The 124,621-nt window shown below is 43.3% G+C and overlaps 3 protein-coding genes and 1 long non-coding RNA gene across 15 annotated transcripts; 3 read left to right on the top strand and 1 right to left on the bottom strand.

The window, feature by feature from the left end:
• Positions 1 to 5,960: 5,960 nt before the first annotated feature.
• On the top strand, positions 5,961 to 9,589 carry CCDC160 (coiled-coil domain containing 160). Its single transcript, XM_038415126.1, has 2 exons — positions 5,961 to 6,077; positions 8,594 to 9,589. Exon 2 carries the CDS (start codon positions 8,612 to 8,614, stop codon positions 9,587 to 9,589), a length of 978 nt encoding a protein of 325 aa, XP_038271054.1. The 5' UTR covers positions 5,961 to 6,077; positions 8,594 to 8,611.
• Positions 9,590 to 13,995: 4,406 nt separating this feature from the next.
• On the top strand, positions 13,996 to 65,315 carry PHF6 (PHD finger protein 6). Of its 12 annotated transcripts, XM_043491976.1 has the most exons (14): positions 27,322 to 27,472; positions 27,819 to 27,949; positions 30,818 to 30,892; positions 32,771 to 32,810; positions 33,518 to 33,700; positions 33,918 to 34,019; positions 37,899 to 38,032; positions 38,314 to 38,357; positions 52,353 to 52,516; positions 52,688 to 52,831; positions 56,845 to 56,949; positions 58,171 to 58,304; positions 60,569 to 60,698; positions 60,979 to 65,315. In XM_043491976.1, the coding sequence occupies exons 5-13, from the start codon at positions 33,563 to 33,565 to the stop codon at positions 60,696 to 60,698; spliced, it is 1,095 nt and encodes a 364-aa protein (XP_043347911.1). In that variant the 5' UTR covers positions 27,322 to 27,472; positions 27,819 to 27,949; positions 30,818 to 30,892; positions 32,771 to 32,810; positions 33,518 to 33,562; the 3' UTR covers positions 60,979 to 65,315. The 12 variants fall into 12 exon arrangements, with proteins under 12 accessions (XP_043347908.1, XP_043347914.1, XP_038272639.1 ...); XM_043491971.1 differs by lacking the exon at positions 30,818 to 30,892 and having other exon boundaries at positions 27,314 to 27,472; positions 52,350 to 52,516; XM_043491974.1 differs by having other exon boundaries at positions 27,316 to 27,472; positions 30,818 to 32,810; positions 52,350 to 52,516.
• A 17,968-nt stretch (positions 65,316 to 83,283) lies between these two features.
• On the top strand, positions 83,284 to 116,385 carry HPRT1 (hypoxanthine phosphoribosyltransferase 1). Its single transcript, XM_038416490.2, has 9 exons — positions 83,284 to 83,438; positions 93,145 to 93,251; positions 94,901 to 95,084; positions 101,935 to 102,000; positions 105,730 to 105,747; positions 109,442 to 109,524; positions 112,451 to 112,497; positions 115,320 to 115,396; positions 116,004 to 116,385. Exons 1-9 carry the CDS (start codon positions 83,412 to 83,414, stop codon positions 116,049 to 116,051), a joined length of 657 nt encoding a protein of 218 aa, XP_038272418.1. The 5' UTR covers positions 83,284 to 83,411; the 3' UTR covers positions 116,052 to 116,385.
• LOC122455755 lies at positions 116,270 to 120,668 on the bottom strand. Its single transcript, XR_006274207.1, has 2 exons — positions 116,834 to 120,668; positions 116,270 to 116,597 (listed from the first exon to the last, which is right to left on the bottom strand). It is a non-coding gene; the product is annotated as an uncharacterized LOC122455755 (long non-coding RNA).
• Positions 120,669 to 124,621: the final 3,953 nt, after the last annotated feature.

The following is a 124,621-nucleotide window of genomic DNA, read 5'->3' as shown; positions in this document are numbered from 1 at the left end:
TTGAGGGACATATTCTCAAATGTGACAATGGGAGCCTGGTGCTTGTGATGCGGTGGTCTGGTGCTGGCTGGTACATGACCTCTGTCTTTTTCAGGCTGATTGTGAAACCAAAGCATTTTGTAGCATAGGTAAAGCAGTCCATAATAAGCTGAATGTCTTGAGCATGTGTGCAATGAGAACACAGCTGACAGCAAACAGGAGCTCTCTTAATAGCTGTTTGATTACCTTAATACAGACTCTGAGTCACTGTAGATAGAACAGACCCCCATCCAATCTAAACTGGATGTGTATGCCTCTTTTAGAGTCCTGCAATGCGAACAAGAGCAAGACTGAGAAGACAATGGAAAAGAGGAGTAGAGCCATTATGCGTCCTTGTTTGGTGCAGCTGGTTACAGGGAAGGCTTCTGATGAGTCACCCCACTCCATCACCCTGGCCATCATGAAATGAGCAGATGACAGCAATCATCTTCTCTGGGCAACAAAATTTATGAAGGAGTTTCCATGGGCCCTCACAATTCACTGTGTTGAAGGCCTTGGTCAGGTCAACAAACAAAATGTACAGGTCCTTGTTTTGTTCACCAGCCTTCTCTTGTATTTGTCAGGCTGCAGAAATCTCCATAGTGCCATGGCCAACATGAAAGCCACAGTGTGACTCTGATACATCAAGTCCACTAGGCGTAGGGTGACCAGATGTCCCAATTTCATAGGGACAGTTCCAATATTTGGGGCTTTTTCTTATATAGGCACCTATTACCCTCCACCTCCATCCCAATTTTTCACACTTTCTATCTGGTCACCCTAACCAGGTGAGAGATGAGCTGTTGAGGACAAGCCATGCAAGGATCTTTCCTGCTATAGACAGCAGTGAGATTCCACAGTGGTTGTCACGGCTATTTATGCTTCTCTTCCTCTTGTATAGATGGACTATGAAGGCATCTATATATTCCCAGGGCACGATACTGTGTTCCCATATAGTCTTGAAAAGACTGGTGAATTTCATGACCAGGTGGGCACCTTCATGTTTGTACACTTCAGGGGGAATGCCAACAGGGCTTGGAGAATTGCCTGTGGTCAGCTGCTTGATGACCTCAGTAACCTCATCTACAGAAGGGTCCATGGACAGCTCCTTCAGGACAGGATGCTGTTGGAGTGACTCGATGGCTTCATTGAACATAATGGATTGACAGTTCAGGAGACTATCAAAGTGCTTTGCTCAGTGACAGAAAATATAACTTTTTCTCTGTGAGCAGCCAATTACAATCTGCTGTGAGGATAGGGATTGTACCACTGGATTTCGGGCCATATGCAGCATGGAGAGCCTTCATGCCATGCTTGTCAACCACTTTCTGCAGCCTTCTGCTCCTACCTGTGACTCTTCATTAGCTTTAATTGGGTTTGTAGTATATGTTTGGCCTGATATATCTGGCCTTCTTCATTATTGATTTCTTGTCTTACAAAGCCAAGAACCTTGGATGCTGCATTATTTGTGACATCTCTGAGCTTCTGCCAGGTTGCCTCAATATCTGTGGTGTTCTCTGGGACATCAGCTACCACAATCTCCAACTCTGTTCCAACTTTGTTTGTTTGCGGGAGTCCTTCATGGCAGCCACATTGATTTTCTTGGATGGTCTGAGGAATCTTTGGAATGCTTTGGTGAGAAATGTAGCGATGTGATGCTTCTCGCACAAGCCAATGGTCTGACCAGCGTTCAGCACTTCTCAAAGAGTGACTGATGTACACATATTTAATGTCTTTAGACCATACAATTACATAATCCAACATGTGCCACTGTTTTGACCTTGGAGACATCCATCTTGTCTTATATTTGTTTGCCTGTTGGAAGACTGTGTTGGTAACAGTGAGATTGAACTTGGCATACTTGGAAGAAGAAGTTGGCCATTGGAATTTGACCTTCAAATGCCTTGATGGTCTTGTGCCCTGCTCCATGTATCAGAGTCAACTCCCACACAAGCAGTAAAGTCTCCAAGCACAATAAGTTTGTCCTGGTGTGGCACCCCTCTGACAACCCTCCTGAGACTTTCATAAAATGCCTCCTTGATTTTGTCTGTATGAATCATTGTCAGTGTGTAGGGCTGATTAATGGTGACATACTGGTCTCTGGGTAAATTGATTCAGGGTACCATAAGTCAGTTGTCTCCCTTGGGGAGTGAGTCAAACTTGCGGGCAACATCAGATTGTATGCCAAACCTTACCCCCAACTGTCTTGGCTCATCTTTGGCCTTGCCAATCCAGTAGTAGGTGTAGCCTACTTCCACCTCAAGGTGGGACACATCAGCAAGTCTAGGAACTAGTACTGCTGAAAATGATCTGGGAGTTATAAGTGGACCACAAACTGAATATGAGTCAACAATATGATGCAGCTGCAAAAAAGGCTAATATCATTCTGGGGTGTATTAACAGGAACGTTGTATGTAAGACAGGGAGGTAACTGTTCCACTCTATTCAACACTGGTGAGGTGTCAGCTGTAGTACTGTGTCCAATTCTGGGGACCACACTTTAGGAAAGATGCAGACAAATTGGAAAGAATCCAGAGGCAAGCAAGAAAAATGCTAAAAGGTTTAGAAAACCCTATGAAGAAAGATTAAAAAAAATGGGAATGTTTAGTCTTGAGAAAAGAAGACTGTGGAGGCACCTAATAATACTCTTCAGATATGTTAAGGGCTATAAAGAGGACAGTGTTCAATTGTTCTCCATGTCTACTGAAGGTAGGAGAAGAAATAATGGGCTTAATGTGAAGCAAGGGAAATTTAAATTAGATATAAGGAAAAACTTTCTAACTACAAGCGTAATTAAGCTCTGGAATAGGCATCCAAAGGAGGTTGTGGAATCCTGTCATTGAAGACTTTTAAAAACAGGCTGGACAAACACTTGTCAACAATGGTCTAGGTTTACTTTGTCCTGCCACATCACAGGGGGCTGGACTTGATGACTTATTGAGGTCCCTTCCAAACTATATTTTTATGATTCATTTGTCCTTAATAAGGCAAGAAAGGGTCCTGAATGGGCCAGCTGAAGAAGTTAGTGTTTTCCCTTCAGAGGGCTAAAATGTTGTAGATCAGATTTGCTACATATTGTTGACCTCTACCCATTTATGTGTATCATTATAATGATACTTGATTGGTAGTCCATTGCTCACCTTGAGTCAACTCCAAGACAACCAGTGCAAGCAGCTGCAGCCATAGTTGGTACACAGCTAAAGCATGTAATAAATCTTTAAAATCCCAGGTGTTCCAGAAGGCTGCAAAATTACAAACAGGGTACTTATTCTCTAAAAAAAAAGAAGCCCAGGGCAATTCTTGGTATTACACACTGGTGAGCCTTACCTTGGTACTTGGAATCTAAGGATAAAATAGTCCAATACTTGGATAAACCTTACTTGATAAGATCAAACCAATACTGATTTTCAAAGACAAAATTATGCCTCTCTGACTTGATTCAAGTTAATAAAATAGTAACTACTAGAGACCTAGAGGATAAAATATACTCGGATTTTCAAAAAGCTTTTACTAAGGGCTCTCATAAAAGATTTAGAGAAGATAAACAGATGACAAAGTAAAGGGCAAAGTATTGTCGTGGATTAAAAAGCTGGTTAGCGATAGGAAAGTCATATATAATGGCTGCTTCTCACAATGGAGATGAATAGCTTTGCCTCCAGAGGTTGGTATTGAGGCTGGGGCTGTTTAAATATATTTGGAGGAGGATATGAACAGCAAGATAGTGATGTTTTCTGATTTCACAAAGTTGTTTACATTAAATGGATTGTAGAAAATATAGAAGAAAGTGAGAAGTTCCATATGAAGATGTGTGGACAGGGCATCATGATGGTACAAGAACTCCACTGGGAGTTTGTCCCTGTTACAGCCATCAGTGCCACCCATATAGCTCCACCCCTAGTAAAAACAAGATAAAGTGCTATAAGCAATTTGCATCAATGCTGTTTATTTCTATTTGAAACTGGGCTAAAATGCACTGGTGCAAATCATAATTTATAGCAGTCTTCCCTGCTTACACTGGGATTTGCACTGAGGCAGCTACCTCAATGGGTGGCCACTGATTGCTGAAATCCTGTGTAGGCAAGGTTTAATATTCAATCTGAATATTGCGATACACTGTCTTGTATGGTATGTTTCAAAAAACTGTTTGCTGAGCTAAATAAGCAGAGTGAAAGATAAATTAGAAATGACAGGGAGGAAAAACGGGTTCTTGGAAATAAGATGGAGAATCACTGAGGCCGAGATACAAGAAGGCTGTTCTAGATGGCAGAAGCTGCAAACGAGGCCCCTCCAGTTCTAACAGAACCTAGTGAGGTGGGACCGAGATTACCATGGCTAAATGAGCTGAAGTGTGTGTATGAGTAGACAAGAAGTGTCAAGGCCATCTGGAGCAAATCCATGGAGGAGTTTTTAGGAAACGGCAATTACTTACTAACCTTCTAATGAATGTGGGAGCCAGCTGAGCATGGCAGTAATGGGGCTGCATTTCTCTGTAAACAGGGCCCTGGATAGCTTCGTCACTCGTGGGCCCCCCATTTCCCGACGAAGCCCTGTCAGTGCAGTTGCCCTGGAGCGTTGCTTGGCGCCTTTGGCATCACCCACGGCAGCAACGCGCCAACCCCGAGCATTCAGAAGTCAGGAGGGGAGCCCGGGAGGCAGCGCCAGACCAGGTGGGAAAAGATGCCGAGGTTAATTGTGGGGTTTTTGAAGCCATGTTGGGTTGTTTATTTGTCTTCTGGGTGCTGAGCCCTTGGCCGGAGGGCTGGAAACCAGCTGTGGGCTTCTCCTCTGTCGGGGCCCCAGCCGCTGGCTTCACACCTCGCAAACGGGGGCCAGGCTCGTGGCTAGGCTGGGGATCCTGCACGCGAGGGAAAAGCGGGGCAGCCGGTCCTTGGGGCCCCTCTGGGCACCGACAGGGGCAGGATGAGGGGCCCGGGAGCGGCAGCCCCTCCTCCCCGGCCCGGCCTTGGGGACCGGCCGGCAGCCACCGTCCCCCTCAGAGGGGTTAGTGCGAGGGGAGCCGCTTCTCCTGCCCGCCCCCGGGGGTGGAGCCGGCTGCGAGCGCAGGCCTGGCGGCTCCGCTTTTCCAGGCCGTGTTGCTAGGCGGACTCGCGCCAGGCCACTCGGCTTGCTGCTGCCCCGCGGGAGAGACTCCACCCTCCGGCACCAGGTAGGGCTGGGTTGGCGCCCTCCCCACAGCCACCAGCGGTGCCTGGGTGTGGGCAGAGCCCCCCCACTGTGCACGCAACAGTGCCGGAGCCCACCCTGCGCTGGGTGCCCGCACCCTAAGGGGTTAGAGCCTGGGGTGCTCGGGTCCGCCCAAGGGGTTACAGCCTGGGGTGCTGGGTGCCTCTTCCTTATAGACTGGGGTGCTGGAGGGTGCCTCAACCGTATGTGGTTAGCTTCTCCTACAGCCTGGGGTGCTGGGTGCCCCCCCAAAGGGGTTACAGCCTGGGGTGCTGTGTGCCTGCACCCAAAGGGGTTACAGCCTGGGGTGCTGGGTGCCCCCTCCTAAGGGTTACAGCCTGGGGTGCTGGGTGCCCCCTTCCTTATAGCCTGGGGTACTGAAGGGTGCCTCAACCATATCTAGTTAGCTTCTCCTACAGCTTGGGGTGCTGGATGGCACTCTGTCCCTTTGATGTTCCTAGCATTATTATGGCTCTATTGCCTCAGTCCCAGTCATGTGGGGTGCTGGGTAGCCCCTCTGAAGCAGTAGTCCCCTTTTCCTGCTGTGGTTAGCCTTTGATGCTGGATAGTGCTGCTGTGACATTGGGTATCCCCTGAACTTGGGTCATTTATCATCCTCAAACTCATGATGGGTAACCACAGGGTGAGGACAAACCCACTTTCCTGCAGAAGGCATTTGTTCCCCCATTGAACCTTCTCAACAAGCAGTTTCTGCTTATCTTTTATAGGGAGTAAAAATATGAACAAACATTTCTGGATTCTGGTAAACTGCTAATATGAGTCTCTGTCCTAAAGTTTCCTATATTGTTAGAGAAAGGAATGCCAGGAAAATTCACCCCTGCTAGACAATATCATCAAGAATCTCCCAGCTCCAGGTAATATTCCCCCTTTCTCTTTCTTCATAGTTTATGTGGTTTTCATAATCACTTGCTAAATATGACCTTGATCCTCTGAGCAGCCACATGGGCAGACTCCTGTTGACTTCAAAGTGGTTTCATATGTGCATGTATTGAGCAGTTTGCAGCATTGGGACCTTAATGATGGCATGTGATTTACCTTTGTCTGCAGCTTCAGTACATCTGTATGGCTTCCCTAGATTTTCCCAACAATTTCAAAAATCACTTCATCGAGTCCAACAACATTATTTTGTGTCCCCTTTGTCGTCCCTCCCCGCATCTGGCCTATGCACTCTTTTAGTTTGTAAATAATAATTGTTCTTCAGGCGTGTGCTGCATTGATTCTCAGTGGTGCTAAATGTGAGGCGATTTAACACAGGAGTTAAAAAAGAAAGATTTGAAATATCACATAAATATGCATGAAATTAGTACTCCTCGTTCTTTTTGCTGATACAGACTAACATGGCTACCACTCTGAAACCTTCATCCTCAGGGTAGGATACAGTACTGTTTTAAAGATCTGAAATTCCCAATTATCCAAAACAGGTTTACGTCCCCCAGTATTCATTACTAAGAATGGACATACTGGGTCAGACCAAAGATCCATCTAGCCCCCATCCTGTCGTCCGACAGCAGCCAATGCCAGATACCCTAGGAAATCAACAGAACAGGTAATCATCAAGTGATCCATCCCGTCGCCCATTTCCCATGTTGCCAATCCTGTGGAGATTGATGACTTCTATCTACAGAATGGGTAGTAAGTGAGATGACTCAAATGAGATGGTAACTGTCTCCATGATTATAAAGTTCCTGGCCTCTTTGAGTTAATCCCTGGCCCCTCTCTCCAGGTTTTTTTAGTCACTGGCAACAGCTGTAGTGATGGTCTCGCTGTGACATGGACACCTGTCCACAAGGAACTAGACTGAGGCCACCAAGCTCATTTCACATAGGTCATCAAATAGCCATTAGATCATGAGGGTCAAACTTTATTTGGAGAAGACCTGTTCCATGTTTAATTATGGATTTTGGGCCAGGATAAAAATTTAAAACTTCATACTCTCCTCAATCTATGGCAAATCGCGGCCTAATGTCAGCAGGAGATTGTACAATGATCAAGTGCAGGTTACAGCCTTCATGTAGTAATTAAATGCAATTTATTATGTATTCAGTACCTTATTGTCATATTCAGTGTGACTCCATGAGAAAATCCTTGAGACACCTCTGAATTAGGGGGATGTTTCAGTCACTACTGAGCTGTTCTGAATTTGAATCAATGAAATATTAGTGCTTTTACTATTCTAGTATCATTATTATCTCTCTTACTCCACAAACTTATCCCTTGTGCCTGAGACATAGCTTGTCCATATTCAATTTATATGCCTACTTGGTTTTATAAAACTCTTAAATATGTTTAGACAGTCAAATCATTAGAGAAGCTAACTGACATAATCTCTTTTCAATATATTTTGCCTCATATTATTGTTCTTGGATTTCAATGTAAATCCAAATAAAAATGGTAACTGTTTTAAATATTCTTAGCATCATGCATAAACCTAGTTCATCTTCTTAGTTCAGTAATAATAGTGCTGGAAACATGGAGTAAATAGCAAAGTGGACTAATCCATAAATCTTTCACCTCTGGCAATCTTGAGTCAAATTCTGATTTAGTCTCTAGTGAAAAGTATTTGGGAATCTTATTGTTGTCCCTAAAACATTGATTCTCCTAGCAAAACTAACCATTGCTACACAATTGATAGTCTGTGCTCAGAGAGGATGAGGACTGGAATATCAGGAGTTTTGCAGGGCAATTGTCAGAGTTGCAGGACTCTATGTATAGTCTCTCCATATTATGTGCAGCTTTTCACTAATTTATTCTAATAAGCACTGACGTCTCCACAATTTTTAAACACTTAGCATTCACGTACTGTAGTGTGTCACATATTCAGATCCTTGTCTAGATGTTAACTGAATAAGCACCTTTAAAGAGTTTGAGTAGTGATACAATTTTAAAAAAACAATTTACAAACAAAGAAAATATGATTCGTATCCTTCAATCCACATTCAGGCAAATCTCTCATTACAGGCAATAGAAAATTTACCTGGTTTAAATACTAGGATTTGCCCCATATAAGAACGATATAAGCTTTTCTTTAACAGGATCAATCTGTAAAATGTTTCCTCAAAGCAATCTAGTTTAATTTCATATAGACCGTTAAAACAGAGCAGGGCTTCCGTATAGTTAGTACATTATGACACTAGTAACTTTGGACCAGTTTCTGATACCCTTATTCATGTTGAAAAGCACCTTACTCCACAAGTAGGCCCACTGAAGTCGCGAGTAAGGTGTTACCCAACATGAGTAAAGGTACCTGAAGCTAGCCCTCTAAATTTTTACAAATTATAATTACTAATAATTTTAGTTTCTTTCAGATGAAACTTCACATCAAAGTTTAAATGTGTTCCTTCAGGTATTGATTTTACTTTTCTACTGAAAGGCAGTGGAAATCTTAGAAATGGAGAACAAAGGTAAACATTGGGTGGAGAAGTTGTTTTCTCCTCATTTTAGTGCACAATATTTTTTTAGTCAAGCCTATCAGCCTGAATCTCTGATGTTTGAAAAATTGGCTTTAGCAAGAGCAAAGAGAGTGGAAGAAATCTACAGTAGAGCAATTAAAAAATATCAAGAAGAAAAAAGGCTCAAAAGGAAAGAATGTTTTTCCAAACTCATTGTACAAGAATATGAACCAAACATAGTAAGTGCAAAGATAAACATTTCAAAGAAGGAAAGAGAAGGGGATTCTGACTGCTGTGGAGCTGGTAATTTAGATGTTGGGACTGAAGAAAGCTTAAAGAAAACAGAGGGTCATTGTATCTGGAATGCAAAGGAATTAGCAGATTTGCGACAAGAAATGCACAAGAACCATGTGGAAGGAGTTTCTCTGAAACTTCAGCTGTCCACCTTGAATGCAGAGTTAGTGGAATTGAAAGCTAAAAGCAAAAAAATACAAGTGGACTTTGAAAATGCTGAACAAGAACTTCTAAACTCCAAAAAAGAGGTTCGCTGCAAAAATACCCAACTACAGCAGATTCAAAAGGACAGCTTAAAAAAAGATTTTGAGCTTCAAGCCTTAAAACAACATTTACATGAAAAATCAGCAAACATAGGAAGCTTAAATGAAGAGCTGCTTCAGGCAAGAAAAGAAATTCAGAGTTTGGATCTAAAGAACAAGGATTTACATCAAGAAGTTAAGAAGTTAAAACGGCAACATGATCTTGGAAATAAGGCCTCCATAGAAAAGGTGAAACTGCATTATGATTTAAAAATCAGAAACATACAAAAAGAACTGGAGGCTGTTAAAAGTGAGCTGAGTGATGAAAAGCTTTTGCATGCTAAGACTGTTAAGGCTTTAGAAATACTTAGGAAACATTTTTCAGCCCAACCATTATCTAATACATTGGACAATCTGCGAGTAGATTTTTCTTTAAAATAAAACAAGGAGAGAGAATCCTTGCTTGTAGTCAAAAAGCTGTAGTAACTATATTTTCAGTTTTACTTGACTTTCTACTTTTCAAACTCTTCTTGATTTAATGTTGAACTTTTATTTTCAAGTTTTAAGGCAGTCAAGTGTGACACTAAAACGCTATCTAGTTTTAAAATAGCTTTGTTCAGAGTTTTGTTTGAGTGAAATTGTACCTTGATTCTTTGACAAGAGCATCCCTGTGCGTCTTCATGCCACTGACATCCATTACACCCTTCTTGCAGTAATATGCATCTCCTTTTCCCTGGAGAACTGCTTTGTAGAGAGGAAACACTAGTTTGTATTGAGATAAATCATGGCTTTGATACTTAATTTGAATGCCGGGTTCTATATCCCTCACTCTTCAGATGTATGAACTGACAAATGCTGAATAAACAAATTCTGACAAGTTCCAGTCATCTTAAATGCAAAGAGAAATAACTTAATATAATAATCCTGACTTGTAGCTCTGATTTTCTTTCTGTTTGGTCTGCTTGTGATCGTTCATGTCTGAACGGGTATCCATTGCCACAGTATCAATCCTTTAGAAAATACCACATGCAGGTCCTTTGATTACCCAGCAGGGTGTACTGTCTACACAGTCTGAAGCATAATTCCACTAAAACCTTTAAAATCTGCTGTACCCAGATTTTACTTTCTTACAGTTTGCTAAAAATCATGTTGCTGTTACTATTGCATTCGGTTTGCAGTTTATATTGTTGCTCATAACTGCTGTAACAAAGTTTTTTCTCTTTAAAATCTCTTGGAAATTCAGGTTAAAATTATGTGTTGATTTTTGGAGAACATTGTAAATCTATACCTTAATTTGAAATAATATTACTACTAAATGTTTAATTATTAAATAGTGCACCTCCATGTGAGAGGAGCTAGTGAATTTTTTCTAAACAGTCTGTGTGTTATAACTATGGTCTTTCTCTACTGAGAGTATAAATATGAATGATTTATTTAATAAAGTATCTTGATTATTGATGTGTATGGTATACACAGTCACTTCAAATCTCATTTTAATTTTGGCTGAAAAGGATTCCTCTCAAAAGCTGAAAAAACTAAATTCCAGAAACTATCCTGAGAGCAGAAGTGTAGAAATCTAGAATGGTATAGGATAATTGCTATAGTTTCTTTCCTCTTCATTATAACATTTTCTTGAATTTTAATTGGGTAAATAAATGAATCACGCAGTTCTATTCACTCCAAATGATGAAATGACTATTAACTAATTGTTGCCTTACGAAAAAAGAACAAGAGTACTTGTGGAAACTTAGAGACTAACAAATTTATTTGAGCATAAGCTTTTGTGAGCTACAGCTTAGAGGCTCTTAGAGTTGGTATGGCAACTTCCACCTTTTCATGTTTTCTGTATGTACATATATCTTCTTACTATATGTTCCATTCTATGCATCCAATGAAGTGGGCTGTAGCCCGCGAAAGCTTATGCCCAAATAAATTTGTTAGTCTCTAAGTGCCACAAGTACTCCTGTTCTTTTTGTGGATACAGACTAACCGACTGCTACTCTGAAACCTGTTGCCTTATGTGTTTTTAAAATGTCAAATATTGGGGTACTGCTAAATCTAAAATCTAATTTATTGTAGCATTTTACCTGTTTTGGCTAGAAGTTTCTATATATCTATCACCTAAATATGATTTACTCTCCCTGAAAAGTCTCATGCTTTGTCTGGTTATAAATGTAACTTATATCAGTCAAGCAAATGGTATGTAATTTTAGCTGAGTTTATTTAAACCTTCAACCAAGCAATAAGTATTACTTGTTTATATGTTATAACACCCAAAAAGTTAGAACATAAGAACAGCCATACTGGGTCTGACCAAAGGCCCATCTAGCCCAGTATTCTGAGTGACCAATGCCAGGTGCCTCAAAGAACAGAACAGGTAATCATCAAGTGATACATCCCCTGTTGCCCATTCCCAGCTTCTAGCAAACAGAGGCTAGGGACATCATCCTGGTCCATCCTGACTAATAGCCACTGATGAACCTATCCATGAACTTATCTAGTTCTTCTTTGAACCCTGTTATAGTCTTGGCCTTCACAACATCCTCTGGCAAGGAGTTCCACAGGTTGACTGCGTTGTGTAAAAAAATACTTCCTTTAACTCTAACCATTTGTTTCTCAAGTATATCTGCATCCCAAAATATTTTGCTGGAATATATAATAAATAAAATAATAATAATAATAATAATACACACTATAATAAAGTGTGAAGTACTTTATATTGTGTATCTCCAACACTTATTCTTTTGCAATAAGTAGGTTTGTTTCCTTGTAGGGAATGGGTTTGTTTGCTGGGACTGCAGAATTCTTGCCATTTTCTGTGTCCTATCATCGGGAGAGGCAAACTTCAAAGAGGGAGAACTCAGAAGCTGAGGGACAGAAAGACTGCTTCTAATCTGCTGCAGAGATAAGCACTAAAACTAAGTTTCGTTTACATGATTCATATTGGGCTTCTGTTCAGTGATTTATATTTATATGGGGGATACATTTAAATATAACCCATTTCAAAGGTATTAGCCAGGTTTTGCCTCTCCCTCAGATCTAAGAGTGAATACATTTTCACTGAAGAATTTAATGGAAATTAAATCTTTGTTGGAGTGGTCCATTCAACTCCCAAAGTTTCAACACAGTTTTGTACCTTGGATGAATCCTCTACTGAATAGCTTAAGGGGGTGAAGAAAGCCATCTTAAACTAGGGAATGTTTCTGCTAATTGACTTAAGTACTAGTATAACTAGTTTAAAATAAATAAATAAATAAATAAATACAATTGTAAAAATATAGTAGCAACCCATCCTAAGGGTAGAGGCTATGTCTTTGTTAATGGAGATCTGAGTGGTTTTCCCAAACTTCCAAAGCAGGCTGGGAAGAACCCTGTTGTCCAGCAGATTGAGAGAATCAAAAACCTGGTCCAGGAAAGTGACATTTAATCATGTAGATTCAAATATTCTGCCTGATGGCTGTCCTGAATAGTCAATTTTGGAGATGGGTTGATGTCTAGGAAGCAGGAGAGAGACTGGGGAGTGAATGTGGATGTGTTCCATGAGCCTTTGTACTCTGTCCCATGTGTAAGCCCTGTCCCCTGTGTGTTGCTGTGCAGCAACCTTGCACAGAGCTGGGTGCTGCTTCATCCAGTCTCCAGCCCTCATTTTGTGCACCAAAACTGCACCTGTTCCAGTGCAAAAGGATCCTTTTTACTGTCTCTCTCCTTCCTTTCATACTCCCTACCAGGCAAGCTCTTGAAATGCACCTAAATTTGGGTACATTAACTTAGCAGCATATCCAACTTGAGGCCAAAAATGAAAATTAGCCTTCTACCTTGTAAACACCACTGAACAGCAGAACTGGCTGACTCTGCCTCTTATCTTCCAGCTTTACAAAAGTTATTTTCTGATCCTTTTTGGCCAGAGTGCTCCATGCAGCGCTTTGGGAAGAATGTTAAGTTTGAATGTGTTTTATGAAAAGAAAAGGAGTACTTGTGGCACCTTAGAGACTAACAAATTTATTTGAGCATAAGCTTTCGTGAGCTACAGCTCAGTGCATCCGATGAAGTGAGCTGTAGCTCACGAAAGCTTATGCTCAAATAAATTTGTTAGTCTCTAAGGTGCCACAAGTACTCCTTTTCTTTTGCGAATACATACTAACACAGCTGCTACTCTGAAACCTGTATTTTATGAGGGACAGTAAGGATCCCAATATGGTTGCATGGTTTAAAGGACATGGGAGACCAGTTTTAATTTTGAGTCCCAGATCAGAAGTGCCTAGTATGTACTCTGTGCAGGATTTTAAGCATAAATTTCATGTCTCTCCAGCAAGCTTGTCCTTGAGGGAGGGGCATGAAACACGCATATAATCCAACTTAATTAAAAAGGAAGTAGATCAATTTATAGCATTGTGCTATTTTGTTCATGGACTGGGTGTCTTAGCAAACCAGTCTTGATAAAGTAGCCAGGATGAACACATATTAAACATAAGTTACAGTATTGCTTTCCCTGTATTTGAGGGAAGGAGAGTGTGATGGGGCATCTGCCCCACACTGCCCAGTAAGGGGTTAATAGAGCCAATAGGAGAGGGGCTGTGAGGAGTGGCCAGTCAGAGCCCAGCAGGCCAATATAAAAAGAGCCTCAGGGCAAAGCAGGCTTAGTAGCTGCTGAGGAGGGAGGATTGTCTCTGGAGTAAGCTGTAACCCTGTAGCATCTTGGACAGGCAGGAATCCGGGGAGAAGAGTAGGTGCTTCGGATGGGCTGCTGAGACTGAGAAGGGTGCTGTGGCCACAGGGTAGTGACCCAGGGAAATGCAACTATAGTAGAAGCAAAGGAACGCAGTAAGTGACTGCGATTTGGAGAGTACCTGGTCTGGGAGGCTGGGTCCCCTCCACTCACCACTGGGAAAGTGGCAGGACAATCGACTACAGTTGCCACTGGGGAAGTGGCTGGACTAGGAGCTAAACTCCCCCGGTCAGGGGAACGTTGATAGGGACATGGGCGGAGGGCTGTGTCACGAAGAGGATGCTGCGGTTCTGAATGCTGTAAGAGGGGCTGCAGGCAGACTGCAGAGAAGGAGTGATGGTGTGCAGACTGCAGATGTGGGTGTCAACCTTGAGCTAATTCCCAGAGTGAACAAGAGGAGGTGCCAGGCTGGTGGTGATTGATGTGCCCCATGACAGAGGATAAATATTTTAATGCAAAATGCCCCACATTTTGCTTAGCCTAATAATCTGAAGTATTTTTGTGGCCCTGTCTAAGTCTGCAGGTCTCAGAGGAGCAGGTCCTCTGCTGAAGTCAGCAGGGCTGTGACAGTTTATAACAGCTGAAGATCTGCCCTCCACTCTTTAAACCACTATCAATCCTTGATTAGTATTGGATTAACAATTGAAAAATTAATGTTAACATTTATTCAAGATGCTTCACTTTTGAAAACCTCCTTTATAGTCTTCTTATACAGGCCTTTAGTATACTAAACTTCCTTACAGGCCTCAGGCTAGAGTATATTGAGCTTGAATGTTGTCAGAGTCCTAAATGCCATGTTTTTAGCATGATTGTTATTGCTAGAAGTAGGCTTATAAATGTCACTTGTAACTGGTACATTGTTTTTCCACATCTATTTCAGTTTATTTGCATTGAGTAGGTTTATTAAAAAACATCTTTTAACTTTTGTCTAGTGGGCTTCCTAAACTATCGTGTTCTTATAGTATATAGGAGACTTCATTGAATTATTTAACATGACGTATATGATACTGCATGTGAATATCAATGAGCTTTAGCCCACAGACTGTTTTGCTGTTTATGGACTTTTGTCAGAGATGCCTAAAATCACTTTAGCTGCACCTTTTATCAAAGGGTTGGCTACTTGCCATACAGTAGTTCGTGATGATATCCACTTCTGAATCTTTCTACATGAACAGAAGACTGAAGGCTGCCCCTCATTTCAGTTTTTGGCCGTTCTGCTTAAGTGCCCTTTAAAGTGGGGAAACATTTCAGGCAAAGATTGGAAACAACAGTTCCGTCAGCATTGTATTTCACAGTAAATCATAAAGATATACAATAGTATTGGTACAACACATTAGAAAGTCCAGTGCTACAGTTACAAAAATCATACATTTTACATGCTAATTACAAAAGTAAAGACCTGTGTCAGAAAGTGTTTAAAATGTTATGACCATACTCCATGACGTTAAGGTGAATAAATAAAGGTATAATACATTCTGTCTAGGTTTAGCATAAATAGAAGGAAAAGGTACAGTGAAGTTAAAAACACAGCTCAACAATAGTCTGATTCTCCAAGAGGATCCAGCGTTGCTGAATTACGTAGCTGCTGAATATTAAATGGCTTTAGAACTCTAATCCTCAGTGATACACTTCACACTCTTACAGCACTTGCACCAATCAAGGCACTTCTGAAGCACCTACCACTGTCCAATCCAGGGGACATATCTGCAGCTGGAGGTATGACAGTTTATACTAACTGAAGATCTAGGTGGTAGCGGAGGGCAATATTACAGAACTAGATCCTCAACTGCTGTCAAATGCAGTAACTGCACTGAAGTCAATGGGTCTACAGCAGCTGAGAATCTGGCCCGATGAATTTTGCCTCAGAGCATTCCTATAAGGTAAGTATTACATCAGTACCAGAAGTGGGAACATTGAGCCACAGAATTTAAGTGACCTGCCCAAGGACACTTGGCAAGTCTATGAGACAGCCTAGAAAAGAAATGGGACTCCATTGCTCTACCTGCTGGACATGGCCCTTTTGTGTGGGTGAAGGCTCTAGTCCCATACTAGTATACAGTAACTCTTAGGATTAATGCACAGGATTGGCGTTGGGACATGTGGGAGCAGATCTTCAACTGGGGAAAGTGATCATAGGCTGGAGCTATGATCATTTACACGAACTGAGGATCCGCCCTCTAGATTCTAGTCCCAGAACTGTGACCTTGGGCAAAGTGCTTAGACCAAAAGTTTCAGAGGTGTCCACTAACTTTTGGATGGTTAACTTGAGGCACTTTGGGTCTGATTTTAATTTTTTACATCAGTGCTGCTGTCATAATAGTCTGTCTTTATTGTCCTCACTGTAAGGTATGTATTTTAATAATTTTCTTAGTACTTTTAAACACAGGGTCATGTACATGCCACAAATTCAGTGGTGGAATCCATCCCTTGCTGCAGATAGGGTCTCCAGAATCTAAACTTTAATTAAATAATTTTCCCAGCCCTTATGTTTGTGAAGATAATCCTAACAATATGTACCACCCATAAAATGATGCAATGATATCCCTTTGAGGCCATAGATAGCTTGAAACAGTAACTCTGAGAAGTAAGAACCACCTATTAATTTCATTGGATTGATACTCTTAAACCTAAAGATATTTAACAATATTGTTGTTTAAATTAGTTCATTGCTGATCATTTTATAAATGAGGAGTTCAGGATTTGGGAGGGGGCTTTGGGCTGGGCAGGGCAGGGAGTGGGGGGGGTGGGGATGGGGAATTTGGGGTGTAGGAGGGGGCTCTGGGCTGGGACCGAGGGGTTCGGAGGGCCGGAAGGGTGCAGGCTCTGGCTGGGGGTGTGGGCTCTGGGCTGGGGATGAGGGGGCTGGGGTGCAGGAGGGTGCTCTGGGCTGGGATCGAGGGGCTTGGAGGGCTGGAGGGGGATCAGGGCTGCAGCAGGGGGTTGGGGTGTGGGGAGAGGCTCAGGGGTACAGGCTCTGGGCGGCACCTACCTCAAGCAGCTCCCGGAAGCAGTGGCATGTCCCTTCTCCGGCTTCTATGCAGAGGCATGGCCAGGTGGTTCTGCGTGCTGCACCATCTACAGGCACCGCCCCTGCAGCTCCCATTGGAGTGCCAGAGGGGACCATTGGAGCGAGGCCATTGGAGTTCATAGGAGCCAGAAGGGGGCCATGCCGCAACTTCTGGGAGCTGTGTGGAGCAGCCCCCAACCCTGGAGCGCTGGAGGGGGGCCATGCCGCAGCTTTCGGGAGTCATGTGCAACCACCCCCGATCCTGCACCCTGGTTGGAATGGGGCCATGCGGCTGCTTGGGAGCCATATGGAGCAGGTCCCAACCCAGCACCCCAGCGGGAGCTCAAGGGCCTGCTTAAAACAGCTGGTGGGCCAGATGCGGCCTGCGGCCCATAGTTTGCCCATCTCTGCCATAGGACCTCACCCACCCATTCCCATAATAGGCCCATAACCTCTAAATGAGTTAGAAATATTGATTTAAAGACTTCACGTTACAGAGAATCCACCATTTAAACTGGTTTGAACCAGCAAGTGACTCATATCCCACGCTGCAGAGGAAGGCAAAAAACAAAACAACACCCTGGGTCTCTGCCAATCTGAGCTGAAGGAAATTCTTTCCTGACCCCAAATATAGCAATCAATTAGACCCTGAGCATGTGAGTTAGATCCCTCCCCCTGCCCAGCCACTCACCTGGGAAAGAATTCTCTGCAGTAACTCAGCCCTCCCCATCTACAGTCCCATCTCCAGCAGTTGGAGATATTTGCTAATAGCAGTCACGGATGGGCCATATGCCATTATAGGCAACCTCATCATACCATTCCCTCCATAAACTTATCAAGCTCAGTCTTGAAACAAGTTAGGGTTTTTGCACCCACTAATCTACTAGAGGCTATTCCGAAAATACACTCCTCTGCTGGTTAGAAACCATTGTCTCATTTCAAGCCTAAACTTGTTAATGTCCAGTTCATATCCAGTTGTTCCTGTGCCAACACTGACCCTTAACTTAAATAACTCCTCTTTCTCCCTGCTGTTTATCCCATTGATGTGTTTACAGAGAGCAATCCTATCTTCCTTCAATCTTTGGTTAGGATAAACAAGCCAAACTCTTCGAGTCTCCTCTTGTAAAGCAGATTCTCCATAGCTGTAGTGTAGTCATACCCTAAGCAAAGACACTATCCCTTGTTTTTTGGTGCTTCCTGCATTTGGTGAAGCAGGACTTTGTACATTCCTTGTAAATAAATGGGACTGTATAAAAGAAAATACCAGAATCAGTGAAATTTAGTGAGGGTGCTTGTCTTTAACTTGACCTCCTAATTCATTTGTAAACTACAAACTGGTTTATCTTTACAAGGATTTTACCGTGAGTTAGTTAACTACGCTTGTTAACTCGAGTTAGCTCACTTGAGTTAAGAACACACCTTTTCTGGCAGGAAAATGGTAAGTGCGGTTTGTTGACTCATTATTGCATGTCTGTTGATACTCATACAAATATAAAGGATGTAGAAGTGCTTTATAATGAGGACCTAGGGTATGGGCTGAGCAGTTTTTGAGGAAGATCCTTGGGAGCTGCCAGCCTTGCAGAGAAGGCTTGGCTGGATTTGATGTTTCATTTCAAGTTTCTCTTGTAAATAAAGCCAAATCCCAGATGGGGATAAGATTTGATCCACTGCCATTTATGTCTACTGTATTTGAAACATGGTGGGGAAGCCATCTGCTCACAGAGTTTTATTTCAGTTAAGTAGATCTATAGTTGTAACTGTTTCAGGCTGATTGAACCTCTCAGAATATCTTTTAATAGCTCTTCTGGTATATTCTGAAGGAAGTGTGTAATGGGATTTTCTTTAAATCAACCATTACTCTGAGGAAAATAAAGTATGCATTCTTTCCCATTGTTGTAATCAAAAGTTACATATACACACTGGATTTCCTGTAAAATGTATTCCCCTACAGCTGGCCTATAGAAAATCCAAAGAAACTGATCATGTCTTTGATGGAAGCTGAATGGTTATACAAATCTGTGGTGTATAAAGCAACTGGATTAATGCTATGTCTGTGAGCAAATGACAAGCTCTGCCTTATAATTTAACTCGTTTTAGATGCTTGATTATGACATTTGTTCTTCTGCTGAAATGGGAGAGAGTAAATAAACGAGTTTGTGTAATAAGCTTGTCAAATAGACTGAAGTTCTAGAAGATCCCATTGTTAATGCTTACTGGGCTCCTGGCCAGTGCAGTCAATGTATGTTAACATAAAGTTAGAATCTCCTTGTGTTGTCATGTAGTCATTATGATCAATCAGTCAGCCATAGTCTGGTAGCCTTAGCAACTTAAATATACCTTTGTTAACACTATTTCACGTGACCATCACTCTCAAAATCTCTGGCTCTGAAAATGTAGATTATAAAATATTAATTCGTTCTCCTTGCTGAGCTTCTCAGAGAAACTGTCAGAATGTACTACTCATGGAAGGCTCAAGTGTCCAAAGAGAGCTCTTAAATGCTGCACAATAAGAAAGTAAAGCAAAATGCTACATTCATTTCAAGTTCCTTTAGTAACAGAGGTAGAGACACTAGTGCTTGCAAAATTTAAAATAAAATAGGGCCAAATATCAGCCTGAGATCTGCACATAAAATGTCCCCTCCACCTTTGGATCTCATCTTTTGAACTGGAATGAGAAATTAATGGACTCCATGGCACCATTTTTTCTCCCCAAGTTTGCCTGGACTATATAGCATCATGATGTATAGTATGATCTTGTGCAGAACTTGAAGCAGAACATCAAAACAACTGTCATCTGTCTTATATATTTTAAAGGTTTAAGACTATTTTTTGCCAGAGAGAGAGAGAATGGTCCCTTGAAATATGTGTTACCTACTTACACTCAACAATCTGTTCCACCTTGTATTTAGCTGTGACTCTCTGAATATGTTTCCCAGACCTGAAGAACTCTATGAAAGCTCAAAAGCATCTCTTTCTCTCCAACAGAAGTTGGTCTAATAAAAGATGTTACCTCACCCACCTTATCTCAAGTAAACCGCCATTCTGGATAGTTGTCTGTCCAACCTATTCGTATGAAGTTCCAATGATGGGGATTCCACAACTTCCCTTGGAAGTCTATTCCAGAACTTAACTCCCCTAATAGTTAGAAAACCTAAATCTTCCTTGCTGCAGATCAAACCTACTACTTGTCCTACCTTCAGTGGACAGGGAGAACAACTGATTACAGTCCTCTTTATAACAGCCCTTTACATATTTGAAAATTGTTCTCAGGTCCGCCCTCAGGCTTCTTTTCTCAAGATTAAACATGCTCAGTGTTTTGTTGTTGTTTAAGCTTTCCTCATAGCTCTGGTTTTGTAAATGTTTTAGTATTTTTGTTTGAGTAGCAGCCGTGTTAGTCTGTATTCTCAAAAAGAAAAGGAGTACTTGTGGCACCTTAGAGACTAACAAATTTATTAGAGCATAAGCTTTCGTGAGCTACAGCTCACTTCATCGGATGCATCCGATGAAGTGAGCTGTAGCTCACGAAAGCTTATGCTCTAATAAATTTGTTAGTCTCTAAGGTGCCACAAGTACTCCTTTTCTTTTTGAGTATTTTTGTTGCTCACCTCTGAACTCTCCAATTTGTCCACATCTTTTCTAAAGTGTGGCACCAAGCATTGGACACTGTACACAGCAGAGGCCTCACCAGTGCTGAGTAGAGCAGACAATTGCCTCCCAGGTCTTATAAATACACACCGGCATGATATTAGATTTTTTGGCAACTGCATTGCATTGTAGACTCGTATTCAATTTATGATCCACTATAACCCTCAGATCCTTTTCAGCAGTACTACTACCTGGCCAGTTATTTCCCATTTTGCAGTTGTGCATTTGGGGTTTTTTCTTCCTAAGTCAAGTACTTTGCACTTACCTTTATTGAATTTCATCTTGTTGAATTCAGACCAATTCTCCAATTTGTCATGGTCATTTTGAATCCTAATCCCATCCTTCAAAATACATGCAATCCCTCCCAGTTTGTCACCTGCAAATTTTATAAGCATACTCTTCACTCCATTATACAAGTAATTAATAAAAATATTGAATAGTGACAGACCGCTGTGGGACCCCACTAGATATGCCCTCCCATTTTGACAGAGAACCATTTATAACTACTTTTTGAGTATGGCCTTTCAATCAGCTGTGAACCCACTTTACAGTAATTTCATCTAGACCACATTTTCCCAGTTTGCTTGTGAAAATGTCATATGGCTCTGTGTCGAAAGCCTTCCCATGGAGAATTAACCTGTGCTCTAGGATAGTCTCTATCCATCTTCCATGCATTTTGGAATTCCAGGCTCACACCCAAAACCAAAACAGCAGTTTGGGTTTGCTCCTCCGATTCCCCTCTTGCCCAGCAAAATTAATTTACTGCTTCTCCTTCTCTCTTTGGGAAAGAATTCAACCCTTAAATAAGTTGAATCAAACACGTACTGTGGGTCCCTTCCCTCATAAAATCAGAGAAAGGCCTGTAAAAAGGCAGAAAACAAACTTGGTCTTTGCTCTGAAGAAGAACTGAATCTCAAAGTAAAACAAAGTCTGTAGGCAGATGATAAAAACAAACCCCAGAGAATGATGTACATTTCAATAAAGGAGTGAGTAATTAGGAATAATATCATGGAACTTTACAGTGATAAAATCAATGCAGAGCAAAAAAATGGTTTGCATTTCACTGGTTGAGTTAGAAATCAAGCATGACATCAAGTACAGTAATATCTAGTGGCATTTGCATTCACCACTGCGAATTTTTGTAGAATAGTTCTATTAGGCAATTGCATAATCACCAGGAGCCTCCAGCATCAGCTGGAATAAGATTACTGGGTTCTGTAGTTGCAATTACACAAGGGAGGGAGTTGCACATGTTTCTCCATTCCACCCCAAAGTACCTGGAGATTCTGGAGTATAGTAGAGGCATCTCAGGAATCTGAGCTATATAATCTAAGATCATAAAAACTTTGCTTCTGAAGCAACTACAAAATATAATCGTTCAAGGCCTCAGTACCACACATGAGCCCTCCAGGACATCTTGATCATAGCAACCCATAACATGGAAAGGTCAAGAAAGAAAATGGTTTTTAATTGACTTTTGACAGCTCTTTGGCTATTGTTTGCAGCTGCAGCAGGGCTAGGAGTTCACTTCAGTCTTCATTAGAAAACTGTTTTAGGGGACTGGTGGAGGGAAGCTAGGACTTTATGGTAAGTCTCAAGGCAGATCCAGCTATGTCTGGTTTCAAAGTTCTTCTGCTTGATTATAACGAGCGATGCCAGCCCTCTTTACTCATGCTCCTGAAAGAGACAGCAACCCTGGAGGATTTCACATGGAGTCTTTCTTTAAGACAATGTTATGATGGAGGGATTGTGATGCCATAATTAAGGTTGCAGCATCATTTTCATTTTGACAGGAATGTTGAACCTTTATTTTTAAGAAACGCTTTAAAAGTGGTAGTGGATGAAACATGCATATTAAAATTCACATCATATTTGAATGTTTTATCTTGATTTTCTGCACCTGGGGTTAATATACACAGAATAATTGTAAATGACCCATGGCAGATGCTGTGATGCCAATCCGGTGGAGAACCTCCATATGAGAGTTGGAGAAACTGGTGAGTATAGAACTCAAATAGCAAAAGCTGGAGATTTCTTCAACAGTTTCATTATTCAAAGAGATTGGAGTCATGGGTGGACTAGGGATGTAAAAGGTTAAATGGTTAACCGGTAAGCATTGGGCTTACCGTTAACCCTGGCGGCTGGCCGGCCTAGCTGGCCGTCCAGAGGAACTCCAGCCCTGGCTGTGCTGGGCCAGCTGGCTGGAGCAGGCCCGGCTGCATTGGGCCGGCCAGAGGGACACCAGCCCCAGCTGGGCTAGCAGGACCCCAGCCCCGGACATGCCAGGCTGGGTGGGCTGGAACAGCTCACAGCTGGAACAGGCTGCGCTGGGCAAGAGCAACCCCAGCCCTGGCCGGGCCGGCGGGACCCCAGCCCCGTCCGCGCCGGGCAGGCTGGACTGTCCTCAGCCACGCCGTGCCAGTGGGACCCCAGCTCTGGCTGTGCCATGCCGGCGGAACCCCAGCCTTGGCCGCAGCTGGATGGGGCAGTACAGCCCTGGCCGTGCCAGCCGCACCCCAGCCCTGCAGACGCGGCAGGACCCCAGCTCCAGCCTCCGCCGCACCAGGCCAGCCGGAGTGACCCCTGTTGATGATTAACCAGTTAAACAATATAATTTTAATTGTTTAACCGGTTAACTTTTTAAACCAATATTTACATCCTTAGGGTGGATCTAATCCTAGATATTGCAGCTTTGTCCTTTACTGCAAAATGTGGAGGCCAACCTTAGCTGACTCCTCCATTTTTTGGAGTGCTTTGCAAAATCTGTCAGGCAGTGGCAGTTTAGCCACTGGGCCAATGGGGCCTGTGCACAGGGGCCCCGGCTAATTGGGGCACCCTTGTGCCCTGACCTGCTCTGCCCGCTTGGCACTCCTGACAGGAGTAGGGAAAGCTCCTGTGCCTCAACCCCACTCCCTGGCAGGAGTGCAGGGTGCGTGGGGCAGGGCAAGCCCCTGTGCCCTGACCCCGCTCCTTGGTAGGAGTGCCGGGCGGGTGGAGTGAGGAAGCCCCCATGCTTTGATCCCACTCCCTGACCTCACTGCCCCACAGGAGCACCGGGCAATCAGGGGGAGTCCCTGTGCCCAACCCTGTTTCCCCAGCAGGAGTGTGGGGTGGGGATTAGGGGAGGGATTGCAGGTGGAAGGGATGGGGAGGGGCCCCCACTTGCTCTGGCCCAAGGCCCCACAAATCCCTAATCTACCTCTTCTGTCAGGGCTTCGTACTAGCAGAAGAACACCATCCGCATAGTCAAGGTCTGAGAGCCAGAGATCACCGATCTTAATGCCTATGGATCTGACAGAATGCGGCATTAGGAAATCCATCGGGTGTTTCACTTCTTTTAAATCTCTTTTAGCAAAAATGGGTAACCTTCTGGGATCTGATCTTTGTCTTATACATTACTCCTTATACATTGTGCTATTTAGAACAATAATGGTTTTGAATGCACTTTCTCTGCCCTGTGCTGATTGGCTGTTTGCTCCAACCCTCTTCCTGCTCCTCCCTCACAATCTTCTCCATTGGCCAGGAACGGGGAACCACAGCCACTGGTGTTATACCAATAAAATAAAAACCAGCAGGATCTTATTAAAGGGGAAAAGGCAAAATACCACATTTCTTCTGAATACAGAAAGAATCATAGTAAGCAGTTAGTTATAGCTATAACATTCCATTCAATCTCATATTTATTCACACATTCATTCATACACACACACACACACACACACACACACACACACGGGTTCTGCAAGGTTATCATAGTTACTAGCCTTAGAGTTGCTCATGCCAAGCCACTGGCCAGGTGGCCTGGACATGAGGAGGGAGCAGGCCCTTGTCAGATGCACATCTGATGCTCCTGGAAGTTAGTTTGCAGAATCAGACCCAAAGTTCTCACTTTATAGGAATTTCTTCCTATGCCAGTCTATGGGAATTGCTTCATCATGCTGTTGCTGAATCAATCAGCAGATGGCACAGTCCTGATGGCTCCGTGCTGCCAGATGTTATCTTGTTCTTTGGTTCTCCCATTCTTGAGGCTGTTCCATGGATTCCAGTCTGCCCTCCGGGGGTCCTCTGGTTATTTCCACTTGATGCCTTCTTCAGCTGATGGACACTGGCTTCTTAGGCTGGCACCTCCCTGATCATTCAGTTATTATCCACACCAAGCATCCATCCACATACATCCTCTATCTCTATTTTAATCACAATTGTTAACAAAGCAAGATGAATACAACAAAAGGGCGGGGAGTCACTGGGTGCTGTTTCTGTTGTTACAGAGTATTGCTTTGAGTCTCTCTTTGTGTGAGTAGTTGTTGTTACAAAGAATTGCTTTGAGAACAGACTCTGTCTTAGAATGTATTAACACAATTAGCAGCTTGCAAGTTTCACACATAGAGAGAGAGAAACAGTACCAAAGACCAAGAAACCTCTTAACCAGTAATACCCTGGAATTCAAACCATGGGGAATCAAACTCATTTGTGACTTTAATACAGAACTTCTTTAATATGATCCAACACTGGGAGCTGCAGGGAGCCGTGCCTGCAGATGGTCAATGTCAGCAAAATGTCTCATGGCCCACAGTTGGATTACCTGATGGGCTGCATGTGGCCTGTGGGCTACTGGTTGCCCACCACTGGCTTAGCACAATGGGACCCCATTCTAGGTTGGTCCCTTAAGCACTATGGTAGTAAACATGATTATTAATAATAAATTGAGAATACAGCTCAAGTTTCTGAGGTCTTGTATTAACTGTAATGTCAGCTCAATGTATAATTTGGGTGTCACCCCACTCTGACTCCTGTCCACACACAAACAGCTCCAGCTCAAGCGAAGTGGTGCTTTAAACTCAAGTTAGCTGGTCTGTCAAGAGCTATGGACTGAAATTTGAGTGCTGCTGATGCCCAAGCTAGCAGTAAAGTGAGGATGTAGCTACTGGCTGGGAGCTGTTAGCACATTTGTGTTTCTAAACCAATCACTCTCTGTAGCTTTGCAGTGTGGATTCTCTCACTCCAGATGGCTAGCTCAAATGGAGTAACTTGAGCTAACCGTTGCAGTGAAGACAAGCCCTGAAGGGGGTTAGGCCTGACTTTTAGCTATGTTGCCTTTCAGATCAGTTCATCCATATGTAGGTGCTTTGGTTCTCTTATCTCTAACCACTACTACACCACATTGTCCTCCCAGAGCCAGGGCTAGAGTCCAGGGGCCAGATCCTCAGCTGGTGTAAACTGTCATTGTTCCATTGACTTCAATGCAATGTACACCAGCTGTGGATCTGCCCCTAAGATTCCTGACCTCCATTCTACTACTAACAAATAGCTGTGCAACCAATCCACTGAAAGTGTATCAAGTCCTCTAGCAGATAGTTCACATACTAGTAATTACTCCTGTAGTTCAAGTGTACTGATCTGAGTCTCAAACCCCAAGGTTAAACCCTGTTAATAGCCCACAGTGGGGGATACAGTAAGAAAACATCTTTTTTAACCTAAAAACTACTATAATCTGTGTATTATGGTGTGATGCATACTTCATTTCACTTGTCATACATTGGCAAGTCTGAAGGTAGGCTTCACGGGGCAGACACAGGTGACCCAAATACTAAAAAATATTATTCCAGCTTCATTTAAGTTTGCACTCTAAGACCAAATCTTAGTGGCAACCTCAGCAACGTTAATGCAGAATAACTTCCCAAATACCCAGGAAATGTGATCATTAAATGTGCTGATCTGTTGATGTAAGAGTGTTTGAGGTCACTGTTAAGGGTTTGCAAAAAGAAAAGGAGTACTTGTGGCACCTTAGAGACTAACAAATTTATTAGAGCATAAGCTTTTGTGAGCTACAGCTCACTTCATCGGATCGAAAGCTTATGCTCTAATAAATGTATTAGTCTCTAAGGTGCCACAAGTACTCCTTTTCTTTTTGCAAATACAGACTAACACGGCTGCTACTCTGAAACCTGTTAAGGGTTTGCATCAGAGTGCAAGTTTGATGGAGCTCGGCTATGTGTTGTTGGTTTTTTGATAGCTATTGACTGGAGATGGAAATAAAACCTTTACCCAGTATTAGACCGTGTTACCAACAGAAAAGGAAGCAGGCAAGGCAAGCAGATTTTCGCTCTAGACACGGTTTTAAGAGTTGGTTGGGCTGTGTCCTGAGACAATGGATCTGTCACTAAGCAAAGCTATTGTGTTAATGTAACTAGCGGCAGCAGGTGACACAAGAGCCATGGTGGGTGACAGGTTGTGAACTCCTTGAGGCAGGGGCTGTCTTTTTGTTCTGTGTTTGTACAGCACCTGGCACAGGTCCTACAAGTAACTGTACCAGGAAGAGCACAGCCCCTGCCCTGGGGCCCGAAGGGGGTCTGGTGGTGGGAGTGCAGCAAGCAAGGCCCAGCTCTGGTGCATGAGGTACTGTGCTCTCCAGCCCCTCTTCAGAGCTAGCTCAGCCATGCGCACGCGCAGCCTCCCAACCTCCAGTTCATTCTACCCACAGCAGCCTTCAAAAGGATCTGTACGCATGTGCGGGTCGCCCTCCTTGTACCCAAAGGGCATTCTACGCACGCGCGGGTTCTCCATTTTCCCCCATCCCCGCCAGCTGTCAGGGAGAGCTGCGCACGCGCGGGTTCTCTGCGCGCGCTCCTTCCCCCCCCACCCCTCCCGGCCTCTCCGCAGCCGACGACTTCGGATGCTCGTGTGCGCCTGCGCAGGCACCGCCGGCCGCTCCGGGACCAGTTCTTCTCGGCCGCGCCTCGCAGCCTCGTGCACCAATCAGGCGCCGGTTGGAACGCTGTGACGTCTTGGCGCCAGCGCGAAGACGTGCGTGCGTGCGTGCGTGCGGCGGCGACGCAGCGTCCCCTGCCCCGAATGAAAGGGAAGGTCCCAGCGCTAGCGAGCGGTTCTGAGTGCCCAGCGCCGCGGGGCCCCCGAGTCCTCGTTCCCCGGCGCCCCGCCTACCTGGGTGAGTGAGCGAGCGAGCGGGCGGCCGGCCGCGCACGCTTGAGGGAGGCGCCGCTGGGCGCTGGCCCAGCCGCCTGCGGGCGGCGGAGGAGCCCCTGCCCGGCCCCTCCGCCTGAGGAGAGACCCGCCTCGCCGAGCGCCCCTTCAGCTTGGGGGGCCGCCGGGGCTCCGGCCTAACCGGGGAACAGCCGCCTAAGCCTGGCGGGGGGCTCGCCCTTGTGGAGGGGCGGACCCCAGCCTGTCCCGAAGGGCCCAACGCCCGGTGGGATTCGTGCCCGTGTTGTAAGGGGACCCCCAAAACTGGGGGCCGTTATCCTCCAAGCCTAGACTGTTCTCCCGTCTCTCAGGGCCCCCCCCCCCCGCATCTTCTCCTGGCGTTAATAATCCAGCTGGGAAGCGCCCCTGCCTTGCAGGGAGCCGTCGGGTTCGATTTCCGCATGAGAATCCCACCCCAGGGACACTGCAAGCTACGGCAGAGGTAATTCTCCCTTCTGAGAGGGCGGACCCCACTCAGCTGCCTGCCCCACCAAATTATTCAAGCTAGGGTTGAACCCTCTTCCTGTGGGGTGGATGCCCCGCATCGTGGCTTGCTCGAACCCTCCACGCCCCCTTCATGGGTGGGAACCCCAAACTTTCAGGAAAGTAAATCCAAATTATCTGCTGCAGGCTTGTTACACCAGCCTCTCTTTCAGTCTTCGGTGCTCTCTCTAGGTATGAGGTACATGGAGAATCTTCTTCAAAAAGAAAAGGAGGACTTGTGGCACCTTAGAGACTAACAAATCTTGTTGCATATGCCTTAAAACCGAGATGTTCATGTGCTTAATGATTTTTGGGTGCTCGTTGTTCAACTAGATACTTTAAAGAGGCTTGATTGGCAGAGGATCGGTAATCTGCATTTCCTGAAGATTAGGCCCCTTTAAAGTACTTCAGGTTGAGTACCCAAAATCACCAGTCATTTGTAAAAATACTTGCCTAAATATTTATTTTTCATCTGAAAGTATCCAAAATCCCTTTTCTAACAAGTTTAAATGAAAAACGTCTCGGCATGTTTCTCTTGTGCTTTTCCCATGTCTCAAATTCTGTTGCATGTGTTTTTTCTTTAAAATAAAAAACAAAACCACAAACAATCCTGTGTTTGCATAGCACCTCTAATCCTGAAGAATCCAGAGGTTTAGCAAAACAATTAAACTTTTCTGTAGAGAGCCTTGCATATAAATTGGCTTCAGAGTAGCAGCCCTGTTAGTCTGTATTCGCAAAAAGAAAAGGAGTACTTGTGGCACCTTAGAGACTAACAAATTTATTTGAGCATAAGCTTTTGTGAGCTACAGCTTATGCTCAAATAAATTTGTTAGTCTCTAAGGTGCCACAAGTACTCCTTTTCTTTTTGCATATAAATTGTAATCCAGTATTCTGTGTAAGAAATAGCAAGTTTGGGCCTGACTTTAGCTAATAAATAGAGCATGAAGAAAAGCTCTTGAACTTCCTTTCTTATCTATCTTTTCCTCCCTCAGTGCTGAGTAATGTTTTATATATTGAGAAAGTGTCGTCCTTGTTTTTTCGAGAGATGTTGAGTATTGGAGAGACTAGATGGATGAGGGAATATCTTTTATTGGACCAGCATCTGTTGGGGTGAGAGAGGCAAGTTTTCAAGATACACAGAGCTCTTCCTCAGGTCTGGGAAAGGTACTCAGTGTCACAGCTAAACAAGATCGAACAGATAGTTTACTATAAGTCATTAGCACATATTCTAAGGGACCATTCAAGGCGAAGTGGCCTGTTAACATCCTTGAAGACCTAGGACAAAAGGAGGGGTTAGTGAGTTGCAGATTGTTGTAATAAATGGTAAATCAAGTGTCTCTATTAAGATCATGATTTTTAGTGTCTAGCAAAATTATGAATTCAAGCTCCTAACCCCCCCCTTTTTTTTTTTTTGCAAGATTTCATGCGAGGGCTGTTTGTTGTGCATTTAGAATTAGTCCTGTAGAAGATGGCAATAAAACTAGAGTGCAGGGCTTAACATAGTTTGTGTGAAAAAACTCTTACAAAAATAAAAAAGATATCAAGAAGGAAAAGATGACCTTGAGTACTGTCTTAATATGCATCAATTAAACTGCACAGATGAACAAATTCTGAAGAGGGAATTACAAAAAGAATCCCTTTTTGTAGCTGAGAATCTCTTATCACAGCTTTCATTTTATAAGATATTTTATTGTGAAATTAGGTACCCCTTTAGCTAGTATCTTGAAAGATACTGACATGACCTTATATTGTCGGTACAGCTCCAAAAAAAAAAAAGTATACTCATTTCTCTCTCTTAAATAGGTTGCTACTACTGGTATAGATGTCCATAGACAATGTTTCAATGATATACCTCTGTTTACAGGGTTTATAGCGTAATTGTAAATCTTGCTTCTGACTGAAACTTGGCGAGTAAGGTTTCAGTCCAAGGATATGTGTACATGTCACATTTAAAACAAAAACAAAAAAAACACAACACAACCCAGTTTATAGTTTATTTTAAAAAGTGAATTGGAAGAATATTTTGCTGATGTGCCTGTTTTGGTCGAGTGAGAAGTAGGTTGGTGTTTAGTCAGTAAACTGGATTAGACAAACTATTTTCAATAAGAAATTAAATGGCAAGATTTTAAATATTTGCATTCAGGATTATGGATCTGTAATGTAGCAGGGCAATTGGTTCTGTTTTCAGAAAATCTAAATTGGTTAAAATAGAGCTAAAAATAAAGGTTTCTGCTTTTCTGAAATGCTGTCAGATACATTTATTTGTGAATACTCTATCGAAAATCTTTAAACCTAGCAATTTTTCTCTAAGTAGCTTACTCATTCTTAACCTATGTTAATTAATATACAAGCTGTGGTTGTTTGTGATGTGAATTTATGAAAAAATGTGAACAGGATGCCATGTGCACCCTATGATATGAAGGAAAGAATTTCCAGTACATACCAGATTTTCATTACATACGACAACACATTAATATACACCATGGGTGAACAAATGTAACTTTAAAGTCAGTAGTATGGATAAAATACTTCTGGTACTAATCAATTTCTTCTGCAAGCCTTAAAAATGTATAAATAACGTACAAATGCCTAGGTATACAGAAAATGTATGCAAACAAAAAGCACAATTAGAGAGCATTTTTAGGTTTCCTTTAAAAATGCTTTGGGAATAATCAAATCTGATTTTGATAGGAATGTGTTTCCTTTCTGACCTAATCTTTGCTTTTTAGTTGTACTTCATTTAAAAAATATTATAAAGTATTTGAATAATCATACCAAAACACAATTTCAGCCAGTTAGTTGCATCTTTTCATTGCTATGCTAACAGAGACCTGCTCAATGGAGCGCATATTACCATCATTCTCTAATTTATAAAAAATACAAAATTACTTCAAGGAGTAAGGTAATATAACCAATAGTACATACATACTCTATTAACCATGTATCTTCTTATGTGTGTCTTAGATGCATTGTACAACGTAATGCTGAAGGCCAAGTGACCTGTGAACATGTTTCTTTATCAGTAACTTCCAAGAAGCAAAATATTAAAGTGAGCGATCATTTTGACTTCCATGGTTTGAATGAATTATTCAAATCTTCCAAAATCTTATAGTTTGCCATTCAGATAGAGATTAAAAGGGAGAGTCTATTGATGTAGCAGCAGGAGCGATTGACATACTTAAAGCCAGATTCTCCATATGATTGTGTGTATAACTCCTGTTTTAGTCTATGGGACTTTGTGAACACACATCCAATGATAGAATTTGACTTTGAATGTCTTAAGTTACTTTTATAAGGACTGTCATTGTTGCTCCAACAAGAATTAGTTCCTGAATAAGAAAATAAAGTAAGAAAAATGAAATGTGAAAAAAAAGTCAAATTAAAGCTAACCCACAGTGAATGCACTTAGCCTCTTGTATGTGTGTATATATAATTACTGTAATATTAATTTTATCAAAACAGAAGTTACTCTTGCATTTTAAATTTTGTTACAGTATTTCAACCCATTATTGCATGATTTCTGTGAAGCTTTTCAATGTGACCTAAGAACAAAAAAATCTTTTTATATAGTTTCCTACTGTTCTTCTGAAGCCCTTTTCCCTGCTTCCAAAATCTCATTTAGATTTTAAAAGAATTAAAGAATATTTTGAAAGTCTTTCTTTACTTTCTTCAAAAGCCAGCCATTCTTTCTGTTTAATAAATGGAGTGCAGAGTTATTTTATTTTGATTTCTCTTTAGAAGAATATAGTAAGTACTTTTTTTGTGCTTAACGTTTAAAGGCTCTGTTGCCACTGCAAAAGGGTGTGACTCATTTATTCACATGGCACTCTTTTTGTGTGTAAATCAGCTAGATCTAGAATATGTGCATTCTTGTTACAAGTATGTGTCACCAATCTAGTAAATTGCTTTATAGTTAAAAATGGAAGTAAATGAAATAGTAAAAAGAACAAGCACTAGAGATAAGACATACATTTACATTTTGATATATAAATCTTGTATTGGCATGGCAAGAGAATTTTTTAAATTATATCTATGAAAATTTGTGAATAACACCACATGAGAATTAAAAGGATCTTCATTTAACTCTATTCTGTACAGAGGTATATACACTTAGCAGTGTTCCTCAACTTTCTGTTATAAAAATAGTGAGTGATATTAGTGGCTAGGAAAGTGAGGAACTTGTAGCATTTTCAAGAACCATGCAGAGTTGGGCTATACAAATTTCACCAGTCAGTTGTACCATTGCAAGTCAATCCTGACTTATGACACCTCAGCCACTGTAGCCAAGGACCTCTTTTTAGTAGAAGTTCTGAACTATGTAATGGTCTTCCTGATTTAGATGGGCATCTACTGGAGACGAATGCTGAGGAAACCCATATTCATTGCATATGTGATCAGAACAATACTGAGATCCAGATCTTCAGAGAGGAAAAGCAGTAAACAAGCATGCTATTTAGGGTCTCTAAATTAGACCATTTAATTATATAAATTATAGCATGTTTGTTTGTTCTTTTAGAGATGTAAAGGTGAATGGACACAAACCTCAACTTTAAAATGGGTCCAAAAATGTGTATTGGGTGTTGAATATTGGGTGTTTTAGGGCCCAAACTTGCAATGAGATCCACATAGGCAGATTCATGTATGAAGCCTCATTGAAGTGGATCCACCTATATGAATCTCATTGCTGAATTGGGGCCTTGGTGTTGTATTTTTAACTGTTACTTTTTATATTTTACAAGCATGTGATTTATGTGGTTTAATTTTAAATTACTTTTCTTAGGCTAAGAACAGCTGTTGTCATGCACATATTAAGGATTAGGGTAAGATTGCGAAAAACAACCCTAGATTTTAAAGGGTTTCTATTGCAGCATATTAGTCACCAATATTCACCTCTAAAACTTTGTTTGTGACTTTAACTAGCCACGTTGTATCTGTGTAATACCTAAAATGGTAACACTTTATCTTCTCATCTCGTAAAGACAGTTACTCATCTTCAGCTTTACAAATATGAGTATTTTTAAATTGAATACTTGTTAGTTTTTATGGATGGTAGCCCAGTTTTTTTTATTGCTGATTCTAAAGGAGTTCAGTAGAATGGGTTTTATTGTATGCTAAGTAAAGCTCTCCCTGTGCTTCTGGAATGAATGAATAAATGGAATGAGACACACTATTGCATCAGGATTTCCCTAAATGCTTCCTGTACTTGTTATATTTTTCATTTCCCCCTTCCCCTCCCCTCTCTCAGCCTTTACATTTGTATAAATTTTATAACTTCTCTTACTTTGGGGACCATTATATATCTTGTTGGCACTTTCTTAAAGATTTTGGGAAATGCGTCTTTTGTGATATACATGTTTGTTCATATATTATACACTATCTGTGTGTATGAGACAAATTATATTTCACTCTGAGACATAGTGGATCTTTCAGGTATTTTAAGAGAAACGCAAAGTAACTTGAATAAATAGAATTTAAATTGATTTAAGCTGAAATTAACATCACTATTGGACATTTTTATTCCCTGTAGCATTTGTGAGGACTGAAGTGTCATTCTAAAGCCATTTTAAAAATCATGACAAGCTCAATTGGACAGAAAAAAGGGTCTTCAAGACAACGGAAGTGTGGTTTTTGTAGGTCTAATAAAGATAATGAATGTGGACAATTACTGATGTCTGAAAACCAGAAGGTGGCAGCACATCACAAATGTATGGTAAGTAATGGAGGAAAAGAAGTTAAAGCAGTGAGTTTTATTAACTGCGTTATGTAAACAAATGAAATCCTGAATAATTTCAGGCCACTTGTGGCAGTGGTATATAAGTTACTAATACCACTGTTTGTATTTTGAAATTGTTCCTTTTTACAAATATAATTATTCCATATTACGGGAAACCCTTTAAAATTAAGTTTTGTTTTTACACAACTTGCAGCTATTTTCGTCTGCATTGGTATCTTCGCACTCTGATAATGAGAGTCTTGGTGGATTTTCTATTGAAGATGTTCAAAAGGAAATAAAAAGAGGCACTAAACTGGTAAGTCTGTAATTCTGCCTCTTGAAAATGGAAAAGTAGCATTTTCTTAACTTCTGCAAAGTATCTAATGAACTAATTCAGTGTACTACTGAAGTTAGTGTATCATATATCTTTAAAAAAAAAAAAAATTAGATTTCCTTTTGCCTGTGACCTCTAGTGTAATGGGTAATCCGTGTGAGGAGTCATTAAGATAAAGACTGGTCATGCATTTAAAAAAAAAGGGGGGGGGTAAATCTTAAAGGGTAGGGTGATAGCTAGATGGATAGCCACCAACAGGTGTGATCCCTTATTGAAATCAATAGGAGTTTTGCAGTTGATTTCAATAGGAACAGGACTGAGTTCTAATGTCAAATGACTAACAATGGAAAGTGTCTTAAAGCAATTTGTGTTTGTTTTAATCTTGTATAGTCTAATTCAAATATATAAATAGGTTATTTTGGAGATTGTGGAATACTTTTGGAATTACTAAAAATGAACTGCAAATCTTAACACTTTCACTAGCGCTATATGTTATCAGCAAATAAAGATGGTTATAGTGAGTGTATGGCATAATTTTTCCAATCAAGTTTTAAAACTCAAACAAAATAAACTAATTGTTCATTTTTAATAGGCTGCATACAAAGAGAAACCAGCATTTCTTACATTTACTTTCCTATTTAATATTTTCGGACAGATTTCACAATGGAAGCACATTCCAGCAGGGCTTTGGAGCTGTGCTCCAGCTCCTCTCCAGCTCCAGGCAAAAACCTGCAGCTCCACTGCTCTGAAGCTGCTCCGTGGGCTCCGCTCCAAAGCCCTGCATTCCAGGGAGCTATGCAAGTGTAACACTGCTCCTTTACCAACATTTGGTTTCACTGCCAAAAACTGGCGTTTACTGCCAAGATACTTATTGCTTCAATTTTTTTAATGATTTGATAGAGCCTTGGGATGCAGATTTTTCATGAGATGCACATACTGAAAACTAGTTTAATCATAGCCTTGCCAAACTGCTATGGAGCTGTGTGATATGAAGGGCTGTTTGTTGCAAGGCATTAATTTTTAAGGCTGACTTCAGCTTGATACAAGAGCTAGGTATTATTACAATCATCTTTCTTAGCTGGGAGATGACTGCTTTTGCAAATATTTTCAAACAAGTGATATAGTATAACTAAAACAGTCCTTAGACACTTTCAGTTTTTTGGGAGAAGGGGGGGCGTGTCTGAAAGAGGTTCTACCAGGGATGCTTTATTTGGAGGCTGAAGTTACATGATGTTGCACCTCATTCTACTTACAGCCTCATCACTAAACAATAGAGTACTTTGCTTAGTCTTTTTCAGTGTGGCATTATATTTGCTCTAACTATATATTATGTGTTCATTGAGCTATAGCAGTTGGAGACTATAAGTGTGATTGTAGATTTGATATTTTTAAAGAGCAGAGTAGCATATGGCTATGTGGGCCAACAAGAAACTTTTTGACAACTGTCTTTTTAAATGGTTTTACAAGACTTGTATGTTTGGGATTCATGAGAATATAGATTTTTTTTTTTTTTTCTTTGTGCTTCTGAATCTTTTTTGTTCTATCAGTAACCTGTTGGAAGAGGATAGATTCTTAAAGCACACCATCTAGAGAAACCAGGCACTTGAACTAGGTCCAGGTTTTATATGAAGAGGCTAAATGGTTTTGTCCTGATAAGCTTGAATGTGCATTCTCTTTCTTTAAACATTTTGCACTTAGTGATTGCTTTCCATTCTTGACTGGTCCTTTATAGGAGAAGCAGTAAAGCACTCACTGTGGTTCTCCAAATCTAATAGTCATATTGGTAATTTTTACTAAATTCTGTTTGCTGGCAGGCAGAGTTTAAGTAGTCTTCTTTTGGTAGACATTGCTACTTAGCAAATGGGCACTGAGGACTTGAAGCTACTTCTGCATATTAAAGCAATGATGGGAGAAATGCAGAATATTTCTGGTGATAGTTGGGGGGTTGAGCTATAATGATAGGCCAGTAATATCAGCTTGTTCATTCCCAGTAAATGCACTGATCTGAGGTCATTATTACTTCTATTAGCTGTATGTGAGGAGAAACCCTTAAAATGTGGTCTTCTTCTATTGTGCTTAGAACTTTTCATCTGCCTGATGTACCTAGAGAATTAAACATGTTACAAGCCAATCGGGTAACAAAAATCATTCCAACAAATTTTAAAAATTTATTTCAAAGGGAAATAGATCAATAAATCAATATAAAGGTTCTTCCAGTTTGTCATTTCACCAGAGAGATTTCACAGCTTATGTAAGAATAAATTTTGTCTAACCTATTAAAATATATGAAAATTAAAATAGTGGTTAAGAGGGAACTGATAAGTTTATTTTGAAAGTGTAAATACATTTTAATAAAATTGCTCACAAGAAGTTACTTAGGAAACTTGAAATACAGAGGGTTGATAAATCCATGGTAGGTGTTTAAAAAACTGATTAAGAGCAATGGAACGCTATGAATAGAGCAGTTTTTTCTCAATTCGTAGGGAGGTAAATAGCAGGATGATCCAAGATTCAGCTCATTTTTTGTTTTGTTCGTGTTAATTTTAACATTATGAAAGATGGGGTAAACTCTGGGGTTACGAAACTTGCTGGTGGCAGGTTTATTTAGGTTAGTTGAGGAGGAGGAGAAGAAGAAGAAGAATTGGAAGAACTGTAGAAAGACCTGATAAACAAGGCAGTTAGGCATGGTGGATGTGTGGATAATTTTTCTCTTCGTAATCTTATGCAAGGTAATGTATATTGTAAGGAACAATATACACTGCTCATATATACTGATATTTGCAGGGCAAAAATAAATATATAGCTCAGTAAACATACCTCAGAATCAGTCACTCAAAGAGTTTGAGCAGTGTTAAGATAGAAAAGTTATGATGAATATTAATGGCAATGTATACATTGACTGTATGTTTTCCCCTTTAATTCAATACATGAAGAAGGGCCATGAAAATGTTAGAAGTGCAAGAGGTATTTCTCAAATCATAGAATAGAATACCAGGGTTGGAAGGGACCTCAGGAGGTCATCTAGTCCAACCACTTGCTCCAAGCAGGACCAATCCCCAATTTTTGCCCAGATCCCAAATGGCCCTCTCAAGGATTGAACTCACAACCGTGGGTTTAGCAAGCCAATGCTCAAACCACTGAGCTATCTCTTCCCCCCCCAATGAGAGAGTGCCTGTCCTTGGAAAAGGAAGAGTAAAGCAATTGCCCTCTATGTAGCCTTTCTACAGCATAAAAACAAAAAGATGGTGGTATTCATACAAATAAGACATTCCTTTTGTGTACCATAGTGTCATGGAATATGACTGAAGAGGATTAGATATTTTTTGGGGGGGAAAGAGGCTGCTGCAGTTAACGAAGGTAAAATTTCAAGCATTCAGCCCTTATGCTTCAGGGAATAAACTGATTTGCCAGCTGAGGTCAGCAAGGAAGTCCCTTTTCTCTCCTTCTTTCATCGTATAATCCACAGTTGATCAGTGTTTGGTATAGCCCACTCTTGGAAGCATAACCTCTAAGTGAAAAATTAAGTTTGTTCCAGTATGGCACTTCTTACTTAGCTAAAGTTGTTCTTGGATTATTTTTCCACTGCATTAATAATTAAGTTGATGATTATTATCTTGCTGTTTTATATTTTATAACTGAGTAGCTGACACCGCTCTCTCTCCTTTTAAAATCAATTTAACATGACACTTGGGGAAAAATACGGATAAAGACCATATGACTAAATACATTGCTCTCAGTAATGCCACCTGTTTGATAAGAAGGGGAGTTATTTTATGTCTGTTTGTTCCAATTATTTCCAAAGCCAAAAGTATTAAACTGTTGCGAGCATGAATTCTGTTTTTCTCTTCCTTTCTGTTATAGATGTGCTCTTTATGCCATTGTCCAGGAGCAACCATTGGTTGTGATGTGAAAACGTGTCACAAGACGTATCACTACTACTGTGCATTGCATGATAAAGCTCAAATAAGAGAGAAACCCTCACAAGGCATTTACATGTAACTACTATTTATCTACCATGTTTCTGCTTGTATTTATATTTCACCCTCTTTGTAAAACTATCATTGGGATACAAACACTTTGGGCTTTACAAAAAAAGTTGTAATGGTGAATATGGAGTTTAATATAACAGTGTGCTAGACTGCAGTTAAAAATATACACAAAGTTGGAATTGTAGTCTTGTAAATAGGGTGAAATGTACTGCTATTTAAATTAAACTAAATAAATGAGCTCTAAATCGTGACTTATCTGACAGCTTTTAACTACTTTTTGTTTATAGGATTTTATGCCGAAAACACAAGAGAACTACACATAACGCTGAAGGTAAAACTATTCAATGTAATTACCCCTCGTGCCCCCCCCCCCTTTTTTTTTAAGACAGATACTTCTAGGTTTTCCACAATTTAAAATGCAATCAATGTTTTGGGCAAATTAGACTAGACTAGAATTAGATGCATTTCTGAAAGAATGAATCTAGAAGCTGAACATATATAGGTAATTTGCATATGATGTGATGCTAAAAGGTAGGCATCTGTTTTTTTGTTTAAAAAAAAAAAAACTAAATCCCAGAATGCTCTGGAGTTCTGATACTCTGTCATAATAAAGATTCTGTGAAGGTAATGTGTTCCCTCTTGGGAAGAGAGGGTCCCTTTTAGGAAGAATGTGATTTGTGTGTTCAAGTAAGTATTCTACATCTTAAATGCGTCAATTTTGTCTAGCAATGGCTAGATCTTATGCTGTTTTGTAAGAAAATCCTACAAAACCACAGTATTTCTTTTAACTGTTGCAAGGTTAAGCTTTAGGTCTTCCTTTCGTAATACTCCTGATAATTTTTTCATAAATTAGATAAGATCTCATTAGAGATCTGGTATTATGTATAAGGGGTTGTGATCAGATTACCCTTTGAAATGCTCCCTTTGGCTATTTGACCAATTGAGTTGATTAACACAAGCAATTGTATGAAAGCACTCATGCAACAGTCTCAACTCAGGGGAGACTGTTGGAATAGGTGATGCAGTTGGGCAATACATTAAAAATAGCTTTAATATGTAGTATGGTCTTTTGACATTCAAAACCAGTTGCACAGTTGTGTGGTGGTAGTTTTTGCCTTTTTCTATTGTATTTGAATTTAGGTAAAAAGAAATCGGTTTACCTTCGCATCTTTTGAAATTGAAATGTAACCTCAAATTGAAACAATGAAGATATGCGTTACTGTGTCTTTTAGTGATATTTTTGAGTCTCTTGTAAATGTCATTGGTTTCTGCCAAATGCATTTTATTTAGCATATACATATTTTGTGCCATTCATATTAAATAATTAAAGATTTGGTTTAATCTCCCCCCCAAATCTTTTTGCACAATGTAAATCAAACTCCAGGCTAAAACTGGATTTTTATCTAGTTATATCTAAATACTGTAGAGTGCAGTGCATATTACATGACTTCTATAACTAACAAGGCTTTATTTAAGGAGACTGGAGAAACAGCGTAGAATTTGTATTAATAGCTAATAGATTTAAAATAGACTAGATCCAGTTACTTTAGTGTAGTTTGGTGTCTTAATTTCTGTTTGGAGTTTTTTATAAACAGTATTGTAGGATGAAAATTGTTATGAAGATTTTGGAGTGAAGTGAAGACTAGTCTCATCTAAATAGTTATTTTAGACAGACACATAATGTACATATACTCACTGTTGGCTCACAGGTTTTTCAATAGATAGCAATAGCTAATTGTGGTCCTAATCCTGCAAATTGTTCCATGGGAGTGGACCTCTGCTCCTTTGTGGAGCTCCTTGCAGGGCCAAGTTCTGTGCTAGTATTTGAGAGTCCACAAGAGCTGTTTCTGCCTATTCTAGTATGTCACTCTTTACTGGGAAGAGCTCTGTATTTTAATATGGATATTTGTATTGGAAAGGACATGGAAAAAATTATTGCAGAAGAGCAAGAGCTGTTTGTTCAAATATTAATGATTGCAGTTTTTTTTAAAAACACAAGTAGTGTTTTCTATAACGGACTTAAACCTATCTGAGTTATTGAAGACAAAAAACCGTATATATCTTTAGATTTTCATTTTTCACTCCATTGAATTGAAATGGAGGATTTGGGCCAAAGCATTTTGCCATAGTGTGTGCTCTTTTTAGCTAGGGTCCCAAGTTTGAAAATCAGACTTTCTCTTTGTTCTCAGGCTTCTGGGGACTGAATATGCTATACTGACAACAGTACTGTTGTTTATAGTTTGTATTTTGGTAGTGCCTACTAGGCATGGGGGCCCATTTTCCTAGGCCATGTACAAATGGCCATAACAAAGCAAACACATTTAGTCTCTGGCAAAGAAACACCTTAAATCATTCTATAGTATGCTGCTAGATACTTGTATCCTGAGAGATAGTTGCTATGTCTTCAAAAGAATGAGAGATCAGGTGGTCCTCGGCACTCTGAGAAGGGGCTTACAGGATTTCCTGTGTTTACTATTTAAGTGCTGACATTGTGCTCAAGACTGGAACAGGCACATATAGAGTGTCACAAAAAGACATGGCATAATGGAAATCCCAAAGTTTTTTTTCTTACATATTTTGTTGGCTTATTTTTTGTGGCCAGCATGGAAAAAGTGAGTGTCAAGGAGGGAGTTGAATGTGTAGAGGAAAACTAGGGCTTGGCACACTAGAAAAGAAAAGTAGAGAAGAGTAAACAAATTGGACTGAATAATCGAATGCTGTTGTAACTTTTGTCATTTATTATTTTGTTTTCATGAATTCCACTCTTGGGGTGATTTGCATATCAGAACAGTTAATGCTAATGTGTGGTCATGTGCCTCAGAGCTTGTGTGAGGCACTGGGACTGAATGTCAGATGTGAAGGAAGGATATGAACCCTGCCCATTGGGCTGGGTTTTTGGGGGAGAGGGGTTTAATCAGTGTAGAGCAGTTCTGGTTGTGTCCTAATCTAATTGCAGTAGTTGAGTTATTTTAGCTCTTCTGGAAGCAGCTGTTGGAATATAATTTCAATAGAACAATAGTTTGTCATTTGGGTCATGTCCAGTTTAGACAATCAAGAATGATTGGGACTTAAATTCTGTGGACAATGCTGCCCCAAAATATCTATTAAGACTAGAATTTATTCTTCCTCCTTTATCTACAAAATGGTGGTTCTCTTTGGAGCTCTTGCTAAAGCCTGAGAGGTACGTATTGTGGTATCTGTTAGCAATTCCAGCTTAGTGGACCAATAGCTGTTGGAGACCAATGTATGCTCCTGCTACCAAGTCCTTCTCCCCTTTCTGGAGGAATGGTATGTCATTCAGTACCTGTTGAGGAAACTTTCAGTGTGGTGCACAGAGATTTGGCTAAATTACTTTAATTAAAGTTGAACAGCTAAAAACCTGTTCACCCTAATGAACATTTACTCTGATGTCCAAATCTCTCATGAAGCCCAAGAGGGCCAAGAATTCATTATGCTGAATGCTTCCTTCCTCCTCGGGACCAATCCATGAGTTAATGCAATATCTTGTTCATTTAATGTCTGGGAGGAGATGCTGAAGTTACTCCTGAGAGCATTCTGCACCAAAAAAATTCTGTGCATGTTTTAAAATTCTGCAAAATTGTACAATTTTAATTTGTCAAATAAATGTGGGGGTTCGAGCATGGCATTGGACAGCACATAAATCACTGTAGAGGTGGTAGAGACACTGACTCAGCAGTGAGGCTACACCCAACCCTCACACAGTGCAAGAACTGGGTCTGCCCCAGAAACATCCCAGGACCCTGCCCCTCCACACCAGGTGCAGCAGGTGTGGGCATGCAGGCTCAGCAAAGCAGGGTCCAAGTGTGGAGGGGTTTAATGTGGGGGATCCGGATGTGGGCTGAGAGAGTTCTGTGGGGGGAAATCTGGGTGCAAGTGGTTCAATAGGAGATTTGTGTGCAGGGGGGATCTGGATGCACAGGGGCTTATTGTGGGCTTCTGGGTGCAACGGTAATGGTATTCTGCAGGGATGTCCAAATGAAAGTGGTTGGGGCTCAGTGGGGGGTCCAGATGCTGAGGTGGTGGGGATCCAGTTGGGGCTCGATGGGGTGGGGATCCAGGTGTGGGTGTCTCATCTGGGTCCAGGTGCAGGAGGAGTCAGGCTCATGGTTGGGGTACTGAGTGCAGTGGGGTGAGGCTCAGTGGGAGGGTCTGGGTATGAAGGGGTTTGGATGCACAGGGGTTGGGTGGATGGGGGAGCAGCTCCCTGTGCAGGGATCCCTCCCCCTACAGCTGAGGAGCAATGCGGATGGGGGGGGGGGAGGAATTTGCAGAGCTTCCACTCCCAGATTTCTCTCCCAGCTGCAGGATCTAACCCTGCCCTGGGTGTCATGCAGGGAAGAGGAAGTCCTGTCCTTCCCAGTCCAGCCAGGGCTAGCAGCGGAGACTGGCACAGGGTGGGAGCCACCAGCTGGATCTTCTAGTCCCACCCCCTGCCCACAGTGATTTACCTCTCTGCCTGCTGCTCTGGACACCTGAAACATACTGCTGGGGAGGGTCGCATGACTGCTCTTGCGGCTTCCCTGTCAGAAAGTCATTTTTCTACGAGGAAGCAAAGAAATCTGCGCGGACATAAATTCTGTACACGAGTTGTGGTGCAGAATTCCCCCAGAAATATGAAGTCTTCTGTTTAGCTTTTGAATTTATTAAATTTAGCTTAGTGGCGCAAGAAGCTATACATAGTCATTCTCTAGTTTTGCAGATTGTTGACCTCCTTTAGTATTTCTTTATGGTCCTGCATTCAGATGACTTCAGAGCTATATGTGATGAATATATTTTTCTTCTCTTCACTCAGATGCGGAAGTAATCACAATAAAATCCAAATGGTACACCAGATAGTTGCATGCCTCTGCACGGTATCTTTAATCTAACAACTCCAGGATTAACTAGTTGTCACTGCATAGGGATAGAGACCAAGCTGGAATCTTACATGCTGTATTCCAACTAACTAGAAGAGCATGTCAGTTAAAGTCGTTTGGAGGCAGCTGTTCAGAAGAGCAGATTGAGAGCTATTTGAAGTACGCTGTCCTCTAAACTTTCTAGATTGTTTTCATTTTGCTCACTGCTTAGAGATCTTTTATCTAGAAAATAAAATCCAACCCCAAATTAAGCGTTCTGTTCAGGAAACACAGTGGGACTTTTTTTTTCCTTTTCCCCCAGCATCATGGGGGAGTTGCTATCATTGTTCTGTTCGGCTTGTAAATGTTATCATACTATTTCATTAGTCGAATTGTTACGCAACTTGGCACAATTGTATTTATTTTTTGAGGTGTTTGGAGCTGAAGTTGACTCGAACTTATTTTCCTTCATTAGTTGCAATTTTGGTCAGTCATTTTGGTTTTCTATGGTATGGTTCAAAAATAATTTTTCTTTAGTACCTTATTTGCAGATCTCCAAGTGAACTGGGGAAACTAAGGAACATAGAATTGGTGATGTGCTCAAGGTCACTTAGTAAATCGGTGTCAAAGCCAAGAATAGAACCAAGATTGTCAGTTGTATGCTTTTACTCTCAGGGCAATTACAGGTCCTTCAACTGTTTAAACTTTTATCATTCTTAAATTAACGAAATTGTCGATACTCTACTTCATATCGGATTATCAGTCTGATCTTCCTGCAAGCTTGTTCCTTGTCTGTGGTGTGTTTTTTTGTTTTTTGTTTGCCATTGGCGGCCTACTTCTAGAACCAGTTAATACTTTCAGGGCATTAACGTAGGTGTCCACTTTTTGTATGTTATTGGTATTCTAATTTAGGCAACCAACCCACAGATATCACTTCTTCATTGCAGAGAAGTACCTGGTCTTGCATAAAACTGGGACAATACTTACTGAGGTGCTTGAGTTCTGTTCCAGGAACCTTCCTAAAGTAAGGCTTACTGAATATCAGTACTTATGTAATTGGTTGTGAATATCCTCAAGAATAAGAAAAGAACTTTCAGTAATTTAACTCTCCTTTCTGAATTGAGACAAGAGAATTCCTCTGAGAAAGCCTTGCCAATAGCCTTGATTGCTAGTATTACTATAAAGATGGTAAATTTACCTCTTCATTCCAGAGTATGGACCAGGATTTTTAAAAGTGCTCAGCATCCCAATTAGAACAGTTGCTGCATGCTGAGCTCTTCTAAAAATCTGGCCCTATCCGTTTGATATCTTGAGTTATGATTTTAAATATATTTGTTTGTTGGGACCTATTGATGGGCAAAAATGAACTCTGATATCCTTCAGTTCCCCTAATGGATTGTCTTAGCCCTTCCAAACTGTACTTATTTAACTGATGAGTAATATTTCAGGAAACACCTACATCTCATTCCTTTTATATCTGCTACATAGTAATAAAACGGAGTGTAATAAAAGAGGCCATATGACTGTACACATTGTTAATGTTTGGAACAGATGCCTGGAAGCTGTGGGGTCAGAAAATGAAGTGTCCGTTACCACTGTTGCTGCACCCAAAGCTCTCAGGGATTTAAGGGGAATGGTCTTTCCTCTAATGGAAATCTAAATATTCCCTTAGTAGTCATGCTTTATTTCTTTGGATCAAATATGAAGTTTGTAATCTCGTGTAATTCAGGAAGTTGAGTGAGGACGTTTCTCTAGAAAACCCATTCAGAAATAGCACATTCTGTACCAAAGCAGTTACTTTATTCCATGCTCAGCATAAACCAGATGCCAACAAGAAAAACATCAGACATATTGGCATCAGATTTAGGCAATGTTCTGATTCATCTGGGATGAGATTTGTGTGTTTCTTGAGACGGCCTCATTTTCTTTAATGTCAGGCACACACTAAACTTTTCACCCCATATAGTTGTGTCATTATGCACGCACTTCTCTAGTCACATAAAAACTACAGTGGCATCCTAACTCACAAGGTCTGGTCCTCTTTCCATTCCTACTGCAGAGAGGATGCATAGTCTTTCTGCGGAAGACAGATTAGGCCCAACTAGCCAGAGCCACCTTGTTTTGTATCTTTTGGAGACTATTCCTCTAAATATGCCCCCAAAATGTCTACATGTTCTTGTATCAAAAAGCAGTTACTCCATCCTAGAAGTCTGAACAAACATCCTCATAGCAACTGTTTCAGTAGTCTGATTTGCAAAGACTTCTCCCTATGGAAAGTCCACTCGATAACTGGGGGGGGAGCATCTTTTACTGTGATATGGGAACAGTGCATTGTGTTTATGGGAGATTTTACATAATTCTTTGTTTGAATCTGTGACACTTTTTTACACTGCATTCATCACTGTGGTACCTGAGTGCTTTCAAGTAGTGCATTAAGCAATGATTACACATTTGTCACATGCTCTTTGTTCCCTCATCCTCTCCTGAGAGGAACAAGCGAGTGCAGTGGAGTGTCTTGTTTTAGTAGGGGCTTTAAAATTTATTTTTAAAAATTACCTGTTGTGTTAGGGAAGGCAAGGTCAAATGTGTGTTGCATTTGGATTGGGAAATAGGGAGATTTGTGATTATCCTTAGTTTGTGGGAGAGTTCATTCTAAAGTCTCCGAACCATCCTAGTGAAGGATCCATCTCTCACACAGACGAGCTTTACTCTTACTGCTGAGAGGTCCATTGTGCCAGAGGAACAAAGTTGTCAACCACAGTCTCTTAATCCCAGACCTTTAGACAATCTTTTAGGTATAGTAGAACCTCAGAGTTAGGAACAGCAGCATTATGAACTGACCAGTCAACTACTCTCGTTGGAACCGGAAGTACACAGTAAGGCAGTAGCAAGCGCGCGCGCGCACACAAATACAGTACAGTACTGGGTTAAACATAAACTACTTTAAAAAAAAAAAAAGAGGAGACGGAAGCATTTTTCTTTTGCACAATAAAGTTTCAAAGCTGTATTAAATCAATGTTCAGTTGTAGACTCTTGGAAGACCAACCATAATGTTTTGTTCAGATTTACAAAAAACCTCCCTTTCCAAGGTGATTGTAACTCTGAGTTTTTTTTTTTTTTTTAATCTTGAGCCCAGGCCATGGAACACTTTGAAGATTAGGACCAATACCTTGAACTTGATTCAAAATTCTATCCAGAGTCAGTTGAGAGAGTAGGATGTGTGCATAGTAGCCTGTGTTGCTGAGGAGACACTGTTGCAGCATTTTATAGTAGTTGGAGGTTCCAAAGTGCTGAAGGTTTCATGCCCAGGTATATCGCATTGTTGTAATTCAGCCAAAAGATGAAGGTATCAATAACTGAAGCCAGGTCTTCATCTGCCATGATGAGATGGAGTCTCTTAGCCAGCTGGAGATGATAGAAAGCATTATTCACAAATGTTGCAGTTAGAGAGCTCGGTCAGTGAGAAATGAAAGTACTCCTAGACTATAGACTGAAATGACCATTTGTGGATGTGAACCTTCAACCAAAGGAGACTGTACTGTGCCTGCAAACTCCTCTAAATACTTCCCTCCAGCATCACCTCTATTTTGCTCAAGTTCAACTTCAGCCAGCTGTACTTCATCCATGAGCTGATCTCACCGAAGCATTGGGCCATCATGTTGGTAGTGGTGTGGTTATATGTGATGAAGGGTAGGCACAGCTGTGTGCCATCTGCGTATTGCTGGCACTTGAGTCTGTGTTGAGTGACTTCTAGTTCCATGTAGATATTGAAAAGGACCAGAAAGAGAACTGATCCTTGTGGAAGCCCACGAGTGAGGGGCCTACTAATGGAGGTACACTGCATCATTTCTTGTTGGGAGTGTCCTTTCAGGAAGAACTCAAATCATTTTAACAAATTATCCTTGTCTGCTGCCACCTCTCTCAGGTGAGACAGCAGTATCTAACCTTACAAAAGCATCCTTAAATTATACATAGAAATAGTCTCAAACGCTTCCAAATATAAATGCTGTTCAGGCTATAAATTATTTTAGTCACGGTCTGTGTCATTACTGGTTGCTATGAGGAATCTAGTATACTTGAAAATCTAAAATAGTAATTGGACTTGCAGGTGTGGAATTTTAAGCCATTTCCCCTGAACATCTCTACACTTTAGAATCATATTGAAAGACCAGAAGAAACTTTCTCCATTATCAAAATATTTCCTGAAAATAAGCAGTTAAACATTTTCATCTGTAATTTCGTATCACTTATAGATGTAACCTGGTGGTTTGTCTCTATGCATTCAAATACATACTTTCCCCTATTTTTGTGTCACTTTCCTAACTTATTCTCACTAGTATCTGTGGATGCAGTCAGTCTCATTATCAAATACAGCTGCAAAGAAACCGTTTAGTTTTTCTGCCATTTCTTTTCTTTTCCAGTAAAAATAATTACATTGCCACCTTGTGGTTCTTTTATTTTTCAGTCCTCTGATAGATTAAAGAATATCACATTATCCTTAGCTATCGTTTAGTTTATACTTTTTTCTTAATTTAAACCCTTTTTATTTTGTAGAACTTAATACTGACTTGCTCTGATTTCTAGAAATCCTTTACTTGTAATGCACTTTAACTATTTTAAACCAAACTCTGTATACTTTGTGTAGATTTAATAAAAGTAAGCACACTCAGAGACATCTCCACAATATCTAACTTGAACCACATATCTACACTGCCACTTTCTAAAAACTCTACCAATCAGTTTTGCTTAGTACCATCCTTATTTTATCATCTTGAGTCTTTTTTCCTCCTGTGTAACTTGCTCTGCTGTGCTATGTATTGCAGTGCGGAGACACTCCCCCCCCCCCCCCCCCCCCCCGGTAGTTAGATATAGTAGCTTTAGCCTCCACTTTGTATGTCCTCCTTTATATTGGTTTGTGTCACCATCTTAAAATTACTTTAATATAGTTATTTGTGTTACTTTGCTTTAACACTAGGTTTTAAAGAAGGGGAGGAAATCCCCAACATAACTAAGGATGACACAATAAAGAATAAACGAGTGGATCTGAACCTCTTCAATATCGTGACTCCACATTACAACAGAAAGTTTCAGGACCCAGTTTCCTTCTACCCATAACAAAAGGGACACTCTCCCAATCCCTTAGAGTTGACTCCCTGGGTTCTCAGCCTGGAGGTCCCAACTGTTGTATAAATCCGCCTTTTATACTGCTTGGTAATGATAGTGGAATTCTAAGCTACAAATATGGGACTCTCTCACTCCTGGATTTTGTCATAGCTGATCTGAAGTTAGTATGTTGATTAAAACATTTTTAAGTGCATCTGAAAATGCAGAATGTCTTCTCTGGAATATGTTGTTCTGAGAGCACATACTGGATCAGGCATGTAAGAATCACTTCTTCAGATACAGCATTTTAGGTACTTTTGAGGGCAGCTGATCAGACATAAGAATTCGTTATGAAAGGCTAATGGGGCAGGGAGGGGGCAGGTGAAGAACATCTAGGGAACCTTAGGGGATTTCACAATATGGGTGGGGCCCATGATAACACTTCATATGGTCAGGGAGGTGTTGAACAACTTTTTGTGTTTCCCTTAGTTCAAGCTGACATGAGAAGTTGGAAACACCCAACCATCAGATGCCAGGGAAACAGGGTAAGCGTGGCAGTGGGCTTGAGGGGAGGGATAGGGCACAAACCAAATTGTCTATTAAATAGTAAAGATTGTCCAAGGCGCTGTTGTGTTAAACCTGGTTGCAGGTTTTTATTTTCCGTACTGTTAAACTAGTTCACAGTGCTGTTAATAAGCGAGAAACTGTAATTTCCCAAGGAATCAGTCCTGAAACTAGATGTGCTAGCACAAGCCCCTGCATCTGTGTAGAGTCCCTTCAAAATCAATCCCCAGGTTCACACTATTTATAGGATTGAGACTTAAATCTGTTTTGGATTTTTTTTTTTTAATTTACTTAGATCTACCTTCAGGAAAGGGGGAACCAATGTGAGGATTTCAGTGAATTCTGAACTTTATTGGAGATACTGGTTTTGGGGCAGAGAGGGCTGCTTTTTGAGGGAAAGCTGAGGATTCATATGGTTATATATTTTTTTTAAATGTATGGTCTATTTACTGTTTAAATGTTTAGTATTAAAACAACTATTACAAAAGCAAATAAAGTAAAAATAAAGGAAGGATTCTGTCACAAGCCTGTGACGGTTATTTATAAAGTTGGTTTTCATCATGTATGTTCATTTTCTTCTAATTATTGATAGTCCTATTTTCAGCACTGAAAGTACTGAGCAGAGTAGCATCCCAAGAATGTTTATCAGGACAAGTTTATTAATTATCAGGGCCAGAGGGTGGATGTAGAGGTGGAAAAAATTGTGGCTGACAAGTAATTATTGAGGGTAGTCAAGACTGAAAAATATTGAGGTACTCTGGTAAAATTTAACAAAGCTAGATGAATAGACTGCATGATGGCAGGTGAAATCCAGTGTAGACAAATGCACGTTGGAAAGAACAGTTTGAAATTTTCAAACACTAATATTAAAGGGACACCAGTTTACACATCTGTCTGGATTTTTACCTATTGTTACAAAAAACACATAGGATTATTATAAATGAAAGATTTAAGGCTAGGATTTGAAAGACTTCAGTATTTTAGCAGAGGACCCAGAATTATATGCATGTGAGAAGGGACACAATAAAATAAGGTTCTACTCTTTAGAAGAGCTTCTCAAAAGTATAGGACTCAGTTTGTCACACACAGTCTGGAGCGTGATGTTTCCTTTGGGTTTCATCTCTGCCTAACCATATTGATTGTGGATATTTAACAGTTAATCTGAAATGCAAAATAAACTAGGCTAATATGGCAGTCATCTTTTGTGGCTCTCAAACTGTTAACAATGAAATTGTTAATTGTATATATAATGTGCTGCTCTGTTGCCCCTCTGTATCTTAAACTGTGGAATATGGCATATATACTTGCTAAAGAATAGCTTGCAGTGTTGCTGTGTTGGTCGTAGAAGATGAGGCACACAAAGTGTGGATGAAGTAATATCTTTTATTGGATCATCTTCTGTTGGTGAAAGACAAGCTTTTGACAAGCTGTGTAGCTTGAAAGCTTGTCTCTTTCACCAACAGAGGCTGGTTCAAGAAAACATATTTCCTGCTTAAAAAGTAGGTCATATTGAGCTAGGTTGACTCATTAAGTTTACATAGAGGTTTTGAGAAAAATGTTTATTGTTGATAAACCTGGCAAATCTAATCCAAATTGATTTACAGAAACTTGTGAGAATTACATAGCCTCTCAAATTTTGGCTGCTTTCAGAATATTCAACAGAAAAATGCTTTTTAGGCATTATATTTGATCTTATATTTAACCTGTGGTGAGAGCATGTGGATTAGTCTTTCTCCTGATTTTAAGAGGAGTGCAAGTGTCTCTAGTTTTATTGGAAACTGGCAACAGCTACAGTAGGAAGGGTAGGATAGGAATGGTTCAATTATATGTTAAGTCTCAGGCCAATGGCTTTGTCATCTATGCTAGTTTATGATAGCGATGGGATATATCCAAGGGTTAGGAATTGATCTTTGTAAGACTTGGTTAAGTACACTAGGTTAGCCATCAGGGTAGAAAAACGTGCAACTAGATTTTGTCATATCCTAGGAATGGAAACAACAAAAGTGGTGATGTAAATTGGAATCTTCTGATTTGTGGTGCAGTGTTTAGTCCTGAAACAGGAATATCCTGCTTGGATATTAAGGCTAGGGTACCCTGGTGATAGGGGCCCACATAATGCCTAAATAAAAAAACGAAACATTTGTCACTATTGTAAAAAATGGGAGATCAGACCTTCTGACTTTGGACACCTTTCCACTTAGGGGTTCATCTACACGTTTGTTTTTTGGGTTGTGAAGAGTAGCTTGTCTAGCAATGGTGACAAGTTTCAGAGTGGTAGCTATGTTAGTCTGTATCAGCAAAACAAACAAAACAAAAAAACCCAAACAAACTGAGGAGTACTTGAGGCACCTTGGAGACTAACAAATTTATTTTGGCATAAGCTTTCCCGCAAAAGCTTTTGCCCATCTAAATTTGTTAGACTCTAAGGTGCCACAAGTACTCCTTGTGTGTTGTGGGTTTTTTTGTTTTTGTCTAGCAACGTGTACAGCCCATGGTTTCACAGAAAAATCTAGCTGTAAAATCTCCATTTTGCTCTTTTATAAGACTGATTTTTATCAAGGGCTGACTGTCAGGAAAGCTCTTGGCAACCAAGTACAAGAACTGGCTATTTAATATTAAATGCAAGTCAGTTGGGCAACAAAGTAAACAAGCCCAAAAGGGTTGCCCTAAGTCTGTGTTAACTACACACTTTGAATAATCAAAGGGATGTTCAGTGTTTGACTTCAGCTGGCTGAAGCGATTAAACATTTAGGCTTGTGTTTTCCAAGGAGCCAGAGGAAGTTGGATGGTTAACTCCTTTATGCCCCTTTGAAGAACCCAGGCTTAATATATAACACATGAGTTTTAAAAGTTTAGTACTTTATCACTTTAAGGGAACCTTTCCTTTATTAAGTTCTTCTGGTAATGCAGTTGTAAGATTGTTGAGCTGCTTAGAACAGATAGCACCCATATGTCAAGACAGGAGGATCAAAAAATGTGAAGACCGTGAAAATCCAACAACATTAACCAGCTTTAATATATTTGTGTTAAAATATCTAAAATGTCTATTTATAGAAACCACTTAAGTCTTTGGGCTGTAATATTTCCAGTGTTGGGAGGTTGCTCTCCAGCTAGCTGATTGCTGTCACTATCAGTAGACTTAAAAGTATGTTGTAACTAAAATGTTATGTTCAAATTTGTTTTATAATTTATTCATGGAAATGACTTTTTTTTTACTGTTCTAAATGTTCATTTCACTGGAATGACCAGAATGGGTGAAATTTCCTTTTAATCAAGCTATGAAGATATCAAGGATTAAAACAAGAAGAGAGGCATTCCTTAGTGAATGGCTTAAGATAAAATGTGACTTACATTGGTGTTTGCTGCTGCTTTTTTTTTTTTAATTCATTCTGGCAAAGAACATTTGTTGGTTCAAAATCGTAGCTCAGCTGTTTAACAGAGGGCAGCAGGTTACCTTGAAGAAATTAGGTTACCAGTGGACGTGGTCAGTTCTTGCTTTGATACTTGCTCAGCTCCCGTTACCTTCAGTGGGAGACTAGCATGTGTACCTAAAATCAGATTTTAGCCCTGAAATGGTATGTTGACATAATGTTAAATGTATTGTGTATGATTGTAAAGAAACTTTAAACATTTTAGACAGTAGTTTTCAGAGATATATTCGATGACGCGTATATGGTTGAAGATTGCAAAACAATTTTAATGAATTGGAAATGTTTATAAACATGGGTAAGAAATGGTGAGAATTTTTTTGTAGTTTTCATTTTTTGAGACTTACTTGATGTTGTGCTCTAATTTTTAAGCAGATTTAGAAGAAGGTGTCAATGAACACGAATTGGAGCCTTCACCTCCCAAAGGAAAAAAGAGGGGTCGGAAGGGAAAGCCAAGAAAAACAAATCTCAAAGGGCAGTCAGAAGACACTAGATCTACATCCTCACATGGCACAGATGAAATAGAAAGCAGTTCCTATGTAAGCAGTAAATATAAATATGCTAAACTTCTTAGGACAAAGTTTGTCTTTGAAATTAAAGATTTTGATTAAAACTGGCGTTTGAGTATCCAGCTGGTGGCCAGAGACTTGTTAAATTATGACCTTACTTGGAACACAGCAGTATATTTTAGTAAAATGTTTTTCTTTCAGAGAGACAGGTCTCCTCACAGAAGCAGTCCCAGTGATACAAAACCTAAATGTGGATTCTGTCATGCAGGTGAAGAAGAAAATGAAGCTAGAGGAAAGCTTCATATATTTAATGCCAAAAAGGCAGCAGCACACTATAAGTGCATGGTAAGTAGAATATTGGGTTAGTGTTTAAGTTTTTTCTAAACTGTCCTGCTATATGATAGATTGTTAGTACAGTGCCCTAACGTGTAGTTATGTATTAATACAGCCTGTGCTTCCAGTAATCTCTCTGACTCACTAAAGTGTTGTGAGCTGAGCAGTTCATTTATTTTCACCAGAAGCACTGTTGATGAAAGTTGAGTATGTTTTAGAGAAGGAGGAATTAGCTCAGGTAGACTCTTCATCTTTATTACAAATCTCTGTACCTAGGTGGATATACGTACAATGTTTAAACAACAAAAATATATAACTCCAATAACATTAAATTTTAAATAAAGATTACACCCCAAAATAAAGTACCACTAATGCCCTCTAACCCCAGGCCTCCCCCGCCCCCCCCCCCCCCCAAAAAAAAAGCCTGCAGAAACAGGTGAGCTTTACACAATGCTTTGAAGATCAATTGATTCAGGCTGTATGAAAAGAGTAAGGGAAGTGATCTCCAGAGTCAGTGGCTCCTCACTAGAAACTCCTTGTTTCTAAATGATCACATCTAGGGAACTATTGGCTCATGTGCATCAACTGATCTCAGGGGCTCTGAAAGAATGAGAGCAGAGAATGCAGTTTTTCATATGGCTAGGTCCTTGAAATTTAATGGGCATCAGGTTTAAAACAAATAAAAGGAAGTTCTTCTTCACACAGCGCACCGTCAACTTGTGGAACTCCTTGCCTGAGGAGGTTGTGCAGGTTAGGAGTATAACGGGGTTTAAAAGAGAACTAGATAAATTCATGGAGTTTAAGTCCATTAATGGCTATTAGAGGCTAGGGACACCATTCCTTACCTGACCTGGCTGTTTGTCAGAGGGTGGAGATAGATGGTAGGAGAGAGGTCATTTGATCATTACCTGTTAGGTTCACTCCCAACAGTGGCCAATGCCAGGTGCCCCAGAGGAAGACTGGATACTGAGCTGGATGGATCATTGGTCTGACCCAGTATGGCCATTCTTATGTTCCTGATCCAGGTGGGGCTGTACAAAACAAAGTCCACACCTTGAGTTGTACTTGGAAATGAATAAGTAGCCAATGCAGCTGGTAGATTTTTTTATATAATTTTCTCCTTATGGCTAGTCTCACTATGCAGAGAGCCACACCTTTTGTAGCTTTTGCGAATTCTTTGCTCTATTGTATGCATGACTTTGGGGAAGAAGAGCTGCAATGCTGAGAAGCAGATTACACTGAAAATATAGTGAAATTCTAACAATAATAATGCTGACATTCATTTATAATAGAGTAGATGTGTGCTTTAAGTGAAACTGGCACCTTCATAATACAGTTCATTTCATACAAAAGGATCACAAAACACCATATAAAGGAATTGATATACCCATCTCTGAAGTGAAAGCAGCTGTTTTTAATAGCATACGGTAGTAATAGACAATACGTTTTCCAATAAGAGATTGGCGGGGTAGTCGATTGTTTTTTGGTCAAGGTCCAGACTCCAGAGAAGCATTTTTCACACCCCAATAATTAAATAAAAAAAATTTTGCAGCCTGTTCAAAAGCATCTGATGGTCCAAATTTGGCCTGCAGTCTATTGACAACCTCTGACCTAGATAGTTCTGTGGTATCCATCACTAGCCATCGAATCTGAGCCTTTTATCCCTCTAAGTTTTTATCCCCAATTTCACAGATGGGGAACAGAGGAAGGTGGAGATGAAATGATTTGCCCAATGTCACATAGTTCGTGGCAGAGGTAGGAATAGAATATAATCCTGCTGCATCCCATTCTGCTGCCTTAAACATAAGATTGCCTTTCCTCCCAAGAGATCTCTCCTGAGACCTCTGAGATGCTGCCTTTTACCAGGACCTCCACAGGATCCAGAAGCTAGTTTCAGTGACTAGGTCTGTAGCCGCTACTGAGGGGGAATATCTCCTGGCTTTTGAGCTCCTGGTACACAACCTCAATCTTCATATACGGGTGTTGGAATCCCCATTGATGTACCAGAGGCTGGTCCTGGCTGCTGTCACTAGAATCTGAGACCACCAGAGCTAGTCGGAAGAAATAGGTATAGCCTGTGGTACTTGGCCAGCACATGGGGTTGCCCACCCTGTGCATACCCTGTTGCATGCTTAAGGAGGTGAGGGCAGATCTTGCAGAAGGGCTCTCCACACCCTTCACCCGGCCCTCTAGAGCTTGTCATGAGGCCCCTGCCCTGCAACCCCCAGATGCTTGTGATATACCACCTGAGTCGGCTGGACACCATCCAGCTAGTCCATCTCCAGATTGTATCACATGAACATCTCTACATGCTCATGCTCTGTACCATCCACTTCTTTGCCCTCGTGTCCTGCCCTGACACAAAGTGGCAGGACCTGCTGCAACCTATAGAATGGAGGGGAACTTCGGTGGCCAGCTTGTACTCTGGTCTTATAGCACCCATAGAATGAGACTTGGTGGCTCTCATTGTGGTGTGAGCATGGGTGTGTAGTTGGTATGGTTTATCGAGTCCCCCGACATCTGCATCTTCTGTGGCAAGAGGGACACTTGGTGCATATCTACATAGTGTGTCAGACTGCAGCCCCTCTTCTGGCTCCTCTGTAACCTCCTGTTAAGGTTCTGGTTGCACCCCCCCCATCCCTGCTTCTTTACAAACATCCTATCCAGGGCCCCACAGAGTCACGAGACTTTGTCAGCCTACTCCTGACTCTGGCCACGGTGGCCATCCACCAGACCTGGAGGAGGAAGCTTGCTTGGATGGGGATGCTCTGCAACCGTGTGATCTGTTTCCAAATCCCTTGTATCATGTATCTGGGCAGAGTTCTGCCTTCCTCTGCAGCATGGGGCACAGGTCACTTGCAGATTTAAACTAGTATAAATGGTGAATTCTCTGTACCTTGAAGTATTTAAATCATGATTTGAGGACTTCAGTAACTCAGAAGTTTGGAGTCTATTACAAGGGTGGGTGAGGTCCTATGGCTTGCAACATGAAGGGAGTCAGACTAGATGATCATGATAATCCCTTTGGATCTTAAAGTCCATGAGAGTTCCTCTGGGTGGCTTTGAGTGATTCCTTGGACTTTGAGGAACAGTGGGCGCTGTCCAGGGTTCTCTGGTCAGTGTCTCCATCCAAAACTGTGATTATGAACCTTCAACCTCAGCTCCAGTTCCTGTTTTTGCATTTGTTGTCCCCCAAATTCAGTTGTGGCCAGGTTTTTGTGGTTCCTCTCCCTTAGTTGAGGGGGCTAGTCTTTTAGTTTTGGATGGGCTTGAGCCTGCTATCCCAGTACCTGCAAAAAGACCATCTTTCCTGTCCTACAAATAGAGGCACACATCCAATTGAGATAGCAGGTAAGCAGAAAAGAATTACCCTATCTGAGAGCTGAGCTGGACTTCTGCATTTCCCCTTTTCCACCTCTGTTTGAATGTCCAAATTAGATGAAGTCCTCCCCCAAGAGCTTTTAATGCATATACTTTATAGTTACATCTTGTGAGTGATGTTGGTGTAACTATATAAAAGGAAATGCATTCAGCTAATAAAAGCTGCAGGTAATGGAAAATGTGATTTGCAACTACTTGGAAATGTCCCATTGTCACCATTTTAGGCTTTCCAGGGGCACTGATATTGGCAGTGTGAGTAAGCTGAATTATTTAGGTGGAGGCAGTGAGTGGGGATGAAATATCCTTAACAGAACCAAGGCATGTCTTCAGTTTCTTAATTGACTGCAGTACTCATTTATTGCTTCATATATTCCATTATCATAATCATCCTTTAACTACTGCTTTGTCATTCAAAAAAAATCCTCTGAAATGCAATCACATATAATTGAAGCAATCAAGTGGGCATTGGAAGAAATATCCAAATTACTGATCTGCTCAGTCTGCAGTTTTTTTTTCTAGTTCAATGGCAATGCACAGTTTACCAGCAGATAATTGAGTACAGTGCATCCCCTTCCTGCTCCTTAATCTTCTTATGGCCATATCTGTAACCTCCTAACATTATTGTGCATTTGTTTGCTTTACAGTTGTTCTCTTCTGGCACTGTGCAGCTAACAACAACATCAAGGGCAGAGTTTGGTGATTTTGATATTAAAACTGTACTTCAGGAGATCAAGAGAGGGAAAAGAATGGTATGTTTGTAAGGAATGCTTCAGTGATTTCTGTTGGGAGTATATGTAAGATTCTCTTTTCCTTATCTGAACAAATCTTTCCACTTAATTTCTTAGAAAACAATTTAAATGTCACTATTAGATATCAGGATATAAAGTGTGTCAACAATTACTGTGGTGGTGGTTTTTCTTTTAACTACAGCATACTTTATGAATGCAGTATGTTGGCTCTTTGGGGACCATAATAGAAAGGAAGGATGTATGGTTTGTTTTCCATACAACAGAATCTGTATGGCATGAAATTGCTAAATAGGTTATGGGAGATGATTTGTGTAATTATTGACTTTTTTTTTTAAATAAATGATGGCTAGTTCATTCTCAACACACTTTAAAAGGATACTGAATCTCTGAATTGCCAGTTACACATGAGATTCATCTTCCTTTATCTCTGGTAAATTGCATCTTTTAAATACTTGTTTTGGGGTCTCAAAAGCCCCAAAAGTATTACTTAGTCTTCAGCTAGAGGAGAGAGGGAGCTACTAGCATGGCTCTTGGATTCAAATTCACATCCCCTTGGTCAGTCCAGGGCCAGATTTGCTAATCTCTTGGGCATGAGGGTGCAAGGCCCATCTTTTCTCCCATGCCTCTGGAAGGACTTTTAATGATGATGAGGATACCTACTTGGGAGATGTCTTGTCAGCTTATGTCTGTTGGCTCATGTATTTTTGAGTGGTCTGAGCAGAATGTTATGACATTTTAGTGTGGAAAAGTAAATCTTGTATCTGGGCCCCAGAGTATGTGACAGGCATTCAGGTATGTTTTATAAGTAAAATATGGCACACAGTTCCATATATTAATGAATTCTAATATTCATGAAACTGTTACCATCTGGAAAAATATACTTTGCCTAAAACACAATTCCTATTCAGTGAGTTTAGGTACTTGGAAAAGCTAGCTTCAACAACAGCAACAAAATGGAACTTGGAACTGCAGCAATGTGTGCAAATCATGCAGTTGCTTATTTTTGCAGCAGACAGGTAAAACAGTACTCTGTTCATATATATTGATGCAGATTTAAAACTGTTTCTGGCTTACTATAAATTAAGATAAATTTGTGCTACAAGAAAAATTACTTCATGTTTATGGCTAAAATTTGGGGACATCAAAGTGAGCATTAATTGACAAGAGATTAAATGGATTAATATCACAATTTAGAGTACTGTCCTCCTTTCCTCTCAACAGAAATGCACTCTTTGCAGTCAGCCTGGGGCTACTATTGGATGTGAAATTAAAGCCTGTATCAAGACTTACCATTACCACTGTGGAGTACAAGACAAAGCTAAATACATTGAGAATATGTCACGAGGAATTTACAAGTAAGAACCCTAGCAGTTAAGTCTATAACGACAATTTTTTCTGATGTCCTCTGAACTGCTTTTCTAATCAGATAAAACATTCTGATCATGCAGTAATGCCGATTAACACATCACTCAGCTGCATTGCAGGCACTAAGCAAAACTATCATACATTTTTGGAAGTTCAAATACGGTGACTATTGCAGTTCAAAAGCTAGTAAGGCAAAAGCTTGTGCAAGATTAATTTTGTTACTTCAAACATCTTGTTCAAGTTGGGTGTCATAGGAAAAATTCAAGTTCTGTTATAAATGTAGAGGTTTTTAGAACATTTTTTTTTAAAATCCTATCTTGCAACACAGTGGCAAAAATAGATTTCTCTGCACAGAACTTGGAGAATCTCTTTGTATTCTTCCCACTTTAATTTCCATTTCCTCTTGTTTCAAGGCCCTGCATCATCACTCTCAAACAAATTAGGAGAATTGTATGGGTGCTCCTGTCAACAGACTTTATTGGCCAAAAGTCTTGCTATTTGACTTCTGAGGTTCTTCCTCTCCAATGAGGCTCAGCATACTGTCAGAATGCTCTTAGCCCTTAATAACCCAGGGAGCAATAGAGTCAGACCACTAATTGACACCATTGCTTTTTGTGGCATTGTAGATCATTGACATTAGAGAAAAAGAATATGAAGTCAGTCCAACCTGAAGCTATTTAAGCTCATTTTACCAAGTCAGATGAGGATAAATACATATGCAAAAGTGGAAGTATTTCTGTTAAGTTTATCATAAACATGAAAAAATTGTGCAAATGAAAATAATTTTCACACATATAGAAAATATTTTTAGTGATCCTACTTAATTCAGAACCTCCATATACCCACTTGAAAGTACATGAAATATTTTTAAAAAAATAGAAGCAAAAAATTTTTTTCCCTGATTAGTGAAAGCTGCAACTCAAATTGCTGAAGTCGCAGGTAAAGTCCTGCCATGTTTATACTCTTAGGGATAACTGATGTATCTTTTTTTCATATTTCTATACTGTTTCAACCTCCTTTCCCAGTTGCTACCACAAATCTATTCCAATTGAAGTTTGCTGGTTGCATCTCGTTTTGGCCAGAAAGGGGCATTCTATAAGCAGTGTGATAACAATCCTGCTGCTTGAACTAGAATTGATCTGTTTTTAAAAAAATTTTCTGCATATGCTAGTCTATAAAGACTGCACTGGAGCCTGGCTTTCCTCTGCTTATTTCAACTTATTTATTGGTTTCAGATTGATAGCTTAAGATCCACGAACAAATGGGAAGTGATTACAAATGGACACACACAATCATACTTTTTTTTTTTGAGTGCCCATGCTCCCTTGGAGTGTCTATTTGTTTTTGTTATGTAAATGTGCATGAGAACAGCGTTTCTGATCCATTTTATGTAGATTTTAGACTAAATCTAACACGCCTCTTAGAACTCACTGGTACTAACCATGTTCATTCTCTTATGGTAAAGCTACGAGAAAGTGGGTCTTTACATATGCAATCATTAAACACCTAGACAGTTTATACAGCATTTTAAAATCCATTTGATTCTTGTCTAAAGTGGGTTTTTTAAATTGTCCCAGGCTTATGCCTTGATACATCTCAGTCAGTTTTCACAAGCAAGATGTAAACCATTGAAAGTAATGAAAATGCTGTCACAGCCTTATCTATATCAGAACAAGCTTGCTAGTGTAATAGGTAGTGATTACTTTTTAGGAAAAAAGAGTAAATAGGCTTTGCTAGGATCTGCTAATGCTATCCTAAACTAAACCTTTCTCTCAGCCCAGCTGTTATGGTTGATTGGCACAAGTCAATAGAGCTTTCTCAGTCTAAGGTTTTTGGCAGTGGAACTCTCTCAGAAGGTGGTCTGCTGGTGTTCTTCCTTGGTTGCTTTTTAGGACATGAGGCAGTGGCTGTTACAGGCATGAGTACTGCTGACTGTTTTTTGGGCTTCTGTCTTTGTTTTTGTGTTTAACCCCTCCATTGTTAACTTTTTGTCAGTTGGGAACTGTTTCCTTTTGTTTGGTTAGTGATCTTGGGTTTGCCCCTGTAACAGGAGCCCTTGGTTCTAGCCAGTGATCTAGTAGCCTAGTTAATCTTTATTTCTAATGTCAGATGTCTGACAGGTGCCTTATACATTAATTCAGCAAAATTTTAAAATGGAGCCTCTTCACTAGTGGAGAGACCCCAGAATGTTCCAAAATTATATATTATTTCTTGTTTCCTGGTAAATCCTCCATTGTTTCTTTTATTGTCTTAGACTCTATTGTAAAAACCATAGTGGAAACGATGAAAGGGATGAAGAGGATGAAGAAAGAGAAAGCAAAAGCCGTGGGAAATCAGGCTCTGACCATAGTAGCATTCCTCAGCAACAACTCAATGGAAACTAGGTATGGAAGTTACTCCTGGCAGCTCTGTTACTGAGACTGGGACACAACATACATTTAATGTAGTTAATCACAGTAAAATGTTTAAATCTAGTATATGCAGATCAGTGCTTTTTATTGGTGTACTGCAGAAGAATGGGGAACTTTTTTTTAAACTTCAGCTGATTTTATAATAGAAAGGAGGCCTCACGTCTGGTAGATGTAGATGTAATGTCAGATGTTAGATGCTCTGCTCTTTATGATTTTAAATTTACTATTGTTTTCATCATTTTTTTTTAAACAGGTTCAAGGGACAGAGTTAGAGAACTGGGAATGAATAAGACATCCATAACTACTAATTCTTTTAAATTGTTTTCTAAGATCAGAAGAGGGTTAGTAACTTTTTACGGCCTGATTCTGTTAGAAATTTCATTGAACTGCCTGAAACGTTCATGTGTGTGAGCCTTCAATAAGTGGCAGAGTTTTACATGTCAATATTATGTAGTTTGTAGTCTGCAGTGTCTGGAAAAAATTGAAACACTATATAAATGATATGTAATATGTACAGTGTCAAAAGTTAAGGCAGACATTGAAATGAAGTAAGCTCTATATTTCTGGACTGAATAAAAATCTAAGATTTCAAATGTGTAAGTTGTTTAGTGGATTCATGCACCAAGGGAAAGTCTTAGTAAGATTAATTTACAACGTGGACAGACAAGTCCATGGTGGCAACAAGCTGGTAACTCATGAACTTTGCATTTTCTTATACAAAATATGGAGGATAAATGTGTGTGGGGGCAAATTGCTCTATTTTTTGCTTGCAAGGCACACAGTAGAGAAAACTCCATGCACGCAGAAGCATGCTTGAACCTTTCAGTTTGTTCCTGTTGTGATTGTTCCTACTGCCCAGCATTTCTTGCTGGAGATTTACTTGAGCAGCTGTTGGTTACAAGCTGCAAGCTTCAGTACTCATGCCAAAGGGCTGTAGTTTGTTCTTTCCCCAACAGTCCTCCACCTCTGTATTCCTAATGTACCAAGTGACTCTTAACTTTTGGAAGCTGCAACCCGATGTCTTTAGATTTCGAAGAGGGTTACTACTTTAACGTCTCTGGAATTTAGTCACCTTATCTGACATCCAGACCTCAAGTGCTCTGTGTTGTGTGGAGCACTTCATCTTTTGTCCAAAATACATACACAGGTCCCAAGTCCTGTAAGGAGGAGAAATCAACTTCCTTTTTTTTGTAGATCAGTATTTATTTTTGAATCTTGTGACCACTATATAAGATTTACTTATCATTCTTAATGCTTTTAGCATTTGATCTTTTTTTCTTGTCAAATCAACTATCATGCCATGGCACTTCATATATCTAGAGGTCGATGTTCCATTAGAGAATAATCAGGTTTAGATTATACCAAATCTTCCAACTCAGTTCCCTAACTTTTTTCATACAGCTCTGACATGTCTAGTTGCTAATAAATAGCTTCTTCTGCTGGTCCTATTGAAGCACATTAGTGGATTTCTTTAAAATAAAACCAAAAACTTAACCCAATAAGTAAGTCTTTCTAATGCTTCCAAGGCACCTCATTGCTTAGGAAGGGTTCTGACTCTTTCTGAATACCCAATAAACCGCTTAGATTTGAAGTAAAGCAGGAAGCAAGACTCTGACAATTTAACTAAAAACAGTGAAGGTTCATCTGCAGTTGATATTAAGAAGCAGTTCATTTGTAACAAGTTTCTGTAGCATTTTTTACTTGTATTTTTAAAAGATTTAACATGTCATTGTCTTTTCATGTGTTTCCTTAATGTCTCAAGGGACTCAACTGTTGTATATTAAATTTCTAACATTTTACCATGTTAGAATTCAATCTCTTTTGGGGAAGAATGCAGGTTTAGTAATATTACTATGTACAGAAAATATTCAGTTACTGCTCTAAACATGCCATTGATCATTCTTATTTTGTATTTGTAACTTTCAAAATTAAAGGCATGACTTGAATTGCAATGACAGATTGAGATTGTTTACCAAGGTGTTTGCTTTTTTTCTAGAATACGCGGAAGGGTTTCGGAATGCAAAATGTCTGTCACACTGCCTAGATTAGGTTCTAGGTTGCGTGCCTCAAACATGGCTTTCCCATGGAATAAAGGCACTTTATTGTTTGCAACTACTGTATTTTTGGTTAAGAAAGAATGAAAGGTACAATGGGGTAGATTTGCCAATATAATCATTGTATTTTTCACTGAGTTCTAATTCACATTGTGTCAATTGCTGGATTTAATATTCAGTCTAATAATTCATTGTGGATAAAATCATTTATCTCTCCTCATGCCATTAGCAACCATAACAACACTTTACCTTTGAGGTAGCAGAAGAGCAAGTGGCTGGTTACCTGTTGAGGCTGACTACACCATCATTAATTCAGAACTCATGGAAACAGTCAATACCGAAAGCGTTTTTTGTTACAAGCCTCAAATTCATGTTATAATTTACTTCATCTTGTCATGTATGCTGGGTAAAAGTGCCTTACAGTGTAAAAATTGTATTTATATGTTCCCAAGTAGTATCACTTGCTGGGGAGTAATTCTGTCATGGTGTTAATATTTAGAAAAAATGTACCTCAGCAGTGTATTTACTGTACATCTCCTATGTTCTTAACTGTAGTTTTAATAAGCATGAAAATGTATGATAGGTATACAACATTTACATTTTTTTAAAGACAAAATACTGCCATTACTGTCTTTTTATGTGCATTTTAGCTTGAAATTTTGGACCGTTTGTCTTTTTTGTAAAGCAATGTAATCTTTTCAAGCATATATTGAAGATTATTCTGCAGCATTTACTGCCTTCCCAGAAGTTAGAAGAAACAAACATGCTTTATAGGTAAAATAGTCTAGTTTAACTAGTTTAAATTAATAAGGTTTATTTGTTCCTGGCAGTTTTTTTTTAAATAGGCAGCTTTTGCTTTCATCTCACAATCGGAAAACAATCTTGAATTTAAGAACTTGTCTTTTGAAACTGATTTCACTGAATTTAGTTACTTTAGGCCTTTTTGGCATTTCTTGCTTACAAGAACAGTGTGTCTCAGTTCAAGAGAGTCGTGGAACCCTCTTATAATGGAAGATTTTTTCCACAAAATAATATATTAGTTTCATTATATCAGCAAAGGGCTTGCCTTTAAAAAGATCCTTTCTACTGCTCTTTTCCCAGGGAGTGCTGGCAGGGCCTGTCTACCTGAGCAGTTGCAGGGTACTGGCAGCTGGGGGAGGAAGGGCTCTAGAAGGCTATTGGCAAAATTCCCTGAGACTCTGGTTTATGCACTTTGGAAGAGGTTCCAGGTAGTGACACAGTGGCCACAAATTTATTTGTGAGGGAAGCCTAGCACCAGTGTAGGTGGCACTGGCTGGAAAGAGGACATGGGCATTGTGGTTAAAGGGTTCACTAATTCAGCAGGTGTTTGTCAATAGGAGAACCTGTTCCTAGAGCCCTGGTGGGAGTTCCACTTGCCAACACCCATAGAGGGCAGCAGTGAATATACCATTTACACATCACAAAGGTGGATCTCCCTTGCATACAAGCCCTTTGCTGATTTAGGGAGGTATAATTACACCTCCATGTGCCAGCTTTGCTGAATTTGGCCCCAAGTCTCACCTAGTACAGTGGTTCTCAACCTTTCCAGACTAGTGTACCCCTTTCAGGAGTCTTGATTTGTCTTGCATACCCAAAGTTTCACCTCCCTTAAAAATTATTTGCTTACAAAATCAGACAGAAAAATACAAAAGTGCTTGCTTTCTCATTTTTACCATAAAATAAATGACATGGAATATAAATATTGTACTTACAGTATATAGAGCAGTATAAACAAGTCAGTATGAAATTTTAGTTAGTGCTTTTATATAGCTTATTGTAAAACTAGGCAAATATCTAGATGAGTTTAATGTACTCCCTGGAAGACCTGTGTGTATCCCCAGGGGTACACTGACACCCAGTTGAGAACCACTGTTCTAGTGGACAGCAGCTGTAGCAAGACCAGCAGCCAGGAATTGCTTCTTACTGTTCCATATAGGAAGGAGTAACTTCTTATACTAGACCAGAGCAGAGCAAGTGATGTTCCCCCCCCCGCCCCTGAAATGTCACACTTATCTGATGTGGTGATTGCTATACTCCAAGAAGATTAGGAAAGTTGAACCAATATTCTAGTGGAATTAACCTTCATTATAACACAGAGGAACTTAACTATTAGAGGACTGAAAGTATATTGCAACAAATAGTAACTCTCCTTCCATTTCACTATAAACAGGTTCCACCATAGTAATGATGGAGATTAACAGAGCACAGCTCTTGATTTATATATACTTGCTGAAGCAGTTTCTATATATGCACACTTGTTAGTCAGCAGAGACATCTCAACCCTGAAAGGATTCTGGAGGACTGTTGCTTATTGAAAAGCACTCAGATTAGACCATCTTTAGCATACATTTACATCAGATGTCAAGACAAGGAATGTATCAAGAGGGTAAACACATTCCTATCTATAATGTACATTTTTTTCCTCTTGTATTGGCTTTACTTCCAAAGTTGTAGTTTGCAGTATTAGTTTCTTATTGGTATCATTGCATATACAATAAATGAGTTATGAATTTCATATTTGTGTAGCTCTCCTTTTTATGAAAGCATAATGTTAAAACTGCACACTTCTGCATGTCACTTTCATGCATAACTGCAATGGATCTCATTAGTGATATTTCATAATGAGATACTTAGAGGACTGATTATTGTAATTAAGTCACACTGCAGAAACTAATAGCTAGCCATGTGCAGGGGGAAATTTCAGCTGTAGAATAAAATGCAAGACGCAGCAGCATCAATAGAGGTTTATTTTCACTTTCAAAGTGCCAGGATTTGTTGAGTTTTATAACTGCCTGGAGTAAGACGAGTGTTCAGTAGTTGTCTTAGCGTTGGGCTATGTTGCAGGCCAATTGCATATGAGGGTGATTTGCTAGATGCAATGATTGCATAAGTTTTTGCTGAAAATAAATGTTCAAAGGTTGCCAAAACAGGTAACAAGTACACAATGAGGGAAAAAGAGGCTTAATCATAAAGTCCTTACTGAGGCAACTGTTGACTTAAATCCAAGTAGAAACTATTACTCCTGTGGACTTCAGGGTTAGCCCAACAATATCCATCCATTGTATTTAAATTTGGCTTCTTTAATTACCATTCAGGTTTGCAAAGCTGAATATATTGCAAACAAAACTTGTTCAAGGGCTTGTTCCTAAATATTTACTGGTGGTGTGCGTATGCCCAGTGAACTCCAGTTTGGATTCTCTTGGCCAGCAACATCCAGTGGGGCTGCCTGTGGGCTCTGAAGATGTCTCACTGCAGCTGGAAGTATGAGTCCTGACACAAATAGACAGATTTGCACTAGCTCAGTGTGGATGTTGCAACATGGGTGGTAGCTCAAGCTAGCCTCTGAAGTCGAGCCCACCTGATCCCTTGGGTTCAAGCTTGGGTGGCTAGTCTGAACTGCCACCTATCCTGCTACATCCACACTGCTATTTTTAGTGCACTAGTGTGAGTCTATCCATGCTGCCAATCAAACCTTGCAGCTGCAGTGAAGACACATCCTGAGTGGCCTTGTGGCAACTATTCACTTTTTTTTTTTTTTAAAGCCTGTAACTGCAACACAATATTGATTTTTTGTGTTAAGGGAAAGCAGTTTGAGCATTGCTGTCACATCCAGGCACACTGAGTGTGGCCAGGGTTGGACTAACACATATTGGGGCCAAAATCAAAGGCCAGTGTCCTTTCCTGCCTCCTTGCCCCAGAAAGAGAACACTGACCTCCTGCAGCAACATGCTCAGCCCTGGCACCGCAACCCTAATCCCAGCCTGGTGCATTGGGGATTGGAGGGTGAGCCTACCCCCCACAAGGGTGGCTCCTGTCCCATGGGGCTGTGGGCATCCAAACCAAACCAAACCTGAGTGACGCTGCAACCCCATGCGCTAGGTTGCAAAGCACAGAGCTAGGCTCAGGGCCGTGGGACAGGAGCTATTGCATGCAGGGGAGGGGGCTTGCTTTCCAAACCCTCCCTGGGGCCTCCCTCTGCACTGGGCCCATGACCAAGGGGGTACACTGGCATAAAGTATGGGGTGACCCCCAACCACCCCTTGGTTCTTTCTTTTTTTTTAATTGCCCGAGTTTGCCCTGGTACCAGGATCATTCATAATGACTGAGCATAAATCTGCAAAATTAAAAATTGCTTATCATACAAGACAGCAATGCTTCTTAATGATGGGGAAAACCTGCAGCTTACTGTGGTATGGTCTACATTTTGCTGGCATGGCTGTCTCGGTTTGGAGTGCAGGGGGGGGAAAATCACCCTCATAATAACACAGCATAGAGGTGTTCTTTTCCCAGTGTAAGTTGCATCTCCATTTGGAGGGTTTGCCCGTAGAGCAGTACCAGTAGAGCTCTAACAGCAAACCCTCTCTAGTATAGAAAAGGCGTGTGTATGGATGAAGGTGCACAAAAGATAATGTGCCACCTGAAATGCTTTTCTAGGGGAACCCAAAGAACTAGGGCATCTTGTCTAAAAATGTTCCTGCTGGAGAGGTCAATGCATCCCTCTTCAGACACCAGAATGCCTGGGGCAAAGATTTCTGAGCACTCATTATCAAGAAGTATTCTTGCTGTCTCCTCCGCTTGTGGAGTTGAGATGGCTGCTCCTAAAGAACTGTCCTCCTGACCTGGTAAATCTTCTGGCAATGGGGGAGGAAAGAGCACTGGGGCTGGAGGAGGAGACGATCTAGGTAGTCTTCATCAGGTTGTTCCTCAGTGAGGCACAAAGTCTCTCAAATGTCAACTGAAAAGGGTACCACAAAACCCAAACAGTCCCTGTGGCACCCAGACAGGCACTGGTCACTGTGCCTCTAAACTGGTTTCCTAAGTACCACAAAAATCTCCAAGTGCCAACCATTTAGCACTGAGAACCCACCATACAGATATGCCTGGGACAGTCAACAGCATGTAATCCTCTGACTTCAGCACCAGCTTACTCAGTACTGAAATCCTGTGCAGGATCAAAAAACCTCCTGGTCTCTTTAGTACCAGACTCCTCGCTATTGGCAGTAGTGAAGGTACCATCTCCGGTAATGACTGCTGTTCCTACACCAGTACCGAGCACATCAATGGTAGCAATGAGAGCGCCTTTCTAGAAGGGTTATTAATTCTTATCTTCTTGCTCTGAGGAGCAGAGGGAGGTTTCACCACTACATTCCCTGGGGTCTAGGTATTCAGGCCAGTACACACGTGAGAGGCAATTGAGGGCTGAGTTTTATTACTCTAGACTTAGGAGCTCAAAGAAGGATAGTACTCTCTGGTATTCTTTGCCCACCTGCCCTTTATGCATACCAACACCCTTGGCCTCATGGAGGCTGCCTCATGCTAGAAGACCAGTCACTGCATTCCAGTCCAGGGCTAGATTCTCTTCATCCTCATCTCACAAAGAGACTTCACAACCAACCCACTCTGCTCCACTGCCAGCTGAACAGGCTGGGCATGGTTTTGATGAAGAGTCACAAGCCGAGGACCATCTCATCACCCTCTCTTAATGAGGCTGTGGTATTTGTCTTATCCACCTCAACCTTAGCTGACTACAAGATGTTGCACAGAATGACTGACACAATAGAGATTCTACTGGAGGTAGTCCAGGAAAATTTTGCCAAGTCCTGAACATCCCACGATGCCCATCAACAAGGGTCTTTTAGAGCCAGCTGAATTGCACTGGGAGACACCTGCTGCTTTGGCATCAACATCAAAAAGAGCACAGTCGCTACCAAGTGCCCTTCAAGGGCTTTGAGCAACTTTATATGTGCCTGGGTCATTAGTTATGACTGCAGGAATGAGAAGTCAACAGAAAGTGACATCTCAAGACAAGGAAGCCAAGAAATTACAATTGTCTGATTGGAAAAATTATTCTGCATCAAGTCTTCAAATGAGAATCGCCAATTGCCGGGTCCTGCTCGTAAAGTATGATTATTGTAATTGGGATTCCATAACTAAATGTACAGACAGTCTTCCTCATGATAATGAAGATAATTTTGTCTGATTGCTGAAGGCCAGCTTGTGACACATGCATCCCTCCAAGCAGCCCTATATCCATGGCTATCTCAGTTACCATGAGGAGATCCTCTTAACTTCAGTCATCAGGAATCCCTAAAGAGGTACAAGTTACAACTGAGCATCTTCCATTTGAAGGATATGAACTTCTCAATGTGAAAACAGATGAAGTTTTACACTCTCTGAAGGACTCTCAGGTAACACTGAGATCCTTAGGAGTCAATACTCCTGCACCAAAATGGAAACATTTAAAGTCTCAAGTCATTCTGTACACAATGTAGGCAACCTGAACCATCTACAAAGCACCAAAAAATTCCATAGGAGGAAGTCCTCTGTATCCAACACCATGTCTGGTCATGAGCCCTCATCATCCTCAAGGCAGCAGATTTGACTTGTTGGCCAGAAGCGGAATACAAATTCTGTTCATCTGGTTATCCCCTCTACTTGGGAATCATTTATTTCATTTTCATAGGGCCTGGTACACCATCACTGTAGATCGCTGTGTCCTGAAAATCATAGAATTGGGCTGTTCCATCCAATTCCAGACCTTCCCTGATCTCCACTCACCTTCTCCATCCATTTTCAGGGACGCCTCTCATAAAAACATGCTATATCAGGAGGTACAATCACTTCTGAATCTTGGAGCAGTGTTAAAAGTACCTCAAAGACACAGGGAGAACTCGTTTTACTATCATTACTTAGATTCCCAGAAAGAAAGCGCTGATCCCTTATACTGCTGAGACAGCTGGACCTGAGACAACTGAACAGTCGGTATCAAGCGGAGTGCCTCAGGGGTCGGTCCTGGGGCTGGTTTTGTTCAACATCTTCATTAATGATGTGGCTGATGGGGATGGATTGCTCCCTCAGCAAGTTCGCAGATGACACTAAGATGGGAGGAGAGGTAGATACGATGGAGGGTAGGGATAGGGTCTAGAGTGACCTAGACAAATTGGAGGATTGACCAAAAGAAATCTGATGAGGTTCAACTAGGACAAGTGCAGAGTCCTGCATTTAGGACGGAAGAATCCCACGCACTGCTACAGGCTGCGGACTGACTGACTAAGCGGCAGTTCTGCAGAAAAGGACCTGGGGATTACAGTGGACGAGAAGCTGGATATGAGTCAGCAGTGTGTCCTTGTTGCCAAGAAGGCTAACAGCATATTGGGCTGTATTAGTAGGAGCATTGCCAGCAGATCAAGGGAAGTCGTTATTGCCTCTATTCAGCACTGGTGAGGCTACATATGGAGTACTGCGTCCAGTTTTGGGCCCCCAACTACAGAAAGGAGGTGGACAAATTGGAGAAAATCCAACAGAGGGCAACAAAAATTATTAGGGGGCTGGGGCACATGACTTATGAGGAGAGGCTGAGGGAACTGGGCTTATTTAGTCTGCAGAAGAGAAGAGTGAGGGGGGATTTGATACCTGAAGGGGGGTTCCAAAGAGGATGGAACTAGGCTATTCTCGGTGGCAGATGACAGAACAAGGAGCAATGGTCTCAAGTTGCAGTGAGGGATGTCTATGCTGGATATTAGGGAAAACTATTTCATTAGGAGGGTGGTGAAGCACTGGAATGGGTTACCTAGGGAGGTGGTGGAATCTCCATCCTTAGATGTGTTTAAGGCCCAGCTTGATAAAGCCCTGGTTGGGGTTGGTCCTGTTTGAGCAGGGGGTTAGACTAGATGACCTCTTGAGGTCTCTTCCAACCCTAATCTTCTATGACCTTCATGCTCAAGCTCAGGATGGTAACTGGCTTTGATAATTCCAACACTGGATCCACATGACTGGTATGCACCTCTTTACCTTTAGGATGCTTATTTCCATACAGTAATCCATCCTGCCCACGTAAAGTATCTGAGATTTCTGATAGGCAATTCCCACTATCAGTGCAAGGTACTAGCATTTGGTGTATCGACACTATCAAGGGTATTCACAAAATGCCTAGCTTTGATGGCCACTTACCTCAGGAAACAAAAAGTTCAGGTTTATCTGTACAACTGCCTCATTTGTGGCAAGTCTCATCAGCAGGTAACTGATGTCATGCAGCAGACTTTGCAACTTTTCACCTCTCTCGGTCTAAGAATAAAAAAGAAAAGTCCATACTAATTCCAACTCAAAGGGTAGAGTTTATAGGTGTGGTTTTGGTCTCTACAATGCCAATGGCCCATCTGCCTCAAGAAAGATTCCAAGCCATGGTTCTGTCCACCCACCTAAAATTTCAACCAAAGATATCAATAAGGACTTATCTCAGACTTCTAGGTTTCCTGCATGTACGTAATTCAGCACGCAGAGTTCACTTCCATCTTATGCAAGGATAGTTGAAGCCCGTATGTCAGCCAAGCAAGCATCACCTGGATATGACATTGCACGTTATTCCAGATGTCTGTCATCACCAAACTGGTGGCAAAGACCCTTTGAAATTTTGCAAGAGAATACCCTTTTCATCATTATGATCAAAGATGTTGGTGACAAATGCTACTACACTGGGTTGGAGAGCCCACTTAGACAACCTTCAAACTCAGAGCATGTGGACTATTCGTATACTAAATATAAATGTCTTGGAGCTAAGGTCTAGTTGTCAGGGGAGCACAGGTTTCCTCGCAGGGTTGAAAGATCTGACCATTCAGATCATGACAGACAGCACTGCAGACATGTTTTATATAAACAAACAAGGGATAGCAAGATCCACCCCTCTGTGTCAGGAAGATGTACATCTATGGAACTGCATCCGATGAAGTGAGCTGTAGCTCACGAAAGCTTATGCTCAAATAAATGTTAGTCTCTAAGGTGCCACAAGTACTCCTTTTCTTTTTGCGAATACAGACTAACACGGCTGCTACTCTGAAACCTGTCATCTATGGAACTTGTGTGTCAGGCATGGCATTACTCTGAGAGCAGTGCACTTACCATGGTTACAAAAGCTGCTGGCAGATGATCACCTCAGTACACAATCTGCGTGACCACTGAATAGGAAGTAAAGGACACTATTATCCAAGACACGTTCCTCAATTGAGGTCATGCAGCCAGAGATCTCATTGCCACCAAAGAAAACAGGAAGTGTCAAAAGTTTTGATCCAAAGTAGGGTGGAGTTGGGAATTCCTGTACAATGCATTTCTGTTCCCCTGATCCAGTGTATTCATACCTTCCAATTCCATTGAACCAAGAATACTCAGGAAGCTCAGGGAGGTGGTGACAGTTCTGATTTTGGACCTGAAAAATGAATCTGTCTCTTCCACCTCCCGTTGAACTGCCTCTCCAGTCAGAGGAGATATCTCAGAGATTTGGTCAGTTCCTTCATCTGGATCCACCTTCCTTGCACTTTTCCATCCACTGTAGAAAGAATTTTATGAGACTTGCATTATTCTGCCAAGTGGATGAGATTAAACATCTGGGCATACCACCAGTTCTCTGTTTCTGACTCAGATACCAGACATAGCAGAGTACCTTCTATCACTAAAGAACTCTGGACTTTCTGCGAGCACCCTTAGGGTCCACCTAGCAACTATCTCGGCTTTCCACCCTCTAGTTCAGGAGTATTCCAGATTTCCATGATCTACAATAATTTGCCTTTAGAAAGGCTTTATGCAAGTCTATCCCCACTCAGGGAACCTCCACACCCTGTGGATCTAATTATTGTACTGATGGAGTTAATGGGCCTGCCCTTTGAGCTACTAGTTATATGTTCTCTCGGTTAAAACAGGCTTTCTAGCAATAATATCTGCCAGACGGGTAGGAGAGATACAAGGTCTCATGGCAGGGCCCCCATATATGTTTTTTTTATAAAGACAGGATGACTTTAAGATCTCACCTGAAATAGCCCATGACAGTCCATTTGATTATGCTGATACTCTGATGCCCCAGCCAGGTGTCTTTTGTCTCAGAAGAACTGGTTTGGATATGCCTTTCTAACTTGGAGCAGGTTACAGCCATGTTATACAGCAGAAATGTATAACTTTTCTATACATTTATAATTTTACATACAACGTTGTTACATACATTCTAGAAGGACAATAATGTTTCGCATGTTCCAGTGATACCTCACAAGGCATGTTTTGTACAAAATTTATCATAGTCTTGTAAAAGTGGTGAACGTGGGGTGCAGTTTGTCATATTGCATAACTGATCTCAGCCCAGCTGCTTTGCCCACTGGAATGGATCTATGGGCCACTCATGGAAGGGAAACCAGAATATGTGAAGTGAGATGAGTTGGGTGGGTAAGATGCTCAGTCTTAGCCTTACTATTCATTTGTATTTGTCAGAGTTTAACATGCTACATGATGATCTCTCTGCTAAATGCTGGCAGCTCCAACAAGTGAGTCAGCAAGAGTTCTGCACAGACTTACAGCAGAGTTAGCACTGTGAAACCTCTGAAGGATAACCAGTCCCATGAAATTTACCTTCATATTATAAAAGCTACTGTCTTGTCTTTTAATATACAGCAAGCATGAAGTTAGCAACCCAAACAGGCCCAATAGACTGAGTCTATGTCTACATTGGCACTTTTGTTGTTAAAACTTTGGTCGTCCTCCTTGGAGGTGGTTTTATTTTGTCGCCGGGAGACCTCTCTCCCAGCAATAAGAGCGGCTACACAGAGTACCTTACAACGCTGCGGATGCAGTGGCACAGCCACGCGATCGCAAGGTACACAGTGCAGACATAGCCTGAGTCACAACGGATCTGCTAAATGCTGGATTCTGGTTGGAAAACACTAAGCTCAAAAATAACTATTTTAAACAAATAGATAATTGCTTTCCAGACAATTAAATCGCTCAGATTTCAATCTTAGTATCAGGGCTGATTCAAATGTAGTGCTCCTTGGGCAGGCTTCAAGATGTAATGTATACTTCTGTCTCCACACAACCTACCTCTTTTACCTCTGCCATGCCCATCAATTTTAGTTCCAGGGAATGAATAGGGAATACATCCAGAGCTTGGGGCCCTTGGGGAGAAGATATACACACCAATTATCTTCACAGTGCTCTGTCATCATAAAGCAGCTTCGCTTCTACACAAGGTGTGACTGGACCATGAGCGGTAAATATCCCCCTACTGTGTAGGCTAACAAATTCCCTGTAACTTTAGCACATATTTCCGCTTTTGTATATCTGTCCTTCCAAATTTGAGCCAGCAGCACCAGGAATGATTGGGATCTGGAAATTTGCTCTTTGGCAGGAAAAACAAAGAAATTATTCAACCGGAAGTGCAAAAGACAACTAACTCTCTTGTCCACTCGAGAGACATTCCACAGAACCAATGCCAACAATTTTACATGCAATCACAATAGTTTCATTTTACATTTTTTTTAATAAGTGACACATTAGCTATTAATGAAAACTTCATCAGTCACTAAAATAAAAGTAGCACCTGAAGTCCTGTTGCGGTTTAATGATCACTCTATGAATGCCACCCACTTTCCAGTGTAGTTGTAGCCAGTCTGGTCCTAGGCATTAGAGAGAAAAATGTCTCTCTAACACCCACTCTCCAGCACAGTCAAAGCACTAGGCAAGCTTGCCAGGGCAGCTGCTGCTGCTCTGGCAATGAGCCAATCATGATATACCCCTGGTGTTAGTCAGCTACAGGGCCCACTTCATTCTGCTGCTTTATTACAAATTCTCACTCCTACCAGGCCACGGTCACCCAGTAACAATAGTTACTGAACATGTAGCTGTTATTAACATTACTGGAACATGGGTCCAAGTCCAGCAGGTTTGGTTAAATTGGTTATTCAACAAAAGTTACAGCCAATTTGATTCAAGACCATGCAGCCATCATCTTTCATGAATAGACGTGGTAATAATGCTGAGGATACACTACATGTTCTCCTTTTGTGTGGCCTGGGAGTGAAGGATAATTCTGGCAATTCGTTAATAAAAATGTGAAAATCAATGCTCTGCACTGGCATGTACTCTGCAAGAACATAATACTTGAACTCTGTTCCACCAATAAAAGGAATACAATTAAAGGTTTCGAGGGGTACATGATAGTTTGTTTCAGTATTTTTTAAAAACTGTAATTTTTCCACATCATGTTGTACAGTTCTTAACCAATCCCTCACTTATTTCCAGACCCACTGAATCAAATTGGCGTTGGCTCTGCATTTCCAAATTCCATTCTCATTTTGGACCCTGAAACGCTACAATTTTTTTTAATCTTTATTGCTTTACTTCAAGAGCAGAATTTTCATTCAAACACTTAAAAATGTGAACCGTAATTTCCTTGTGCAAGGATGCTATGGAAATACATGTGTATATACAGAATCTTCACAAAGATGCGATGACAAATGTCATTTTAAAACTTATGCAATGGGGAGGGACCGAGAGGACCAATTTTGTGGCTTTCCCATCCTCATCTCTCTCCACCCCAATGATACAGTAAGGGAAAGTGATAACAAAAGCCAAGTAACTCATTCTATGTGGTATGCTATCGCAAGAGGCACATGGCAACCACTTAGAGCAAGGGGTCAGATTGAGCCTGTACTGGGCAGTACAACATACCAGCTCTTCCCCGGGGACCAAAACCATTTCTGTCAAATTCACATTTAAGGAATTAAGGGTGTAATTTTCCCAGCTTCTACAAAGGGGTGCAAGATTCCTGTGCAGGGATGGGCACAGCCTCAGTCCTTATATTCTCCTGTCTGCAAAACTGGTTTTGCTAACCTCTGCTGGGGACAGAGGGAATCATGGGTCTGCCCTGCCCCCTCACAACTCATCAGTACTGCCCCTCATAAAGGATGCAGGGCAGGTTACACCCTCTTCAAGGATGGCACAGGCACTGCTCTGTCCCTGCCCTCATGGAGGCATTGCTCTGGCCTCATACTGTTCATGCACCTAGTGTCCACATAGACTTTAATAAGACATAACAAATACCTATTCTGTTGGTCATGGGGGCTGCAGTTCTCCATCGAGGTGGGCTCTGGGCCAAGCTCAGCACAGAGATCCTGCACCTCCCATTAGCTGCAGACAGCCTGAAACACTAGCTCTGAAAGTATGAACTGAAAAGTGAAATTAAAGTAAATGTGTTGTTACCATTACCCACACCAACCATCCCCTTCTTGAAAACTTAGGCTAGCTACCATGTCATTCTCAAAAAAACCCCCAGCTTTTTATCCTTGGGCTTGTCTACATGGGGACATTTACCAGACTTGCATACTTAGACTGTTGTTGTGATATAACTTCCCCTGTGAACACTCCTGTTCTGGAATAAGAGCATCCACAAGGGAAGTTATATTGGAACTTCAGCCACTCTGTCTAGGTACCCAGCACTATGCCATCCCATTTTCAAGCAGAGCGGGGCCAAGCCAAAACAGTCTTCCCCTTGGCCGCTGTTCAGGACTAGAAAGTAAAATTAGCTTTAATGTCAAGTTATTTAGACCTAACAGTAAGCCCTGTATATGATGGGAGAAGAGGAACAGACACCTGCATTGGCAGCCCTGTGCTCTGCAAGCGCCAGTACAAATAGCGAGGGGCATAGCTAGCTCCTGCTCCTGAGGCGGCCAGTGCCAGGAAGTGGTGAAGTGCTACCAAAGAGGCTCCTGTCTCCTATGGCTACTCCCTGTTCTTTCCTTCCTTTTCCCAATCACAGTTCCCACAGCCTTAATGTTTGTTAATCAGCAGGTGATTAACTAACACAGGCCTAAAAGCGGGCAGGGGGATATGCACTTGCCTCAGGCTGATCATTGAAATTCAGACAAATAGGCTTCACCTGTAGTTGTTTCCCCTTTATTAACCAGCACAACTCTACACTGGTGGGAGCTATGTCATAAGAGTACTAATATAGCCACCTACATCCACTGTGGTTGCATGGCTCCATGAAGAGTTGACTTGTCTGGTAACCACTGACTCCACTGCCTTGGGGTCATACTGACCCGAAGTCCACCCTCGCTTTAAAAGGTCTTGCTAAGACACATGCGCTTTAGAAGCAAGCTACTGACACTGTGCTCACAAGCTTTCAAAAGCATTTTGTTTCTTACCAAAGGTGCACTAATGCCCTGTGCGTCTACCTGGCCTGAAGGGAAGCCATTGACTTTGCTGGCTCTGAAGCAAGGAGTGTGTGCAGGAACAACTAAAGCCAGCTCTGCACGTGGAGGGCTTTGCCAGGGTAGCTATCCTGTTATATGATACTGTCAAAGCACCCCTCGTGTAGACACAACATACCAGCAAAACTGTGCTTTTGCTGAGATAGCTTCTTCTGGCCCCCTGAATGAAATAAGCTAGACTGGCAAAAGCATAGTTTTGCTATATAACTGTGTCTACACTAGTGGCTTTTGCCAGCACAGCAGTGTCAGTCTCAAATCACACCTCATCACACCCTGACTGACATAACTATGCTAGCAAAAGTTTGTGATGTAGATCTGGCCTAAGAAATCCACACAGGGAATCAGGCTATCTAAAAGCACCTCTCAGAGTAGATGGTGTCTCATTCTGGGCTATTTAACAGATGACGCACAGTGCCATTCAAAGGGAAAGGAGCTGACATGGGGTGCCAGCATCTTAGGAACAGTAACAAAATCTGATGCATCACTCATGACTTGTGCCTTCTATTCAGCACTAGATGCGATATTCACAAGAGATCCCTCCCACCAGCCAGTCATGGACATTTCCTGTATTACTGGGGAAGCAGTGAGAGTACACAAATGTCCCCATGCTCTTTTCACTGGGATAACCCACAATAGTTCTGTCATTCCAGCATAGCATTGTCTTACCTTGGTCACCCAAGTAATGATCTGAGACACACACCCAAGTATTAGCAAAAACATCCATAAGGCTTACAATATCTAACACATATATTTATCATTACATGTTGGCACAGTCCCTTATGTTTACAGCCCTACCAAATTGACGGTCCATTTTGGTCAGTTTCATGGTCTTAGGATTTTAAAAATAGTAAATGACATGATTTCAGCTATTTAAACCTGAAATTTCACAGTGTTGTAATTGTAGGGATCCTGACCCAAAAAGGAGCTGGTTATTGTAGGGGGGGTTGTGGTACTGCTATCCTTACTTCCACACTGCTTGCTGGCGGCAATGCTGTCTTCAGAGCTGGGCAGCTGGAGAATGGTGACTGCTGGCCGGGAGCCCAGCTCTGAAGGCAGAGCCACCGTCAGCAGAAGGCGGATGGCCTGGTGTGGTATTGCCACCCTTACTTCTGTGCTGCTGTCTGCAGAGCTGGGTCCTCAGTCAGCAGCCGCCACTCTCCAGCCGCCCAGCTCTAAAGGCAGCAGCACAGAAGCAAGGATTACATGGCATGGCATTGTCAGGCTTACATCTAGGCGGCTGCTGGCAGGATGCTGCCTTCAAAGCTGAGCACCTGGCCAACAGCTGCTCCGGCTCTGAAGGCAGCGCAGAAGTAAGGGTGGCAATACAGTGACCCCCTAAAATAATCTTGCAACACCCTCCCTCCCATAACTCCCTTTTGGGTCAGGACCCCCAATTTGAGAAATGCTGGTCTCCCCCATGAAATCTGGTCTTTTGTGTGCTTTTAATACTATACAGATTTCACGGGAGAAGATCAGATTTCATGGTCCGTGACACATTTTTCATGGCCATGAATTTGGTAGGGCCCTACTTATATTCTGCAGCCACAGAATTTGTCCTTTGCTACAAAATTGTGTTCCAGAATGTACATTTTTATTATAAAATAAAAAAGCCCTATCTGTCTTGCTCTCCTGGTTGTGAAAATAACCTTGAAGATGTGAACCAATGCCTTTTCTACACTAGGAATTAGGCCCAATTCAGCCACTGGTGGCCAGTAGTAAGTGTAGCTGCACAGATACAAACCTTTAATGTAAACAAGGAAAGATGTTTTTCCTGCAGCCCTTACTGACATAGTTCTGCCAATATAGGTTTTAACTGTAGACCAAGCCTGAGACAATAATGCTTCTGCCTTTACAAGAATTCTGGCTCTGTGTGTATGTGAAAAATATATGATTGTGTCTACATTAGGGTGTTAGCAACAGTGGGAGGTCTTCTAGTGCAGCTCGGCTACTGGCTGCCATCACCATTTTAATGGCATATAACGCTGCTCCAAGCTGAGCTACTCACCAGTGACTAAACCAGTGTCAGCAGCTAGTAGGCTATGTTAGGGCTCCCAGCATTGCTAACACTGGTGGAACTCTCCCCCTGCACATGTGTAATGTGCATGTGGGGTACATCTCATAACATCAGTGGAGTGCGTAACCCCTCTGGGGGGGATTACCTGGTGTGGGGGTGTGCCCCTCTGGGGGGGCATTGCATGAGGGGAGCATTACCCAGCCTGAGGGTGGAAGGCCCTTCCATGTGTGTGTGGAGCCATTACCCAGTGTGGGGGTGGTGTGACCTCTCATGTGGGGGGCCATTATCTGGTGGGTGTGGGGGTGCCCCCCGTGGGTGGCCATTACCCAGTGGGGCTAGCCCTCTGCGTGAGGGGCCATTATCAGGGGTTGGAGTGGGGTGACCCCTCCGTGTGGGGGGCTGCTACCCAGCATGGGGTGGGGTGACCCCTGTGCGTGTATATGCGGGGACCATCCCGAGGTGGGGTGGGGTGACCCCTCCATATGGGGGCCATTACTTAGGGTGGGAGTGGGGTAACCCCTCTGTGTGGGGGACCGTTGCCCAGTGTGGGGTTGTGGTAACCCCTGTGTGTGGGGCTTCACGCAGAGAGGAGTGGGGTGACCCCTCTTTGTGTGTGTAGGGCCATTCCCTGGGTTGGGGTGACCCCTTGGGGGGGCACTACCCGGCGTGGGGTGGGGTGACCCTGTGTGTATGTCGGGGGGGACATTACCAAATAGCCAGAGTGGGGTGACCTCTGTGTGTGTGTGTGTGTGTGGGGGCATTACCCGGGCTGGGGGGGGTGGGGTGATCCCGTGTGTGTGTGGGGCATTACCCAGCATGGGGTGGGGGTGGGGTAACCCCTGTGTGGGGGGGAGTATTACCCGGGGTGGGGTGACCCCGTGTGCGTGTGGGGGGGCATTACCTGGGGTGGGGTGACCCCGTGTGCGTGTGGGAGGGTGGCAATACCAGGCATGGGGTGATCCCTCTGTGTATGGGGGGGCATTACCCAGCGTGGGATGGAGGTGGGATGACCCCTGTGTGTGTGTGGGGCATTACCCGGTGTGGGGTTAGGTGACTTCTGTGGGGGGGGTGACCCCTGTGTGTGAGGGGCATTACCTGGCGTGAGGTGACCCCTGGTGGGGGCTGTTACCCGGGGTGGGCTGACCTCTGGGGGAGGGCTCTTACCCGGAGTGGGAGATGGGGCGGGGTGAGCCCGGGGGGGGGCGTTACCCGGCGTGGGAGATGGGGCGGGGTGAGCCCGGGGGGGGGCCGTTACCCGGCATGGGAGATGGGGCGGGGTGAGCCCGGGGGGGGGCCCGTTACCCGGCGTGGGAGATGGGGCGGGGTGAGCCCGGGGGGGGGGCCCGTTACCCGGCGTGGGAGATGGGGCGGGGTGAGCCCGGGGGGGCCCGTTACCCGGCACGGGGTGGGGGTGAGCCCGGGGGGGCCCGTTACCCGGCACGGGGTGGGGGTGAGCCCGGGGGGGCCCGTTACCCGGCGTGGGAGATGGGGCGGGGTGAGCCGGGGGGGGCCGTTACCCGGCACGGGGTGGGGGTGAACCCGGGGGGGGGCCGTTACCCGGCGTGGGAGATGGGGCGGGCTGAGCCCAGGGGGGGGCCATTACCCGGCACGGGGTGGGGGTGAGCCCGGGGGGGCCGTTACCCGGCACGGGGTGGGGGTGAGCCCGGGGGGGCCGTTACCCGGCGTGGGAGATGGGGCGGGCTGAGCCCGGGGGGGGGCCATTACCCGGCACGGGGTGGGGGCGGGGGGGCCGTTACCCGGCGTGGGAGATGGGGCGGGATGGGGGCGGGGGGGCCGTTACCCGGCACGGGGTGGGGGTGAGCCCGGGGGGGGCCGTTACCCGGCGTGGGAGATGGGGCGGGGTGAGCCCGGGGGGGGCCGTTACCCGGCGCGGGGTGGGGGTGAGCCCGGGGGGGGGCCGTTACCCGGCGTGGGAGATGGGGCGGGGTGAGCCGGGGGGGGGGCCGTTACCCGGCGTGGGAGATGGGGCGGGCTGAGCCCGGGGGGGGCCGTTACCCGGCGCGGGGTGGGGGCGGGGGGGCCGTTACCCGGCGCGGGGTGGGGGTGAGCCCGGGGGGGGCCGTTACCCGGCGTGGGAGATGGGGCGGGGTGAGCCGGGGGGGGGGCCGTTACCCGGCACGGGGTGAGCCGGGGGGGGGCCGTTACCCGGCACGGGGTGGGGGTGAGCCCGGGGGGGGCCGTTACCCGGCACGGGGTGAGCCGGGGGGGGCCGTTACCCGGCGCGGGGTGGGGGTGAGCCCGGGGGGGCCCGTTACCCGGCGTGGGAGATGGGGCGGGCTGAGCCCGGGGGGGGCCGTTACCCGGCGCGGGGTGGGGGCGGGGGGGCCGTTACCCGGCATGGGAGATGGGGCGGGGTGAGCCCGGGGGGGGGCCCGTTACCCGGCGTGGGAGATGGGGCGGGGTGAGCCCGGGGGGGGGCCCGTTACCCGGCGTGGGAGATGGGGCGGGGTGAGCCCGGGGGGGGCCGTTACCCGGCACGGGGTGGGGGTGAGCCCGGGGGGGCCCGTTACCCGGCGGGGGAGATGGGGCGGGGTGAGCCGGGGGGGCCGTTACCCGGCACGGGGTGGGGGTGAACCCGGGGGGGGGCCGTTACCCGGCGTGGGAGATGGGGCGGGCTGAGCCCGGGGGGGGGGCCATTACCCGGCACGGGGTGGGGTGAGCCGGGGGGGCCGTTACCGGCACGGTGGTGGGGGTGAGCCCGGGGGGGCCGTTACCGGAGTGGGAGATGGGGCCGGGCGGAGACGGGGGGGGGGCCATTACCGGCACGGGGTGGGGGCGGGGGGCGTTACCCGGTGTGGGAGATGGGGCGGGCGGGTGAGACGGGGGGGGCCGTTACCGGGCGGGGGGGGGGGGGGGGGCGTACCGGCGCGGGGTGGGGGTGGAGCCGGGGGGGGCCGTACCGAGGGGGAGATGGGGCGGGTGTGAGCGGGGGGGGGACGTTACCGGGTGGAGTTGGGGCGGGCTGAGCCCGGGGGGGGCCGTTACCGGCGCGGGGTGGGGGGTGAGCCCGGGGGGGGCCGTTACCCGGCGCGGGGTGGGGGTGAGCCCGGGGGGGGCCGTTACCCGGCGTGGGAGATGGGGCGGGGTGAGCCGGGGGGGGGCCGTTACCCGGCGTGGGAGATGGGGCGGGCTGAGCCCGGGGGGGGGCCATTACCCGGCACGGGGTGGGGGTGAGCCCGGGGGGGCCGTTACCCGGCACGGGGTGGGGGTGAGCCCGGGGGGGCCGTTACCCGGCGTGGGAGATGGGGCGGGCTGAGCCCGGGGGGGGGGCCATTACCCGGCACGGGGTGGGGGCGGGGGGGCCGTTACCCGGCGTGGGAGATGGGGCGGGATGGGGGCGGGGGGGCCGTTACCCGGCACGGGGTGGGGGTGAGCCCGGGGGGGCCCGTTACCCGGCGTGGGAGATGGGGCGGGGTGAGCCGGGGGGGCCGTTACCCGGCACGGGGTGGGGGTGAACCCGGGGGGGGGCCGTTACCCGGCGTGGGAGATGGGGCGGGCTGAGCCCGGGGGGGGGCCATTACCCGGCACGGGGTGGGGGTGAGCCCGGGAGGGCCGTTACCCGGCACGGGGTGAGCCCGGGGGGGGCCGTTACCCGGCGTGGGAGATGGGGCGGGGTGAGCCCGGGGGGGGCCGTTACCCGGCGCGGGGTGGGGGCGGGGGGGCCGTTACCCGGCGCGGGGTGGGGGTGAGCCCGGGGGGGGCCGTTACCCGGCGTGGGAGATGGGGCGGGGTGAGCCCGGGGGGGGCCGTTACCCGGCGCGGGGTGGGGGCGGGGGGGCCGTTACCCGGCGCGGGGTGGGGGTGAGCCCGGGGGGGGCCGTTACCCGGCGTGGGAGATGGGGCGGGGTGAGCCGGGGGGGGGCCGTTACCCGGCACGGGGTGAGCCGGGGGGGGGGGGCCGTTACCCGGCACGGGGTGGGGGTGAGCCCGGGGGGGGCCGTTACCCGGCACGGGGTGGGGGTGAGCCCGGGGGGGGCCGTTACCCGGCGTGGGAGATGGGGCGGGGTGAGCCGGGGGGGGGGCCGTTACCCGGCACGGGGTGGGGGTGAGCCGGGGGGGGGCCGTTACCCGGCACGGGGTGGGGGTGAGCCCGGGGGGGGCCGTTACCCGGCACGGGGTGAGCCGGGGGGGGCCGTTACCCGGCGCGGGGTGGGGGCGGGGGGGCCGTTACCCGGCGCGGGGTGGGGGTGAGCCCGGGGGGGGCCGTTACCCGGCGTGGGAGATGGGGCGGGCTGAGCCCGGGGGGGGCCGTTACCCGGCGCGGGGTGGGGGCGGGGGGGGCCGTTACCCGGCGCGGGGTGGGGGTGAGCCCGGGGGGGGCCGTTACCCGGCGCGGGGTGGGGGTGAGCCCGGGGGGGGCCGTTACCCGGCGTGGGAGATGGGGCGGGCTGAGCCCGGGGGGGGCCGTTACCCGGCGCGCGGCTCCCGCGTGTGGCCCCGCTGCCGGCGGAGGGAGGGAGGCATCGGGAAGTGGCGCCGGGGCCCCTCCCTGGAGCGACGCGGCCGCGCTAGGCCCCGGCCCCTCGCAGCTGGCGCGGCAGAGCCGAGCTCAATGGCGACCTCCAGCCCCTGCATCGTCGTGAGTCCGGCAGCCCCCCCCGCCGCGCGGCTGCCCAGTGCCTCCCCGGAGCTGGGGCGGGAAAGGGGCCCGGAGATGGGGGGAGGGGTCTGGGGCCAGTGGGGGGGAAAGGGGCCCGGAGATGGGGGGAGGGGTCTGGGGCCAGTGGGGGGAAAGGGGCCCCAGAGATGGAGACTGGCTGGGGGGGGTGCCCCGGAGATGGGGGGGAGGGGCCTGGGGCCAGTGGGGGGGAAAGGGGCCCGGAGATGGGGGGAGGGGTCTGGGGCCAGTGGGGGGGAAAGGGGCCCGGAGATGGGGGGAGGGGTCTGGGGCCAGTGGGGGGAAAGGGGCCCCAGAGATGGAGACTGGCTGGGGGGGGTGCCCCGGAGATGGGGGGAGGGGCCTGGGGCCAGTGGGGGGGAAAGGGGCCCGGAGATGGGGGGGGAGGGGTCTGGGGCCAGTGGGGGGGGAAAGGGGCCCGGAGATGGGGGGAGGGGTCTGGGGCCAGTGGGGGGAAAGGGGCCCCAGAGATGGAGACTGGCTGGGGGGGGTGCCCCGGAGATGGGGGGAGGGGCCTGGGGCCAGTGGGGGGGAAAGGGGCCCGGAGAGGGGGGGAGGGGTCTGGGGCCAGGGGGGGGGAAAGGGGCCCGGAGATGGGGGGAGGGGTCTGGGGCCAGTGGGGGGAAAGGGGCCCCAGAGATGGAGACTGGCTGGGGGGGGTGCCCCGGAGATGGGGGGAGGGGCCCTGGGGCCAGTGGGGGGGGAAAGGGGCCCGGAGATGGGGGGAGGGGTCTGGGGCCAGTGGGGGGGAAAGGGGCCCGGAGATGGGGGGAGGGGTCTGGGGCCAGTGGGGGGAAAGGGGCCCCAGAGATGGAGACTGGCTGGGGGGGGGTGCCCCGGAGATGGGGGAGGGGCCTGGGGCCAGTGGGGGGGAAAGGGGCCCGGAGATGGGGGGAGGGGCCTGGGGCCAGTGGGGGGGAAAGGGGCCCGGAGATGGGGGGAGGGGTCTGGGGCCAGTGGGGGGGAAAGGGGCCCGGAGATGGGGGGAGGGGTCTGGGGCCAGTGGGGGGAAAGGGGCCCCAGAGATGGAGACTGGCTGGGGGGGGTGCCCCGGAGATGGGGGGAGGGGCCTGGGGCCAGTGGGGGGGAAAGGGGCCCGGAGAGGGGGGGAGGGGTCTGGGGCCAGTGGGGGGGACAGGGGCCCGGAGATGGGGGGAGGGGTCTGGGGCCAGGGGGGGGAAAGGGGCCCCAGAGATGGAGACTGGCTGGGGGGGGTGCCCCGGAGATGGGGGGAGGGGCCTGGGGCCAGTGGGGGGGAAAGGGGCCCGGAGATGGGGGGAGGGGTCTGGGGCCAGTGGGGGGGAAAGGGGCCCGGAGATGGGGGGAGGGGTCTGGGGCCAGTGGGGGGAAAGGGGCCCCAGAGATGGAGACTGGCTGGGGGGGGTGCCCCGGAGATGGGGGGAGGGGCCTGGGGCCAGTGGGGGGGAAAGGGGCCCGGAGATGGGGGGAGGGGTCTGGGGCCAGTGGGGGGGAAAGGGGCCCGGAGATGGGGGGAGGGGTCTGGGGCCAGTGGGGGGAAAGGGGCCCCAGAGATGGAGACTGGCTGGGGGGGGTGCCCCGGAGATGGGGGGAGGGGCCTGGGGCCAGTGGGGGGGAAAGGGGCCCGGAGATGGGGGGAGGGGCCTGGGGCCAGTGGGGGGGAAAGGGGCCCGGAGATGGGGGGAGGGGTCTGGGGCCAGTGGGGGGGAAAGGGGCCCGGAGATGGGGGGAGGGGTCTGGGGCCAGTGGGGGGAAAGGGGCCCCAGAGATGGAGACTGGCTGGGGGGGGTGCCCGGAGAAGGGGGGAGGGGCCTGGGGCCAGTGGGGGGGAAAGGGGCCCGGAGATGGGGGGAGGGGTCTGGGGCCAGTGGGGGGGAAAGGGGCCCGGAGATGGGGGGAGGGGTCTGGGGCCAGGGGGGGGAAGGGGCCCCAGAGATGGAGACTGGCTGGGGGGGGGTGCCCCGGAGATGGGGGGAGGGGCCTGGGGCCAGTGGGGGGGAAAGGGGCCCGGAGATGGGGGGAGGGGTCTGGGGCCAGTGGGGGGGAAAGGGGCCCGGAGATGGGGGGAGGGGTCTGGGGCCAGTGGGGGGAAAGGGGCCCCAGAGATGGAGACTGGCTGGGGGGGGTGCCCCGGAGATGGGGGGAGGGGCCTGGGGCCAGTGGGGGGGAAAGGGGCCCGGAGATGGGGGGAGGGGTCTGGGGCCAGTGGGGGGGAAAGGGGCCCGGAGATGGGGGGAGGGGTCTGGGGCCAGTGGGGGGAAAGGGGCCCCAGAGATGGAGACTGGCTGGGGGGGGTGCCCCGGAGATGGGGGGAGGGGCCTGGGGCCAGTGGGGGGGAAAGGGGCCCGGAGATGGGGGGAGGGGTCTGGGGCCAGTGGGGGGGAATGGGGCCGGAGATGGGGGGAGGGGTCTGGGGCCAGTGGGGGGGAAAGGGGCCCCAGAGATGGAGACTGGCTGGGGGGGGTGCCCCGGAGATGGGGGGAGGGGCCTGGGGCCAGTGGGGGGGAAAGGGGCCCGGAGATGGGGGGAGGGGTCTGGGGCCAGTGGGGGGGAAAGGGGCCCGGAGATGGGGGGAGGGGTCTGGGGCCAGTGGGGGGAAAGGGGCCCCAGAGATGGAGACTGGCTGGGGGGGGGTGCCCCGGAGATGGGGGGAGGGGCCTGGGGCCAGTGGGGGGAAAGTCACCCCGGAGATGGAGTGTGTCTGGGGCAGGAAATGGGCCTTGGAGATGGGGGGGACGTGCTCTCAGGCCAGTGGGGGGGAAGGGACGCCAGAGATGGAGAGTGTCTGGGTAAGGGGAGCCCAGAGATTGGGGGGACCCTGGAGCTCGGGGAGACTCTGTGGCCAGTAGGGCAAAAGGGACCCCGGAGATGGAGGTAACCTACACTGACATGAGGAATGGCCTTTTACAATTACAGACAGGTGTTTTGCTAGAGACCTTAATAAAACAAAAACAAGAATAACCTCCTGAGGATAAGTTTCAGAGTAGCAGCCGTGTTAGTCTGTATTCGCAAAAAGAAAAGGAGGACGTGTGGCACCTTGGAGACTAACAAATTTATCCGATGAAGTGAGCTGTAGCTCACGAAAGCTTATGCTCTAATAAATTTGTTAGTCTCTAAGGTGCCACACGTCCTCCTTTTCTTTTCTCCTGAGGATAGTCAAACTCTTCTTTCCTTTCCAAATTATACAATGAAATAATTTCGGGTGTCCGTCCCTGTTTGTAATATGGAAACTAACATATATTGGTATAATATGCTGGAGGGTGGTGTGTTACTTGTAATGATATAGTTAGAAATTAATTATTTAATTTTGAAGGGACTCTAGGAGTATCTTGTCCATTTGGAATGTATTTCTGCTCAGGATATTAATGATTCTTAAAAAAAGACAACCGCTGATGTCCATGAAAGACTACAGTACTTTCCAGCTTGTATTTTGTTCCATGCTTTAAAATTCTGCTTAGCCGTAGCGTTGTGACCACTCCTCTCCACCCAACTGTACATAATTTGCTATCTCAGTAAGAATCTGTATGCTAAATTTTTAAGAACGACCCATTCTTACTCTAAATACAAAAAAAAGGGGATTGTCAAATAAGTGGTTAAATAAAATGTAAGTGTTGAACCCTAGGAAAAGTCCATAGCTTTTCAAAGAGAGTTATCTCACTAATTGACAGGCTCACTAATGTTTCCAGAGAGCTGTAATCCAATAACTAAATGTTGAGTCTGGTGTACAGGTTAGTCATACTAATTCTACTCTTTCATAAGCTGTACTAATACAAATTCCTGTGTGAAATGATCCTTAGATGGTAGCACAGCAAAAACTTGCAGCTTGATCTGGCATTGAAAAGATATTGGGTATTCCATAGGAATAACAGTAGTGAAGATGGACCCTGCAAATGAATACACTGGTGAATTACCAGCAATAGGATTCCATTTTCTCAGTAGGCTCCTACCTATGCTTTACATATAATGGTGTTAAATTGTGAAAACAAAAATGAGGAGATAATAAACTGCACCTTATTAACTTCAAGAGGCATATGAGGTGAGACTCGCGAAAGCCCAGATCTTGATGCTGTCATAAGGATATATCCTGAACCTAAATCTAATGTCTGGCCTAATGATATATATATACTAATCCCAAATCCTAATCAATACCATACAACAGTTTGCCTGTTAAAAACAGTTTGTTAAATTGAGGCTTTAGGATCTGACCCTGAGAAACACTGAGTACCTGCAGAACCTTAGAAACTTGCCAAACTTTTTCTCTATGTAAGCATAACTAGTCATATTCGTAAAGCTGTTTTGTGTATATTAGAAGTTGGGTTCTGGATTTGGTGTGACTTCTGATCTACACTACAAGTTTAGGTCGAATTTAGGAGCATTATCTCAATTTAACCCATCCACATGACGAAGCCCTTTTTTTTTACTTAAAGGGTTCTTAAAATCGATTTCTTTACTCCACCACCGATGAGGGGATTAGCGCTGAAATCGGCCTTGCCGGGTCGAATTTGGGGTACTTTGGACGCAATTCAACGGTATTAGCCTCTGGGAGCTATCCCAGAGTGCTCAGTTGTGACCGCTCTGGACACCACTCTCACTCAGATGCACTGGCCAGGTATACAGGACAAGGCCCGCAAACTTTTGAATCTCATTTCCTGTTTGGCCAGCGTGGCGAGCTCACCTACATAGGTCACCCTCCCGAGCTCATCACCACAGGAGACCATGCAGTCCCAGAATTGCCGAAGAGCTCCAGCATGGACCGAACGGGAGGTACGGGATCTGATCGCTGTATGGGGAGATGAATCCGTGCTGGCAGAACTCTGTTTGAAAAGACGAAATGCCAAAATATTTGAAAAAATCTCCAGAGGCATGAAGGACAGAGGCTATAACAGAGACCCACAGCAGTGCCGCATGAAAATTAAGGAGCTCAGGCAAGCTTACCAAAAAACCAGAGAGGCAAATGGCTGCTTTGGTTCAGAGCCCCAGACATGCTGCTTCTATGATGAGCTGCATGCCATTCTAGGGAGTGCAGCTACCACTACCCCAATCCTGTCCTTTGACTCCATCCAAGGAGTGGGAGGCAACATGGAAGCAGGTTTTGGGGGCGAGAAACATGATAGCTCACAGTAAGGAAGTGGAGAAACCGGTTTCCCCAACAGCCAGGATCTGTTTTTCACCCTGGACCCGTACCCCCCGAACCCACTCAAGGCGGGATCCCAGACCCTGAAGGCAGAGAAGGGACCTCTGGTGAGTGTACCTTTGTAAATATTATACATGGTTTAAAAGCAAGCATGTTTAATGATTAATTTGCCCTGGCATTTGCGGCCAGTACAGCTACTGGAAAAGTCTGTTAACGTGACTGGGGATGGAGTGGAAATCCTCCAGGGACATATCCATAAAGCTCTCCTGGATGTACTCCCAAAGCCTTTGCAAAGGTTTCTGGGGAGGGTAGCCTTATTCCATCCTCCATGGTAGGACACTTTACCATGCCAGGCCAGTAGCAAATAGTTGGGAATCATTGCAGAACAAAACATTGCAGCGTATGGTCCCGGTGTTTGCTGGCATTCAAACAACATCTGTTCTTTATCTCTCTGCGTTACCCTCAGGAGAGTGATATCATTCATGGTCACCTGGTTGAAATAGGGTGGTTTTAGTAAGCGACATTCAGAGGTGTCCGTTCCTGCTGGGTTATTTGCCTGTGGCTGAACAGAAATCTTCCCTGCTCTTAGCCATGCGGTGGGAGGAGGGGTGAAGCCATCATCTCAGAGAATTGGGGGGGTGTCTGGGGGGGGGTTAGTTGGGTTTCTGCTGCACATGAAGCCGGAAACCGCAGCCCCTCCTTTTAAGTTGCCAGCCCATTTTGAATGACCAACCCAATGGCTACTTCGTATGGGAAATGAGGGTGCTGCTGTTTAAAACCATTCCCATGTATTATGAAGGTTAAAGAAGCCAAAAGACTGTGGCTTACCATGGCTGCCTGCAAGCCGAATTCTGCTGCCTGGCCCTGCATGAGTGATCTCTCACACCAAACCGGCAGACCCTCAATAAGAGGCAAAATGCGACCTTGTAATGAAAGCACATGTGCTATGTAATGTTAACAGCAAGTTTACCGTGAAAGAGTGTACCCATTGTTCTATAAAATGTGTCTTTTTTAAAATGTGTAGTTCCATGACTACCACTCTCCTTTTTTTTCCTCCACCAGCTGCATATGTTTCTCCTTCCCAGAGGCTAGCGAAGATTAGAAGGCAAAAAAAACGCACTCCTGATTAAATGTTCTCTGACCTCATTCTGTCCTCCCACACTGACAGAGCACAGCAAAATACGTGGAGGCAGACAATCTCAGAGTGCAGGAAAACACAATATGACCGCGAGGAGAGGTGGCGGGCTGAAGATGGTAGGTAGCGTCAGCTTGCTGAAAGAAGGCAGGAGTCAATGCTCAGCTTGCTGGAGGATCAAACTCATATGCTCCAGCATATGGTGGAGCTGCAGGAAAGGCAGCTGGAGCACAAACCGCCGCTACAGCCGCTGTGTAACCAACCGACCTTCTCCCCAAGTTCCATAGCCTCCTCACCAGACACCCAAGAATGCGGTGGGGGGGTCTCCGGCCACCCAGCCACACCATCCCAGAGGATTGCCCAAGCAACAGAAGGCTGGCATTCAATAAGTTTTAAAGTGCTGTGTGGCCTTGTCCTTCCCTCCTCCACCACCCCACCCGGTGCTTCCCTCCTCCACCACTCCTCCAGGGCTACCTTGGCAGTTATCCCCTTATTTGTGTGATGAATTAATAAAGAATGCATGAATGTGAAGCAATGATGACTTTATTGCCTCTGCAAGCAGTGATTGAAGGGGGGAGAGGAGGTGCTTAGCTTACAAGAAAGTAGAGTGAAACCCAGTGGGCAGAGGAGGTTTCATCAAGGAGAAACAAACAGAACTTTCACACCGTCGCCTGGCCATTCTTGAAACTGGTTTTCAAAGCTTCTCTGATGTGCACCACACCCTCCTGTACTCTTCTAACCGCCCTGGTGTCTGGCTGCATCTAATGAGCAGCCAGGCAATTTGCCTCAACCTCTCACCCCACCATACACGTCTCCCCCTTACTCTCACAGATATTGTGGAGCGCACAGCAAGCAGTAATAACCGTGGGAATATTGGTTTCGCTGAGGTCTAACCGAGTCAGTAAACTGCGCCAGCGCTTTTAAACGCCCAAATGCACATTCTACCACCATGGTGCACTTGCTAAGCCTATAGTTGAACAACTCCTGACTGCCGTCCAGGGTGCCTGTGTATGGCTTCATGAGCCATGGCATTAAGGGGTAAGCTGGTTCCCAAGGATAACTATAGGCATTTCAACATCCCCAACAGTAATTTTCTGGTCTGGAAAGTATGTCCCTTGCTGCAGCTGTTGAAACAGACCAGAGTTCCTGAAGATGCAAGCATCATGTACCTTTCCCGACAATCCCACGTTGATGTTGGTGAAACGTCCCTTGTGATCCACCAGTGCTTGCAGCACCATTGAAAGTACCCCTTTCAGTTTATGTAGTTGCTGCCTTGGTGCTCTGGTGCCAAGATAGGGATATGGGTTGCGTCTATCGCCCCACCAGAGTTAGGGAGTCCCATTGCAGCAAAGTCATCCACTATGACCTGCACATTTCCCAGACTCACTACCCTTGATATCAGCAGCCCAGTGATAGCGTTGGCTACTTGCATCACAGCAGCCCCCACAGTCGATTTGCCCACTCCAAATTGATTCCCGACTGACCGGTAGCTGTCTGGTGTTGCAAGCTTCCACAGGGCTATCGCCACTCGCTTCTCAACTGTGAGGGCTGCTCTCATCTTGCTATTCTGGTGCTTCAGGGCAGGGGAAAGCAAGTCACAAAGTTCCATGAAAGTGCCCTTACGCATGCGAAAATTTCACAGCCACTGGGAATCGTCCCAGACCTGCAACACTGTGCGGTCCCACCACTCTGTGCTTGTTTCCCAGGCCCAGAATCAGCGTTCCATGCCATGAACCTGCCCAATTGACACCATGATTTGCACATTGCAGGGGCCTGTACTTTGAGAGAAGTCTGTGTCCGTGTCCTCATCGCTCTTGTCACCATGCTGCAGTCACCTCCGCCTTGCCAGGTTTTGCTTTTCTTGCAGGTTCTGGTTCTGCATATCCTGCTGGATAATGTGCGAGGTGTTTATAGTGCTCATAATTGCCGTGGTGATCTGAGCGGGCTCCATATTCCCAGTGCTATGGCATCTGCACTGAAAAAATGCACAAAATGATTGTCTGCCATTGCTCTGACGGAGGGAGAGGCAACTGACGACATGACTTACAGGGAATTAAAATCAACAAAGGGGGTGGCTTTGCATTAAGGAGAAACAGAATGGCCCCCTCAAGGAAGAACTCAAAACCCTGGATTTAGCAGGCTGTTGATTTCATGGAGGGAGGGAGGAAGGGAGGAGAAAATGAATACAAAACAAATCTGGTCTATTTCTTGTTTTGATCCGCTTCATCTATCTTTATATACCTTGCTGGCAGCAGATGGTGCAGTATGACTGCTGGCCATCGTCATCTCCTGGGTGCTCGGCAGAAGACGGTGCAGTAGGACTGCCGGCAGGACTGAATCGCCATGAGACGAAACTTAAAAGGGAAATGACCTGGCTGAGTCACTCCCATGTTTGCCCAGGCACCTCTGACCAAGGCTGGTTAAAAGAGCACCCTGCAATACGGCGATGATGGCTACCAGTCATACTGCACTGTCTGCTGCCAAAAGGCAATGAGCTACTGCTGTGTAGCAATGCAGTGCTACGTCTGCCAGCACCCAGGAGACATACGGTGACGGTGAGCTGAGCGGGCTCCATGCTTGCCGTGGTATGGCGTCTGCACAGGTAACCCAGGGAAAAAGGCACGAAACGATTGTCTGCCGTTGTTTTCAGGGAGGGAAGGGGGGGCCTGATGATATGTGCCCAGAACCACCCTCGACAATGTTTTTGCCTCATCAGGCATTGGGATTTCTACCCAGAATGCAAATGGGCGGCAGAGACTGCGGGAACTGTGGGATAGTTACCCACAGTGAAACGCTCTGGAAGTCGACGGTTGCCTCGGTACTGTGGACGCACTCCGCCAACTAAATGCCTACTGAATGCACTTAGAGCATTTGTGTGGGGACACACACAATCGACTGTATAAAAACGCTTTCTACAAAACCAACTTCTATAAATTAGACCTAATTTCGTAGTGTAGACATGGTAGTGTACGGATTTGGAAGCTGCCCATGTCATAAAGTGTACTTGATCTGTTGCTTATATTGTTGAAATACTGAACTTTTTGGAAAAAAATTCTTCATTTCTAACAAGATATGATTTTGGGTTTGCAGGGAATTGAGACCCAACTCAGGGTATAGTTTCATTTACTGTTCTCTGATCCAGAGGAACATTGCTAGAATTTTAAATAAATGTCTCCCCATGTTTAATGTTTGATTTATTAAGTAACTGCTCATGCAATATTTGAGGAGACTCTCACGCACCATAGATGATAACTACTAACCTATACATTGCACTGTGTTCAATATGATTGGTATCTTTGTAGTGAGGGAAGGATAAAATGATCCAGATCAGTGTAGTGCCTGAATGGTTCCAGATCATGTTTGTCTCTGCAAGGATTTTTGCATTGTACCCAATCTCATCTTCTGTATTTCTTTTTTAGATTGATGATCATGAAAAAGGTTATGACCTGGACTTGTTCTGCATACCTAAACATTATGTAGATGATTTGGAAAAAGTCTATATTCCTCATGGACTTATTATGGATAGGTTAGTTTGACTTCAAACAATACACTGCAGCAACTGATTATGTGAAACTCATAGTTTTTAAAATGTTTCTATTTGTTACAGTCATAATGCTGTTAAGAGAATTGTAGCTCTCTTGATTTCTAGTGGTGGAGATGGTGTAAGTGCAGGACCACATGGAAGACCTTTAATTGGGACCCATGTGCTCCTTTCTAGAGAGATGTGCAAGCACTAAGAAATATTTAAATTACTTTCTTATAGCAGACCCTAGGAATTGGCACATTTGCTGTTGTACTCTGTTTTAAAATCAAAAGCATACCTATTAAGAGATCCTATACAATATATAGTGGTAGATGACCTCCTTCAGAATAGTTCTAGGGCCCTTTGCAGTCTAAAGAATTAAGTAAAAGGCACATTATGTTTATCACATTAGTTTAGACTGAAAATTGGAAGTGTTGTAGCCTCCTGCATTTCATCAGAAGATTAATCTAATGGCATGAACATAAGTTATTGAAGACATTTGTTGTCTCAAATCTTCTTTCAAATTAGTATTGTTGGCAAACTTAACATTCTCCATTCTCTTCCTTGCTATGAAATGCAAAATACTAGTTCTTCATTTCTGTACTTCCTGAAAATCCGTGGTGAGCTCATGAAGTTTGTATCTTGTATCCGATCAGAGAAGGGTGTAATATAGTCATGAAGCATTTTGTTTCAATGAGTACAGATTCAGTGGAGTGACTACCAGAGAAGGCATCTTTAAATAAGTAGTTTTGTAGTTCTGAAAAGATCTTTCTGATTTAAAAGACTGAAGTGAAGGCAGGGATGCACCTGTAGTATGCATTGTGGTTTTGAATTCTCAGTGACGTGACTGGGTTTTTTTAATATCTGTCCCCAGCATTAACATTACTGATGGGCTTCCAATATGAAATAAAAGCCGGATAAAATACATGTCGTTTGAGTAATATTTTATTAAATGAAGTGCTGAATTTATAGTCTTTTCCTAGGAAGTGTGTTGCTGGATGGTATGCTGTAAATATACAGAGCACTTTCCAAAACAAATTAGAAGACAAATTAGGAATGAAGATTATATTACTTTTAGCAGTAATTTTTCAAAGAAGGTATCATTTGTGTGATCTGGTTTCTTTGTATTGTTTTTCGTTTTGGAGTTAATGTAAAGTCTTTCTCTCTAGTGTTTTAACCTGGCTATAAAGGACGAGTTTAAAATCTGAGTAATGTCTTGATCTTTCCTGTTTTGTCAAGGACTTGCTGTATCTGCTGGGTGTTTTAGGAAATAAGTTTATACTGCTCTGTGTCTGAGAAACCAAACCTATCTTACTTAAAAAACAAAACAAAAAAACCCCAATGTGTGCTTCACATCTCTGGCAGCCATCCATAATTGATTAAGATTTGCTTTGGCTATGGTAACCTATGAAACTGAGGAAGTTTGGCAGTGTTATTGTTACTTTAACCTTGAAAAGTGAGAAAAACCTTGCTAACCAGTAAACAGTAAAATTGGCTGTGAAGTGGTATGCAAGTATTTCATTGAGAAAGGAAGATGATTTCCAATTTGGTGTGTGTGTATTCCCCACTATTGGTGCCAATACCAAGTGCTTCTGCTGCTGTAGTTAAAAAACAAAACAGAAGAGTAGTAAGTAACTTTTTTCTTTCTACAGGACAGAAAGATTGGCACGAGACATTATGAAGAGCATGGGGGAACATCATATTGTAGCCCTCTGTGTACTGAAGGGTGGCTATAAGTTTTTTGCTGATTTACTGGATTATATCAAAGCACTGAATAGAAATAGTGACAAATCTATCCCTATGACTGTGGACTTCATCAGGTTAAAGAGCTATTGTGTAAGTATATCTGCTGACACAACATGATTCGTATAAAATTGATTAACTTGAAGTTATTAAAAAGAAAAGGAGTACTTGTGGCACCTTAGAGACTAACAAATTTATTTATTTATAGTCTCTAAGGTGCCACAAGTCCTCCTTTTCTTTTTGCGAATACAGACTAACACGGCTGCTACTCTGAAACTTGAAGTTATTAAATATCAGAGGGGTAGCCGTGTTAGTTGCGGCTTTTATTAAACAAAGGCAGTTTTAAATCTATTATTATTATTGCCTAAATATGCTAGGTATTGTGTTTGTGTGTTTAAAGCTACAGATTCAGTCTCTTTAAACACATTGCAACATAGTGACAGCAGAGAAATAGGAAGGAAGGTGGAGGAGAGTTAAGAAATAAGGTCACGTGGCTATTTGTTCACACATCTTGCTACAAAATATGTTCCATTATGTACAACCCCTTTGTCTCCAACACGCCAGCTTGCGAAAATCTCCTTCCAGAGCTAAGTGACTCCTTATGTAACTCCCAGCTATCCAACTTCCTTCCCCCCCACCCCGCTGCTATCCAAAATCCAGAGCTGTGGTTATAACATAATCTTCCCTCAAGTTATGGCATCATTTACGGAAAGTTGTGTATGGCTAGGACCGTGCTGACTGGATAGGGAATATTTAAAAACTTCAAAAATATTTAGTGCCTTGCGTAATGGCAGGTTTCAGAGTAACAGCAATGTTAGTCTGTATCCACAAAAAGAACAGGAGGACTTGTGGCACCTTAAAGACCAACAAATTTACATGAATGCATCCGATGAAGTGATCTGTAACTCACGAGAGCTTATGCTCAAATAAATTTGTTAGTCTCTAAGGTGCCACAAGTACTCCATTTCCTTTTGCAAAAATATTTACATCTGATATCCATTTATTTGAACTGAATATACTGAGAGCCACACCATTACCTGCCCATCTTTTATTTACCTGAATCAACCAATAGGATTAAAACTAGTAGCATTTTTAGCTTTGGAAAAACCTTAGGGTTATAAGTCTTAATTTGCCATCAGTTGCTGGGGAAGGGCATTCTACCCTGTAGGTGATTTTTTTTTTAAAGACTGTTTTTCTACTGACATTTAAGCATTTAAGTTTTTTAGAAAATGGAGACTGCGGCACTGCACAAGGTTATGTTTAAACTTTAGAAAGCATAAGACTAAACTACATAGGTCTAATGAAGGCATCTACATCCACAAATGTTAGGTGTTTTCTGACTTAGCAAAAGGCTGGTTTTGTTTCTGCAAAATAAATCAAAAAAGTGCTTTTTGGATTGACTCCAGAAGACTGCAGTTGGTGTGGAAATAAAATCATAAAATGATGAGACTCCGAAAATCATTTTAAAAATAAATTATTTCAAGAGGTTTTTCTGTTAGCTCTGTGTCCAACGCACTTTGCATTCCAGTTAGTAGTCCAAGCTATTTATCATGGATGAGAGCCCATTCCAGTAAACGAGAAGAAAAAAACCTATGGAGGTTATTAAATTGAAAACATAACTTTGTCATTCATTTGATTAGATCATGAAACCAGAGATTAAACTGCAACATTAGGAGTTTTGGCTGTGGAAGGACTTTATGAACTTGTACACTGATGTGGCATTACCCGTTAACATCTCATTTTTTAAAAAGCCAGATCTAAGTGCTTGATTCTGGATTTGCCCCATGCAGTTATACAGTTGGGTGAGAGAGCACAAGGTGTTTTCTCCTCCCCCCCGCCCACTGCTCCCCTCCACCACCTTGTGCACACAAGCAGGGGGCTGCCAGAACATTAGCCAGGATATTTGCCCTCACTGAACATGAGGCGTGGTGGACTGCTACAGCCAGTGAAGCAAAGGAGAGGCATGGCTGGGGAAAGTGGGGGATATGCCTCCTTGTCACCCTGCCCCTTAACGAATGAAGTAGTGTACAAGCTGTTTTTATATGCTTTTCTCCCAGTGCCCATAGATAGATTTTGGCTCTCCCACTACCACCAACAGGAATGTACACACACGCTCAGCCTATAATCATTTAATTTCCTTGAATTAATGCAGTTACAGAAGGACATATAAAAGAAGAAAAAAATAGTGATTCTCAGCTGTTCTGAGCACAAAACAGCAACAAACCCTCTGTATTTTACACTTAGTCCAAGGGATAGTTTCAGTAAATTTCTGTGGTTTGTTTAAAAAACAAGATTGCAGTTGAAAAAGCAAGAGTCAGTAACACCACTTGGAAAGCTTCTGCAAAAACAATCTGTTGAAAGATGGTTGGTTTTACATAGTATGTTTTCTTTATTTCACTTTCCTAGTTTATTGGGCATATTTACATCAATTTCTTTAAAAAGAAAAGGCGTACTTGTGGCACCTTAGAGTCAATCAATTTCTTTAGTATCTCTGCTCCTTCTGCTTATTCCGCTCCAGAATTTTAGGGAATATCAGTCCTTTGACATTAAGAGGGGAAAATCATCAAGAGGAATTTTAAATAAATGAAGATCCTATTTTTATGCAGATTTTCCTAGTAATAAAGAATAAGGAAAGAGAAGGACAGAGAATATCCTGGATGAGAAGCTTTCTAAACAGAATGCTTTCATAGGGTGTTGGCTCTTTGTGGGATGGGGTGGGAGTTATCAGGCAACCATATAAAAAATGATGTCCTGCTCTATATAAGTGCGGAAGTCTGGTCACTGATGAACAGGACTAATACAAAATTTACTAACATTTTACTTCTGCAAGCACTGTAAGGTGGTGATTAATATCCAGGGCTAGGGTCTTTAGATTAAAACACTATGGATTGGAGAAGATTGTCCTAACACAGACATCCATGGAACTGGCTGACTAGACTTTTTGTTATTAATACTGCTACTACTCAGGACTTAGAGTGCTTTTTTCCAGTGATTTCAAATACAAAAATGAATAAATACTATTCATATTTTGATGATGGGGAAACTGAGGCCTATGAGCTCTGTAACTTGCCCATGGTCACATAACAAACTAGTGCAGAGTTGCAAGTTGAACGCTGGTCTCTTGACACTGAGTTCTTGGATACAATTGTTAGACCACACAGCCTTTCTCATTATACAGATGAAAAAAGGAATCAGAAATGCCATGATTAGGTAGGCGAGACAGCTGAACCTTGTATAACTATTCTGGAATTCTGAGATAACTTTCTTATATGTCTCATTGGCTGTTTCAGTGTTTAGAAGTATACAGCTACTGAATGTTGGAACAGGAAGCACATAATGTGATTGCAATTAAACTTCACTTGCAACTTCTGCTTTCACAGTTTTTACAAATGAATGCTTCCAGAATGAGCTGGCATGCCATCATGGGATGGAAAGGCAGCATTTATGAACAAAATAAGAACTCTTCCTTCCTAACAGACTGTGAAAAAAAAGTTGCATGGGGTGAAGAAGAGCCAAAAACACTAGATGTTTTGGCGGGGAGGGAGGAAAGGCAGGAGGGGCGTTACCATTACCACCAGTCAGTGTTTTAGGAAAACTGTCAGGGTTTCATCATGGAGATTAAAATGGCTTTAAAACTGAATGCAGTCTGCTTAGTGCATTGTTCTGAAAAACAGTTCATGGTAAGTATTTTACAGCACATGTACTTTAAATTGTTTAAAATTAAATTATTTAAAGGTTTCAGAGTAGCAGCCGTGTTAGTCTGTATTCACAAAAAGAAAAGGAGTACTTGTGGCACGTTAGAGACTAACAAATTTATTTGAGCATAAGCTTTCGTGAGCTACAGCTCACTTCATCGGATGCATTTCATCTGATGAAGTGAGCTGTAGCTCACGAAAGCTTATGCTCAAATAAATTTGTTAGTCTCTAAGGTGCCACAAGTTCTCCTTTTCTTTTTGCAAATTATTTAAAGTTATTTCTGAGCCATTAGCTAGTGGCTTCCATCATGTAAAATACTGCTATCATTTGGCAATGGCCCGAATGGAGTCTGGGGACAGTCTTAAAGAATAAATCTCTACTGAATGTTAAATCAATATTGAAAAAAGGTAGAAACTGATTTCATTGTCCATCACTGGGCCTTTGCTGCTACTAATGTCACAAATAGTGTCCTTATGTGAAATGAAAACTCACTGTTTAATTATTAAATAACAAAGTTCTTAACACTGGAGAAGACTGGAAATTGGTTTATAGTCTGAAATTAGGTACCAATACTGCCAGTGTTTCAAATGCTTTAGCTTTTTTATCCTTAGGTTGTTTAGAAGTTCAGTCCATGCATAGTGAAGAGTACTGGTTTACATGCTGGTTCACATTTGTACTTAGCATTCTAAAATGTAGGAATATTTGAAAGACAAAGCTTTTGAGAAAGTTAGTCTCTAAGGTGCCACAAGTACTCCTTTTCTTTTTGTTAAAACACTTGTGTGCTCTGCTGGTTGTCATGTTTCAGCAGGGATAAGCCAGAAGTTCCTCATAATATGTGATGAATGATGTTCCTGTTTGATGGGCTGTGTGCTGCTGTGTACCCCAACATAGTATTTTCTGTATCAAGACCCTGATCTTGTACATATGCTGAGAATACCAGTCTGAGGGAAAGTTTCCAATCAGTGGCTGATGCTCAGCAGTCTTCTTGTGACCTAACATTTAAAAAGGGAAGAGCGAGGGGCTAAGAGAGAAACCACAAAGAATAGAGCTATTTGTATCTTGAAATGGAAGAATTTCTGTAGGTGCAACTAAGATTCTTTTCTAAAGGTGAACTCCAAAATCTACGTTAGTTGCCAGAGCACTGGTGTCATTTATGAGTGGGCAAGATAGCTTGCTTTTGGACATTTAAAAATCTTGTAATAACTGCCACACATGTACATGCTTTTATTTTTTTTAAAGGAACAAATACTGATAATATCTTCCCCCCACCCTCCCTTTTCTAAGGAGTGAAAAATTTTCATCTTTCTTTTTGGAAGGAGTATAAAATCCTTAGTATAGGAATAGATGAAAAGATAATTATAATTTAAGATGAACAATTGTAAGTATAAAATATACTAAAAATGTGTCAAAGAAAACTTGACAAGAAGAAGCTATCATCTTAATAGCCTAACACGGGGTGAACACAGGAAATGCACCTCAGCATTTTGAATATAGAAGTCTTTCAAGTGTTCTCACAAACTTAAACATGTTTTTGTGGTTTAATTTATCCACTTTCTCAGACATTCAGATACTAAGCTGAATATCCTCTGTCTTAAGCCACATCATCTTGGGCATCGTTTTTGGACCGTTTCAGTAAAATGGCTGTTCTCGTTGGACAACTCTGTCTCTGGTCAGTTATGGAGTTTCTGAGACAGTGACTGGTATTTCTAGATTTCTTATTCAGTAAATATGTAGCTTTTCAAGGTAGCATAACTACTGTTTTCCCTTAGAATATATTAAGTAAATCTATCAAAAAATTTGAAAAGTGAGACTATTTCTGTTCTTTCTTGGCTTGAGGCTGTATCCTAAAAATTAGAGATGGATGATTCTATTAGATCATCCCGTCACATTTTACACATCCCCAGCTATTGAACTTTCAACATTTCTTTGTGGAGAATATTCCAGAGCCTAACAGATCTTAGTGTCAGAGAGTTTTTCAAATAATCTTAATTCTTAACTTCATCCCAATACTTCTAATTTATAACCCATTGTGTGTCCCTAAATAATTACTTTCCCTCCTTTGGGTTTACACCTTTCAAATACTCTTTTGATGGATGAATTGTAAGTAAGAACTTTTGAGGCTACTGAAAAACAGAAAAGCTAAAGTAAAAAGGGAAGTCTATGTTTACTATTTCAGTTCCGTTCTCCATCCTCTCCCTCCTCCCTCCAATGATGGGTTATGATGGCAAGTCTGTTTTGTAGTCTGCACAATAATGGGAGTAACATATACTTAATGTTGGCTGCTGGAAAACTGAAGGTGATCAAAGTCAGTTGGATGCCCAAAATTAAATTCAAAGGTCATTCTTGAGCACCTGCCAGTTTTCATGTTAGGTTGTATGTTCTTTTTGTAGTTTGAGGTTCAGTTGTTTCCGTAATTTATTAGTATGGTAATACTCAGTGTTACAGTTAAAACACTATCAACAATATATTAATAACTGTCGCAATGAAAGTGTAACATTGCTGCATCTCAGGGCCGGGGTGCCCCCTTTGACAGCCTCAGGGAATCAGTGCTCATGGCTGGCTAGTCTGTTGGGCACCAAGGCTTACAGCTGAGCAAGTGAACAGTCAGTGGCTCGGTTCTTCTGGGTAAGCATTGAGCAAATCCATACTCTGTAGCTCTGGCTCCCTGGTTGAGGGATGCGCAAATCTACAGATTGTAGCTCTGGCCCCCTGACTGATGGCTGATAAAATAAACCACCAGTTGCTCAGGCCTTCTGGTCTAAGCATTAGTGCTCATCGCGCCCTAGGCTTGCCAACAGTCCCATATTAGAAGGGACGTCCCTTATTTTTTCCTCTCTATACAACAAAATCTGGAATTGGTGAGTGCTGCAAAAAGCAGTGAGAAATACCCCTGTCAGATATAGGTGAGTACTGTTTAGTAGTAGTATTATCAATGATGATGATGATACTAATATTGGGAGGAGGAGTGGGGCAGATGTGCTAAGAAAACAGTCCCTTATTTTTGAAATACATTGGCAACCCTATCCAGCCCCCAGTGCAGGGCTGGGGACAGGGTGACCCAAGCCCATCCTGCTCCACCACATCCCAACCCAGGTCCTCCCAGCAACACAGTAGGACTGGTATCTCTTTTCCTTGGGCTACTACCAACCAGCGTCTGGTGGGGATGTTCCATGGCTGCTGGAGCCTGGTTCCTATTTTAATTACTTCTAATCACGCTAATGCTTTGGTTTTTCCCCTTTTTAACTAGAACGATGAGTCAACTGGAGAGATAAAAGTAATTGGTGGGGATGACCTCTCAACCTTGACTGGAAAGGTATGTCTTTTAGTGTGAAACAAAAGAAGTACACAACACATTTTTAAGCTGCTCTCCATCATTTTTCTAACTAAATTTTGCAAGATGGCTTTATTTTTAACACTTATCTATGTTCATATAGTTCTATTCTAATGGCCTAACTTAAGGTAATGGTATTCCAAAGGCTACCACTGTGTAATTGCTTTGTATTATGACTTGTTGCAAGGGCAGTTCTATGTTTTCTGGCATTGGCAGAGATTATTGCCCAGCAGCTTTCCAGTACTCAATTTTACATCAGCACAGACTCTATCTGATACTGTAGCTGGATTAAAACTAGTATCCTCTTCATGGTATACCCCATAGTGCTACAGTATGTGGTCAGTAATCAGGATACTGTGCATTACCTATTGTGAAGCTGACAATATGACAATTGCATGACAATATGCAATATCTAGTTGTGAAATCATGAGGCATTAGCATTATTGTTTTCACAACAGTTCCATAATTTTGCATTTATAAAGCAGGTATTCCATGTTTGCAATAGTGGTCTTTTAAAGTGTTTTTTAGTACCCAAAAGGTGTATGGATTAATCATCTACAAAATTTCATATTTAAAAATGAACTGGCAAATTAGTGGAATGCCAAAAAGGTTAAAATATTCTGAGTGTCAAAACACATTTTTTCCCATACAGCTAGACATATAACCAAATCAGTCGTCAAGGCATGTGTGTGTTTTAAATGAAAATGCATGCAAAGTTTCAATATGGAGGAGATATTAATGCCAGATCATAAGCCCTTGAAAAGCGTGATGCCATTTTCATAGAATCATAGAATATCAGGGTTGGAAGGGACCTCAGGAGGTCATCTAGTCCAACCCCTTGCTCAAAGCAGGACCAATCCCCAATTAAATCATCCCAGCCAGGGCTTTGTCAAGCCTTACCTTAAAAACTTCTAAGGAAGGAGATTCCACCACCTCCCTAGGTAACACATTCCAGTGTTTCACCACCCTCCTAGTGAAAAAGTTTTTCCTAATATCCAACCTAAACCTCCCGCACTGCAACTTGAGACCATTACTCCTCGTTCTGTCATCTGCTACCACTGAGAACAGTCTAGATCCATCCTCTTTGGAACCCCCTTTCAGGTAGTTGAAAGCAGCTATCAAATCCCTCCTCATTCGTCTCTTCCGCAGACTAAACAATCCCAGTTCCCTCAGCCCCTCCTCATAAGTCATGTTCCAGTCCCCTAATCATTTTTGTTGCCCTCTGCTGGACGTTTTCCAATTTTTCCACATCCTTCTTGTAGTGTGGGGTCCAAAACTGGACACAGTACTCCAGATGAGGCCTCACCAATGTCAAAGAGAGGGGAACGATCACATCCCTCGATCTGTTAGCAATGCCCCTACTTACATCCCAAAATGCCATTGGCCTTCTTGGCAACAACGGCACACTGTTGACTCATAGCCAGCTTCTCGTCCACTGTAACCAGGGCTTTGTCAAGCCTGACCTTAAAAACTTCTAAGGAAGGAGATTCCACCACCTCCCTTGGTAACACATTCCAGTGTTTCACCACCCTCCTAGTGAAAAAGTTTTTCCTAATATCCAACCTAAACCTCCCGCACTGCAACTTGAGATCATTACTCCTCGTTCTGTCATCTGCTACCACTGAGAACAGTCTAGATCCATCCTCTTTGGAACCCCCTTTTAGGTAGTTGAAAGCAGCTATCAAATCCCTCCTCATTCGTCTCTTCCGCAGACTAAACAATCCCAGTTCCCTCAGCCCCTCCTCATAAGTCATGTTCCAGTCCCCTAATCATTTTTGTTGCCCTCCGCTGGACGTTTTCCAATTTTTCCACATCCTTCTTGTAGTGTGGGGTCCAAAACTGGACACAGTACTCCAGATGAGGCCTCACCAATGTCAAAGAGAGGGGAACGATCACATCCCTCGATCTGTTAGCAGTGCCCCTACTTACATCCCAAAATGCCATTGGCCTTCTTGGCAACAACAGCACACTGTTGACTCATAGCCAGCTTCTCGTCCACTGTAACCCGTCGGTCCTTTTCTGCAGAACTGCTACCTAGCCATTCGGTCCCTAGTCTGTAGCGGTGCATAGGATTCTTCCATCCTAAGTGCAGGACTCTGCACTTGTCCTTGTTGAACCTCATCAGATTTCTTTTGGCCCAATCCTCTAATTTGTCTAGGTCCCTCTGTATCCTATCCCTATCCTCCAGCGTATCTACATCTCCCAGTTTAGTGTCATCTGCAAAGTTGCTGAGGGTGCAGTCCACACCATCCTCCAGATCATTAATGAAGATACTGAACAAAACCGGCCCGAGGACTGACCCTTGGGGCACTCCACCTGATACCGGCTGTCAACTAGACATGGAGCCATTGATCACTACCCGTTGAGCCCGACAATCTAGCCAGCTTAAAGATGGGCACTACATTAGCCTTTTTCCAGTCATCCGGGACCTCCCCTGATTGCCATGAGTTTTCAAAGACAATGGCCAATGGCTCTGCAATCACATCCGCCAACTCCTTTAGCACTCTCGGATGCAGCGCATCCGGCCCCATGGACTTGTGCTCGTCCATCTTTTCTAAATAGTCCTGAACCACTTCTTTCTCCACAGAGGGCTGGTCACCACCTTCCCATGCTGTGCTGCCCAGTGCAGCAGTCTGGGAGCTGACCTTGTTCGTGAAGACAGAGGCAAAAAAAGCATTGAGTACATTAGCTTTTTCCACATCCTCTGTCACTAGGTTGCCTCCCTCATTCAGTAAGGGCTCACACTTTCCTTGACTTTCTTCTTGTTGCTAACATACCTGAAGAAACCCTTCTTGTTACTCTTAACATCTTGCTAGCTGCAACTCCAGGTGTGATTTCGCCTTCCTGATTTCACTCCTGCATGCCCGAGCAATATTTTTATACTCTTCCCTGGTCATTTGTCCAATCTTCCACTTCTTGTAAGCTTCTTTTTTGTGTTTAAGATCAGCAATGATTTCACTGTTAAGCCAAGATGGTCGCCTGCCATATTTACTATTCTTTCTACACATCGGGATGGTTTGTCCCTGTAACCTCAATAAGGATTCTTTAAAATACAGGCAGCTCTTCTGGATTCCTTTCCTCCTCCTGTTATTCTCCCAGGGGATCCTGCCCATCAGTTCCCTGAGATTGTCAAAGTCTGCTTTTCTGAAGTCCAGGGTCCATATTCTGCTGCTCTCCTTTCTTCCCTGTTTCAGGATCCTGAACTCGACCATCTAATGGTCACTGCCTCCCAGGTTCCCCTCCACTTTTGCTTCCCCTACTAATTCTTCCCCATTTGTGAGCAGCAGGTCATCGTTTCAATGATGAATATTTCATTAAAAGCACGCAAAAATGTGTAAGGCTCTTATATTTTGATCTATTGTTGCATACTTATAATGCTGTTTTTCAAAGTATAAGAATTCTACAGACCAGTTAGTATTCTGCATGTGCCAGTAGACAGTTATCAATGAGAATCTTCTTGCCAGCACTTCAGAAATGTTAATTAAATAGAATTGGCATTGTTGCATAATGTCTTTGAATTCGATGTAATAATATTACAGATTTTTTTCTACAGTTTTCAGCTTTTGAGAATGTGAAATTCTGTAAATGGTGACATAAGCAAATGTCACTGCATTGATAATGTAAGTAATTTAACAGAAAACTGCTAATGTAATCAACATAATCGCCAACTAAATATTCACGGATTTTTTTTTCTTTTTTTTCCCCCACAAGAACGTCTTGATTGTAGAAGTAAGTATTAGTTTCGCTTTGGGTTCTGTAATGTGTGATTTATGATAACATTTTAATAGGAGATGGTCCTGAATCTGAACTCCTCTATATTTCAGCGAGCTGTGAAACCTGAATCTAGGCTTGAATTTTGCAAATGGCCCCTAATTTTCATAATGAGCTGACCCACATACCCTCAAAGTTAGGAGTATGTGAAGTCCGGATCTGAATTCTCAGGTTGGCCCCATCTCATCTTACTTAGCTGCAGGGAGAGAATGTCCATGTCAAAGATTTGCAATTGTTACTTTCAGTTTGCTAGGATCCTATTTAATCATACTGGTTTATATACTAAAGGAACTTGAACTAAGTGAAATTAAGGATGTCTGTCACTTTATTAATGCACAGACAAGAATTTAAACTGCAATAGTTATAGAAAAAGATTCTTACTGGGAATATCTTAAAATATATAAAACACTCAACAGTGTCTGTTGTTTGCACGTATCATTTATATACTAAAAATAAAAAATAAATACATTTGTGTTGCATAAAGAGTCTCACTTACCACTGGTTTCAGAGTAGCAGCTGTGTTAGTCTGTATCCACAAAAAGAAAAGGAGTACTTGTGGCACCTTAGAGACTAACAAATTTATTTGAGCATAAGCTTTCGTGAGCTACAGCTTACTTCATCGGATGAGCTGTAGCTCACAAAAGCTTATGCTCAAATAAATTTGTTAGTCTCTAAGGTGCCACAAGTACTCCTTTTCTTTTCACTTACCACTGTGGCTCATCATGCACCTCTAGATATTAATATGCAGAATATAATTTAATCTGATTTCCTAGCTGTTAAGATAAATTAGTTCTTACATTGATACCTCCTTTTATTGATGGACGGAGGCTTGTTCTAGCCAGTCAGTATTAACTCCTGGGGGAATTCTGCACCACTGTGCAATGCAGAATTTTGCAGAAATTAATGTTATATATGCAGAATTTCCTTTTCCCCACAGAAATAGATTGCAGTGCTGCTGGCTGCTCTAGGTGCTGCTGGACCCAATAAAGCCCAGCTCACACATAGAAGAGGGAGCGAAAGGGCTCCTGGCAGCTGCAGTTCCCAGCATGCCCTGAGGGAAGGACAGGGCAGCGCGCAGGAAACGCCATGCAAGCCTGGGACTGAACATCAGACTGTTTCTCCCTCTGGATCCCTGGGCTCTGGTGGGGGTGAAGGGGGCGGATGTCTCGGCTGGGCTCTGGGATGGAAGGGAGTGGGTATCTGGGCCAGAAGAAGCCCCGCAGCTGGACTCTGGGGAGGAGGGGGTGCGAGTATCTGGGCTGGGGGAACCCACAGCTGGGCTCGGGGGGGGAGGAGCGGGGGGAGATTTGGGTGTATTGGCTGGTGGGGGGGCCCTGCAACTGGGTTCTGGGGGGAATGGGTTCTGGGTGTCTGGCTCCCGAGCTGGGCTTGGGTGGGAGGGCAGAGAAACAGGAACTGGGTTGTGGTAGGGTTTTTTTTTTTAAACTCTTTCTCCTGGAGGAATTTTTATATGTTTCTGTATTGGTACAGGTTTCAGAGTAGCAGCCGTGTTAATCTGTATTCGCAAAAAGAAAAGGAGTACTTGTGGCACCTTAGAGACAAACAAATTTATTTGAGCATAAGCTTTCATGAGCTACAGCTCACTTCATCGGATGCATCTGATGAAGTGAGCTGTAGCTCACGAAAGCTTATGCTCAAATAAATGTGTTAGTCGCTAAGGTGCCCCAAGTCCTCCTTTTCTTTTTGTATTGTTACAGACATACTTGCTGACAGGTATTTTGAAATTAATATAAATAAACATAAATAATATTAATAAATAAATGAAACTGGTGTGATTATGTAGTGTTGTTTGGCAAATAAAATTTGCAGAATTTTGCAGAGTGCCCCCCAGGAGTAAATATTGATTCATTTGCAGATAATGTTCTTGAACAAGGTTTATAACTAAGGCCCTACTTACATCATGGGATGATTGTAAAATAATTGCAGCTGAGTTGCGTTCAAGACATGCAAAATCTCGGAAAAGTAATAAAGGTCCTTTGTTAATTGCAGTAATTTGGAAAAGCCAGAGAAGACCTATTTGTTTAAGAAAAATTTGCTGGAACAATATAAGCATTCAAGTATTGTTATGCCTGCTAATTTTTTTGATAACCAGATATTTTGCTGCAACTATATTACAGTCATTAATGCACGAGACTAACAGCCGGACTGCCAGCCACCCAGGGCTGACAACCAGGGCTCCCACTGTCAGCCCCAGTCAGATGGCAGAATTGTGGTGGAAGCCCAATATTATGGGATCCGTAATTTCTGCAGTATCGCAAATTAAGTAGGGCCTTATTTTTTAACCTTAGGATAGAGAAGTAATGGCAATAAACAATTAAACAACTTCCTATTTACACAAACAATATTTTGAAACCTAAAATCATATGAACTTCTTTTCACTTAAATAAACTATGATAATTATGTCAATAAGAAACATTTCCTGAAACTGATCCTATTATGGCACAAGGGAGTAACAACTTCCTTTTGTCATCCCAGAGTTCCTACCTTGGAAATCCTGGGTTTTTACACAGGATCCTGCTTTAATCCAAGAAAGCTAGTCTAGTCCATCTTTTTTAAATTCTGTTTTAGTGCACCCATCGTCAAAGTATGTGTGCACCAATTTTTACTTCCCTACTTTTTTTTCCACACAAATATTTCAGTTACCTATGTGATCATTGTCTTCTTTGAAGTGTATTTTACTTCTGAAGGGCGAGTATATTGAATTTTATATCGGTCCCGTTTCAGATTAATTTATGTCTTTTGAGCACCAGGCAGCTAAATAAATTAGTTTCTCATCTGTTCAATGGCCTATATCATCTACATGGCAGGTGCTTATCAACACGAGCCCCGTTACAAATCACCATTCTGCTTGTCAATCAAACAATAAAAATAGCTTTACTGTAACTTTTCTCCTTATGTATGATAGTACCATCATTTTTATATGATGCCTCCTGTGACTGGCAAAAAAGACTCCAGAAAACTCAGATCTGCCACCTGTAACCACAGGGTCAAACACTGATAGGTCAGTGATGTAGCTGATTTCTGTCTTGACTTTAAAAGCTACTGACATGGCAGTTAGACCTGGTTGCCTTTGTCCATGCATCAATCTATTTAGTGTGCATACCCACAGCCCTTGTTCATACTTGTGTTAATATCCATGATTTGAAGCGCTGAACGGTTAAATACAACCTGGCATAATCCTTAGGTGGTTTGGGGTGTTTTAGGGGGAAGCTATATAAAGATAAGATGCAGCAATCAATTTTGCCTTTCAGTACCACCCACTTCTTTATTTTATGTACACCAGACTTCAGACCAGATAGAAGAATGTTCCTCTGAAGGCTTTGTGTTAATCCAACCCAAATTAGGAAATTAAGAGTGTTTCTGATGCTTCAGTGCTAACGCTTTCATTGCAATGGTTATTAATATGACTATTGCTGATAGAAATTATCTGTTACACATAAAGGATGGCCACAACAGTGCAATAGGGAATAACACCTATTTTTGTTTATGTGCAGGAAAAGCCTGATTTCCACTTAACGAGTTATTTTCATATTATTGCAACTCAGTATGACATTGGCTCTTTGATTAGAATCTGGAAGTGCTACTTTAACAGCTTTTATATATTTTTCTGACATGGCTTTTTTATCATCAGGATATAATTGATACTGGTAAAACAATGAAAACATTGCTGTCTCTGCTGAAGCAGTACAATCCAAAGATGGTAAAAGTAGTCAGGTGAGTTGTGATTACGACGGCTTGTGTTGTGTATTACTTTTTTAAGAACTATAAAAATAGTGACAGGTTTCAGAGTAGCAGCCGTGTTAATCTGTATTTGCAAAAAGAAAAGGAGTACTTGTGGCACCTTAGAAACTAACAAATTTATTAGAGCATAAGCTTTCGTGAGCTACAGCATCCGATGAAGTGAGCTGTAGCTCACGAAAGCTTATGCTCTAATAAATTTGTTAGTCTCTAAGGTGCCACAAGTACTCCTTTTCTTTTTATAAAAATAGTGAAATAGGATTATAGAATACTTTTATATTTGAAAGGAATTTTTTTTCCCCATGACTCAAAGGTGAAAATACCCTTCATGGTATTGTACATGGTCACACTTTCTCTAGTATAGGGTCTGTTCATTGTGAAAAGGTGCATTTATTTAGACTGACAGGAGCACTTTTCTGTCATTTGTGTTCCAACTGCTTAAGGGATTTTATAGTGAAGAATGATGTAGGGGCTGGCTCTGTGTGTATGAGTGTCTTGGGCATGCATTTTGTCTTGATTACCCTCGGATTTTTTTTAAAAGCCTCCGAATGTTTCTGCTCTGAGCTTTCTCATTAATCTTAAGGGGTATTTTTTAATATTATTGGATGCAAGCCTGATTTCAAAATTGGAACCCTGGTTAGCAATTTTTAAAATTGCAATTAGCTTGCAGTAACTATGTGCAACTCAGCTATAACAATCAAATGTCCGAGAATAATCTGGCCATATCATCTGCTGGGTTTTACTTTTTAGGATTTTAACATTTTTAGTCAAAATATTTTTAAAACACTTATTTTGTTTAAAAAACTAAACAACTAAAACTGATGATGATTTAATGTTACTAACAAAGTAGCTGTCAAGCCTAATGGTTTTTACACTTCAGATCGCTTGTTCTCTTTCATTATCAAACTGAATCTTATTTGCATTTTACAATAAAGATATATTGACTGATAGGAATTATAGATAAGTAGGGGGTGAAGGTGGCGTCTAGTCAGGCAGTGTTGCCACACCAATACTAAAACAGTTGTTAGACGTGTCTCAGGTAGCTCCTTTTGCTGGTAATCTTGGAATGACATGTCGAGGGTGAGACAATTACAGACTTCTTATTGGTTTGTTATCGCTGAGGTCACAACAATACATTGAGGAGTTTGAAGAGTGTGTCAAAGGCTGTATGTCCCTGATAGGGGCCTTTTTTAAAGGGCTTGTGGGCCCTGCCATTACATTTTACTTCATATACATATAGCATAATAGTAAACGACATTCTGGTCACATTAACTTTGAAAAAAGCTTTTTGTAATACTGAAAATTTGTCAAAAGATTGAACCAATAAATATGCAACTACCAGAGATAGCATAAAGGTGAAGAGGTTTTACATTTTTGTACCTGTAAACACTTGCCTGTTTGTGTGTTTTCCATTGCTTTGTGTTGCAGCTGTTGTGCAGATTGTCCACACATCCCAATATGGATTTGAGGTTCCTTGGTCAAATCCCAAACTGGTAACAGCCCCCAAAAATTAAGTCATCCAGCCAAAACTTCCGTAAACCTCAAATGTCAACAAAGTCTGAAAGCTGACAAGTTTCCAGAAACCTAGCTGAATGCTGGGTTCAGAGATACAAAGGGATTTAGTGTTATGTTGATAGGCAATGGCAGATCCTCTTCCACCCTTAAGGGATGTGGCTGTCTTGCAGGTAGGGAAAGGCGTATGGGGGAATACAGAGAGGTTGTGAAAAGTTGACCAGAGGGCAAGTATCCCCGAGAGAAAGGACAAAAGGCATCATGATACCAGGCAATGGGGCTTAGCAGGGCTTCTTCTTCTTCCTCTCATCTCAGAGAGCCTCTTCCCTTAAGTAGGTGACACTTTTGAGTACGTAATCAGCTTGAGCTGTCTCCAGCATTCATCCATCAGACACAGGACTTTCTCTCTTCTTTTCTCCACACAAAGCCTTCCCCAGACAATTGCAGCCAAACACAAGACACCACAATGGACCTTTATGTGGGTGTAGGAGCATCCATGGACTACCTTGAGTCATTGGAATGATACCTCAATATATGGTGATGGACAAAAAGTATGAGAACACTCATTCTGTTCTCCTTTCTCTCTACTTCCTGGAAAGTGCAGTTTTGTTCTGAAAAGTGGCAGTAAAAATGGCACTGTCTTAACTTGACAAATCTGCTCCATGTTTGTATTCTGTTACATCTGCTGACTTTAGTGATAATACTGTTAGCTCTGCAGAATCAATGCAGCTGAGAAAGGGGGAGCTGGATTCCATGCCTCTGTGTGCCTCATCAACAGAAATGTTTATTAAATTCCACTTACAGGGATAATCAGGAGCACCTGTGCAAACCTGTTAAAAACATACTGTTGTAAAGATGGATGCGATTTGGCCTGCAGAACTTCTATTTACTGGTGATGGTGCATAAGAAGGAAGGAACCCAGTTTAGCTCTCAGCTCACAGGCTCAATTTGCAGGTGTGATAACTAGAAAAGCTGTCTCTTTTCTTGTGAACAGAGCTCTGTACCTGAGGTTTCTTAGACAAAATGAACATGGAGTCTCATTATGCCAGTTTACAGAATCACTTTTCAGAAGTGAATTATACCATAACTCCTGGCTGACTTTTCTACTCTCTGCGGCAGGCGCATGTTTGACTCTTGCCCTTTTAGCTAGACTGTCAACTGTTTGTGATTCAACCAGAAGTCTTGATCCGATCAATCTGATTGATTGCTGGGAGGTGCAAATACAGGATATATTTAATTGATGAAATTCTGCCTTCAGTTACACCCATTCAATATCAGTGAAGTCCAAGACTGGCTTGATTTTTAGTAATTAATTCTCTGTGTAGTTTTTTTGATTATCTTGTAGCTGCTGATTTCCATATTTCAAATTTCTACTGGTTTTAATTGACAGCTTATTGGTAAAAAGAACTCCTCGAAGTGTGGGATATCGGCCTGACTGTAAGTGACCCCTTTTTGCCAGTCATCAATAATTTTTTTGAAATTAACTAAGAAACACATTATCAAAGTATATAGAATGTTTTTAATCAAACTGTAAGAATATTTGGAATGTTTGTCTCCAGTTCACTTTTTTCTGATGATTCTTGGGCAATGTACTCTGATTTAACTAGTGCATTACAATACATGTGGGCAGAATGTACCTTATTTTGACACCCTTTTTATATTAAAGGGACATTGTCTAGTAGGTATGTCCAAAATACAGGTGGTTCTTCCAGCGATTGTCCATATAGGTTCTACTTCTGATGCACATGTGCCCGATGCACCCAAGATTGGATTCTTTTGGCCAGCAGTGTCTGTTGGAATCACGCCTGTGCCCAAGGGCATAAAGGGCAGAGTAGGTCCAACCATCCTCAGTTCTTGCTTGGTGCCTGTAGCCACAAGCCAGACCCCTAGATAGGGTCTGCTTCTCTTGCATACTGTGCAACCTAAAACCTGATTTATTTTATAAATAATTAGTCTAGACAGGGTAGTGACAGTTTAGTGGAGTTAGCAGTAGTATTTGATACCTGTGGACTATAAGACAAACAAAGCAACAAAAAAGTCTTCTTAGAGTTAGGGATTTACCAAGTACAAGGATCTAGCCCAGCTTCAAAACTCGCCCCTTTTGCAATGCAGCTATCCCGCTGCAGGATAGACACCCGAGGTGTCTTTGTGCCTCAGGGAGGGGTAAATCTGATGTATTGTGTATTATCGGCCATTTTTTCCTAAAAGAACACACAAGGCAAGAGGCTTGCCTTGGGTTAGAACTATCTCCTTGTATCTGGAGAAAAAGGCCCTTCTAGGTCTGAACAGCACTCATCTTGCAACACTTCTGTATGCTCCGGCTCAGCTCCTAGTTCCCAGGCTCACTGATCTAAGAAAGTGTCAGCCAAGACCAGCAAAGTAGTTAAGTCATCTGAGAGAGGTAGGGAAGAACATGGCTCCTCTAGGCTCTAGAGAGCCCAGATATTGGTCACCTTCAGAGGGACCTAGTAGAAAGAGGCAGAGATCACCTCAACCTGCTTCCTCAAAGGGTAGGTTATGGCCCAGAAGGGATCCCTCTGACATCCATCACAGAGACCAATCACCAAGCAAGAGTACTATCTCAAGCAGAGCTCTGTGCTTCACCCAGCACTGGTCTCGGTCCACCCGGCGCTGACAGCCTCAGCATCTACAACTCCCGTGCTGATGACCACGGTACAGCTCTTCTTGGTACTGACCTGAGCACAGAAGCCAGTTTTGGTAGCAAGTGATCTAACTGACTGCTCAGCCTGAATCACCATTACTGTCTTCAGTGGTGCGAGTGCCTTCTGCAGTGCTGAACACTGGTGCCATTACAGTACAGAGCACTTTCTTGATCCTGGCAAGAGCGGAGCCCATAGCTCGCCTTGGGAATCTTGTTAAAGCAGCCCCACATCTAGAAGAGGAGTACTCGCTTCCTCAGCTTCTGAGCACAGCAGGGAGGCCAACCCTGGTCCCGTTCGTATGACCCCTATTTGTCAGACAGGGCATCTAGGACCTATTATTACACACACAAACCTAGGGCATCTAGGGAAGCGCGTTCTCCATGGTGCCCACCCCTGTAGCCCCTTACTCTTACCAGGGTCATACCTGGCTCTGCTTGGGCCCCTTGGGGCACAGCCAACAAGAAAGCCAACTTCTACTGCTGCTTCTAAGGCTAGGTCTCCCTCCTCTACGAGATCCCCTAGGATTGTAAAAAGGCACAAGTGGCTCACACTGTCAGCAGCAGGAAAGTGAAAATGAAGAACAGCAGCTATCTCCTTGTCCTTACCAGACAAGGCACATTCCTTCTTCACAGCCTGACAGCCATAAGATGTTCCAGGAATTTCTGTGCTGAATGGCAGACACTCTTGAGATCCTTGTAGAAGTAGTGCAGGAAAAGTCTATGGTTTTACAAAGCACTGTTCCCTAGTGGAGGCATCAAGATCCAATGCCCACTTCGGCAGCGTTGCCCAGTCGTCTTTATTCAGATGCAATTCAAGCACCCATTTCCTATCTACTATGGCACTGCTTGAGTGTCACCAGAAGTGGACTGCACATGGACTGTTGCTTGAGGAGGAAAAAACAGTTACTTACCATACAGTAACTGGTTCTTTGAGATGTGTTGACCTCATGTATTCCATGACCCACCCTTCTTCCGCACTACAACAGAATCCTGTAATTACCTGCATTCTGTATGGGTGAAGGAACTGAGGGATGGTTTGACCCACTCTGCCCTTTATGCCCTTGAGTGCGGGGGGTACAGGCCTGGCCTCAGCAAACTCTGCTATTCAAAAAAATCTGATCTTCTCTGCACCGGGGGCATGTGCACCAGAAGTAGAATCCATGTGGCCAACACATCTTGAAGAACCATGGTTACGATAGAGTAAGTAACTTTTGCATGTGAAACTTTTAAAATGAAACCTAAATTAGTAGAAATGCATTCATGAATTTCAAAAATGTCAATACAAATAGATTTTATTTGGAGCAAACGTTTGTAAGCTATACATTGCAGCATTGTGCTACTGCATGAAAACCAGAAAATGAAATTAACTAGTCTGTTTTCATTTCTAAGATAAGTACAATAAATGAAGTTAATGGACTAGATAGTGAAAAGTAAATTAGATTTGTAAAATAGTTTAGAAACTGAGGATGCTTGAGGAGAACAAATAAGGATATTTGGGTTTTAAAAAAAATATATGCTAATATGACAGTGCTTTTAAAAAAAAAACAAACACTGGTACATGAAGTCTAACAAAACAATGAATTATGGTCCTTTTCAGTTGTTGGATTTGAAGTGCCGGACAAGTTTGTTGTGGGTTATGCCCTTGATTATAATGAATACTTCAGAGATTTGAATGTAAGTAATGTTTTCCTTAATACTTTTTACGCTTTCAAAACGAGGGAGGAGGAAATAGGATAATTCAGTTTTTTTCCTACTTAAACTGTACTTTCATATACAAGCCTGATCACTTTGTTAGTGATGTAGTACCAGGGAAAAACTTTAGCAGCAGAGCAACCTTTCAACTCTCATTAGTCAGGCCAACATGGATCTTCTGCTTAGCTCTGGAGAAAGGAGGCTTACATGCTCCTTATTGACTAGATGGGAAAGAATGGAACAGCTGTAGTGGTCTTGTCTTACCAATGTTTTATCACAATTAACAACAGAAGGACAATTTGGAATAAAGAATGAATTGCCCTTGAGTTCCCACCCATTCCTGAGTCTTGGTCTCTGGGTGGCACAAGTCTCTTAGCCGGGATCAGGTGGGATATGGGGAATTAACATTTTGATACAAAAAACAGACTTTAAAATTATTCTATATAAATCAACTAATGAAATTAGTGATAAATAACATGGAAATATGTGATACACTTTCTTTTTTTCTCAGTAGAATTGCATTATTGAATAAATGTCTAAAACTTCATAGATGTTAGTTTTCTAACATGAGCTTTCTGTTTTGTTTCAGCATATTTGTGTGATTAGTGAGACTGGGAAACAGAAATACAAAGCGTGAGAGCATAGTTCAAGTGCTATGACAACAGAGCTTTGCAACATTTTATTTCCTGAGTCCTATTTTAACAGATTCAAGTCTGAAACACCAGCTAACTGTGTAGAATGTCCCAGCCTCATTGTCATATGCTCACTATAGCTTATTCCGTGTACAGTATAAGAAACTTGTCTTGTTCATTTATAGTTTTGAAATGTCAAATAATTAGTGCAATTCTGATTTTCATCTGCACTATGAATCTATCAACTATCGCTACCCCTCAATGGGTTGTGTTGTTTGTGAGCTGCACTCTTGAAGTGGTGAATTGCTTAAACCTAATCGACCCGCAGCTGAAATAATTCAAAGTACTGTTAATGTAAGCCATTTTAAGATAGGGAAATCTATTAACAATATTTTGATATGTGTAAATTTTATTTTAATGCACAATTGTGGTTATTGATACCTGCACTCTTGGGGTGTTAGAAAGCATGAGGAGCAGCCAGTTATAGTATCTGTAATCGCCAAGGTGTTAACCACGGCTCGTGGAGTAGCTTTATTGCCATCAAAGGAAGTCTTAGTGAAAAATAAAATAAGTACTTGTGGCACCTTAGAGACTAACAAATTTATTTGAGCATAAGCTTTCATGAGCTACAGCTCACTTCATCGTATGCATTTGTGGACTGCATCCGATGAAGTGAGCTGTAGCTCACAAAAGCTTATGCTCAAATAAATTTGTTAGTCTCTAAGGTGCCACAAGTACTCCTTTTCTTTTTTGCGAATACAGACTAACACGGCTGCTACTCTGAAACCTGAGTGAAAAATGTCAGTTTGGGCCGAAAGGAGATGGACTGACAAAACTGAATGTTTAAAAACTAGTTCTCACGGAGCTGCCTCTTTCTTGAAGGTTAATATTTTTCTCAAAATATTTATCACCCAGTGGAAATTGCCTTTTAAATCTAAACAGCTATAATATATTTTACATTTGTGAAAAAATATGGTAATATTTATAAGATCCACAAAGCAAAGTACTTTAAATAAAGACTGTTTCTTTAAAATAAAACCTATACACCTACACCCTGATTGTATACATTAAAATGCTCTTGAAATGTGCTTTTTGCTAATGATATTTGGTCCTAAGTCTTTCTAACAGTGAAGGCAGACTCTCTGCCTTTGCAAGTTTCTCAAAGACTTCAGTAAATTCTAGTATACCATATGTAGAAAAAATATTGCACTGAGGGGAAAAATATAGAAATGCTTCCATGCATTATACCAAACTAGATTCACAGAATATAGTGTTTATATATTGATTGTTTGATCTGCTTTGACAAGGTAAATAGTGAAGATAAGTGCTTATTAAACACATACGTATGGAAATATACAAATATTTTGTGAGTGATCCTTGTTTTGTCTTGTTGACTTGTCTCTGCTCTGGAGATACCTTGAAGAATGCTGATATTATTCTGGACATGGTGCCTCACACAGAGTCCATCTTGTTTACATTTTTTAGTCTCTTGACTTTCACAGTTCCTGTACAACATACTTAGATTCCTGCCTTGTTTTTCAGGACTTTACATAATTCAGGGCGTAATACATATTGTTTTCTTGCCAGGCAAGCTACTCTAACTGTATGAGCATATGTTGGATCATTTTGTTTTTCTTTTTGAAGTTCAACTTGTTTCCATAATTTTTCCTAGTAGTGCACATTCTCTGAGATATATTGTCCAGGCCTAGTGTGCTCTGGTACAGCTGTATAGTTAATTGGCATAACTACAATATACATTATTTACAAAATTTAGTTTAGTCTTAATAGTCATAATCAGTAGAAGGCTTTTGTTTGTGAATCTTGTCATTACAGAATAGTATACAGGTCATGTGTGACTGAACTGCATTTTTAAATGTTTTTAGTGTTATGAGTTTTATATTTAATATTCCAAAGAGTTCCTCTAAATCCACTATGCAGTAGCTGACTATTTAGCATTTTGTCTTAGGTTCTAAAATGGTGTTTGCATATGTCTTTTCAAGGTCAGGCCTTGGCCCTTCAACTTTTCTTTTGAGTATACGTGGTATCTGGTATACTTGGCAATGCCAAGAAAAGGAGAGGAGGAGCAAAATAAATATTTGAAGAGAGAAATGCGTAAAACCCTCCAAAATCAGTTCACCTAGTTGGCCTTTGACTTGGCTATGTCTGCACTATGAACTTTACAGCGACATAGCTGTACCGCTGCAGCTGTGCCACTGTAAGGTCTCCTGTGTAGCCGTTCTATGCCAGCAGAAGAGCGTTCTCCCACCGGCATAATTAAACCACCTCCAACAAGCAGCGGCAGCTATATTGGCACGAGAGCGTCTCCTGCCGCTATAACATTGTCCACAGCGGCACTTTTGTTGGTGAAATTTATACCAAATTTATACCATTGGGGGAGTTTTTTCATACCAATGACTGACAAAAGTGCTAGTGTAGACAAAGCCTCAGTCCTGGCTGCGTTTAGGGCCTGATCCTTCAAGATACTGAGGACCCACTGACTTGAGTAATAGTTCCCTACTTCACTAGAGGTGCTCTGAGAATAAATCCATTCATGTGTCTAAGGCATTCACATACTATAATGGTGGGCTGGAGGGGCATAGATGTACCAACCTAGGTAAAGGACAAAAAATGAGAGTCAAGGATGTTTAGCACATTGTAGGATTAGGCCCTGAAGTATTCTGTCTCTCTAGGTACTTGCACACACCCCATCACTGTGGTGTCTGAGTGCCTCAAACTGATGAATCTGCTATCCTCACAATACCCCTAACAGATGGAGAACAGAGCCATAGGAAGATGAAGGGTACGCTTGTACTATAGCCAGGGGTGTGATTTGCAGCTCATGTAGGCATACCTGCGCTGGCTTTAATCCAGCTGGCTCCCTGAAAATAGCAGTGAGGATATGGCGGCGCAAGCTGCATAAACAAGTACATATCCGGAGAGGGTCAAGCAAGCTGAAGCCAGCACCTCACCGCTCTTTTTAGCAAGCTAGCTGGGGTAAAGCAAGCCTGGGTACATCTATACCCTTGGCTGCAGCGAGATGTATCTTAAGTGCCATGCCCGTGGTCATGCAGGAGGTGTGGCAAAGCTGGGAATTGCTCTAGTTCTCTTGACTTCCATTAAACTGTCTTAACCACAAAACCGTTCTTCCATAGGATCAAACAGCCTGTAGGCTTTAAAAAACAGTGTGATGTGTGGACTGATAAATTATAACGGTTGTGAAACATTTTGTTCTGAGGAATGTTTTGTTTAGTTTCTCAGTATGTAAAATTCTGGGAAGAGACCCTTCTTTTTTGCACTTCATATATAAAATCTTATATACATCACAGATGAACTTTGTTTACCCTTCAGAAGCAGTGCTCTGATTTAAAATTTTATTTATATTAAAAATATTGTTCACGGTACCAAACTTCATTGTACACTATTTTGTGCTAGCTAGGTTAGACTGCAATAATTCAGAACACTTCTGAATTATTGCAGTCTAATTTTAAACATTAAAATGTACTACATTGATACAAATTACATAGTCATTGCCTGAAAAGAAATAGAAGATAATTTACTTTGTAGTCCTGGTATAAAGGACTGGGGGATTAGTTGCATTTTTTTAGGTTAAATTCTCTCTTTCTGTAAGCCAAATATACATTTGTCATAGGGTAGCCCTGCCTTGAGCGCCCTCCTATGGGTGGCTGTGGTAGAGCAGGCTCAGTTGTATCAGATTCCACTTTGAGTTCCCGGTGATTCCACTTCAGGCTCTCTTGCTTAATACTCCTCCTTGGGGCTGGTTTAGTCCCAAAACATAGTTCAAATAATCTCCAACAAAAGGCCATTTCTCACAGCCAGTTTATGTAGTCCTTAAAACACCACTTTTCCCAGTGGGGAAACCCCCTCCCCCATCTCAATGCTTGGAGATCATCTTACCAGGGAAGCATCCCTCACTCCCCTGGCTCTCACGTTCATCAGGGTCCACCTCTCCAGTGTGGAGGTGGCAGCAGATAAGCCCCTCTGCTGCTCTCCACCCCTCTGGCCCTGGATTGGGGAGGTCAGCTGGAAATCCCCATTGCTGCTCTCCTGCTTTCTCCCAGGAGCCACATGCTGTCTCCTGCTCTGGCAGCTCTCACCTGCCAACCATTTGCTCCCAGGCAGCTCTCACCTGCCTCTTTCCTGACTTGACCCTCAGACAGCCCTGACTCTCCAGGTCTCCCTATCTTAGAGTCTCCCTGATTTTTATTACAGCCCCAGGTGCTGCCCCATCCTCTTGAATTGGCCAAACTGGGAGCACCTGTTCTGGCACAGGGGCACTCGACCTGCTTCATTTACAGGAGCCATGTCTTTACTGGGGGGGAAATGCTTGGTTTTGAATGCTTACAGAAGGTGATACGCAATTAGAGAAGGTGATGCATCTGTAATTTTACACTGGATAATTCAAACCATGGAACATATTTATTTTAGCTGCCTAAATTCTACAAATTACAATTCTGTTGTGTGAAACTTTTGTTTTTTCACCATCTTTGTTATTAAGTAAGAACAGGAGGACTTGTGGCACCTTAGAGACTAACAAATTTATTTGAGCATAAGCTTTTGTGAGCCACAGCTCACTGATGAAGTGACTGTCACTGATGCTGAAAAACCTCTCTAATATTACACTAAAATGAATGCAGGACTGGCAGTAGATCCTCGCCACCAGCGTCTTGTTAGTTCAGATGTAGCTGGATCCTCCCCTTCCTTGCAATTGCTATTATTTTAAGTAACAAAAAGTGATTCTTGGCCTCTTCCCTTCCAGCTACAAGCAGAAAAAAACCTGCTGTGATTTTCAAGTGTCTTCAGTTTGCTGTCAATCAGTTGCCTATTTGTGAACTATAAACTGTGGCATTAGGAAGGGCCTCTTCCCAGGAGACAGCCACTTCCTGTGAGAGGGTCCAGTGTTGATTTTTTTTTCCTTTCACAACTGCAGCAGAAAAAAGAACCAAATAAACAGCAAGTGTCCTGCTAGGTCCCTTTTTAACTCCACATCTATCTCCAACTTTTACCACACGTATCCATGGTAAATTGGCCTCTGCAATTAGCTAATTGGTCCCCAACCTGTCCACTTTCCAGTTTACACCTTCTGTTGTTGGGATTCCCACAGGATATCAGTGGGGTCAGAAATTGACCCAATTTCTTTTTCTTGCTCTGGCAGTGGTACCCCGTCACCAGTTTCCATTGGAATGTTGATTATTTCTGTGGTAGCTTTTTCTATTTTATATGACAGGTGTTTAAACACCTTTACTCCAGAGTCTATTAAATTGTGTGGGTGCAGTAAATGCTGTTAACTTTTTGAACCTGGCTGTTTAGGGTCTAGGACAGGGTTGGCAACCTGCGGCTCCGGAACCACATGCAGCACTTTGGCTGCTCTCTTATGGCCAGCCGTTTTTTGAGGGGGGTGCGAAGTGCAGGCTCTGGCTGGGAGGCGCTTACCACAGGCGGCTCCCAGCTGGCAGTGCAATAGAGCTCAGGCAGGCTGCCCGCCTGCCCTGGCCCCATGCCACTCCCAGAAGCAGCTGGCTGGCTGGCTGCTGGCATATCTCTACAAGCCCCTTGAGGGGAGGGGGGCAACGAGTCTCCATGCGCTGTCTGTGCCTGCAAGCACCGCCCCTGCAGCTCCCATTGGTTGGCTCCCAGCCAATGAGAACTGTGAGGACGGTGCTGGGGGTGGGGGCAGTACGCAGAGCTGCCTTCCACCCCCACCAGGGGCCACAGAGACATGCCAGTCGCTTCTGGGAGCAGCGTGGGGCCAGGGCAAGCAGGCAGCCTGCCTGAGCCCTACTGCACTGCCAGACGTGAGCCACCTGTGGTAAGTGCCTCCCAGCCACAGCCTGCACCTTGCACCCCTTCCAGCACCCCAACCCCCCACCCCAGGGGGGTCAGAATCCCCTCATGCTCCAAACTCCCTCCCAGACCCCGCACCCCAATCCCCTGCCTCACCCAGAGCCGCCTCCTGTTTATAATCAAATTCAAACAGCTCATTACCAAGGCAACTGTTGTCTACCAATAAAACTCTTGGAATTTCTTGTGAAAAGGAACCGGATGTGCTCTGCCTTTACTAGTATGTTCCAACGTCCAACAGAGTGAAAAAGTCTAACGCCAGAAATAAAATAGATCAGATAAATACCTTCAATAAAAAAAAAGGATTGGTGAGTAGTAATAACTTTAATATGCTCAATTATTATTAGTTGATAAATTCTAACTCTACAAGTAGCTTTGCATATGATGTGGCTCTCGAAATATTTTGATCAAAGGCAAAAACCAAAAATGGCTCTTCGTTGGAAAGTGACCGACCCCTGGTCTCCGAGGTTTTCGTCTTGACCCTGCATTTGGTAGAGGAGATCGCCCTCGGCTGAACAGTGCCTGTTGTAAACGTGCTCAAGCATTTGGTCAGGATTTTCACAGGGCTCCGTGTCAGCCTAACTCTGCTCGAGAGAGTGTAAAACTCCCACTGACTGAAATGGGAACAGAGTTAGGCCAACAAAGAGCACCTCTGAAAAGCCCATCTTCAGTGTACAACTGCAAATAGCATTAAGGCAAAACGGAGGCTATTTACCTTCCAAGGAATGATTCTCCCCCAGATAACACTGGCTGCCAAGTAATTTTCAATTTGGTGTCTAACCACTCCATTTTAGAAGTTGCTGCTGCCACCCAGTGACAAGTAGGTTTCATTGTGCACTGCAGACCCTCCAGCAGACTCAGGTGCTAAGGGTCAGCTTAAAAAATGTTGCAATATATTTATTTATCAGACATTTGTCCATTAAACATCTCTTCTTGGCATTTCTTTCTTCTCTCCCCCCTCCCTGTCCCAAACACACCAAAAATTACTTATAGGGATTTGACAAGAAAATGTTATTTAGTATTAGAATGTCATGTGCAGTATATGACTTTGTAACTTTTTGGCTAGCAACAGCACAAGTTAGTTAGCTTTTCTGTCTGCTACAGAGCACCAGCCTTTGTGCATCTTCCACACTCCTCTCTCTGCATGTCTGATAGTTATGCACACTCAAAGGTAATTGTTTTCATTTTATGGGTAAGGCTATAGCCATGCTCTTATTTGGTTTAACACAGCATAGATTGAGACCCGAGATATTGGATAGTTTTTATATAGAGACTTATATTGAACTTGAATATGGAATTGTATTTTGAGTAGTTTTTAATACCCTTCTTTGTTATTTGAGCATGAAAACTATTCCCTTATACATGCAGGACTCTGTAAGGTAAGTGCAGTTTGCTGCTTTCATGCTACTTGACAGTTTTCAATCTAGAAAAGTAAGGTTTCAAGTTGTACTTTTTTTGTTTCTTACAGTGAGTTAATTTCCAAGACCCCTGCAGTTACCACTGCATCCAGCAGACCCTTCACCACTTACTCTGTGAATAGTTCATTGGAGTCTTGCTGTAGGAGGCTCGGCTTTATTGCTATTAGCTCTGACTTGCATTCTGTTTTGCCTGATGCTTGTGTGCTTCCACATCTTTAAGCTGTGATGTTGTATCTCACTTTGCAGCTCTCATCGTTTCATGTCATGGACACTGTTATGCCAGCCTGAGAAAACTGGATAGGATGCCCTCTTGGTCTCAGCAGAGGCGGTACTGTTAGTAAAGGAGGCACTTCTTGCATCCTCACTCTCTTTCCAAGCACTTTTGCAGCACTCCCAGCCCCACTGGTGCAAGGAATAAGACCCAATTAATAATCATTTGTGTTCCCATGTTGCGTAGTCATGGACCAAGTTTCCAGCATCCTAGGCACTGCACAGGCAAAGAACAAAAAGAGCTTCTGTCCCAAAGAGCTTACAAATTTACGTATGAGACAAGAGATAGCAGATGGATATAGACAGGTAGATGGGGGAATGCAATGAGACAAGATATGTCAGCATGATAGACAATGGTATCAGCACACCAGCAGCCTAACCACAGCCAAGTGTGTGTGTGTGTGGGGGGAAGGTTATAGGTATCCCAGCAAAGGAGAGTATTATGGAAGGAATTGGAGGACAATGAGACAGCTTGGCACATGGGGGGTTAGATCTAACATGTCTCTCAGAACATGACCTTGTTAAAATAAGGAGCAGCGGACCGGGGGGGGGGAGGAGGGGTGTGTCTCTTGGTATTCAGTCTGGATCAAAGACTAGCGAAACCAGGAGTGTCTTGTAGCGTCTTGTCTAGACCCTACATCCTAAACCCAGCAATTAAATGGAAGTGACATAGCGAGATGTACATTAACCTATCATAAAGAACTTCAGGTTTGCAACTTTATAAACTGGTCATTAAGACAAATTGAAGAATCTTACTCCACAACCATAAATTTGCCCAAGTTTATGATGTTTCCATGGCATCAGACTTACTATTTTTTATAAACCTGTATTGGGACTGTTTCACCTGATTGATTTTAATGAGTGTATGTGCATTAAAGACAAGTATTGACAAAACTATGTATAAAAGCAAAGATTCCTGTGGCAATGGCCTTTTCTTATATAAGCTCAGCCTGCTGCAGCACACTGTGACCATGAGCTCTTCATAAACATGATGCTGGATCAACTCTCACTTTGGTCAGGGTGTGGGA

This window comes from Dermochelys coriacea, chromosome 9, assembly GCF_009764565.3.
Source record: "Dermochelys coriacea isolate rDerCor1 chromosome 9, rDerCor1.pri.v4, whole genome shotgun sequence".
Taxonomy (NCBI): domain Eukaryota; kingdom Metazoa; phylum Chordata; order Testudines; family Dermochelyidae; genus Dermochelys; species Dermochelys coriacea.
The sequence above is the reverse complement of the archived record's forward strand: the minus strand, read 5'-3'. Positions and strand labels throughout refer to the sequence as shown.

What these genes read in the sequence shown, in the direction of transcription:
- CCDC160 (XM_038415126.1), top strand. Translation starts at nt 8,612, where the DNA reads ATGGAGAACAAAGGTAAACATTGGGTGGAGAAGTTGTTTTCTCCTCAT.
- PHF6 (XM_043491973.1), top strand. Translation starts at nt 33,563, where the DNA reads ATGACAAGCTCAATTGGACAGAAAAAAGGGTCTTCAAGACAACGGAAG. An exon ending in AACTACACATAACGCTGAAG is followed by an intron (nt 38,358 to 52,349) that starts GTAAAACTATTC and finishes CTAATTTTTAAG; the next exon opens with CAGATTTAGAAGAAGGTGTC. An exon ending in TCAAGAGAGGGAAAAGAATG is followed by an intron (nt 56,950 to 58,170) that starts GTATGTTTGTAA and finishes TCCTCTCAACAG; the next exon opens with AAATGCACTCTTTGCAGTCA.
- HPRT1 (XM_038416490.2), top strand. Translation starts at nt 83,412, where the DNA reads ATGGCGACCTCCAGCCCCTGCATCGTC. An exon ending in TCAGGTTAAAGAGCTATTGT is followed by an intron (nt 95,085 to 101,934) that starts GTAAGTATATCT and finishes CTTTTTAACTAG; the next exon opens with AACGATGAGTCAACTGGAGA. An exon ending in AAGATGGTAAAAGTAGTCAG is followed by an intron (nt 109,525 to 112,450) that starts GTGAGTTGTGAT and finishes TTTAATTGACAG; the next exon opens with CTTATTGGTAAAAAGAACTC.